This window comes from Phocoena phocoena, chromosome 1, assembly GCF_963924675.1.
Source record: "Phocoena phocoena chromosome 1, mPhoPho1.1, whole genome shotgun sequence".
In the NCBI taxonomy this organism is placed as follows: domain Eukaryota; kingdom Metazoa; phylum Chordata; class Mammalia; order Artiodactyla; family Phocoenidae; genus Phocoena; species Phocoena phocoena.
Window position 1 is genome coordinate 111,478,104 of NC_089219.1, and position 111,419 is coordinate 111,589,522.

At 49.0% G+C, this 111,419-nt stretch overlaps 9 protein-coding genes, 2 non-coding genes and 1 pseudogene across 14 annotated transcripts in view; 6 read left to right on the forward strand and 6 right to left on the reverse strand.

Annotated features, from left to right (window-relative positions):
* S100A2 (S100 calcium binding protein A2) overlaps window positions 1-314 on the reverse strand; it is a 1,095-nt gene extending 781 nt beyond the window's left edge. The window contains 1 exon segment of the mRNA XM_065893310.1: window positions 174-314. Coding sequence (XP_065749382.1) covers window positions 174-314 — 141 coding nt within the window.
* An 18,801-nt stretch (window positions 315-19,115) lies between these two features.
* TRNAD-AUC (transfer RNA aspartic acid (anticodon AUC)) lies at window positions 19,116-19,188 on the forward strand. Its single transcript has one exon. It is a non-coding gene; the product is annotated as a tRNA-Asp (tRNA).
* A 2,746-nt stretch (window positions 19,189-21,934) lies between these two features.
* Window positions 21,935-27,901, reverse strand: S100A16 (S100 calcium binding protein A16). The gene is made up of 3 exons (XM_065895850.1): window positions 27,774-27,901; window positions 22,974-23,151; window positions 21,935-22,659 (listed from the first exon to the last, which is right to left on the reverse strand). The coding sequence occupies exons 2-3, from the start codon at window positions 23,124-23,126 to the stop codon at window positions 22,501-22,503; spliced, it is 312 nt and encodes a 103-aa protein (XP_065751922.1). The 5' UTR covers window positions 23,127-23,151; window positions 27,774-27,901; the 3' UTR covers window positions 21,935-22,500.
* Window positions 27,902-29,627: 1,726 nt separating this feature from the next.
* On the reverse strand, window positions 29,628-30,605 carry S100A14 (S100 calcium binding protein A14). The gene is made up of 3 exons (XM_065896335.1): window positions 30,576-30,605; window positions 29,989-30,135; window positions 29,628-29,765 (listed from the first exon to the last, which is right to left on the reverse strand). The coding sequence occupies exons 1-3, from the start codon at window positions 30,603-30,605 to the stop codon at window positions 29,628-29,630; spliced, it is 315 nt and encodes a 104-aa protein (XP_065752407.1).
* Window positions 30,606-33,288: 2,683 nt separating this feature from the next.
* S100A13 (S100 calcium binding protein A13) lies at window positions 33,289-41,530 on the reverse strand. Its single transcript, XM_065892422.1, has 3 exons — window positions 41,513-41,530; window positions 40,264-40,457; window positions 33,289-33,516 (listed from the first exon to the last, which is right to left on the reverse strand). Exons 2-3 carry the CDS (start codon window positions 40,414-40,416, stop codon window positions 33,373-33,375), a joined length of 297 nt encoding a protein of 98 aa, XP_065748494.1. The 5' UTR covers window positions 40,417-40,457; window positions 41,513-41,530; the 3' UTR covers window positions 33,289-33,372.
* A 769-nt stretch (window positions 41,531-42,299) lies between these two features.
* Window positions 42,300-45,919, forward strand: S100A1 (S100 calcium binding protein A1). The gene is made up of 3 exons (XM_065879343.1): window positions 42,300-42,584; window positions 44,522-44,674; window positions 45,612-45,919. The coding sequence occupies exons 2-3, from the start codon at window positions 44,534-44,536 to the stop codon at window positions 45,753-45,755; spliced, it is 285 nt and encodes a 94-aa protein (XP_065735415.1). The 5' UTR covers window positions 42,300-42,584; window positions 44,522-44,533; the 3' UTR covers window positions 45,756-45,919.
* A 1,908-nt stretch (window positions 45,920-47,827) lies between these two features.
* Window positions 47,828-57,319, forward strand: CHTOP (chromatin target of PRMT1). Of its 3 annotated transcripts, none has more exons than XM_065876554.1 (6): window positions 47,828-48,136; window positions 49,127-49,208; window positions 50,556-50,709; window positions 53,264-53,450; window positions 54,278-54,415; window positions 56,104-57,319. In XM_065876554.1, exons 2-6 carry the CDS (start codon window positions 49,144-49,146, stop codon window positions 56,307-56,309), a joined length of 750 nt encoding a protein of 249 aa, XP_065732626.1. In that variant the 5' UTR covers window positions 47,828-48,136; window positions 49,127-49,143; the 3' UTR covers window positions 56,310-57,319. The 3 variants fall into 3 exon arrangements, with proteins under 3 accessions (XP_065732626.1, XP_065732634.1, XP_065732643.1); XM_065876562.1 differs by having other exon boundaries at window positions 47,860-48,136; window positions 53,267-53,450; XM_065876571.1 differs by lacking the exons at window positions 47,828-48,136; window positions 54,278-54,415 and having other exon boundaries at window positions 49,144-49,208; window positions 53,267-53,450; window positions 56,104-56,309.
* A 14,428-nt stretch (window positions 57,320-71,747) lies between these two features.
* LOC136135003 (large ribosomal subunit protein eL36 pseudogene) lies at window positions 71,748-72,081 on the reverse strand (annotated as a pseudogene). Its single transcript, XR_010656589.1, has one exon. The product of XR_010656589.1 is annotated as a large ribosomal subunit protein eL36 pseudogene (transcript).
* Window positions 72,082-72,948: 867 nt separating this feature from the next.
* On the forward strand, window positions 72,949-74,720 carry SNAPIN (SNAP associated protein). The gene is made up of 4 exons (XM_065890196.1): window positions 72,949-73,102; window positions 73,365-73,411; window positions 73,652-73,770; window positions 74,107-74,720. The coding sequence occupies exons 1-4, from the start codon at window positions 72,960-72,962 to the stop codon at window positions 74,206-74,208; spliced, it is 411 nt and encodes a 136-aa protein (XP_065746268.1). The 5' UTR covers window positions 72,949-72,959; the 3' UTR covers window positions 74,209-74,720.
* A 190-nt stretch (window positions 74,721-74,910) lies between these two features.
* On the reverse strand, window positions 74,911-81,607 carry ILF2 (interleukin enhancer binding factor 2). Its single transcript, XM_065881476.1, has 14 exons — window positions 81,513-81,607; window positions 80,732-80,791; window positions 80,473-80,515; window positions 79,924-80,028; window positions 79,476-79,553; window positions 79,039-79,141; window positions 78,398-78,463; window positions 77,816-77,932; window positions 77,249-77,327; window positions 76,592-76,679; window positions 76,092-76,153; window positions 75,900-76,014; window positions 75,589-75,679; window positions 74,911-75,439 (listed from the first exon to the last, which is right to left on the reverse strand). Exons 1-14 carry the CDS (start codon window positions 81,515-81,517, stop codon window positions 75,279-75,281), a joined length of 1,173 nt encoding a protein of 390 aa, XP_065737548.1. The 5' UTR covers window positions 81,518-81,607; the 3' UTR covers window positions 74,911-75,278.
* Window positions 81,608-81,846: 239 nt separating this feature from the next.
* Window positions 81,847-81,918, forward strand: TRNAM-CAU (transfer RNA methionine (anticodon CAU)). The gene has a single exon. It is a non-coding gene; the product is annotated as a tRNA-Met (tRNA).
* Window positions 81,919-87,136: 5,218 nt separating this feature from the next.
* On the forward strand, window positions 87,137-100,472 carry NPR1 (natriuretic peptide receptor 1). Its single transcript, XM_065873055.1, has 22 exons — window positions 87,137-87,848; window positions 88,549-88,748; window positions 89,184-89,297; window positions 89,721-89,856; window positions 90,128-90,219; window positions 90,926-91,061; window positions 91,776-91,860; window positions 92,702-92,822; window positions 93,677-93,751; window positions 93,894-93,971; window positions 94,380-94,484; window positions 94,744-94,815; window positions 94,934-95,090; window positions 95,365-95,520; window positions 95,761-95,929; window positions 96,644-96,790; window positions 96,876-96,999; window positions 97,161-97,229; window positions 97,510-97,684; window positions 97,935-98,033; window positions 100,068-100,159; window positions 100,312-100,472. The coding sequence occupies exons 1-22, from the start codon at window positions 87,137-87,139 to the stop codon at window positions 100,372-100,374; spliced, it is 3,177 nt and encodes a 1,058-aa protein (XP_065729127.1). The 3' UTR covers window positions 100,375-100,472.
* The last annotated feature ends 10,947 nt before the right edge of the window (window positions 100,473-111,419 follow it).

Below are 111,419 nucleotides of genomic sequence, written 5' to 3' on the forward strand. Positions count from 1 at the left end.
TGCATTCACACACGGGGCCTCAACTCTCACTCCAGTGAGGCCGTGGGAGGGCTCGATCCCACCCTGGGTGGTCGGTGTCAGCAGGCACCCTCGAGGAAGGGAGAAGAGATTCAACCTGTGCCCCTGCACGCACACACCAGGACCCTCCCCATCCCAGGCCGGCCCCCACTCACCCCCACAAAGCTGGGCAGCTCCTTGTGCAGAAGTTTCTTCATCTCCCCCTTACTCAGCTTGAAGTTGTCACCCTCTTGGCCAGAGTACTTGTGGAAGGTGGTGACCATCACAGCCAGCGCCTACTCCAGAGGACTGGACATCTTAGATCTGGGGCTGCAGGGCTGGCAAGTAATGGAGACGCCTCAGCCCAGCCTGCAGGACCCACTTCTGCCCCAAACTGCCTCTCCAAGCCCCTCTCTGAATGGGCAAACAGGGCTGCATCTCCCGCTCGGCCTATGGCTCCCTGGGCAGGGGCCATACCTCCAACTCACACTGCGGGCAGATGCTAGACCTTCCTCTGTATTTGGAAGGGCCTCATGTCTCCTCCCATCACACTTGGGGCCCACCCCTGAGTGCAGGGCTCCCCTCTTTGAGCATCTGTGGAAAGGAAATGGCAGGGTAGCCAGAGTCCCCTTTGGGATCCTCTCTGTGCAGCTCCTTCCACAGGCCAGTGGGCTCTGTGCCAGTGCTGCGGAGATGGGCGTCTCCATGGGCTAGTCAGTGGGGCTCACTGGGCTCTGGCAGTGGCCATGGCTATGGCGCAGGGGTACGAGGTTCCCTGAGGAGTCAATTCCTTCCTCTGCCAGAGGGTGTCGCTCTCCCATCTAACTGGAAGCTCCCTTGGGTGGGCTCATATCTTCCCTCAGACTAGGGGCTCTCACCAGGTAGGGAATGTGTGTCCCCTCATACTGGAGGCCCCTGAGCAGGGGTGCTGGCTCTATGCAGACAGGGCATGGGTAGGGGTGGAGGCAACCAAACACCCTCCCCCACCAGGAAGAGTCCTATTGGGACTGGAATTAAAGAAATTAAAAGCCCAGCACCCTGGGATCAGGGCGGAATCTAAGACCAAGGACAGACCTCGGAGGTCATCTTTTCCAAGGCTCTGCCTCTGAGAATGGTCACACCACCCCAGGAGGGTTAAGCGGGGTCGCAGGGTGAGGCCAGAGGAGCTGGCACCAGAAGCGAGAAGAGCCCCGGGGCCCATCCTGCCAGCCCTGCCTTCGGGAGGTAGGAGAAGACAGGAAGAAGCAGTGGGCAGGAACCCAGCCTGCATGCTCCAGATCCCTGGCTTTTGTTCCTCAGTCCTGCTGGAATCCAGGACTTTGCAAAACAACAAAAACAAAACCCAAACAAACCCAGGATCCTCCTTAAAGCACCCATCCCACCCTCACCCGCCCCATGCACGCTTCATACTCCTGGGCCTAAAGCCCCAAGAAGTGCCTCTAGACTGACAGCCGGACTGCGAGACCCAAGAGAGAGCCTCAGAGTAACCCCTAAACACCACAGAGGAACGTGGAAAAGGCCTCAGTCTGACACTTCACAGGAGGTCCCCCCAGATGCAGAGACCCACAGAAGCCCCAGGCCTCTTCCACCAAGGGAGCCAGCAGGAGACAGAGATCAAGACAAAGGGACAGACGGCACAAAGTAGCACAACATTGTAAATCAACTACGCTCCAATAAAAATTAATTAAAAAAAAAAGACAGGGCTTCCCTGGCGGCACAGTGGTTGACAGTCCGCCTGCCGATGCAGGGGACGCGGGTTTGTTCCCGGGTCCGGAAGATCCCACATGCCGCAGAGCGGCTGGGCCTGTGAGCCATGGCCGCTGAGCCTGCGCGTCTGGAGCCTGTGCTCCGCAACGGGAGAGGCCACAACAGTGAGAGGCCCACGTACCACAAATAAATAAATAAATAAAAATAAAAAGACAAAGGGACAAAGGTAGAGACCCATGGGGGTCGGCCCCACCCAGCCCTCAGCAGGACAGAGGTACTTACCAGACCTGATAGCAGAGAGACACCTGGGAAGGAAAGCAAAGGGCCAGGTGCCCAGAGTGGGGATTTATACGTCAACCCCAATGGCCCCCAACATTGTATTTTAAGAAAACCAAACCTGCCCTAACCTGATCCTGCCAAAGCCTGGCCTCCTGCCACTCCCAGCCTCGTCCATCCGAGAGACTGCCAGGGGCACCGCCAGCTGGCCAGCTCAGCTCGGGGAGAGCTCTAGGCCAGCCAAGGGCAGCCCCTTCCCCAGCCCCACCCACGCCACAGAGGGGAGTGGGAGGTGTCATGGGGAAGGGGTAGCCTGGGCCCAGAGCAGGGGAGACAGCCCCTGTTTGCAGGGCCTGGTGACTCAGGCCAGGCTTTGTTCTCAAAACACACGCCTGCGAGTCCCAGCTCACTGGTGTGTCAGTGGCTGCAGGTGCCCGCTGGGACTGCACAGGCCTGTGTATGTGCGCTGGAGAAGCCAGAAGGCAACTGGGGGGTCATCAGGAAGAAGAGGGCAGGGGTCACCTCAGGGAATGAGGGAGACAAAGTCACTGTTTTGGCTTAATATTCATTTATTTATTTATTTGGCTGCAGCGGGTCTTAGTTGCGGCACACGGGTTCTAGTTCCCTGACCAGAGATCGAACGTGGGCCCCCTGCATTAGGAGCGCGGAGTCTTAGCCACTGGACCACCAGGGAAGTCCCCAAAGTTACTTTTAATAGCCGGCACCAGAACATACCTGGAAAAGCCCCCTTTGGGTAGGAGGAGGGTCTGGCAGGAGGCAGGAAGGCAGTGAGAGGTGGAGATGGCTCTGTTATAGTCAGCTGGGGTGAGCAGCGGTCTGTGGGGTGTAAGGACGCCCCGGGAGGGTTGAAGGGAGAGGAGAAAACTCGGGCCTCCTGCAGATTGCGACGTGGACAGGTGACGAGGGGCCGGACAGCTCCCCAAGCCCGGTGGCCAGGCCTGGGTGAGGCCACAGCCTCCCTCACCCCACTCCTCCAGGCCCCTCCCCAGAGAAAGGCAAACACTGAGGCCTTTCAGGACCCAGCCCAGGGAAGGGGCTTTCAGAGAAGAGCGGGCTTCACGCTGCCCCTTCCCAGGCCCCCGTCGCCTACTGCCCCAATCCAGTCCCGGCACCGCACTTCCTGTGGGACCAGCTCCCCTCCCCCTTCCAGACGTCCACAAGCTTATTTCCCCTCCCCCAGCACCGCTAGTCCTAGGTGACTCACCCGTGGTTCCAGGCCCAGATGCCCAGGCAATGAGTCAGCGGCACCGCCCTCCTCTCCCAGGGCCAGGGCAGCCGCAGTCCCAGGGCAGTAGGCAGAAATCCCAACCCAGCTTGGGAGGAGAGAGCACTGGCACAGACACCCCGCATCAGGCCCACCCGAGGAGTTTCGGATCATGATACCACAGAGAAGCTCAGACTGAGCACCCACAGAGGGTCAGACATCAAGCCGGGCTGCTGTCTTCCTGCAGGCCACCGTGGGACTTGGAGGCAAACTGAGCGGCATACATGAAGTCAGGCCTTGCGGCCCCCAGCATCCTCTCCTACACCTTGCAAACCACCCAGTGTCCCTCCTCCCCAAGGCACTTGGACCCCTCATGCTACTGCTCTTCCCCATCAAAACCTACTTCAGGCCGAGCCTGGAATAAAAGTTGTTCACCCTGAGGTTAAAGACCACTGGGGTGCAATGCATTGCTTTTTACAGCAGCTCTTCCATTTTAACTGAGGACTTCAGCAGACGCCACTTCTGCTCAGAAACTACAGTGGTGTCCCCATGGCTCTTGCTGGCAGTGACGTGCTTCAGGCTTTGACCCCCCACCTGCACTCCAACCTCCCCTGTGTATCTCCTAACTGCCTGCTCACTGTACCTGAGCACATGGGGGTACGTGAACCTGGGGTGGCCAAGACTCCGTTCATGTTCATCCTTCTGCTTAGAATGTGCCCGCTCACCACACCCCTTCCTGCTGAAATCCCACCTATCCTTCAAAGCCCATTTTAATGCCCCCGACCTCCCAGAGCCTGCCCCCAATTCTGTCTCTACCTGCTCTGTCCCGCACCAAGCACTCCTTCTGTCCTGTGTGCTCAGAGCATTCTGCTGTCCATTGAATCACTCGTGTGCTTGTCTCCTCTCGCCCTCACTCCCACATGGTGAGCTCACAGGGCAGGGACTGCATGAGCAAAGGGTCTTGCCCACACCAGGTGCTAACCGGGAGTTTATGGTTACCGAATGCGGGGTGGCGTGCTGGGGGCAGTATTTAGGAGCCAGGGGGCCTTCCCACCTCCCCAAATCACATCACTGATTATGCTACCAAATCATAACTTCTCCTCTGGATCCCAGGAGTGGAACTGAGACACTGGGTTGGAAAATGGAGCTCCAGAGAGCTATGAATCCCTGAGAAGTGACTGCAGGAAACCTCACGCTCGTGGACCCTGTGAGGGAAGGAGCAGAGCAAACTCCCCAGCGGGCAGGGATGGAGATGGGAGGCAGACGGATGGAAACTGGGAGAAAAGGTCTGAGAAAAATAGAGTCACAGAAACAACGGGACTGTGAGGGAAAAGGGAAGAAGACCAGAAAGATGAGAGAGAGAGAGAGGACAAGAGTGCCACTGATTGCTAGGGGCACTACCTGGACACCTGTCCTTAAATAGGAACTGAGGCCAGGACAGTGCCCATCAAGAGGCCATATTCCTGAGACTGATGAAAATCACATAATTTGCCACTAACTTGCTGTGTGATCTAGAGCAATTCCCTCCCCCTCCTGGCAGAACAGGAGGATTGGATTGACCGACCCCTAGATTCCAATCCCGCTCTACATTCTTCACTTCTCCATGAAGGCAGAGAAGCCAGGACACAGGCAGGCAGTGGGCACATCCTGGCAGTGACTGTGCCCATGCCCAGACTGGGAAACTGGGTGTCTGCTTTCCGTCCATTCCCTTGCCCCAGCTCCAGGTGTCAGAGGTTTCCCACCAGCGGCTCCTGGGCTTTGCCTGTCTTGTTTATGCCTCCTGGTGGTTGCGACGTGGCATTGCAGGCTGGTCTCTGGGCTCTCCTTTCCCTCCCTCCCGTCGGGGTCTGCCTGTTCTTGCCCTGCCCTGCTCCTGACTCAGGCAGGAGTAGGCAGTGCTGATTCATCTCCAGCGAGCCTTCCCACACCCACACCTCTCACACCTGCCTGATGTATGAAGTTTTTCCAGCCCAGGTGGACTTCTAAGATGGAAACTGTACACCTGTAAACTGTTTAAAAGCCACAGGGAGGAGTCAGGAGGGAACTAGGTGGCAGAAGTGAGGGGCTGAACACTGCCAAGCTCTGCCAACCCACTCACTATCCCGGGGGCAACTTGGCGGGAAGAGAAATGGTCTTGCTGTTGGGGCCCCAGATTCAAGCCCTGGCTTTCTCCTGACTTACCGTGTGACTCTGGGGGAGTTGCACCAACCTCTGAGCTTAAACTTTTTCACTACAAGGACCCCTTTTATTCTTCTTCTCCCCACCCAGCCCCCCGCAAATATGCTTTTAAATATTTTCTCTTAGCAAACTTTATGAAATAATTTATCTACTATCCCCTGACAGCCTGCTCAGCATGAGAGAACCTGCATTATCACACTGGGTGTGGGTCATTCTGGATCTGCCGTGTGTAATGCATTTGTCATTCCCTTTGCTGGAGGGGTGCAGACTGACATTATGGGGCACCTGCTGTGTGCTGGGTAACTGTCTGTATATCATCCCATTTAATTTACAGAACAATCCCTGGAAATTAGTACAGTCTTATCCCACTTTACAAAGGAGAAAAATGAGGTTCAGGGAAGTTTCCCCAAGCTCACACAATGAATGAGGCATGACTTAAACACAGATGATCACAATGGTAAACCTCCCCTATAATGTCCAATCACCAAGAATCTCCAAGAGGGGCTTCCCTGGTGGCACAGTGGTTAAGAATCCACCTGTCAATGCAGGGGACACGGGTTCAAGCCCTGGTCCGGGAGGATCCCACATGCCGCGGAGCAACTGTGAGCCACAACTACCGAGCCTGCACTCTAGAGCCGGCGAGCCACAGCTACTGAGCCCGTGCGCCTAGAGCCCGTGCTCTGCAACAAGAGAAGCCACCGCAATGAGAAGCCCGCACAGCAAAGAAGACCCAACACAGCTAATCAATCAATCAATCAATCTTAAAAAAAAAAACTGAGAGTGAAATTTGAAAAATTACATAAAATAGGCAGCTTTGCAGGGGGAAAATATATATTTTTATATATATATATATATATAATTCACCAAAATTGACTAAGAGAGAGGAAATCTGAAGACCTATAACTATTAAAGAAATTGATCTGTAGTATAAATCCACACAATAATGATAAAAATAAAACAGATCCGGGCTTCCCTGGTGGCGCAGCGGTTTAGAGTCCGCCTGCCGATGCAGGGGACACGGGTTCGTGCCTCAGTCTGGGAAGATCCCACATGCCATGGAGTGGCTGGGCCCGTGAGCCATGGCCACTGAGCCTGCGCATCCGGAGCCTGTGCTCCGCAATGGGAGAGGTCACAACAGTGAGAGGTCCGCGTACCACAAAAAAAATAATAAATAAATAAAACCGATCCAAATGATTTTTGCAGGCAAGTTTATCAAATAGCCAAGAAAAAAAACTTATACAAACTTATATTTCTAGAAAAAAAGGAAAGAGTGCCCAGCTTATTTTATGTGGCAGATATGAAATAAGCTTTGCAGTAAAGACTGCTGGTTGCGCCATTACCTATTCTCTTGTCTCTCATAGCAAAAGAATCTGTACTTTTAAGTTCAAATAAAGGCCACACTCCCCAGCCTTCCTTGCATCTAGGAGTAGCCACATGACTGAGCTCTGGCCTAGAGAAGTAAACAGAAGTGATGTTACTGAGCAGGACATTATGGAGACTTCCCCGGACAGACCTCCCCCACACCACCATGTCCTCCTCCTGCCTCTTATTTGTAGAAAAGCTTTGGTCTCCAAGGCCTCCCATGAGTCACAAAATGCAGTCTCAAGAGTCAAGGATTGAAAGAATGGGAACATATAGTAACAAAAGATAGCAGTTTGGCCAGGAGAACTGGTAACAATTTAAACAGGTCAGCCACATGGCAGTCACAGAATCGCTCACTCCTCCCTGAAGGACACAGAGAACAGAGTCTGATGCACATTCCTGAGTTGTTTTGCAGATACTAAAACCACCACCAGAGGGAAAAAGCTAACTACATGGTAACCAGACTATAGCCATGATATAAACTGCTCCATCCTGAGCCGTACTAAATCTATGGCTTGCCTAATTCCAGAAACTGGCCTCAAGGAAATGGGAACAAAGCAACCCTGGAGCTATAGATTGACTGCTCTTAAAACAATCAAGATGATGCTGACCAGATCACTGCATGACCAGTTCTGAGATGATTGTCAGAGTTGACTGTTACTGTTCGGCACATAGCCCCAGCCTGCACACCCCTGAATCTTCCCAGTTTTTTCCTATAAAATCCTTTTCCCTCTAACTGGCAACTTGGAGATGGTTTGGGGGGCACTAGTCCACCATCTTCCCAGGTTGCCAGCTTCCTGTATAAAGCATCTTTTTCCACCAACCCTTGTCTCTCGAACATTGACTTTTGAGCCAAATCTGAGTTTGATTCCAACTCTGGCCAGTAACAGCGATAGATGCAACTTCTGATTCATGCCCTTAATGGCAGAGAACATGCTGTTCTTTCACTGCTGTTTAGAATACAGATGAGCCATTTGGACCATACAAACCAGGGATAGCTGAGCAGAACCCCCAAACTAGCCCTAGACCATAAACCTCCAGACAGTACGTGACAAAGCAGTCAACTTCTTCCTCCTTGCCTCTGCTATTTTTGGTATTTGTTACACACAGCCAAATCTGTGTACTAAGTAAATCACCCTACATGTGAACGCCAGAAATGTACCATATGAGAAAGGAAAATTAGAAACCAATCTCAATTATGCTTACAGGTACAAAATCCTCAGTAAACTATTAGCAAATGGAATCCATCATTATACTTAAGAAAAATGCATCATGCCTAAGTTGGGTCAACATCATGAATGCAGAGACGGTTTTAACATGAGCAAATGTATTAATATAAGTCACCCCATTAACAGATTAAAAATTAAAATTATATGATTATCTCAAGAGATGCCAGAATAAATTCAATACCCATTCATAATGAAACTCTTAGTAATCTAGGAATGGAAAAGAAATATCTTGACCAACAAAGGGCATCTATCAAAAACTTAGTTCAATTTCATTCTCAATAGTAAATGATTTAAATTATTCTTTTTTTAATATAAATTTATTTATTTTTGGCTGCATTGGGTCTTCGTTGCCGCACGCGGGCTTTCTCTGGTTGCGGCGAGCAGGGGCTACTCTTCGTTGTGGTGCGCAAGCTTCTCACTGTTGTGGCTCCTCTTTTTGCGGAGCATGGGATCTAGGTGTGCAGGCTTCAGTAGTTGTGGCACGTGGGCTCAGTCGTTGTGGCACACGGGCTCTAGAGAGCAGGCTTAGTAGTTGTGGCACACGGGATTAGTTGCTCCGCGGCATGTGGGATCTTCCCCGACCAGGGCTCGAACCTGTGTCCCCTACATTAGCAGGCAGATTCTTAACCACTGCACCACCAGGGAAGTCCCTAAGTCATTCTTATTAAAGTCAAGAACAAGGAAAGGATTCCCACTATTATCACTTCACTCTACGTTAAACTGAAGAGTATGGCCATTTTTCTTAAGGTCTAAGGATTAGGAAAAAATAACAAGATGATACAATTGTCTCCATGGAAAAACAAGAACCCTGACTGCTGACTACAAACAGTGCAACATAAAAGCCCTGTTGGGATAAGACACGGATGAACCTAGGTGTGGGCTGACCTGGGGCAGCAAAGCCCCCTCCTGCAAATCCCCAGAGCTGGAGGATTACGACCTAAAGAGACTGTCTCTTCCCAGAGCTGTGTTTTAAATTAAAGTTCGAAGGCATAGCCCTTCCCAGAATGTTGCCTAGTAGAGTGACAGCAAAGAGAATAGTGACCCTAGTTCTCTGGTGTCTTTGGCTGTCCACACTGAGGGCCCCAATACCCATCACCAGACACAATAACTGAGAACAAACCCCACCCCAGCCCAGGAAACATGTACTTACAAGCCAAAATAATCAGAACCTGAGGTGTATAGCCATTATAATGACATAATAAGAGCAAGCTAAACCATTTGAAGTAGAATTGTTGAAATTGATGAACCAAGAAATTAAAATAAGATAATAAATATCCTCAAAAAGATAAAGAACAACTGATAGAAATAAGAACAAGAGGTCATAAAAAAAGAACCAAGTAGACATATCAAATATAAAAAAATATATTTGTTGACATTAAGAACACAACAAATGGAAAAAATAAAGGATGGATACAGCTGGAGAACAAATGAGTGAACTGGGAGATCAGACTGAGAAAATCTCCCAGAGGGCAGAAGAAAAGATTAAAGAGAGAATACTTCAAAAGGAGCTAAATGACACAGAGAATAAAAGTGTGAGATCAGGATAATAGGATTCCCCAAAGAGAGGAAGAAAAAAAGGTAGGGGGGAATAGCTGAAGAAATATGGTAATACATTTCTGAGAGTTAGAGTAAGGTGAAAGTTCTCAGCTTGAAATGGCTCACAGAGTGCTAACTGGGGTAACTAAGGAGGGGAAAAAACACATTTAGACTCATACTGAAATTTAAGTGTATCAAATCAGATAAAATTCTAAACATCTCCAAAAGAAATACAAAGGAACAAAAATCAAACTGCATCAGACTTCTCAACAGAAACACTAGATGCAAGAAGACAAAGTAGCAATGTTTTTAAACGTTGAAAGAAATAGTCAAAATAGCCAAATAGTCATTCCAATGCGAGGGTATTAAACTCTGGTGGTCCAGGGGTTGGGACTGCTCTTCCGCTGCCTGGGGCCGGGTTCAATCCCTGGTGGGGGAAATAGGATCCCACAAGCAGCCTGGCACAGCCAAAAAAAAAAAATCCTCAGGCATAGTAGGCCTCAGGAAAAAGGCCAACATTAAAAACACTCTTCGGGGGCTTCCCTGGTGGCGCAGTGGTTGATAGTCTGCCTGCCGATGCAGGGAACACGGGTTCGTGCCCCGGCCCGGGAAGATCCCACATGCCATGTAGCAGCTGGGCCCGTGAGCCATGGCCACTGAGCCTGTGCGTCTGGAGCCTGTGCTCCGCAACGGGAGAGGTCACAACAGTGAGAGGCCTGCGTACCGCAAAAAAAAAAAAAAAAAAAAAACACTCTTCGGGACTTCCCTGGTGACACAGTGGTTAAGAATCCGCCTGTCAATGCAGGGGACACGGGTTCGAGCCCTGGTCCGGGAAGATCCCACGTGCCATGGAGCAACTAATCCCGTGCACCCCAACTACTGAGACCTCGTGCCACAACTACTGAAGCCTGCGTGCCTAGAGCCCATGCTCTGCAACAAGAGAAGCCACCACAATGAGAAGCCCTCGCACTGCAACAAAGAGTAGCGCCTGCTCACCACAACTAGAGAAAGCCCGCATGCAGCAACAAAGACCCAACACAGCCAAAAATAATAAATAAATTTATTTTTTTAAAGAAAACAACACTCTTAGAGAAAGTACTCAAATAAGAAGAGAGAAATGAGGATGATGCCTGAGACATGGGGAGTAAAACTGGTTAAATAATATAATAAAACTGATTATTTTTAAAAGCCAAAGGGCAAGGGAGAGAGAGAGAGAGAGAGAATGAAATGGTTGGTTGGAGAGCAGCGTCTCCAGTTGCCGCAGGTTATATTTGCAAAAAAAGGACTTGGCACACAATTTTATCATCGGCTTGAGGAAAAGTACCTGAGGGACAAGACAGCTAGCCTTTGGTTGGGGAATTACACAAAAGAAGAATCAACCTGAATTTTAAGAACTGTCAAGATGATGAGAGAAGAGAGAGGAAAGGGCAAGACTAAAAGGATATGAGGGTGTGAAAAAGTACTTTTGCTATTAAGGGAAATATAAAATGAATGATACATTTAGAAATTATTCTAAGGAGGAACATGGAGTTAAATTAAAGCAATCACAACATTGTAAAAATATAGAATATATAACTTTTACAATATAAGAAGAAAGTTGGCTCCATCCGTTGGAAAGCAAGAAAGAAAAAAACGACAAAAAAGGCACAGTATACAGAAAATTTTAATGTCAGAATAAGTCCTAATACTATAAAGGAATCTGTAATAAAGATGAACAAAATAAACATACTTGTTAAAAGACAAAGATTCCCAAGTTGGGTTTAAAATTTTTTTCAGCAATATGTTGCATACAAGAGAAACATTTAAAAGAAAAATGTATTAAATGTTTAAATTTTAAATATTTTAAATAAAAGAACAGGAGAAAATACACCAGGGAAATATAAAGCATAAGAAATATCATGGAAGTAATTTTGATATTTGATAAAAGAGAATTCAAGATGCAAAAATATGAGACAAGAGGAACATAATACAAGAAAATACAAACATCATGAACATTAAAACACCAATAATATAGCCTCAAAATATATAAAGCAACAGCTAACAAAACTTCTGGAAGAAATAAATAAATTATGGTTAGAAATTGTAATGCACTCTTCTCAGAAACTGATCAAGGAGACAAAAAAAAAGCAGAAATATAAAATAACTGAATAATGTTATTGGTAAATTCAAACTATTTGGTATATATAGAGAATCCTACACCCAACAAAGAGAACATAAACATTTTTTTCTAGCACATGTGGATCATGTAATATTGAATAAGCTCTAGGACACAAAAGAAGTCTCAATAAATTTCAAAGAATCATTATTACACAGATTATGTTTTCTTACTATAATACAATAATAATTTTAATTAATAGATAATAAAATAGTTTTAAAAGAAACAGAAAAAAAATGAAAACAGCCCTACTGTTCATCAACAGTATAGAGAAATAAATTAGAGCTTTTTTTTTTTTTTTCTGGTACGCGGGCCTCTCACTCTTGTGGAGCACAGGCTCCGGATGTGCAGGCTCAGCGGCCATGGCTCACGGGCCCAGCTGCTCTGCGGCATGTGGGACCTTCCCGGACCAGGGCACGAACCCGTGTCCCCTGCATCGGCAGGCGGACTCTCAACCACTGCACCACCAGGGAAGCCCTAGAGCATATTTAAACAATGAAATATGACACAGTAATGTAAATGGATGAACTTCATCAATATGGATAAAACAAGAGAGGAAGTTGCAGAAGAATCCATGCGTTATGGTACTATTTATGTAAAGTGCAAAAACATGCAATACTAAATAACATATTGCTTAGGAATATGTACACATGTGATCAAAATTATTTTTTTAATCAAGGGAATCATAAATGCATAATTCAGGATAGCGGTAAAAAACTATAAACTCATAATTCAGGAGCAAAATTTGCCACCCCAAAATGTGTCTCTTTGGCTTGAAGATTAATTTAATTTTAAGAAACATAAGACTCAGGAAGTCTTTCTATTAACGTCCCCTTTGCTGCCTAAAGAATTTGGATAAAAGCCAGAATAAAGCTATCACCAGAGCTATCTGCAAAGAATATAGGCTAGATGTGGTAGGGAGACATCAGAGTCCACTAGTGTCCGATTGTCTCTGCATGGCCCAGCAAATATTTATTTACAAAATATTTGCTTCGCTATCTCTTACTGAATTGTCTTCCTCTCTTTTGAAGTTCCAAACAACTACCCCCAAATTCCTTTTGTCTTTAGCTGAAGATTGTATTTAAGGTAAGGGTTTTGACCATTTTGGTGAGTTACTTAGTTTTCCTAGGTCTCGCCCATGTATACATCTTATTAACCTTCTGTTTGATTTTCTCCTGTTAATCTGTCTCATGTCAATTTAATTCTTAGACGAGCCAGAAGAACCTAGAAGGGCAGAGGAAAATTTCCTCCTCCCAATAGTGGCTACAGCTGTGGAGAGGGCCAGTGCAATATAGGATAGCATGTGGAGGCCTTCACCTAGATCTGTAAATTTTCTTTGTTTTAAGGGATCTAAAGCAAATATTTTTTAAATTCAACAAAGCTTATGACTGGATAATGTGCTATTTTCTATACTCTTCTGTATGCTTGAAATATTTCTACATTAAAATAGTAGGAAAAGAAAAAGAAAGAAAAGAAGAGAGAGCATCCATGGAAGGAAAGCCAGCCACAGACAAGGTAGGAAAATCCAGTTAGCCTGAGATTTTCCCATGGAACTCACAATGGCAGCAAACAGAGGAGCCATGTCTACAGGGCACAGAGAGAAAGAATGTATGACCTGACAATTTTATGCCCTGCCAAGCAGCAACAGTCTCAAGCTGAAAGAACTCAGGGAATACAGAAGCCAAGAGCCCTTTGAAATCCAACCAACCAAATAATGACTCAAATAAAGGATGCCAGAATGAAGAAGCCAGGCTAAAAGGTCTGTTTGTGAGAGCTGAATTCATAGAACTAGAACTAAGACCAAATTTGCATTGGAAATCATGTTTACAAAACAGAATGCGAATACTGTATACATCGACATTTTTAAATTAACTAATATAACTATCAGAAATTGGTAGATTGGGGCAGGGGAAATGGGAATAAGTGTAAATATACTGTTTTCCTCATCCTTCTGGTAGGTGGTGAGGAGTTGTTTTTTATCTCTGACTCTTTTACAAGCTAATATTTCTCATGATGAAAAATAATTTATTTTTCACCACGAGATTTATTTTATTTCATAAAATTTAGTAATTTGTTCATTTTCCATTTTTCCCTTTTGTTATCTACAAGTAAAACTTAAAGAGTACTTTTTATTATGAATAACATGTATTGTGGTCCCATTTTTGTAACTGTTTTTTCTGTAAGTCTGTCTATCAGTCTCTCTAGCTGTCTATACTGATAGAGAGCCAAATGGTATTCAACAAATGTTAATGCTTATTTCTGGGTGGTGGGATAGTGATTAATTTTTTTCTTTCTTCTCTGTATTTTGCTGCTTAATTTGTTGCTGTTGTTGCTGCTGCTAATAGATATGGGTCATGGGCATTCTTTCAGAAGAAACAGAAAAGATGACCTTGGCAGTAATTTCAGGAATGGATCAAGGGAGGACTTGTGGGAAGCAGAGGAGATTGGCCCTTGCAGTGGGGGGAGATGGTGATGGTTTTGAAATGATGGGAAGGGCATTAGAGAGGAAAAGAAGTGAAAATATTTGAGGTTTGTTTTTGAGGTAGAACCAATAGAACTTGCTGATCAGTTAGGTATGGGGAGTGAGAGGTAAGGAAGACCCCAAGAAAACTTCTGGATTTGACTTGTACGGCTGAGCAGATTGTAGTGTCGTTTATATGGGAAGGTGGGGTTGAGGATGTGGATTTGGAGGGAAAACCAGGAGTTTGTTTTTGGACTTGGTCAGTTTCATATACTGTGAGACATCCATGTGGAAGTTCATTTATTCAACAAATATTGAGTACTTACTGTTAGGTGAGCCAACACGGGTTGTGAAAGAATTCACAGAAGTATTAACAAGGGAAAAAGAGAAAGTTATTCACTTTCTGAGGGAGGAAAGAGGCCAGATGAATAGAGTGGCATTAGCCCCAAAGGCTGGGGGTTTGAGCCTTTCACTGGGCTTCAAAGGGCAAGGTGCAGGAAAGAGGGGGTGGGTTCATATCTATTTTGGTCCAGAGTTGTTTCAAAATTGGATGTGCTTCTACGGGGTGTGTTTTCTCTGAGAATCTGTAACTTTTTGTCTTCAGAAGTTTCCCAGTCCTTGGGTGTCTGAAAGAGACTTGATAGTGGCCCTTGACAGGCGTTACTCTATTTTGAACAATGTTATATGGATTTACACTTACTATGTGCTAGGCACTGTGGGATGCTACAGTGAACAAGAGAGACAATGAAATCTTCCCTCGTGGTGCTTGCAATAAACAATAAGTAGGGACTTACCGGGAAGAATCCGCCTGCCAATGCAGGGGACACGGGTTCGAGCCCTGGTCTGGGAAGATCCCACCTGCCGCAGAGTGACTAAGCCTGTGTGCCACAACTACTGAGCCTGTGCTCTAGAGCCCACGAGCCACAACTTCTGAGCCTGCATGCCACAACTACTGAAGCCCACACACCTAGAGCCCGTGCTCCGCAACAAAAGAAGCCACCACAGTGAGAAGCCCGCGCAACGTAACAAAGAGTAGCCCCCACTCGCCGCAACTAAAGAAAGCCCGCGCACAGCAACAAAGACCAAGCACAGCCAAAAATAAATAAAATAAAATAAATTTTTTTAAATAATAAAAATTTTTTTAAATAAAAATTAAAAAGAAACAATAAGTAAAACACATAGTATTTTAGAGGTCACAAGTGCCATGAGGAAAAATAAAGCAGGAAGCAGGAATAGGGTATAACAGCCTGTGGAGAGGTTCAATTTTTTTTGTAATATTTATTTTTTTAATTTATTTATTTGGCTGCACCAGGTCTTAGCTGCAGTACGCGGGATCTTTGTTGCAGCACGCAGGCTCTTAGTTGCAGCATGCAGCATCTAGTTCCCTGACCAGGGATCGAACCCAGGTCCCCTGCATTGGGAGCGTGTGGTCTTAACCACTGGACCACCAGGGAAGTCTCAAGAGGTTCAATTTTAAATAAAGTGGTCAAGGAATTTTCCACTGGGAGAGAGATATTTGATCAAAGACCTGAAGTAGATGAGGGAGAGGCCATGTGACTATCTGGGGAAGAGAGTTCTTCTCTAGCACCCAAAGAGGGGATAGTGGGAACCTCTGATTTATAGGCAGAAGTTCAATTGGTATCTGAAATGAGGGGGGGGGAATTCGGGGGGACATTTTGTAGGACTGAGCCCTTAACCTGTAGATCTGATGCTATCTCCAGGTAGATAGTTTCAGAATTGAGCTGAATTATAAGAGACCCAGCTAGTGTCAGAGAATTGCTTGGTGGCATGGGGGAAAATCTCACACATTGAATTGGAATTGGTGTCAGAATTGCAGATGCTTTTTAGACACAACCTCTTCTCTTCTCACTCCATGCTCTATCCCTTGGCGTGCTCATCCATGCCCAATGCTTAGGTTTCCATCTATGTTTCTGCCTCCCAAACTGCCAATCCAGCCCTCCTCTCTGAACTCTGAATGTGTATATCCAACTACTTCTTTGACGTTACCATGGGACTATTACAAGAAGATGTCTAAAACTAAAATTGCAATATCCACACACCTACTGCCCCAAATCTGGGCATCCTCCAGTTTTCCCTGTGGCGATAAATGGCACCACCATGTATTTGGTTTCACAAGCCAGAAATATGGGAGTCACATGCACACCTGCCTCTCCCTGATCCATCATGTCCAGCCCATCAAGGCCTGACTATTTTACCCCCTAAATCTCTCATGAACGCATCCACTTCTCACATTTCCCCACCACACCACTCCCCAGAACTCACTGTTCTTCATCTCTGCTTTATTTTTCTTTACAGATCATATGATTTCTTTGTTTGTTTGCTGCTCACGTATCTCCACCTGCCTAGACTCCAAGCTCCATAGAGATAGAATAGTGCCTGGCATGTAGTGAGCACTAAATAAGCACGTGTTGACTGGATGAATGAACCTACACTCTCTCCACCCGAGTTCAGGAGATAATCGTAGTTAAGAACAGCAGCTCCCAAATCAGACTGCCTGGGTTCCACCACTTGTCAGTTCTATGATCTCTGGCAAGTTATGTAACTTCTCTGTGCCTCAGTTTCCTCACCTGTAAAATGGAGATAACAAAAGTACTTACTTCATTGGGTTGTGGGGATTAGGGAGTTAATATCTGTGAAATAGAACAATGCCTGGTATAGAGTAAGTACTCAGTAACAATTAACAATTATTTGCTATTATTTGTTAAATTACCTCTTCACTGGGCTCCCTGTCCCAACTCTACCCCCTCTCTTAATCTTTTCCATTATTGCAAAATGGAATTTTAAGTGAAATTGTTCAAAGTGCAACTCTGATCATGTCGCACACCCAAGCGCACACACACACACACACACACACACACACACACACACACACTCACATTGCTGAAAAAACCATTCAGCGGCTACCAATCCTTAACATGTCCCTCAGGGTCTTGCCCACGCCTCCAGCCTCACCTCGTATCTCTCTCCACCTTGTTCTTGGGTTTTAGCCACACTTAACTTTCCCTCGGTAACTCATCATGCCCCCTTCCTGCCACAGAGCCTTTGCATATAATGGTCCTTCTATCTAGGTAGCACTTCCTCCCCTCAACTTCACTCTCACCCTCCCTCCCCCCTTTGCCTGGATAACTTCTGCTCATCTTTCAGATTTCAACTCAAGAGTCACTTCCATAATGACATTCCCCACTCCCAGACTAAAATTCAAGTTTCTTTGTTTAAAATTACCATAGGGAATTCCCTGGTGGTCCAGTGGTTAGGACTCAGCACTTACAGTGCCGTGGCCTGGGTTCAATCTGTGGTCAAGGAACTAAAAGTCCGCAAGCCATGTGGTGTGGCCAAAAAGAAAAAAAAATTACTGTAAATTTGATCCCTTAGCAGTTGACCTCAATTTGTAATTATCCACTTGTTTGTGTTATCACGTGGTTATTTATTGTCTTCTCTAAACTGAAAGCCCCATAAAATCAGGAAACATATTTTTCCTCCTCTTTTTATTGCAGTATCTACTGTGCCTGGCACATACAAAGTACTACCTTCTGAATGAGTGAATGAATAAATGAATGAATGGGTCCTCAGCAGAAGCAACCACAACCACCATACAGGGCCTATAAAGGGCTTAACCCTTCATAGTTATTGGGACCAAGACACAGATGACAGTCTCTGCCCTTTGGGCAGTTCACAGAGTTAGTAAGAGAGGGGGTCTGAGTGGCAGGTCTGCTGGTCACCAGCAGTGTGTCTTTGACTAAGTCACGTCACCTCTCTGAGCCCCCATATCTTCATCTGTAAAATGTGGACCATGATTCTTATCTCACAGGGTTAAGGAGGACCAAATGAGCCTTGGATGAGAAAGTGTTTTTTAAAACTTTTAACATTGAACAAACAGAAAGAATTGTTTTATTTTCCAAAAGGGAACTTTACTAGGAATTGAAATGGAAAGAAAAGCCAAATACACAGGAGGTACAAAAGCTGACCCAGGTGGCTTTAGTTTCCTTACCCTAATGTGGCAAGATAAGCCGGGTTCTCATCCCATAGAATGACAAGCCTGGCTACACGTCAGTCCCAATAGTTTAGACACTAGGCCAGGCCAGTGTGAGACACAAGGCAGAGGGACCCTTCTCAGCTCCACTGTGGGACCCCCACAGGGGCCTGTTCTGGCCCCCTATCCCCTGCTCTGCTCGGGCCCTGCTCAGGCCATCTGGTCCTTGGACTCCTGGGTGAAGGAGGAAGGCCCACCCTTCTCTGGCCCCAACACTCCCCAGAGAGTCCTCCAGCTGAGCTGCCTGACCTCAAAGTAGCTGCTTTTGCTCCTTTAGGGCCTCTCTGGCTCCAGGCCCTGGAGCCCAATCCTTGATTGTTGTGAAGTTTCTCTGACCTCCACTGAAGCTCAGCATCCTCCCCAGTGCTCTAGGATTACACTTAGACCCCTTTAGAAACAGGCCTGTAACTGGGGTCACACATCAGCTCATTTCCTGCCAGCTGCTCTTAAGTCTTGACCAATGAAGTGTTTGTTTCCAGACACAAACCAGGGGCAGTGAAGGGAGCTCTATTCTGAGTTGCCTCCGGGATCTCTCATGCCATCCCCACACCTTAGGCTTCATATCAAGTCCTTGGCAAAAGACTTGTACACTGAAAATGACAAACCATTGCTGAAAGAAATTGAAGAAGGCACAAATAGAGGGAAAGACATCCCATGTTCATGTATTGGAAGACTTAATATCATTAAATATCCATACTATCCAAAGTGACCTACAGATTAAATACAATCCCTATCAAAATCCCAGTGGCATTTTTTTAGAAATAAAACTATCCTAAAAGTCATATGGAATCTCAAAGGACCCCAAATGGCCAAAGCAATCTTGAGAGAGAAGAGTAAAGCTGGAAGCGTCACACTTCCTGATTTCAAAACGTATTATAAAGCTACAGTAATCAAAACAGTATGGAACTGGCAAAAAGACAGACAGACATACAGGGACTTCACTGGTGGTCCAGTGGGTAAGACACTGCGCTATCAATGCAGGGGTCCCAGGTTCGATCCCTGGTCAGGGAACTAGATCCCACATGCATGCCACAACTAAGAGTTCGCATGCCACAACTAAAAGATCCCACATGCCACAATGAAAATCCTGCGTGCCACAACTAAGACCCAGTGCAACCAAACTCAATTAATTAATTAATTAATTAAAAAGACAGACAGACCAATGGACCGGAATGGAGAGCCCAAAAATACACCCTCACATATTTGATTGAATGATTTTCAACAAGGATATCAAGAACACACAATGGGGAATGATAGTCTCTTCAACAAATGGTGTTAGGAAAACTGTATATTCATATACAAAAGAATGAATTTGGACCCTTACCTTATACCATATACAAAAATTAACTCAAAATGGAAACCTAAAAGTAAGACCTGAAACTATAAAACTCCTAGAAGAAAACATCAAGGAAAACCCTCATGACATTGTAACAAGCAAAGATTCCTTGAATATGACACCAAAAAAAGATAACAAAAGCAAAAAATAGACAAATAGGACTACATTAAACTTAAAAACTTCTGGGGAACAAAGGAAATAATCAACAAAGTAAAAAGATAACTTACAGAATGGGGGAAAATAGTTGCAAGCCATATGTCAGATAACAGGTTAATTAATATCCAGGATGTATAAAGAACTACAACTCAACAAAATAAAACAAAAAATAACCCACTTAAAAATGAGCAAAGGATTTGAATAGACATTTCTCCAAAGTAGATTACACAAATGGCCAAGAAGCATATGAAAAGATGCTCAACATCACTAATTATTAGTGAAATGCAAATTAAAAAGAAAAAGACACAAGATATCACCTCACTTTCATTAGGATGGTTACTATCAAAAAAAATTAAAACAGAAAATAACAAGTATTGGTGAGAATGTGGAGAAATTGGAACCCTTGTGCACTGTTGGTGGGAATGTAAAATGGTGCATCCACTATGGAATAGTATGGAGGTTCCTCAAAATTTTTTAAATAGAACTGCCATATAACCCAGCAATCCCACTTCTGGGTATACATCGAAAATAATTGAGGGGACTTCCCTGGCTGTCCAGTGGTTAAGACTCCGTGCTTCCACTGCAGGGGACATGAGTTCGATCCCTGGTCGGGGAATTAAGATCCCACATGCCATGCTGTGCGGCCAAAAAATTCTTTAAAAAAGAAGAGAAAAAAATTAAAAATAGGATCTTGAAGAGATAGTATCACTCCCATGTTCATTACAGCTTTATTCACGTTAGCCAAGATCTAGAAGCAACCTAAATGCCCATTGACAGATGAAAGGATAAAGAAAATGTTGTATATACATACAATGGAATATCATTCAGCCTTCCAAAAAAAGGAAATTCTGTCATATGCTACAACATGGATGAACCTTGAGGATATTATGTTAAGTGAAATTAGCCAGTCACAAAAGGGCAAGTACTGCATGATTCCACTTAATATGAGGTAACTAAAGTAATCAAACTCATAGAAACAGAAAGTAGAATGGTGGTTGCCAGGGCCTGAGAGGTGGGGAATGGGGAGTTGCTGTTCAGTGACTATAGAGGTTCAGTCCTGTAAGATGAAAAAGCTCTAGAGATCGGCTGTACAACAATGTGCACTTAAAATTTATGAAGAGAGTAAATTGATGTGTGTATTTTATCACAATTATATATAGATAATGTGAATGAGTTCTTCACCATTCAGTCAAGGTAGCATTGTGACTCCCCAGGACAGGCAAAGGGTGTTCTTTACTCTTTTTTTGGCTATATTGGGTCTTCTCTACAATGCGCGGGCTTCTCCTTGCAGTGGCTTCTCTTGCTGCAGAGCACAGGCTCTAGGCACGCGGGCTTCAGTAGTTGTGGCATGTGGGCTCAGTATTTGTAGCTCACAGGCTCTAGAGCGCAGGCTCAGTAGTTGTGGCGCACTGGCTTAGTTGCTCCACGGCATGTGGGATCTTCCCAGACCAGGTCTCGAACCCGTGTCCCCTGCATTGGCAGGCGGATTCTTAACCACTGTGCCACCAGGGAAGTCCCTGTTCTTTACATTTTTAACTAGAGAAGGGTTGCTGTGAAGGAGAGATGGTAAAGAAGACTAGTGTGCTACCTTGACTGCAAGCCCATTCTGAGGCAGGTCACTTTTAGAAGGTTGAGGATCTGTAATGGATTCCAATAAAACTGTCTATGCCTGTGCATCTTTAGAAAAACCTTAAACCCTAGGGGTAAGCTGCCCTGGGTTGAAAACCATTGATCCAGAGCGCACAGGCTGGATTTCCTGCCCCGTTTCTCTTGGGGGCATGTGCTGTCTTTCTATGGCAGGGGAGAAACATAGAAGCTGTCATTGTCCCCTACACCAGGCACAAGTCCCAACTCTGGCCTTCCACACCCCTCTTTCTTTGCAACCCACTTTCTCATCCCATAAACTTCTCTGTGTATTAGAACAATCTGTACATGAGAATTCAGTATCTCTGTGCTATTCATGACTCAAGACTGAGGGTTGCAGCGCCTCTCTCATGGAATTTCAGTGAGGACAAAATGGGATACACTGTGTGCCCAGAAGTTGAATGTGAGTTGAGCTTGGTCTGGGAGGGCCCAGAGGTGATGACACGTGTGGCCTTTGGCCCTTTATGGAGGAGGGAAGTAGGTGCTGACCCGGGGCTGACAGCACCAGCTGGGACCCAGAGTTCTACTTCTTTCTTGCTCTGCCCTCTAGGTGAGATTTCCCCTTGCCACCCCCCTTGCACCGGGGCCCATGGCAAAGATCACCAAGGCATGAGGAAGTTCCAAGGAGTGGAAAGGTTTTAATGAACATCACAAAGGGACTTGGTGAGGGGGACACAAACTCCAAATCCAGCCTTTGTTGCCCATTTCAGTGGCTCAGGAGGGAGGGGGCTCAACCCTGTTTCCAGACCCAGAGGCAGCTGGAGGGCAATCCCTGGAAGTCTCCTCTACCCAGCAGAGGGGCTGAGGGAAAGGGGAGAGAGGAGTCTCTGCTGGTGTTGCCAGGAACAGGGAGACCTGAAGCAGCAAGCTGACCTCTAAGGTCAGGAGAGACCCGGAATCAGGCAGGAACATCAGAGGTCAGAAGGGTAGATAACAGGTGGGGAAACTCTTGGGTCCCCATACAGCACTGTCACAGAGGGGCCCCAGGGTCTGCTGGCTCCAGGGACTGAGACCCTCAGGGGGACACCCCCAGACAGAGACACTCACAAAGAGGCCCTGACATCCCCACTTGCCCCGTTCAGCAATTGTCAGGAGAAGGTCTAGAGGGAGAAGAGAGGACAGGGGTCTGGGTGGGCAGAGGAGGGAGCCTAGGAAGAGCATGGGGGAGGGGACGGTGGGAGGGTCCTCTAGCTGCTGCTCTGCTGCTCCTGCTGGCGGATAAGGTTGGCGATGGGACTAGTGATGCCGCCTATCAAGATCCAGTACTCGTCGAAGCTGATGCGCCCATCGTGGTTGGCGTCCAGGTTCTGGATGAGCTTATCAGCAGCCCTTCGGTTCCCGGTGTCCTGGCGAGGAACTGAGGGTCAGCAATACTGAGGTGGCAGCTCTACAGAGGCCCCAGCAAGGACCCTAGGCAGAGTCCAGGGTCTGGCCTGGGCTGCTGCTGCCCTTGGAAGATGGGAACAGAGCCCTCACTGGCTCAGGCCTGGGCACCCTGAGGACAGAGGGCTGGGCGGGGTGGAGACCCCTGGTTTTGGGGGGATAACTCTGAAAGGACAGAAGCGGAGGTGGGGAAGGAAACCCAGAGAGGGCAAGAGCTTCAGGAGCTGGGTGGGGTAGGGGCACGGAGAGGCCAGGCCCTTGGGTGGGGGGACCTCACCGTCAGCATATGGTTGAGCTCCTTCTGAAGCATCTTCCGGAAGCTGCTTTTGCTGATCTTGTCCTTGGCCAGGCTGTGCTTGGACACGTATTTGTAGAAGTTTTCCACCAGGACGACCACCGCCTTCTCCAGCTCTGTGTAGGAGTCCGCCATCTCACAGCCTCACACCTCGCAGGGCCTGGGTGCCAGGATGAGGGGAGGTGAGGAGACGCCACAGGCCACACCTGCTCCTTCGCCTCTCTGCCCCTGTCCACCCGCTGGGCCCACCCCCTGGGCATCTGGCCCCCCAGGCTGGCTGGTCCTCAGGAGGAAGTAAGCAGGGAAAGGGGAACCCAGGGTGGGCCTGGAATGAGAACTATGTGTCTCCTCTCATCCAGGTGCTCTCCAGCTCAACAGCCTCAACGGGTTTTCCAGGCACTTCCCCAGCCCCAGGCACTGAGCTTGTCAGAGCCCCAGAGAGAACAAGAGGCTCCTGGGAAGAGGATGAGAGCCAGTGCCCATCCTTCCGCCTTCTCCATACCTGGCCCACCCAGAGGCCCTGGCCCGGGGACAAGCACAGCTAGAAACTGCTAGGACGGGCCACGTCCCCCACCCCCAGGGCTGGCCGAGACCCCTGCCCCAGGCAACAAAGCAGGAGGCGGGGACCTAGGCTCTCCTCAGTCCTTTCCGCCAGGCTCCAGGACAGTGCGTCCCGGGTCTCAGGCCATGGCTGCCCTTCTCTGATAAAGGATGATGTCCCGATCCATCAAGTGAGGCTTTGTGCAGGCCCCCAGCCAGCCCCGGCTAGCCTAACCTCCCTCATACCCACCCCAAAATATACAGCAGGATACAAGGGCCCCTCCCCACCCCATTACCTAAGGAGGAGCCCAGAGGTTCAGCCCCAGCTGGAGACAGCTGAAGATGGAGCCTCCACAGCCAGCCAGAGGCTACACACAACAGCCCCCTGCTCCAGGACAAAAGGCACTCACATTGCAAGCGGATACAGCCTACTGAATAACAGGATATGAGGGGAACAGGCGGATCTCCTCTGTGAGTCGCCGCCCATGCCCAGAGCCCCCCCAAGTGAACCCTGGCAAATGAGCCTCCCTTCCCGCCCCCAAGCCCAGGAATGAGTTGCAGCTGCCTTGCCCATCGGGTCTTGGCAAGGGAAGGTGGACACCGCCACCAGGGCATCTCATGGTTCGATAATGGAAGGGAAGTCTGCTTCCCCGAGCCCCACCGCAGCCCCTGCCCCTGCCACCTGCTTTCTAATCCTCCTCCTGACCATCCATCCCTCCTCCTGTGCCCATTGCCCTGCCCTCTCCACCTAGCTGAAGCCTGCCCAAACCGCACCTCCAGGGAAAACTGCCCTGACCCTTGCCCTCTGGTCCTCCTCCCCTGACTCCCACAGACTCTCAGCCAGCCTTGGCTGGGCCCACTAGCTGCTGTGACTGCAGTCTCTTCCTGGATCATCTCTCCCCAGACACCAGAACTTCCTTGAAGCAAGGATAGTGTTTCTTATATGCAGCCATTGTGTTAGGACTGGGAGACTTTGGGACCAAGTGAGTCCCAAAAATTCTGGATATACAACTTTAAAAAATTTTTAAATCCTGGATATACAACCTCCCTGCTTTTAATCTCTGCATCTCCTCTCGCCCACGTGGCCTGGCCCAATGCTTTGCTCAAGGTAGATGCTCTATAAATATTCCACCTCCTGCCAGCCCTGATACCAGGTATCCAAGGCCCCTGACCACTCTTCGAAGATTTTTCTTTTACTAAACTTCTTCTGGAGAAAGGGTGAGACCCAGAAGGACTAAGCCAGGATGGAGGAAGGAAGGAGAGTTGAGAGGGAGAGGGGTCAGTTTAGGGCAACTCTAACCAGGAATCCTACCCTTCTCTCCCCTGCCTTGTCCACCTGACCGCTCTGGTCTGTGGCCGAAAGAATGAAGTATGGAACCAGGACTGTAGGAAACCATTTTCTTTTTCCAGTACTCTTTATTTATTGTGTGTAATTGTGCGGTTCAATGTTTATACCTTTGTAAGACTTTCATACAAATGCTCTAACATTCACAAATGAGGACAAAAATGTTTCAATCCATGAACTGTCTGCCCTGCTGCCCTTGGGTGGGCAGTTGCCCAGGCCTACGACCAGTATTCCTGGGGATTCCGAAAGCTGCACCCGTGTCGGCAAGGACTGTGTCATGCCCTACTCCCAACCAGCCTTGGGAGTGGGGAGAACGTTCAGAGAATCCCCCACTTTCACCATCCCAAACCTTGTTCCCCAAGTGAGGAATCCTGTGGGAAATAGGGAGAGGAAAGGATAATAAATGGGTTTGGGGGGCAGTGTGTCTCTGTCCCTCTCGCCACTGGCCAAGCACTCCCCTCCCACCACCTGCCATCTTGGAGCCCAGTCCTGCCCTTCCTTGATACCATGCCTCAGCCTCTACCTGGCAAGACACAGGTGAGCTCCCAGGAGACATCTCAGCACCTGCTGTCAGGTACACAGTCACCCCAGAGAGCTGCGCTTCAGCTCCCAGGCCTCCCAGTAGTCCCCACCCCACCTTCTTCTGATCAATTGGACAATGCTGGAGTTAACAATTTGGACAAATGCTTTTCTGAAGCTTCTTCTGAAGGAAAAGAAGAGTCAGGTGTCATTACCCTTTCTCCCTCCCTTCCCTGGGGGTCAGGAGACAGGCTCTGCCACCACACCCATGCCAAGGTCACCTGCCCCTCCTGCCTGCTCAGTCCTCCCACCAAACCAGGCCAGAGGGTCCCCAGGCATGTGGTTGGGGGGAGGGGAGGTGGTGGGCCATCCCGTCAGCCCCTCCCTGGGAAGGGTGGGGCAGGAGGTAACTCCTGCATTGACTTTGCCACAGGTTGATCCTGGCCTGAGGGGGAGGGAGGAGGTGGACAGTACACTGGAGCCTTCCAAAACAATGAGAATGGAGGGACTCAGCCTCCAAAGGACCCTCTCACCTGGGCCCCCAACCCTCCTGCAATGTTCACTGTCTCCTCCTTGGCTGATTCATCACTGAGCAACCAAGAGGCCCCCACCCTGCCCACCTCAGCCCAGCTTGTTGACTTCTCCAAAAGCCCAAATTGCCCTGACACCATGCTCCTGGGTCTCAGCCACTCCAGCCTCACCCTCCCACCCCCAGGTGCTGGGCCCCACCCCTCCAAGTGCCTCCTCTTCACCCTCCATCTCTTCAACTCCCCAGTCCCTTTCCGTGTGGAGCCCTGAACATCCACCACACCCTCTAAAACTCACCTCCTCTTCCCACCTCCACACACATTTCTTGAGTCTTAAATTGTTCCCAAGTGTTGGGATATGTCCCTGGACTCCTATCCCTCCTAGTCACCTCTCCTCTAGAGCCTAGGCCACTCTCAAGCCTCAATTTGGCATTCTCTGCATTCCTTTCATCTACCTTGAATTTGTTCACTCATTTATCCACCATTCACTCGCTTACTCTCTCCTTCATTTCCTACTTAATTCACTCATTTGCCCCAGCTGCCTGCAATACACAGGGAAGGCTGCAATCTACACTGGGCTGGTAATGCTTTACTCAATTTGCAAGGTTGTTTCAAATTAACCTCTCCAGCCTCTCCAGCTCCATTCTCTGTTCCCTCTTCTCCTGCTCTTTTCCCAGTTCCAGAGGCTACTATCTCACACAAGTGTCCCTGCCTACCCCCCAGCCCCACCCTCACAGGACTCACTGCATCTAATCCACACAAATGTACACAATCACAATGAGCAAGGAATTCTGCCATTTCTGATACCCTCTGCTTGGGTGACCCATCTACCCTCCAAACTCTTCTGCTTTCAGAATACGTAGCTGGAGGAAGAAGACTATTCCTCAGAAATTTCTTTCCAAACAAGTGAAGTTGGAGGAGTTTGGTGTGGACACACACACACACACACACACACACACACACACACACACACACACACTGCTGCCCCAGGCCTCACCAACACCCAGAGAGCTCTTTTCTAGTCGATGGGGAAAGTCTGAGCTCCTGCTCACCGGCACTCCAGGGCTCCGTCGTGGGTCTCTAAGCACACCAGCCCTCATTCCCTCCGACCTGGGCCAGGCAGGGCAAATGCTCTACAGGGCAGGGGACTCCACCAAGCAAAGCAAGTCAAGCCAGAACCTGCCTGGGTCTTGAGGTAGAGGAGAAGCTGCCCAGTTTCTGGGCCCCTCTCCTGGAGTTCAGGCTCCAGGGGGGCCTTACCCAGGTTCCTCCTGGGCCCCATCGTCCCTCCCAAGAAACAGCTCCCAGAGCACTTGGGGCCAGTGTCCGGCACCTACCTGAGTCGAGAGAAGCAACCCAGGCCCCTGCCTCCCCTCCTCGGGCTGCTCTCAGGCTCCCTGGGCCCTCCCTGGCTTCTCCTGGACCCCATCACCTCTCCCAGACACAGCGCCCAGCGAGGCCTGTGTCCAGGGTCTGGCTACTCCCCAACCTCCACCAAACACATCTGCCCTTTTTCTGCTGGGGAAAATCAGAGCAGCTGAGAGCAAAGCTTCTGAACACTCTGCCCGGTGGCCCAGCCCTGGGAGAGGAACCCGGTCAGCTGCTGGGCTGGGGAGGGGGTCTTGCCACCCCATCCACTCATCTGAAGGCCTCTCCAACCCCCAAGTCCACCGGAACGCTCCATTCCCGTACTGGCCTTTTGGGAAAGTTAACAATTGACGAAATCTTCCTGCTCAGTCTCTGCAGGCCCCCCTCCTCAGGCCCCCTTCACTGCCCCTTGTCCGGGCCTCCCAAGCCTGCAGGGCCCCTCCGGCAGCCCCAGACCTCCCAGGACGGGCCTGGGGTGCTCACCTACCTTCTTGGTCCACCTCCTCTCCTGCGGGGCTCTGAGACCTGGGCTCTGGCACTGCCAAGTAGCTACGAGCTCAGCCAGCCAGGACTCCTCCCCGCTGCACTCCCAGAATCTGTCCCACTCCCTCCCAGCCCTGCCTGGCGCAGCTGGCTCAGTGGGGAGGTAAGGTCTGAGCTCCCTCTTGACTTGGCCCTGGGGTTGGGCCCATGTTAAAGGGATACACACCTTTTTAACACCCTCCTGCCCCCACCCCAGAGGGAGTGGTGCAAGCGGGCGCTCCCCCAACCCCACCCTCCTAACCCTGCAGGGCCTGAACAGAATTTACAACTTTGAGAAAGGAAGGGAAAGACTGTCACCTGCCCTTCTCACCTGGGTCACTGGGAGCCCCGTTTCAGGGACCCCTAACAGGCAAGTTCAGTTAGTATTCCAGGCCAGCCTGGCTGGCCGCTTAAATCTCCTTGCTGTTGGGATTTCCGTGGGCTACAGTCAAAAGGGCCCAGAGCGTGGTTCCTTGCCTTCCACCTCCAGTGCACCCGTCCCTAGGACCTCTTGTGTGCAGCAGCGGATCCCTCTGGAAACACCCCTCCACCCCTTCTCCAAGATACCCAAGGAGATTGGCCAGTTTGATGTCCCAGAGGCAACAGCTGACGCCAGAAGGGACCCATCCCCCCACTCCAGTGACTTCTGCTCACTGGCCTCTCACTCTGTGTCAGGCTCTCTGCTAAGTGCTTTACATCTTGTGTCCCATCCCCATTTTACAGATGAGGAAACTGATACTCTGAGAATACGCCCCAAGTTCCAAAGATAGTACGTGGCAGAGCTGGGATTCAAACCCAGGTTGGTCAGCCTGTTTCTCGGCCTCACATTTCCCCTGCTACCAGTCAGCCAGGCTCACCTGGGTTCATATTCTTCTCCCCACATGTGCACACACGCCCGCCTCTCCTGTCAGAGGGCCAGGTCACTGGCAAAGTACAGCCTGTCCCTCAGAGAGAACCAGGTCTTCCACCTTTTAGGCCTTTTGCCATCCTCAACCCAAATCCACGGGGGAAAGTGAGGCCCCTATTTGCCTCCACTGCCGACCACTGCAGTCCCACAGGTACCGTGCCACCCAATGACTCTGCCATTCACCCCAACACCTCCTCACCCACGGACACTTGGGGTGGGGATGGGGTTCAGTCAAGACAACGTCTTTCATTTTTTCCATCTTCTTTATTAATCAAATGATACAAAACAACTATCATTCTGTAAATGCCCAAGCACCCAGCTGGTCCTCTCACTTCCAAAACTCACCTCCTCAGCCTCTCCCCCACCCTGCTCTCTCTCTTCCCCTGCCCTAAGCCAGGGAGACAGGGTCCTGAGAGGAGGCTGGGGCAGAGCTGGGGGCAGGGAGGGACAGCACTGGACAGACGGTTGGGGTTGGGGAAGAGATTAGGAGGGGTAGGTTCGTAGAGACCCTTTATAGTACCGAATATCCATTCCTCCTTCCACCCCCTTCAAATCAGTTCCCATAGCTCAGCTCCTCTCTGCCCTTCCACCACTACTAAATGACTTGGCCCTTACAGCATCCTCAACCCTCCAGCAGCCCTCCAATACATCCCTGGCCCCAGCCACCCCCTGAGCCTCCCCCAGGTGGGGACCCCTGGACCCATTAGCCCCACGGAGCTCCCAGGGATGAAGTACACAGAGGCCCCAGGAAGGGCCATGATGAACCTGAACGTTGCAGAGGTGAGACAGGTGGGGCTGGGGAATAGTGCGGGGGTGGTGGAGAGAGGAGTTTTATTTCCAGGCCCCCCAGGCTCTGGAGGCCCCCTTTCCCCAATATCCCCCCGCCGCCGAATTCCAGGGGAAGGTTTTCAACTCCCCCGGACAGGGCTCTCCAGCTTCACACTCTTGGCTGCTTCTCCAATCAGCTCCCAGAAAGTCCCGAACTCCAGTTTAGAGTCTTTACAGCTGCCCAAGTTGGCAATTTTCTCTTCCAGCCCACAGTTGTTCTGAAAGGAGGGAAGACACCACAGCTCAGCCAAGCAGCACCTTCCAATCTTCCCACTCCGCCCTACCCAGGGGCAGAAAGCAGGTCCTGAGCCTACCTGGCACTGACAAGGGGAAGGGCTGGGGTTTGCCAGTGCCAGGGGCCTTGGCAGTGTGGGTGGGGTCTTGGAGTACTTGCTTGGGAAGTCAGGGTACTGTCTGGGGCGGGGTCCACTCCCTCAGTACCGGCATGAGGTGGGGCAGCTGCTGGGTGACCAGGTCCCGTAGCTCGGAGGGGGTCAGCGTCTCCTTCCCACCCTCCACCGAATACTGGTGGAAGTTCTTGATCAGGGTCTCGATGGCCCTCTCCACGTCACTGAATTCCTGGGCATCCTGAGGGCAAGGGACATGGCCCATGTTGCAGAGGTCCCACCCATCCTATGACACCCCGTTTCCCCAGAAGCCCGGCAGAGCCAACAGGGCAGAAGACAGCTGGCAGGAACGTGGGCCCTCGCCCACTCCAGAGCCCAGCATCCAGCCCCTTTGCCCCCACTGTCCTCTGCCCTGAGCCATGTGTCGGGCAAGGCTTCCTCCCCACCTCCCCCCAGCCTCCAGGCAGGGCAGGTCCCAGCATGAGACCCAGGCGTCCTCTTCCAGGGAGGGCCCATCTGCATCACCCTATGTAGGCACCAGAGAGGGTTCAGGTCTCACAGGCAGGGTCTGGAGTGCAGAGCAAGGCCAAGGTGAGGGGGCAGAAGTCAGTGAGGGACATAGACGCTCAGGGTGAAGGAGGGGAGAGTGGGAACAGAAAGGCCAGGAATGAATGGGCTCACCTGCACGTTGGCTGACCCACACTGTCCCATGGTGCTTGGTCCTTTGGTGAGAGTGTTGTCGTCCTACAGCCGGCCCCAGAGGAGCTGATGTCTCATGATCTGCTCAGAGGAGGGGGGAGGCTGAGCTAAGGAGAGAACTCAGCATTTCTTTCTCAACTATCCCCTTTGGCTGCACCCCAGATATTCTGTGCCTCACCCAGGGGGTCAGAGCCAACTCCACACAAGCCCCATCCCTGCCCAGGCTCCCGGAGCTAAGGTCACAGCCCCCACGCCAACCTATTTAGAGGGAATTCCTTGAGCCTCACCTTAGCCTCCTTCCTCCCATCCCTTCCAACCCCCCACCCCTGTTCCATACACACACACCAGCCTCCAGGGCCTGGTCCCCCAGACCCTCCCCTGGCAGACTAGGGTAGGATAGGTTAAGCATGCCTTCTGGACCGGGGACAGCCCATTTTGGGTGAAAAGCCCTGGGACTCCTTACCTGCTGGCAACCGCTGAGACAGGACTGGAAGAGCCAGTGCACCTGAGCTCAGCTCTTATACCTGGGGGAAGGGAGGGGAGGCAGGGGGCTGGGCCTCATCCCGAAGCCAGCCCTGCTCCTGCAGCCGCCTGGGCTGTGAGCCAGCCCAGCGGGGGCCCCACCTCCATTGGCCGCAGCTCCGAGATCCCGCCCCGCACCCGGGCCACGAGGAGGGAACCATGGAGAGCTGGGTCTGGGATGCCCCTGGCCCCAGACCAGCAGGCGGAGTCCAGGGAAGATAGGGAGGGGAAGCTGGGGGCGGGGGGGGGGGGGGGGGGGGGGGGGGGGGGAGGACTTGGAAACGCTGTGGTGTGGAGCCTGGGAGGAAAGGCCTGGAGGAAATGTAGGACAGGAAAGGGTTCTTAGGGGGCTCTGAGTCAGTCACCAGGAAAGAAGGAGAAGCAGAGGTTGGTCAAGGCGGGTTTTGTGGCCTTGAAGGAATGAGGGACACGTGGGTTGAAGTACTTTAATGTGTCACACACACACATTCCTCCCCTCAAGGCCGATTTAGATAGTGACACTCAAGCCTGCCCAGCCTTGCCGAGTCCTAATGGCAGAAATTTGGGTCTGGAGGAAGGAGCCAGAGAAGGGTAGCCTGGTGAAGGGGGCAGAATGAGTGTTGTCCTGATGTCCTTTCAGCTCCCCGCAGCCAGCATGCACGTATGGGAGGCCCAGATGGGTTATCTGTCAGCTAACAACCTCTCCAAACTGGTTGGGCTACCTGCTCCTCCCTCCCTCAGAATCCCATGCCTTCCCTAACCCAGAGACTCCACAGCAAACCGCCCTCCCCGCCCCGCCCAATCCAGCACCTGGGATAACATCCCAGGGATCCTGGGCTGTAGGTCTGGGGGGAATTCAGCCCAACCCCAGTGGCCTTCCCCACCTGATGAGGGAAGAGAAAGGGAGAAGGCAGGGGAGTCTGTGTGAATCAGGAAAGAAGGGGGCAGTGCTGAGAGCCAGAGTTCCTGGACTCCTTTCCTAAACTCTGAGATCAAAGCATACGTCCCAGTGCCCCTCCACGGGTCTCCTTCTAGGGCTCCTATGTACTTTTGGCCTCCACTGGGTGTCTGTAAGTGTCTCGATCTGGGGACCCCTCTGAGGCTATCTCAATTTCAGGGTTTCTCCAAGACGGAGGTCTCTAATGTCTCAGTCTGGGGGTCCCTCTGGAATGTCTCAGTCTCTCACTGTGAGGGAGCCCCTCTGGAATGTCTCAAATGGACCCTCAGAGTCCCAGCCTGGCAGTCCCTCTGAGGTCTCTCAGTCCAGGGGCACTTAGATGGAAGGTCTCAATCTAGGACCCTTTCATGGTGTGTGATGGGGAGCTTGTCTCAGCCTAAATGTTCCTCTGGACTCACAGCTGCCTCAAATGATGGACACCTGACAGTAAGGCAGTGACAGTCCTTGGAAGGCAGTGCCTGCTGGGCTGCCCCACCCCTGCTCCCTCTGGTGGCAGACAGTTCAAACCACATGCCTCGCTAGCCAAGAAGGATGGGGAGAGCAGCGCTTGGGTGCCCTAAAGTTCTGCTTCCTGCAGCACGACCGCCACCCTCACCCCAGTCCTCGAACCAGAACCCTGTGTTCATCCTTCTGCTTCACCCCTGCCATGGTAGGAGGGAGGAGAGGAGGGTCCAGGGTTCCCAAGCACCCATCCAGAGAGGATCCCGGTTCATTACAGAGGCTCTGGAATTTCAACCCAGTTCTACCTATTCTTGTCTTTGTGACTTAACCTCTCTAAAATCTGTTTCCTCATCTTTAATACAAGACTTAAAAACAGTACCTACCTCAACAGGCTGTGAGCATTAACTAAAATAATACAAGAAAATGTTCAGCCCTGTTCCTGGCACAGAGCAAGCCCTCAACACATGTTCACCGCTATCATTACCATCCAATGACACAAAACCCAGGAATAAGAAAGTGGGAACCAAGACCAAGCCCCTGAGACCTGGTGGGATATGAGTCACCTCACCTGTCCCAGAGATCTGTCTCTACCTTTCAGATATTCATTCATCAACCATGTATTTATTGAGCACCTATCCTGTACAAGATCTGATGCTGCAGAGTATCTGAAGATGAAAAACATTCCTGGTCCTCAAGGAGCTCATAATTTTTGGACCCAACCTCAGGTGGGGACAGAGCTTTCCCACCCCCTAGTCTCAAGAGAAGAAATCATCAAGGTGGGTGTAAGAAACATCTGTGTTTCAAGGAGAAAGCTTTATTTGTGGGGAGTGGGGTACTGCCCAGCCCTGCCATGCCCACCCCCATCCCGGCCAGCCAGCTTTACTTCTTTCGGATCTGCAGGGCCTTCTCCTTCCTGATCTCCTTGGCCAGCTCCCCAATCAGTCTCCAGTACTCATTGAACTTGAGCTCTGAGTCCTGATTCACATCCAAGCTCTTCATCTTCTCCTCTAAGGAGCCCACATCCTGAGGAGACACCACAGGGAAGAGTGGGGTTAGAAACGAGGGTTTTGACACAGGGAGGGAAGAATTGCCAATCGCCACTCCCTTCCCTCAGAGAGCACTAGGATCTGCCCCAAACCTTCAGGACGAAGCTGCAGCCCCAACACAGCACCGCCCTGGTGCCCAACTCCAGGGGGAAGCAGAGGAGGGAAGTGGGGAGCCTGGTTATAGTGTTTGCTGTGGTCTAAATATACCCACCGTGGCAGATCATGAACCATAAACATGATGTCACTGAACGCAGAGAGGGGAAGCGCTGCACACAACGGGCCTTCAACGGCAGGTATGGGTGGGCTCCAGCACGCCGCTGTGCAAGTCCTGGGATAAGCCCAAAGACACTCGGGGAGCCCTTGTAGGCCTTGACTCACTCTGACCACCCACAGAGCCTTCTCAGGCCACACTCCTCCTTTACAGAAAGCTGGAGAAGTTCACAGCACTTGGCTGCCCATTTGCATAATCCTAGTGTCTTCTCATTCTTCCAGTTGGGTCACTAGCCTGGTAGATCAGAGGAATGGCAAGGACACAAGGTATGTGGTTTCCCAGGGGGCCCTTGGCAAAGTCTCTCCCAGCAGACCTGTGAAATCTAAGGATATTCTAAGTTGGACCATCGTGATCAAAGGATTGGTTGCCAGGTAAGTAACCACAACCAGAAAGTTGACTGTTGAACAATGGATCCATGTCAAACCAGACAAGGGTGCCTCAGGAGGAGCTCATGCTAAACATTTGAATCAACATTTGGAGGAAGGCAGAGAAGGCTTGCCAAATCTATAGATGGCACAAAGCTAATTTATAGAAGAGCTAAACAAGACGTTTTTTAAAGCTACAATCATGCTTATTTATAAAATACTATAAGCATTGCCAGTGGAAGGCAACGATGCCCAGTGTAACACACAGATGGAAGGGGAAAACATACAATTAGTCAAGAGAAAGAAATAAAAGGTAAAATTGTTGGGAAAGAAGACGTAAATTCACCTCTTATATTAGCAATTATATAATTGTATACCTAGAAAAAAACGAAAGAGTGATAAAGGTTAACATTTCAACAAGTGTAAGCACGTAATAGTGCTGACCATTCTGAGCATATGCTGAACACCCTACATGCTTTACATCATTTAATCTTCATAATCTGCTAGGATGAAAGTCTCCTGAGCACAGGGACCTTGTCCGTCTTGTTCACCACCATAATGCCAGTGCCTGGGAGAATGTCTGGCACATAGCGGAGGCTTGTTCACCACTATAACCCAAAGCCTAGGACAGTGTCAGAACAGAACGTAGTAGGCACTCAATAAATACTGACTGAATAAATGCAAGACCAATCCAACAAGAACAGTATTACTATGAGTCCATTTCACAGATGAGAAATGAAGGCTCAGAAAGATTAAATAACTAACCCGGGATGACAAGCTAGACCCTGCATTTGAACCTAGATTGTCTGACTCAGAGCTTATGCTCTTACCCACTAATCTGTATTTCTTCCCCCAAAAAACTATTAGAAATGATAAAGTATCAGGTGACAATATTAATACACAAAAACAAATACCAGTTTGAAAATATAATATGAAAAATCCCACTTAAAATAGTAAAAAATAAAATAAAGCACTCAGGAAAAAATGTAGGACTCTATTAAGCTTTTGTGAAGAAAACTGAACTGAAGGATATGAAAGAAAACAAGAATAAAGAGAAAAACATACTTTTTTTAACAGAGAAAGATTCAATAGTGTAAAGATGTCAATTTTCCCTAAAATAACATTTTTATATAATCCCAATTAAAATATTTACAGGATTCTTTTTAATATGATTAAATGTTACTAAAATTCTTCTTGAAAAATCAACATGTGGGATCTACTGGTAAAATTCTGAAAAGAAAACAATAATGAGGGAGAACCAACCCTACAGGTTATCAAAGCATATTTTAAAACCACAGTAATTAAATGAGAATGTTTCTAAATAATAAACATCAATGAAACAGAATAAAGAGCCCCAAAATATACATGGGAATTGAATAAATAATAAGTGGGGTATTTAACATCAATAAGAAAATTTTAATAATAAAATAAAGTCTGGGAGTTTTTTTAATAAGTTAAACTGAGGAAGACCTTTCTAAACATGGCATAAAACACAGAAGCCACTCAGGAAAAGTTTGACAGATTTGACTACATAAAAATTTTTTATATTCTGTATGGCAAAAAAGACCCAAAACAAACTCAAAGGACGAAAAGGCAAATTAGGGGGAAATGTTTGCAATGCACATAATAGACAAAGGCTATTTTCTTTATTTATAAAGAGCTATAATAAATCAATATGAAAAGAAAAACACTTTGATAAAAGAAACAAGCAGTTCACAGAAAAGGTAATATATACGCCAATCAAAAATATTTTTTAAAGTTCTATTTCACTCAGAATTAAAGAAGTGTAAATCAGAACAAGACACCATTTCCACATATTAGATTGGCAAAATTTAAAAGCTCAGTAAGGGCTTTCCTGGTGGTGCAGTGGTTAAGAATCCGCCTGCCAATGCAGGGGGCGCGGGTTCGAGCCCCGGTCAGGGAAGATCCCACATGCCATGTGTGCCACAACTACTGAGCCTGCGCTCTAGAGCCCACGAGCCACAACTACCGAGCCCACGTGCCACAACTACTGATGCCCACGCGCCTACAGCCCGTGCTCCACAACAAGAGAAGCCACAGCAATGAGAAGCCCGCGCACCGCAACAAAGAGTAGCCCCTGCTCTCCGCAACTAGAGAAAGCCTGCGCCCAGCAAGAAGAACCAACGCAGCCAAAAATAAAATAAATAAATTTATAAAAACAAAAAAAATTAAATTAAAAAATAAACTCTCAGTTAGACCCATTTGGGGCAAGGATGTGGGAAACAGGCAGTCGCATGCATTGCTGTTGGCCATGAAAACAAGTACAAACTTGTTGGGAGGCAAATTAATAATATCCATAAAAATTAAGAACAAACCTTTTGACCTAATATTTATACTGCCAGACATTTACTCTATAAATATTTTCCCTTTAGTATGTAAAGATATATCTATATAAACAACGTTTGCAAAAGGGAAAAGTGAACACAAGAGAAATGTTCATCAATAGAGGATTGACTACATAAATTTGTGTTAAGCTACATATTAGAATACAGTACATCATTTTTTAAACTGGGAAAACAGCCTATATGCATTGTTACATTTTTAAAAAGCTATTTGTAGAACCATAGGTAAGATGCATTTATTCATTCACTCACTCAACAATTTTTACTTCTTTTAAACTTTTTTACTATCTCACTTATTCCCTCAGTATTTTTTTTTTTTTTTTTTGCGGTACACGGGCCTCTCACTGTTGTGGCCTCTCCTGTTGCGGAGCACAGGCTCTGGATGCGCAGGCTCAGCGGCCATGGCTCACAGGCCCAGCCACTCCGCGGCATGTGGGATCTTCCCAGACCGGGGCACGAACCCGTGTCCCCTGCATTGGCAGGCAGACTCTCAACCACTGCACGACCAGGGAAGCCCTCTCTCAGTATTTTATTGAGCACCTAACTAGGAGTCAGACACTAAGTGCTGGGGATAAAACAGTGAGCAGATTCCTTTCCTTTATAGAACAAGAATGTTTCCTACATGGAAAGGAAGAAAATTATATGTTACTTCTTGGTAACGTAAAATTGTATAATGGAAGCTAAGTTGTGAAGGAAGTGTTCTGAAAGAAAATAGCCCAAGGTAAAGGAACAGAACACAAGGAGGTGATCTCTGTACTCAGTGGTGAAGGAAGGTCATGCTGAGGATTTGCCATCTGAGCAGAAATCTGTCAAATGAGGAATAAGCCTAGCAGATACCTGGGGTGTGAGCATTCTGAACCAGGAGAGGAAAAGTAGAGACAGCATAAAGTGGAGAGTATAAATAACTCTCACTGCTTTTGAGGAGTTTTACTACAAAGGGGAACAGAGATGTAAGGCATAGCTGGAGGGAATTATAGGGTCAAGGGAGGTTTTCTTTTAAGACGGGAGATAGTAGAGCATATTTGTAAACTGATCAGAACAACCTAGTAGAGACAGAAATTTTGATGATGCAAGAGAGAAGAGGAAGAATTGAGGGCTTCCCTGGTGGCGCAGTGGTTAAGAATCCGCCTGACAATGCAGGGGACACGGGTTTGAGCCCTGGGCTGGGAAGACCCCACATGCCGCGGAACAACTAAGCCCGTGCACCACAACTACTGAGCCTGCGCTCTAGAGCCGCAAGCCACAACTGCTGAGCCTGCATGCCACAACCACTGAAGCCCATGCACCTAGAGCCCGTGCTCCACAACAAGAGAAGCCACCACAATGAGATGCCTGCACACTGCAACGAGGAGTAGCCCCTGCTCTGCGCAACTAGAGAAAGCCCGTGCACAGCCACGAGGACCCAATGCAGCCAAAATAAATTTAATTAATTAATTAATTTTAAGAAAAAAAGGAGGAAGAATTCAAAGAGTAATGTCTTTAAGTAGGTGAGAAGGGATGGGATTTAGTGCACCAGTGGAGGGGCTGGCCTTAGCAGCAGAGACAGATCATTCGTGTTAACAGGAAGGAAGGCAGGAAATGTGCTGATCGGTTGGTAGTTTTGGGGGAGGAAGCACATAGAAGTTTCCCGATGGCTTTTATTTTTCTCAGTAAGAAAATTTCTCAGTGAGAGGGAGACTATGAAAAGAGGTACTGGAGTTTAAGGAGAAAGGAAAAGTTGTGAAATAATCACCTGAAAGAGCTAGTAAATGAATTAATAGGGAAATGTAGAAGAATTTCCAGGTATTGCTAAGGGTCCTATTGGGGGCTGTGGTTATAGATTTAAAGTGAGACAAATCAACAACATGGCAGTGCATTTTTCTCTACCAGATTCAGCTGTACAAGCACAGACACAGAACGGTGGGTTTCACCAACAAGCTAATGAAGCTGAAATGTTGCATTTAACCTGAGTTGGGATTTTGCCAAATAACTAGGACAGAGAGAAAGAGAATCAAGGGAGTTGAGCAAGTGATTATAGTGGTGAGCCTTAGAACCCAGCTGAGTAAGAAGGGAAATAAGGTCTCGAGGGATGGTGATAGAAGATGAAAAAGTGATAGGGTCAAGAGACTGAAGTTCCCAGTGGAGTCAGGAAGTCATGGAGTGGAGGAACTAGATAGAGGAATAGAACTGTAATGACAGGAGGCGGTAGGCAGAGAAAGAGAGGCCTGAAATTGAGATTTTGGAGATGGCGCATTGGTAATGACAAGACCTAAAGAATGGACAGGGCAGCAGAGTGGAGGGGCAGGGATGCTGAGGTGCAGGAAGACAGAACCTTTGAAAGTAAGGAGTTGAAGAAATTGAAAGGCCCAGGGACTTCCATGGTGGTTCAGTGGTTATGATGCCGTGCTCCCAATGCAGTGGGCGTGGGTTCGATCACTTGTCTGGGAACTAAGATTCCACATGCCGTGCAGCGCGGCCAAAAAAAAAGAAACTGAAAGGCCCAGGTGTTGAATAAGTTGTCTGTGTGGATACTGAAGTTAATGACAGTGGCAGTGATGAGAAGAAAAACGGTAAAAGCCAGAAGCTGAAGCGCTATAAGGTGTGCGATTAGAAGGGTGGCACGTGGTACATACAAGCTTCCAAGGAGCTGGGTGTCTTAGGAAGGAGAACAGGGAATTCCCTGGCAGTCCAGTGGTTAGGACTGTGTGCTCTCACTGCTGAGGGCCCGGGTTTTAACCCCTGGTCGGGGAACTAAAATCTCACAAGCTGCATGGGTGCAGCCAATAAAAAAAGAAGAAGAAACTAAGATCTGGAAGTTGCAAGGAAAAGCAAAGGGGTCACTATCTGCATTTCCAGGCCCAGAGGGAGTCGGATTTGGAAGAAAAACCAGTCATTATTTGACAAGGCTACAGGGAATGCTGTACTTTCAGGGCAGAGCCTGAAGTTTCCTGTGAGAAGAGGAAGGGAAAAGTCTAAGGATGTAGGAGATATTGCAAATGATAGACTATGAATTTCAGAGACTAGTTTGTGTTGTTTTTTTTTTTAATCCATGTTCACACACTTTTATGTGCTTTTGAATTTTTAGAAAGGATGTAAAAGAAACTGTTAACAGCCTGGGATGATGTGCCAACCCAGAGCAGATGAAATGTAAATCCCTACTCCATCCTGTGAACAGGAGAGAAAGAATAATCCTGTCAGTTGCATTATTGAGGGGATTCCCAGAGCGGGTGGGGAATAATCACAGACCACTTACAGGAACCTCCTATACTGAGATTCTATGACTCCATTAATTTGGCTGTGTTTTGATTTTTGACAAACCCTTTCCCATAGCTGGGCCTCGGTTTCTGTATACGTGAAGCGAGGAATTTGGACCGTGTTTTCTCTTGGCCTCCTTCTAGCTCTGATGGCCTATGAATCTCCTGGAAGCCAGCTCTGGGTCCAGTCCTGTGCTGGGGAAATGAGACCAGAGAGGCACAGAGAGACACCACGAGAACCCAACAGCATCATCTGATGGGAGCACAAATCCCAATACAACACTCGCACTCACACAGACATAATATTACCTAACTATACACACAAACACACACCAAGCAAGAACACCCAGAACCATTTACATGTGCAGTCATCACACCCTCCTCCACAGTACACCTGTGGTCACCTTATCATGCTCAGTAATACCTCCTCATATACACAGGGTCCCACAGCCACTGGCTCCCAAAACCTCACACCCAGAGACTCCCACCTACCTTGAGCAGGTGAGGCAACTGCTGAGTGACCAGTTCCTTAAACTCATTGATGCTGAGGCTGCCCTTCCGGCCCTCCTGCCCTGCAAAGGTGAAGAAGGTGGTGACCACAGTCTCAATGGCCGCCTCCAGCTCAGTCAGTGGTTCGGCTGCCATTAGGACCCTGGGGCTGGAGCTGATGTCCTCACAGGGCTGATCTGCAGGAGGGGGAAGAAGAGAGAGTCAGGACAGGCCAGAGCGCCCCTGCCCTGGCGCTGCCACCTCAAGCCTCTGCCTGGAGGAGGCCTCAAGGGGAAGTAGGGAAGGGACAGGGATGCAGGGATGGAGCTTGGGGCAGGGGACCAGGCAATGGTACCTCAGTGTAGGTGGGGGGAAGAAATGTTCACTTCCAGAAACCCCTTCCTCTCTAGGTCTCACAGTCTGGGGGTCCTTTTGAAGTGTCCGTGTCTCAGGGACCCGTGTGTGGTGGTCCCTCAGTCTGGAGACCCCTCTGTCTGGGAGCAGGCTTTCAGTCTGGGGTCCTTCTTTGGAGTCCTCTCAGTCTGGTGGCCCCTCTGTGGGGTTCAGTCCCAAGGGTCCTTTCTTGGAGCTTAACCGGCCTCAAAGGGTCATGGGGTTGTTTGTCTCCAAAGCTTGTTTGTGCAAGGACCTGGGTCTACACACACACACACACACACACACACACACACACACACACACAGGCTGCTCTTCCCAGCAGAGAGGCCGGACCACACACACACACACACACACACACACACACACACACGCTGCTCTTCCCAGCAGAGAGGCCGGGGTCTGGCAAATGCCCAGCTGTGGTCAGGGCTGGCTTGGTCTGGGCAGACCCCGCCTCTCTGTCGTCCCGCTCGCCCCTCCCCTCGGGGGCAGCTGGGCAGAGTGCGGAGCCCAGGACCCCATAGCCCTCCCCGTCCCCGTCTCCCAGCAACAGGTCCTGGATGGGGCTCCGCTGACTGCCCGCGCCCAGGAGGGATTTGGTACTGGCACTCACCCACAGCGCCCGGAGTGGAGGGGCGCCGGGGGCGGAGGGAGGGTACGGGTACGGCTGGGGCAAGGGGTCATGCCCAATCATCCTCCCTTTTCCCACCCACCCCCTGCCCTCTGCAAGGACTGCTGCTGGATTTCCAAAAGCCATTTCCTGAATCCCAGTCTGAGCCGGCTCCAGGGTAGGAACCTGGGAGGCCAGGGCGGAAAAAGGCTCCCCAGGAACCCTCCAGGGGTAAGGGTTGCGACTCACCGGGGCAAGGAGATGGGATGCAGCGAGACAGGAGCCCTAGGGCTGAGGTTTATAAGCTTCCCTGGAGGGAGGAAAGAGCCCCTCCCAAGCCCGGAGGTGTCAAGTTTCCGTCGTGCATTCTGAAGAGAGGAGCGCGCCCAGTCACGCCTCCCGCCCGGCCCTCCCCACCCCAAGCAATCAGGCCTGGAACCCTGGCCCCACCCAACCAACGCAGCCCACCGCAGCCTCCACTTGGTGAGGGGGAGGGCCCGCCTGGAGCTGCCTGGCCAGATTCCATTCAGCAGGCATCCTGGGGTCCCATCCCTCCCAACACGGGGAGCCTGCTGCCCCACTACACCCGCCCCGTCTGATCTGGAGTATGTATGTTGGGGCGTGGGGAGGCCACTGTAAATTCAAAGAATCAACTGAGGGAGCTCGGCACTGAGAGGTCCCATCTAAGATACACCACAAGAGGGCCCCTCAGAATGGGATCCCACCAAGGACCCTGCAGCCCTAGACCCCTACAGAGGATCCAGACTGAGACCCCACAAACAGAGGGGGACCCAGGCCGAGCCCCCGATAGAGGAGACCCTGGATTGAAATCCCGCAGTGGGGTCTCAGGCTGAAACCCCTCGGGGAGACTACCAAGACTAAATTATTCACTGAGAAGTTCCCCCGCTGAGCCCCTCAGCCAGGTGCGTGTACCTCTTCCTAGCCTAGCAGCATACCCAGTACTGCGGGAGGCCGGGGGAGCCGAGAAGGCCTCTGAGTGTTCCTTCTTCCCAGGACCTTTCCCACCTCCCTTCCTCCTGGGTCCTGCCTTTTGGGACCCAGCGTAGGGGGAGGCAGGGGAGGCTGGAGAAGAGGACACAGGCCAGCCTGTTCCAGCCCAGGAGACAGAGGGCGCCTCTGTCCACTCCTGGCCCCTTGCCCCACTGGGTGTCTGTCTGTGAAGGGGTGGAGCCAGTGGGGGGTGTGGGGGGGGGCGGGGGGGGGAGGGGGAAGGACGACTGAAGACAGGTCTCCCCACACAGCTCCGGTAGCCACATTTGCAGCCTCGTCTGTCTGTCCAGAACCTGCTCCCAGGCTGACAGTGAGTATCCTGCCCCATCTGCCCTGGGTCCCTGCCCTGGCCAGCCTTGTGGAAAGGGGACTTCAGCAGGGCTCCAAAAGTCTGGGGAAGAGCTCGGGATTTGGGGGAGACAGTGTTTGGAAGGTGGTGAGGGGAGGCAAGTGAAGGTCAGAGGGAGATCTGGGAGCTCAGTGAATGAGGAAGCCAGTGGGGAACGCAGCCACTGAGTTTCCAGGAGACCAGGCCCTCCTCCCACAGAGCTCTCACGTGCCCCCGCAAGGCTCCCTCCATCTCCCAGGTGCTGGGGAGGAGACCCAGCTCTCGCCTTGCTTCCAGCGGTGTAAGAATAAGAAAGCAGATGGACCAGCTCCTTCTGCCCACCCACCCCCCGCCAGCCGTGGTCTCTCTGCCACCCCACCCAGCCTTGCCAAGAGCTCAGGTCCCAGGGAAGTTGGGGGGCGGGGGTGGCAGAGTATGAATCATGTGATACCAGGAAGGGGGCACTAGGGTACTATACCCACTCCCACTGTCCCTTCATGTGACCTCCCCTTTCTCCTCCTCCTCTTTCTTGGCCCAGTTTCTCCACTCCTCTTTCCTCTCATTCTTTCCCTTTGTTCTTCTGTCTGCCCCCTCCCTGCCAAGAATGGCCCCTACGCAAAATCCCAGGCTGCTTGAGGTCTCCAGGAAACCTCTATGTGCCTCTCCTGGATGGGGCTGATAACTGAGCCACCAGCACCCCTCCCTCCGCCCCCCACCCACCCCCCAGCTTATCCCCTCCATCAGCCCCGGCTTGGGTTCCATCTCCCCCGTGTCTCTGTGACAACCGCTTCTCACGTCCGGAGTTCAGGTGACATTCACAAGGGCCCCATTGAAGAGCTAGGATGTCATCCGATCAGGGCCCATTGTCCAGCCCCTCAGGTCTGGGGAAGGATGGGGACACCTGATCTGAGACACCTGAGCTGCCCCCTGAGGCTGTGGAGGGGCCAACCGTCCCAAGGCCAAGGGAAAGAGACCCCCTGGCTTGGCAGTCCCCTCTCCTCAACAGACCCCTCCATTTTTCCCCTCCTCTCTCCCAGCCCCTTGGATTCAGAGGACCTTATGCACTCAGCCTTTATCTCCCCTAACACATACCAGCCCCATTCTCCCTGCTGCCATGTCCCCACATCACCCAAGTTGGGCCTGGGGGTGGGAGTGGCAGGGACAAGATCCCACAAGTGTCCTCTCTCCCTCCCTGGAAGCCCTGGCTCCAAGAAAAAGGCTCAGACATCCCTCTTTCCCTTCCCACCACCACACAGTAGAAGGGCTGAATCTGCAGAGAAGCAAGGCAAACCAAACTAGAGGTAACAGAGGGAAGCCAAAGTGACATGTTCAGGAGAGAGCAGTGTAGAAGGACCAAGAGAGGCCCCCGGTCTGCTGACAAGAAACTCAGAGGCAGTGAGACGCCCCCGTCCCCATGAACCTTGGGCCACCCACTCAGACTGCCACCCTATCCACCAGGCCAACTAAGGGCACCAGATTGACTCCTTGCTCGGGGTGGGCAGCAGAGTCAAGGCTATAGAGGGGAGCCCAGCCCACCATCCCCAACAGCAGATCTTGGCTGTGCTGGGCAGGCAAGTCCAGGGTAAAAATAGAGCCAGAGGAAGCCAGGCCGGGTCCTGTGACCACCCCTACCTGCCTGCTCCACCCTCCTCAGTGTGCAGGCAGCCAGGAGCAACTGCAAAGTGCACTGCAGGCCTCTAGAGCCAGCCCAGCTCCAGCTGTTCTACCTCCATGCCCAAAGCCCTGATTCCCTCTGGCTGGGGTGTGGACTGAAGGGCACAGAGAATGAGGCTAGACTTAGGTCTGATCAGTTGTGGTGGGGCTTCGATCTCATGGCTCTTTGAGCTGTGGGCCCCTACCCCAACCCCAGCTACCCCAGGCACGGTCCCCAGCTCACTTCCATGGTGGGACGTGGGTAGGTGAGCTACAAGATGGGCTCTGAGCTGGAGACGGCAATGGAGACTCTCATCAATGTGTTCCACGCCCACTCGGGCAAGGAGGGGGACAAGTACAAGCTGAGCAAGAAGGAGCTGAAAGAGCTGCTGCAGACGGAGCTCTCCGGCTTCCTGGACGTGAGCACAGGGTGGGGGTACAGGGTGGAGTGGGTGAGGGGTGGGGGAACAGAGTGGGCACCTCCCTGCCACATCCCCATCCCACCCCAGCTCAGCCCAACCATCTCCTTCCTCTCCCAGGCTCCCCTACTCTTCTGGGTTCAAGTCAAAATGCCCTGATTTACTGATCACCTGCTAAGGGCTAGGCCTTGTGTAGATGCATCAATAACAAAACACACAGTCTAGCAGGGAAGGACTGACACTTGAAAGTAAACCTTGAACACCAGGAAGCACCCGGGGCCTTAACAGAGGTGCCAGAAAGAATTATGGGAGAATATTAACCTGACTGAAATGGACGGCTTCTCCAAAGAGGTGGCACTCAGGCCCCTGGAAGATCATTAGGGTAAATGTAGACATTTTAGGAGGAGGTATAGTATCTGAACAAGAGCATGTGAGAAAGCAGATGGAGCGTGCTTGGTAGTTTTGACTGGACTGAAGGATGCAAAAGAGAAGCCAGTAGAAAGTGTACCAGCTTTGAGGTTTTATGAGACCTGGGTTCAAATTCTGGCACTGCCACTTAATAGCTGTGTGACTTTGGGCATGTTCCTTAACCGTCGACTGTCAATTTGTTTCTTCTCTAGAATGGGACTAATGAAAGCTACTTCTTACTATTTGTGCTAGAATTAAATGAGACAGTGCTTGTAAAGCTCCTAGTGTAGTGCTTCTCACATTGTAGGCACTCAACATATGGTAATTGTTTTTATTATTCTGCCTTGTTAAGGAGCTGATTCTGTAGGCAACAGGAAGTATTTTGTTAGTTTTGAGGACAGCAGCGAGAGTCCCATAATTAGAAGTAGTTCTCTCTCTTGCTCATCTCTGCCTCCTTCTGCCCCCATGCCCCTGACTCAGTGCTGTTCATTTCCCTATACACCTACCTCTCCATCTCCTCCCTCCACAGGCCCAGAAGGATGCGGATGCTGTGGACAAGGTGATGAAGGAGTTAGATGAGAATGGAGATGGAGAGGTGGACTTCCAGGAGTATGTGGTGCTGGTGGCTGCCCTCACAGTGGCCTGTAACAACTTCTTCTGGGAGAACAGTTGAGCAGACAGCCCCAGTGGGCAGCGCCCTTCGCCTCCACCCTGCCATACCTGCCCCTTCACCCTGCTTCCCCCTCACCCCACTTTTCCCTCCCCACCAATAAGGGCGCAAGAGTAGTGGGCCAGGCCTGCAACTCATCTTTCATTAAAGGCTCCTCTCTCACAAGCCGCCAGCTGCTGTCTGTCTCCTTTGGGGTATGGAAGTGGGTGGGGAAGTGAAGGCTGCTCACTCCCAACTTGCCTTATTTGGGGAGGGATCTTATTTTGAGAGAGGTCAAGGGGCCATTACATCTTCCTACTTAAGGAATGCTCAAGGCCCAGGAACATTGGGGTTCAATGTCCCAGCTGGAAGTGGAGGAGACATCAGCTTCTCAGATATAAAGCCAGAAGAATTTCCCTTCAACCTTCAAAGAATATTTACTAAAGACCTACCATGTGCTAGACATCCTATGGGAACTGGGGACACAGTAGTGAGCAAAACAAACACGACTCTCAACATCACATAGGTAAAGTCCAGTAGGGATGCCAAAACATACACACATACATGCTAGGAAGGAAAATGAAAGGATCTGATGCACGTGATTGGGGTGGGGGGGTGTTGATGACGTGTTCATACACTCATTCTTCAAACATGCGAGCCTTTTATTGTGCGTCCAGCCATAATGAAAATCCCGCATAGGTCTACATCAAAATCCACATGGATGGCAGATGGCGAGAGAGGACACAGAAGGGGGAGCGGGGACACAAAGGTCCCCCCCAAATAACTATTTAACGATGTTCAGGCCAAGTTGGGGATGGAAGTGAAGAGGAAAATATGGACGGGTGGTGATGAGCGGTGCAGGATCTAGCAGAGGTGTGCTCCCAGCACTGGCCCCCAGGCCTTGGCTGGGGCGTTTGCAGCAATCTGCAACTCTCTGACCGGGGCCAAGGCAAATGATGAGGGGAGAGCCAGTGCAAATTACCTGGGCCCAGTGGTCCACAAGAGAGACCGAGGAGGGACTTCCCTGGTGGCGCAGTGGTTAAGAATCCACCTGCCGGGCTTCCCTGGTGGCGCAGTGGTTGGGAGTCTGCCTGCCGGTGCAGGGGACACGGGTTCGTGCCCCGGTCTGGGAGGATCCCACATGCCGCGGAGCGGCTGAGCCTGCGCGTCCGGAGCCTGTGCTCCGCAACAGTGAGAGGCCCGCGTACCGCAAAAAAAAAAAAAAAAAAAAAAAGAATCCACCTAAATGCAGGGGACACGGGTTCCATCCCTGGTCTGGGAAGATCCCACATGCTGCGGAGCAACTAAGCCTGTGTGCCACAACTATTGAGCCTGCGTGCCACAACTACTGAAGCCCGCGTGCCTAGAGCCCGTGCTCTGAAACGAGAAGCCACTGCAGTGAGAAGCCCATGCACCGCAAGGAAGAGTGGCCTCCATTCGACACAGCTAGAGAAAGCCCACACACAGCAACAAAGACCCAACGCAGCCAAAAATAAATAATAAAATTAATTAATTTTTTGAAAACAAAGGGGGAGAGAGAGACCGAGGAACATCCGCATAAAGAATTGTAGTCCGTCTGCCTTAGCTTGAGGGGCAGAGGGATGTGCCAGGAAATATGAACATCTTTTTCAGGGGGACCGAATCAGCCCCAGTGACCCAAATTACTAACCTGCAGTCCCCTTAAAACCTGGGAGCAGGGACTTCCCTGGTGGTCCAGTGGCTAAGACTCTGCACTCTCAAGGCAAGGGGACCAGGTTCAATCCTTGGTCAGGGAACTAGATCCCACATCCTGCAACTAAGAGTTCACATGCCACAACTAAAGATCCCGCATGCTGCAACTAAGACCCAATGCTGCCAAATAAATACATATTTTTTAAAAGCTTTAAAAAATAATCCATTTTCCAAAAATAAACAGAGCTATGCCACTTGGCCACGCCCCTTCCTAGGCGGGGGGGCTGTTTAATACAGACCAGGACTTTGCTAAAGCCCCGTCTTCTTCCTAGGGCTCCGCCCTAATCCCGCGCAGGCGTGGCACAAATTTTCCCGCCCCTTCGTGGTGCGGCGGATCTGACGCCTAACGTAACTGCGTCGACGCCATTTTAGCCGGTCCCTCTCCGCACTGGGTGTGGCGGCCATTTTGTTTTCGACACCGAGCGGGAGTTGACGGCAGCCGCTGTGGTGAAAGGCAGGAAAGGGCAGGCCGGTTAGCAGGCGGACGGGCCAACCGGACAGCCAGCCAACAGCAAAGAACTAACCTAGAAATCTACCGCTTAACACATCTAACTAACCGCCCACCAAGTTAACCCGAGCCCCTCCACCGTCAACTCAGGTTCGGCCGGCCCCCGGCCCGCCTGCCGCAGCCGTGGTGGCAGCCCCGGGAGGAGCACTGGCGTCCGTTTCCTTCGGTACGTGTCTGTGGTGAGGAGGGCAAGAGTCCTGGGGAACGGAGGGGTCCGGCGGACGCGGAACGGGAGCTGGCGGGATGTGGAGGCAGACAGGGTGTCCGAGGTGGAGGCCCCGGAGGGGGCGGAGCCCCTGAGAGGGAGGCGGGGGAGACCCCGAACTGGAAACCCGCCACGGGATTGATGGAAAAGGTGGGGATTTGATAGAGTTAAAAAAGAATGTTGTTTGGTGGGTTGAGCAATGTCGGCGGTCCTGACAGGGCTTTGAGAGGGAAGGGCAATCAAAGGAGGACTACACGACCTTAGGGAACGTTGGAAAGTAATGGCGGCTTCAGGGTTAAATTTTGTGGAGCGCTCCCGGGAGCGAACTCCCAGGTGAATGCCCATTTAGGGAAACCTTGCCTACTCCCTCCCTCCCCCAGCTCCGCAGGCCCTTGCTAAGTCTCCTACTTGATTTTGAAACTGGAATGCTTGTGTCATGTCTCTAGATCAGTGGTTCTCAGTTGTGGCTGCACAAGAGAAGCACCGAGGTAGACTTCCCCCCACCCCTTCGAGGTAGACTTTTTTTTTTTTTTTTTTTTCCCATTCTAATTGCTCATCCCCAGACCTCACCATCAGAGATTGTGCTTTAAATAGTTTGGGCCCAGGCTTCTGTGTTTCGTTGTTTTTTTTTTAAAAAAAAAAAAGCTTCTTGCAGCCAAGGTTGAGAAGGATCGCTCTAGATGAAAAGCCAAACTCTTAACACTTCTTTGGCTGGGTCTAAGTCTGCCATTTTGGAGGCTTGAGCAGATATTTTCTGTCCTGTGGCCTTGGAGTTTATTAGTTTGAGGTAACTAGCTTCTTAAGTTTAAGCACCTGAAATGAGTTTTGGTGTGATCGTCAATAGTCATCGATACAGGCCTTTTCATTCATTTTTGGTTTGGGCCTTTGGCACTTGTTGAAATGAGGTGGTCATCATTCTCATTTGCTCATTCTGTCCATTGTCCTTTGTAGATTCTCGGGATTTGAAGATGGCTGCACAGTCAGCGCCGAAAGTTGTGCTAAAAAGCACCACCAAGATGTCTCTAAATGAGCGGTGAGGCAGCCAACAGCAACTTCAGCTCGTTCATAAGAAAACATTACTTAAATTGGCCCTGGGGTCCAATGCACAAAAACCGGTTTTAAACTAAATACCAACAGAAGGCTACAGACCTCTGTTCTTAGTTGCATCGTATGTGGTACACAAAACAAATTGGGCGGTTGTTTCAAAACCCCTTATCAGTAGATTTTTATGTTATGCTGTCTGAAATATTTATCTGGTGGGATGTATTTTAAAAAGACTCCTCACACCCTCCCTTTTCTTCACTTTTTTTTTTTTTTTTTTTTTTTTACATTGATACAGGGGTGGTGCAGCTTGGTAGCATGGTACCCTAGCTGCAGTAGGCTTGCTGCCCAGTCCAAGGCCAGCAGTGTTGTGTCTGGCCTGTAAGAGGCGGGTAGCAAGCTATGAATATGTCCAAAGGCCCTTGAATGTCATTCTTGGGCCTTGTAAGAGGCACTCGCTTTGCTCCATTTCACTTTCTTTCCATTCTGCTTTTAGTTTGTTTTTGTTTTCAATTCTTTTACAATTGAATGTTCTTCTCTTTCATTCCATTAAACTTACCTTGACAGGAATAATAGAAGAGTGTCTTCACAAGCTCTTAAATGATTAAACTAATCTTAACTTTTTCAGAAGTAATCACTTAGAGTCAGAAAAAGTAATCATTTGACACTAAGAAAAGTTAAGGCATTTAAAGGCACTTTCTGTCTCTGAGAGCTTTGTTCATTGAGTGCCTTCGACCAGTGACTTTATTAAGTTAATGTTAGACCACTAAAAAATTTACTTATGTTTGTTTGCCTTTTCTGAAGCATATGTACTTCTCTTTATCCCTTAGTGATACACTAATTCTCCATATTCACATTACTGCGTGAACAAATACATGAGAGAATGTGATATGCTCCTATAATTTATTTGGGTGTATCATTTCCATGGGCTTTGAAGGTGCTCTAGTCCTTCCTTATATTTGCCCTTAAAATGCACCCTCAGGTCCCCAAAGGTTTTGGCTTGCTTTGTCTGTCTTTGAAACTACATCTTCTGTCTCTTGTCATCACATCTGCTTATTGCATGCTTTTCATACTTTCTACCTCTCTAAAAGCCGTTACCTGAGCCCTTGTTATCACTTTTGATTGAATGTGCTACACTTAGCTGCATTTCTAAGTTTCTGATTCTTGCAAGTTTGTGGAAGCAGAGGAGTCTTTAACCCACATCAGCCTTGATCTAAGTGTACCACTTTACTTAAAGTTCGTGGGATCTGGAGCTCCTGGTCTAGCAAGCCATGAAAATGCCAATAAATGTTTTGTAATAAAGCGTTTATTTAAACATCCATTTTGTTCGACCTTGAAGCTTTACTAATATGCTGAAGAACAAACAGCCGATGCCAGTGAATATTCGGGCTTCGATGCAGCAACAACAGCAGCTAGCCAGTGCCAGAAACAGAAGACTGGCCCAGCAGATGGAGAATAGACCCTCTGTCCAGGCAGCATTAAAACTTAAGCAGGTGAGAGGATGGGTCTTAATGCGCCAGAAGCAGCTGGTGATCCCTGTCAGGTAGTCCACTGAGGCTGTCAGGACGCCATGGATAATTACGAGGTGGCTCAGGGCAAAAGCTGAACTTTTCTGGAGGAAAGAGAAGTTCAGAGAATTCCCATTTTGGCAGGTACCAATAAGTAACTTTTTGTTGTCTTTCTCTTTTAGGGAGTTTGCCATCAAGGTGGCCTGTTTCTGTGTTATCAATGAGTATTAATCTCTTTTGTTCTCTGATCCTTTGCCCTTAAAATAGATTCACTGGCTTTTTCCACAAAGAAATTTTGGTTTCTGTTTTAGATGATCTTCAAAAAATCCTTTATTTCTCACTAAATGGTTTACAAATTAGGGAAATGATTTTATTCTTTCTTCCCTAATACAGGGAGTCTGAAAGGCCTTTTAGTCAAAGGTTTTCAATGCTAAACAGTAGAAAGAGTGGGGTGACCCTCATCTCCACAGCACCTAAAGTTTTGTCAGTAAAGTAGAGCGAGAACACTGAGTAATTTAAGAGTTAGCGGTTCTCTTTCAAATTTCCAGTAAGAGATAATCCTATTCAGATCTGAAATAAAACCTGCTCTTTATTATTCATAGACTTTATATGCAAGTCCGGACAGTGGCTGTGGAAGGATATGTCCAAGCTGTGGCTGGGCGTCTGGAGGGCGGTGCCATGCAACTGTAAGGACTTTAACTGGTAGCACTGCATGGCTGTGCATAAAATCAGCAGTTAAATATAACACCCTTCCACCCCCACCCTGAACCATTGGGCTCACTGACCAAAAATAAACAAGGCCTTCTGCTTTAGCTACCTTAAGCCCTGGAGTGGCTGCATTCATCCCAGACTCAGGAAAGCAGTAAAAGGTGCCACTGTTTTCTAAGAGGAAATACTAAAAATTGTTGAAGACAGGTCTCTGACATATTATTGCAAAGGACCTTTTAACAAGAAGCTTGGAACAGAGGCTGTGCCGAAGAAAGTAGCCTCTAGAGCACTGCTGTCCAATAGAACTTTCCACGGTGTTGGAAATGTTCTGTATCTGTGCTCTCCAATACAGTAGCCATTAGCCACATTGACTGTTGAGTGCTCAAAATGTGGCTAGTGCCATTGAGGAGCTTAAATTTTTATTTTTATTTATTTAATTTTTTTACTTGTAATTTAAATTAGCCACATGTGGCTAGTGGTTACCTTAGCATATAGCACAGCTCTAGAGTGGAAACTGAATGATACAGTTGACATCCTTCAGCTTCTTTTCAATATTAGAGACTAGTATTGGTGGCAAGTAAGGGATGGGAAGGGAGAAGAACTTCTAAGTACTATGCATTCTCCCCTTAAAGCACAGATCTTGGGAGAATGTACTAGGGATGACTAAACACAAGAGACTTGTAGAAAGAAGTCCTGACCTCATGTTGTTCAGAGCCTGCCCCTCTGATTAGAAGCAGTTTATGATCTCATGCTAGAAAGCTAATAATAATAACTCGCAGCATATGGTTGCAGAGAAAGTCGTTGTAGTCGTTTGTGGGTGAAGGCTGAGGACGCATAATTTACTTTCGTTCATACTGACTTACGGCGTTATAGGAGAACAGGTTTGCTAGGGCTTTGGTGGTGGTCAAGGCTACACAGTCACCCTTTCCTCTGAAGGAATTTAATTGTCTGAGATGTGGTCTTTGTAGTTTCTCTTTGAGGGACAGATTATTGAAAAATTTCTATCTGTGTTATGTCCTTGTTCTCAAATGTGGCCCTGAGTTTTATGATTATAGCTAAACTGTCTTAATTCTAATGCAGGTTTGGCTAGCTTTCTGTGGAGATACATTTGAGTTATGTGTTTATTGTGAATTAAAAGTCATTACACTGACTTAATTAATGGAGCTGTTGACAAAGGTAGACATGGAATTACAGCTATTTAAGATATGTAAGGAAAGGAGATTTGACTTTTTTGTGTTTATTTACATCTTAAGGTAAAAAGTGGACCGTCTGGAGATAGATACTCAGAGGAAAAATGGAACACACTGGCCTCTTTGACTGAGAAATCAAACTTGTTCTTAAGTCACAAGAATTCAAATGAAATTGTAATTTAAACTTTGCCCAGAGTGTGATGACCTTCCTATGGTGTTTGAGTAAGCCTTTGAAGACAGTGGTAGTCCTTGGGCAGGTATGAATCCAGTCCTGTCATTGTCAACTGGTGGTTCAAAAACAGCAGAATCCAGGATTTGAAATACAGTGTTCTTATTAAAACTTACGTTCCAAGTAGTGGTATATGACTTCTGTAGCCAAACTAGTGAGGTAATTTGTGGTGATGCCAGTTTCATGGGACCATACTCAAGCTTCTTAGAAGCTCTGGATCAGAATTCTGCTTGTTTTCTACCATGTTCTGAGGCAAAGGCTTGCTTCTGGTTTGGGATCCTTATGACACTCCGTGCAGGTTTATCTCCCGCCACACAGACATCTCACTTGCTTCTTTTTCTCTGCACTTTGAGTTGCTAAATCCCATTGGATTGCTTTTTTGATCTCAATTCCCTAACACCTTTTCTTCCAGAAGAGCTTAAAGCAGCGCCTGGGTAAGAGTAACATCCAGGCACGGTTAGGCCGACCAATAGGGGCCCTGGCCAGGGGAGCAATCGGAGGACGAGGCCTGCCCATTATCCAGAGAGGCTTGTCCAGAGGAGGACTTCGTGGGGGACGTGCCACAAGAACCCTACTTAGGGGCGGGATGTCGCTCCGAGGTCAGTGCTCTGTACCTGATAATTGTCGGGCCCCACCCCCTTCCCTTTTCTCTTGGGCTGCTTATGGACGGACACATTTGTTTAACATCTTTAAGCCTGAATTTGTATTAATATAATTAATAACTTTTGAAATGACGTGTTTTTAATAGTGCTGCATGTCTTTTATCGATACCATTCCTTTTCTGATAATGTGCAATGGTGAGAGGCTAGGACCTGCGTTACAACAGGTAATTCATGTCATCTCCATTCCATTTTAAAACACCCTGCTGCTGCTTGAATCAAAGCACATTCAAGTTCTAGAAATAAGTCAAATCTAAGAAACTTCTTGGCCTGTTGGCCTATATCTTAATTAATCATCTCTGTTCCTGGTTCTAGTGAAATACTCTATTACATCTGGAAAAAAAGAGGACAAGTTGACCAATAGCACTTAGCTATATGTTACATTTTAGGCACTGTTATACTGTTCTCTGTATAGTTCTTGTCCCCTACAAAAATGTATTGAGAGCAGGAACCATATCATTTATTTTTAAAGCTGCCATAATGCTAGGCACCTACCTGTAATTATTCAATAGATATTCATTAAATGTATGTACTTAACTAATTGACTTAACTCCCAGCTTCTTCCAAAAGTGGATTTGTGGTCAGACTTGTTGAATTGATTGAATAAAGAGCAGCTTAATCTTTTCACACTCAGTGTGCAGCTTGCCCCACCCAACCTAAAAATTAACTGAATTAACTCATTTAACCCTCACCGCCTTCCTTTGGTTAGAATCTACTTTGTCTCTCTTGGATTTACCTGCATATACATTGTATGCCTCCTCTCCAAGGTCAAAACCTGCTCCGAGGTGGACGAGCCGTAGCTCCCCGAATGGGCTTAAGAAGAGGTGGTGTTCGAGGTCGTGGAGGTCCTGGGAGAGGGGGCCTAGGGCGTGGAGCTATGGGTCGTGGCGGAATCGGTGGTAGAGGTTAGTCAGCTACCAACTTCAGAGACTAGCTTCCCCTTATTTCTCTCCCTTCAAAACTCAGAGCCACCTTTCTGCACAGCTTCAAGTCATAGGCAGGCTTATTTGTTTGTCTTGTTTGTTTTATGAAACTGGCTTATTTTATAAATTCACATGCTGGTAATGTGGAGGTCTGTCATGGGTTTTCCAAGAACAGTCAGGTATGTGTTACAGAGCCAGATTATATTCAGACTTCTTTCAGGCTCTTGCAAATTTAAATTGTATTGTTAAAAATGACAGAATGGTCAGTTTGGCGTTTTATCTTTTTCTGTCCCTGACCCACCACCACACACCCCACCCCATAGCTCAAAACCCACTTTGAGTCTAAGAAGAGAGAAGAGGGAGATGTACAAAAATGAAGCAGAGTTAAAGAGGATGGTGAGACTTGGAGCTAGGTATTGACTCTGAAACCAAGTAAATTCAAGATAAAGTTTGTGTCTATGCGAAACCAGAGATGACTCTTTTTGATCAAAGTAGAAAAAGCAAGATGGTATTGTGTCAGTTAACTAACTGACTCTTGTTGATAATCTTACCTTGAGACTTGGTGATATTTGTCCTGTGACCTCATGGCCCAGACTGGAAGAGAGTTTTTAATGGTGTTGCTGTTAATGCCAAATCTCATGGGAGTTTTCTGGCTTAGAGTTTAGTGGAAAACTCCCAGCAACACCTGTCCAGGAAAAATAATATATATTCTTTTAGCCCCTGGGTATATTTGCTTTGGTCTTTTTAAAGTGTGTGGTGGGTCTTCCATAATTTATGACCTTGAAGTTGCCAAGGGATAATAACTATTGGGAAAAGAAATTTGATAACAGAGGGCTTGTTTTCTTCTCTCGCATTATATGTTGCTTGGCTTATTGAGTGAAGTACAAGCTAGTTTGGGTTTCAGGATGAAATAGCGTGTTTCCAAATTATCTTGACTTGGTTTCTGAGAGAGACATCACAGGGATTGGGCGGGGAGGAGTCTGAAGTAGCTTTTCAGAAAGCTGGGTATGTTTTGTTAAGTGAATTGAAACCACCTCTCAGATAACCATAATTGTTAAAATGTGAATAGAATCGGGAGATAGAAATGGCTGGGACTACTCAAAATGTTTTTCCCCAATTCCCTTCATTGTTCCTATGTCAGAATAACTCCTCAGTCTCCTGACATAGGATCAGTTCATTAGGTTTGATAAATTTGAGGAGACGAGCTAATTTTTCAGAAGGATCTCCAGTAAAGTTTAATTTGAAAACTGTCTAGCTTCACACCCCTGTTTCTCTGTGCCCTTGTTACTTCCTCCCTATCTTGCTAAATGGGGTTATCTTTAATGTACTTGTATTTTAATTGTAAACTTATAGCGAGTCTCAAATTTTAGTTTCTCTGTCTTAGGAGAGATTAAGAAATTTTTAATTATCAGTTAACTATATTCCCTTACTTTGTTGGTAGAATTAAAAAAATTTAAATAGCATTTAGAGATGAGCATGTAATGAGGGGTTCATTATGTGTGCTTTCCATGTGTTGCTTTCTACCCAGTGTGTTTCCTGTTTTTCCAGATTTCTCCTCTTGCCCTGCCCTTCAGCCTTTCTCAGCTAGGCCCCACTGCTCTAAGGGGCATTTACCATAGCACCAATTAAACTTACTTGTAACTGTTTTTCTTGTTTTTCCCTTGGGCCAGGTCGGGGTATGATAGGTCGGGGAAGAGGGGGCTTTGGAGGCAGAGGACGAGGCCGTGGACGAGGGAGAGGTGCCCTTGCTCGCCCTGTACTGACCAAGGAGCAGCTGGACAACCAACTGGATGCATACATGTCAAAAACGAAAGGACACCTGGATGCTGAGTTGGATGCCTACATGGCTCAGACAGATCCCGAAACCAATGATTGAAGCCTGCCCACTCTCCTGTGAGACTCTTGTTAAAGTCACACATCTGTAAATAACCTTGAGATAACAGATGAGAAGAAACTTGATTGATGCTGGAAGGACCTACCATAATAGGCTATGGACTGACTCGCCACCAGTTTGTGCATTTAGTGTGTTCCTTTTACTTTTTGATACTGTGTTGTATGAAACCCTTTTTTCCTCTGACTTGGGTTTTGTTTTATTGTCGTTGGGTTTTTTTTCCCTTCGCCCAGACTTCTCTTTGAACATGAATGTGTTGGCCTTGTGGCTAGTACACCTTCTTCCCCGCTCTGCCTTCCCTCACTTGTCATATGCTTTGGCATTCTGACATTTCCTCTGTTCATCTCCTGTGAAAAAGTCCCAGAAAGAGCCCATCAATGTCCCTCCTTAATATCTAGGTTTCTGAGATAACAGTTCTGTTCTGCATCATCTTTAAAGAGCCTCTTAAAAGTGTTTAGAAAATGTGGAGCTCAAAAATGCATTCTGCCACGCTGATGTTTTAGTAAAGTAAATTAGGGACTCTGACATAGCTACAGGGCCACCTAACAAGTTACACACGGTAGCAGCTCTGATTTAATTAAAGTTATTACCATGTACATTTACACCACATAACCAGTGTACTGGGTCAGGTATGTGCACTTTCTACCCTGGAATGAGATTTATAAACTTCCTCTTGGCTTTGCATCATGCCCAAAGAGGGTATTTTTGGATTGGCTTACACCTGCAAAAGAGTGGGGAAAGCCATTTGGTTTGGCAGATGCTTCAGAAGGGAAAGGACTGGAAATTGATGGCAGATATCTGGTGGGAGGGGTCAGAAGATATCCATGCTGAAATGCTGCTACGTTTATACCAGGCCGATCTTGGGCTTCATTCATTGACTTTGACCCTTATTCCCCTTGAAGGTTTAATTAAGTTCAACCGTATTCTGTCAACTGTTCCAGTTTCAGTAGAATCTTTTGTTTCTGGTTCATTATAACAAATTGTTCTCTGAAATCTAGTCAGGACTTTCTCTTTATTTGTTGGGCTCTTTGAAATATTATGGCCACTATAACAATATTTTGATATACCCCTTGTAGAGTTGAGAGTCCTTCATAGTTGTATTAAAATTTGGGGTGGGAGGGGGATGTGACTTTGGGGCAGAAAGTGAACAATTTGCCCTCTTTTGAATAATCCCCGAGGTGAGATTAACCACACAAAGTAATGTACCAACACATTTGGTCCATAGGAAGCTCAAACATAATGGTCTCAGGAGGCAGTTGAGGACCCCGGCCCTGGTTTCCCTTTTCCTCTGTGCTGTTTAAGGGAAAAGAAGAAGCTAACCACCTCTAATCAAACCAGTTGCCATTGAGCTACCTGGTACCCTAAACTGTTGGGAGGTTGTGTGTTATTGTAGACTGGGAAGGAAATTTTGGCCAGGACAACCTGAACTTGAATCCCATTTGTATGACCTGGGCTACTTAACCTCTGGATTGTGAAGCAAGTTTAGTTGTAGAAGGGAGAGCTTGAAAAGACCATGCGGAGTTAGGACAGAGCCATGCTGACATAACCAATCAGACCTAGTTTTGAAGTGTCTGTACTGTAACTACTTAGTCTTAATAGAAGTGGACTGTGAGACTGGAGGTCTTTAGCCCAAACAAGTATTTATAAACCTTTAATTGGAAAGAGTGAAAAAGGTATTTTTGTGTGGGCAAGGCCGATTTTAAGGATAATTCCTTAGATGCCAAACTCCAGTCAGCCCCCAAGGCTCTTCTGTGGGAGAGGTGCTGATTGGCAGTGGGCAGGCTACCCCTTGCGAACTTCACATCCACTGGTAGCCTTTTGTCACATTCCAGGGCCTCCAGAACACCTTTGGGAGAAAGGGAGGGAGCTGCAGGGTGAGTTTTTCTATCCCCCAACCACACAACTTGGGATGACCCGTCTGTGGGATTTTATCCCCAGCCCCGTCTTTCCCAAATACTTTGACCCTCCTTCAAGGCAGCTAACAGGTATGTGCCCTCAGGATATTTTTAATCTGGTGGCTTTTGGTACCACTCTCCATAATCCACTGAGATCCTCTGTGTAAGAATAAGGAGTGAAAAAAAAAAAAATGAGTGAAAGAGGCACCACTTTTGAAGCTTATGCAAGAGGTGGGGTAACTAGCTGAGGTAGAGATGGGGGAGGGCCAGCAGTATGAGTCTGGATCTCACAGTGCCCAATTCCAGTTCCATGGAGCCCACAAAGGAGGTCACCCTGTATACTTTTGGCAAGGTTCCAGGCTAAAAGCAAAGTGTTGGAGTCAGGAAATGAGAGGTGAGCGGTGTACTGGGTAGCAGCAAGTGTCTGAACCCTCCCACCACCGCCAGTCCATCTGCTGACGTAATTCCCTTGTGAGGGAGAGGTCCATTTCAGAACAGAGCTCCTGGATGCCTCAGCCGCTAGACTAAGGAAGAGAAGCTGGGGCCAGGATACTGGGTCCTTCAAGAAAGGGGAACTTGCCGAGGTGCCAGCTGTGCCTTAGCTGCTCACTCTCCTAGGTCAACCTCTTCCAGCTCAGGATTGCCCTGCTCAGGGTGCTTCCAGTCCCATCTTGTCCTGCCGACTCAGTACTCCTAGTGCCCACAGGTGTCTGTCCAAAAAGACCTGCCCTGTGTCCTCTACGCCCATCTCTTGCACTGGCCCAACTTGCAGGGTAGTGAACTAAGACCAGGTTGGGGCTGCTGTTTCTAGCACCTGTGTGATCTTTACTAACTACAAAAATGTCAGGCAGATCTAGTGGTCAGGGGACCCTGAAGCATCCTTGGGGGGGGGGGGGGGGTGGCGTTACTTTGTGGGTCCCAGTAAAGATGGGCAGTGAGGCAACCACTAGAGCTTAAGACCCCTTCCCTTTCTGCCTCCTCTATATCCCTCCTACCAGTTGAAGAATTCCTCCCCAACAGTGGGCAAAGGAACTTCCCTACCAGCCATGGACCCTCCAGCTCCACTCACTGCTCACTGGAGTTCCCAGAGTCTCCTTGAGGCCTGTGTTCACTTCTGCCATCCTCGATCCTTCGTGAGTGTCCCGGGTAGAGCAGAGTGGGACAAAGAGAGTCAGCCTGGCTCCGGGTCAGCCTTTCACTCATTCAGCCACCATATGCCAAGGGCTTGCCATACAGACACGAACAAGGCATTGTTAGGCATTGGGAGTACAGAGAAGAGGTTGATGAGCTAGAATATGAAAGTCAAGGGAAAGTTTAACAGAGAAGGGGGGAAGAATATTCGAAGGAGAGGGAACGAATAAAAAGGTGCAGGGAAAGTGTGTTCAGTGGTCCTTCAAAGTAGGGTGGGAGACACAACTGATAAGATTGGGTAGCCTGGAGCCTGTCTGCTAAAGACCTTGGGCATTATGCTCTGGGTAGTGGGGAGTGATTGAGGACTTTAAGTAGGAGAGTACCATGGGATGATTTATTCAGAAGGGTGGTAGGAAGTGAAAACGGGCTAGAGGGAGGACCATGGAGACTGGGAAACTATTAAGTTAGTCTAAAACAAAACAGAGTTGGCCTGAACCTGGGCAGGCCACACCCTCAGCAGTTTCCTAGCTATCTGAAGTCTGGGATGCCTGTCAGCACAAGAGACAGGAGTCAGGGGTGGCCTGAGCAACCCCAGTGGAGAAAGCACATGGCATATGCCTCTCCCTGGCCTGCTCTTGTTTGTCTCCCTAGTGTCCCCGTGTGGTGGCCCCATGATGCCTGATCTGCCACCCAACCCAGCCTCCACCACAGCTACCCACTCCCTATGACCTCATACCCTGGAGAGAGCTAAGCTTCCAGGCAAGGGGCTGGCAGAGGACAGGCCTCCAGCCCCCATAAGTCCAAATGACAGCACTTTCCTCCCCTCCTCCAGGCCCCCTGCGGCCTTGTCAGGTAGTTTCAGCTAATACCCACCCACCAGCAGTGAACAGCACCCAGACCAGCACTGTAAATGGGGCAGGCCTAAGGGTTGGCTCCTAGAAGGGAGGCAAAGGGCCCAGAGGGGCTGGGACCTGGGAGGAGACCTGGCCTGTCCTCTGTGTCCCCTCTCCTCTTCCCGTGGGCTGTCCTGTCCGTCCCACTGCAACCCCAGCCCTCCCACTACCTCTCGCGCTGATTCTGCAGGCAATGTTGTTAACGAAAGCTCGGCCTCTCTGTACACCGGTGCCAAATCCAATCTCGGAGACAGAGTTTTGGGTGAAATAAAAAAGACAGCTTTACTACTTTGCTAGGCAAAGGGGACACACTGGAATTCTGCCTCAAAAAACTATGTGTCCCAACCCGGGAGGATTTTATTAGGGTCTTATATGGTTCAGAGGGGGGAGTCTCTGCCAAGATTAGGGTGTGAGCAGGACTGGCACTCCCTTAATCTCCTCTCAGGTAGTCGGTCTCCTAATATTGATGAGCTTCTCTGGTCCCTTTAATCTTGCCTCAGGTGATTTCTTGGCAGCCCCCCCCCCCCCCCCTTGATTAGCAACTGTTCAAATCTGGAACTCAGGAAAGGACATGGAGGCTGAAGTCTTTTTTTTTTTTGCGGTACGCGGGCCTCTCACTGTTGTGGCCTCTCCCGTTGCGTGGCACAGGCTCCGGATGCGCAGGCTCAGCGGCCATGGCTCACGGGTCTAGCCGCTCCGCGGCATGTGGGATCTTCCCAGACCGGGGCACGAACCCGTGTCCCCTGCATCGGCAGGCGGACTCTCAACCACTGCGCCACCAGGGAAGCCCGAGGCTGAAGTCTTGCCTACAAGAAATGGGGGACGAAAGGGCCTCCGTGGCTGGGAACCCCACAGGGCCCCACTTGGTTTCAATGTGAGAAGGGCAAGGGTGCCCAAGCCTCCAGTTCCCTGGGTTCCGGGCACCTTTAAAGACTCACCTCCAGCTCTCTCCCTCCCCACAAATACACATATAGACACAGTTGTCACAGTGGAGGCATGAGAAATGGAATATTTCCTGCCATATCAGTAAACAAATGATGTCACAGTCGTCAGCTTGCAGCCCTCCAACGTGAGCTGGTGAGCCCTGAGGAAACTCAGAGCTGAAAAGAATACCTGCCATCTAGCAGCCATCAGACTGCAGCCACTCCCTACGGTGAGCACGGAGGAAACTCAGGATGCGAAAATACAGGATACTGGCCCCAGATAGCTGAGGTGCATATCAAAGGAATGATTTCAGTGAGCCCAGAACTCTTGCATCTTCCCATACATAGAAAAGCACTAAACTCCTTAACTTGGGTTATCTGGTTTTCTTTAACCATAATCTTTTGATGTTCCTAGCTACCTGCCCTTTGTTGCAAAATATCTGTATAACCTGGCTCCCCCCTTCGCCTCCACTGAGCAGTTCTCTCAGGGTTACTTGAGATGCTGCCTCTCAGGCTTGAAGTCCTAAAAATTCCCGCTGAATAAAACATAACTCTCAACTTTTAGGTTGTGAATAATTTTTTAAATCCACAGGCATATCATCTCGTTTCTGACCCTGGACCTTCCCCAGGCACCACCTCCAGCCTCTTATCAGGAAATCACATCTCCAGACTCCTTATGTTCTGTCTCCAAGTTTTAGCTGGTAGTGTTAGGGTTAGAGTAGGATAATCAAACAGTTAGCTCAGAAACCCCATTAGGGGATTGTAGATAGAGAGAAAACTTCAGGGGGCTTTGGCAGACCACAGAAAGATTAATGATCACTCAAGAAATGAATGGGAAAATCCTGCAACAATGTGGGCTTACTTGACTCATAAACCAGAGCAAATCATTTAGCATCAAAGCCAGATTGGCTCGCTTAACAAAACCAAGCTAACTTGATTAGCAACAAAAGCATACAACAGGAGAATGTCAAAACAATTAAACAATGGTGACATGAGACCCACATCCTTCCCAGTGAGCTCGGTAAGTTAATGACCCACAAGACATGCTCTTTGGCCCCTAGGACATGCTCTTTGCACACAAAAAAGCAATCATGGAAAGGGAAAGACCCTCATTGTACTGAGACCTGAAATAATTTTTTCAAAGTGCCATGGCAGTCCTGGCCTGACCATGTAGGGACAAAACTCCCCTGCCCAAACTGGAGGAGGAGCTGATGATGGAAGCATGACACCTACTCAAGAAAGACAAAGAAGGTCTTCTCCCCCTCCCCTCTCTTCCTTTGATTAATTAGAAAAATGTAACCCACTAAGTACTTGGGCAGCACAACGCTCGCCTGCCTGCTTGTTAGCCTCACAAGCATCCTATTCTAATAAATCACTTCTTATCACTTTGCCTCTCACTGAATTCTTTCTGCATTGAGACATAAAAGACCGGACCTCTTCAGAGCCCCCTGAAACACCACCTATCTGTTTCGGTAGTGCCAGTGGGAGAGGTGTTGCAGGTGACCTCTGGCTGCCCTATTCTCCTGCCTGGGTGGGCTCTCTGACCTTACCACACCCATTCTAGTGACTTGGCCAGGCAGGATGACGGCCAAGGGTGGAGGCTGAGGCCCAGGATGGCTCTGGAACCTGTGATGGTGGCAGCAGTCTACCACCACTAATCCCCAGACAAGGGCCTCTTACTGTGTAGGGTAGGCAGGCCAGTAGACCTGGGGCAGCTATGGCTCCATGAGCCCTCTTTAAAGGATTCTCTTAATTCTCCATTTAGGCTTGATTTATTTAATTTCTTTACCCTTTAGTGTAAGGTGATTATCAATTTAAGATTTAAACACATCTTTGGTGTGATATTATGAGGTATAAGAAATATATATTAGGGGCTTCCCTGGTGGTGCAGTGGATAAGAATCCGCCTGCCATTGCAGGGGACACAGGTTCGATCCCTGGTCCGGGAAGACACCACATGCCGCGGAGCAACTAAGCCTGTGCGCCACAACTACTGAGCCTTCGCTCTAGAGCCCGCGAGCCACAACTACTGAAGCCCACGTGCCTAGAGCCCGTGCTCCGCAACAAGAGAAGCCACCACCCGCACACCACAACAAAGAGTAGCCCCCGCTCGCTGCAACTAGAGAAAGCCCATGCGCAGCAACAAAGACCCAACACAACCAAAAATAAATAAATTTTAAAAATTTTTTAAAAAGGAAATATATATATTTGCTCGTCAGCCCCAGTTCCTGGCACAGAACTCCTAAAACCCTTAGAATTTCCTGTGATAAGAGCAATAAAGGTGTCTTTTGTTACGTTAATAAGGTGACTTTTGGAAAGCTCCAGGTAACCTAAGGGGGGAGGGGGGGTAGTTGTCAGGGGAATCAAGTGGTAGAGGGGCTGGAGATAGAGTTATGTTAATGCGGTGGTTTGGACCTCACCAAAGGATGGGAGCTGCCGGGAGAGCCAACCTTGTGATTAGACGGATGGAATTTTCAATCCCACCCCCAATCTCCATGGAGGGGAGAGGGGCTGGAGGTTGAGTTCAATCGATGGCCAATGATTCATGCCTATGTAATGAAGACCTCACAAAACCCCAAAAGTGTTGCAGGAAGGGGGACCCCTTTCAGGGCAAGACAAGGGTGGGCTCTTGTCTTACACTGAGAAATGAATTGTCCAAGGAGACACAGGTGCTGACAAAGCAAGAGACTTTATAGGGAAAGGGTGCCCGGGCAGAGAGCAGCAGGGTAAGGGAACCCAGGAGAACTGCTCTGCCACGTGGTTCGCAGTCTCAGGTTTTATGGTGATGCGGTTAGTTTCCGGGTTGTCTCCGGCCAATCATTCTGACTCAGGGTCCTTCCTGGTGAGGCACGTATCTCTCAGCCAAGATGGATTCCAGCGAGAAGGATTTTGAGAGGTTGGTAGGACATCTGAACTGGAGTCTCCTCTCTCCTTTTGACCTTTCCTGAATTCTTCCCGTTGGTGGGTAGCTTGTTAGTTCCGCATTCCTTACCAGGACCTCCTGTTTAAGATAATTCATGCAAGTGGTTACTACAGTGCCTGGCCAGGGCGGGCGGTTTCAGTCAGTCGTTCCCCTAACAAAAGGACTGAGAGCTTACAGAGCCTCCTTGACCTTCCCTGAGTTCCAAAGTGTAGATTCAAACAGTTGCTTATCAAGGAAGGGAGGGAATGCAGAAATGAAGAAGAAGCAGTCAAAAAACAATAGTGCAGCCATAGGGCAGGATTCTGGTTCCTCCTCAAGGGATATACACAACAAAATACCTTTGAGTTCTTCTGCTGGAACAAGGCCCCCACCCAGGTGGAGGATGGCGACTTCAGGCTGAACACAAGACTCCTGGAGCACCACCCTATCACCTCACCACCAACCAATCAGAAGAGAGTCTGCACACAGCAGAAGATAACAAAGACTCTGGACCCCTCCCCAGATGATTCTCCCTTTAAAAACTTCATGGTCAAAGCAGAATCCTCGGAGTTAATCTTTGGACGTGAGTCGACCATTTCCTCAGGTTGCCGGCCTCCTGAATAAAGCAAGCTTTCCATTCCTACCAGCACTTGTCTCTCCAGTATTGGCTTTGGAGTGGCGAGCAGCCGAACCTGCGTTCAGTAACGCTAGGAGGCTGTCGTGGGAACCTCTGACTTATATCCAGTCTGTCAAAAGTACAGGTAACAACCTGGGCTAGTGATAGAGACTGGTGTCTGAAGTGGAAAGAGTGGGGGGGTGGAGGGGCACTGGTGGGCAGTCATAGGACGATCTTTAACCTGCTGTGGACAAAGAATGTCCTGCCTTTTCAGTAAACAAAGGATGTTGAGGCCATCAAGCCCTTAGCCACTGCAGCTGTGCGAGGGTGCACCCTGAGGGGATTCAGGATGGAGAAAAACAGGATACTGGCCCTATCCTTTGATAGTTAAGGGGTAATTTCAGTAAGCCCAGACTCTTTCATCTTCCCATACATAGAAGAGCTCTAAATTCATTAACCTGAGATGTCTGTTTCTTTAATTAGCCATAATCTTTTGATGTTCCACTAAGTAGGGGTTTTTTGTTTGTTTTTGCAGAAACTCCTATATAGCCTGGTTCCTCCCTTACCTCTTCAGAACAGTCCCTCAGAGTTATCTGAGGAAGCTGTACCTACCTCGGGCTTTGGGCTTAAGTCCTCAGTAATGCCCCAAATAAAACGTAATTCTCAACTTTTAGGTTGTGCTTTTTGTTTCTCAGTCAACACTGGAATCTGACGCAATCTCTAGTAGTGTCAGAATTGAGTTAAATTCTCGGACACCCTGCTGGTGTCTGAGAATCGCTTGTTGAAAGTGTGGGGAAACCCACACAGACATTGGCATTGGGTCAAAGAAACCGAAAGACGTGGGGATAAGAGACACACACAGTGAAAAAACTTATCTGGAAGTCTTGGGTGAAATGAGTTCCCCCAAAATGTTCTGAAGATTTCTTTGGATTTTGTGTGTGAAAGCACATCCGCTAAGGGAATTTCATTTCAGGGGGGACACCAGGTCAGCAAATGGAGAAGAGAGAGGAGATGACGGAAAGCTAGACAAGAAAGATTCAAGAGGGGGACAGTGCTCCTCAGCCTCCACCTTCTAACCCCTTTGGGATAAGCAGGTGTCCTGGGGTCTGACCTGATCCTGGTCTGAGGATGAAAGATGTGGAGGTGGTGGATCCCAAGCACCAGTTAATAAAACAGCAGGGGGCTTCCCTGGTGGCGCAGTGGTTAAGACTCCACGCTCCCAATGCAGGGGACACAGGTACAATCCCTGGTTAGGGAACTAGATCCCACATGCATGCCGCAACTAAAAGTTTGCATGCCACAACTAAGGAGCCCGCGAGCCACAACGAAGGAGCACACCTGCCGAAACTAAGACCCAGTGCAACCAAATAAATTTAATTAATTAATTAAATAAATATTAACCAAAAAATACAGCAGGAATCTCAGGCCTCCTGGCTGCCTGCCCCTTCCCCACTCCCACCCCTACTGCTGCCCTTTCAGCTCTGCCATTGAAGCATTGTAGGGCTCCCCAGACAAAGTTCTCACCTCCCAGAAATCAGGGTAGACCAGGCAATCCCCATCCCTTAACCTGGACCTGACAGGCCCGAAGAAGTCTGACTCTCAGGTCCCCCTCCATAGTTAAAGCCGTCACCAGACACCATTCTGTGCCCCACTCCAAACGGGAAGGACCCTCTGACAACCCTGAGCACCCTCCTGCCACACTCGGGCTCCACGTGGGATGTCGGGGTGCTGCTAGCCTGCCAGGCAGAGGGCACAGTGTGGCTGTGCAATGGATGTGTGCCTTCCCGCAACAGACCCCTCCCCCATGTCCTCTGCCTGCCTCCTCTTTTTTTTTTTAAGTTTTTTTTTTTTTAATTTATTTTATTTTTGGCTGGGTTGGGTCTTCATGCTGCATGCCGGCTTCCTCTAGTTGCGGCGAGCGGGGGCTACTCTTCGTTGCGGTGTGCGGGCTTCTCATTGCGGTGGCTTCTCTTGTTGCGGAACACGGGCACTAGCCACGTGGACTTCAGTGGTTGTGGAACGCAGGCTCAGTAGTTGTGGTTTGCGAGCTCTAGAGCACAGGCTCAGTAGTTGTGGTGCACGGGCTCATGTGGGATCTTCCCGGACCAGGGCTCGAACCCGTGTCCCCTGCCTTCGCAGGCAGATTCTTAACCACTGCACCACCAGGGAAGCCCCTGCCTCTTCTTTATGAAAGTTGTAGTCTCCCAGGCCTCCCCTGGGTCACAAAATCCTAGCTCAAGAATTTATGAGTGAGGGAATTCCCTGGCGGTCCAGTGGTTAGAGCTCTGCTTTCACTGCCGAAGGCACGGGTTCAATCCCTGTTGGGGGAACTGAGATCCCACAAGCCGCGTGGCAAGGCCAAAATAAATAAACAGTACAACTTTAAACATTAAAAAAAAAAGAAGAAGAATTAGTGAGTGAAAGGATGTGAACATGTAGGGACAAAAATAGCAGTTGGGGGCTTCCCTGGTGGCGCAGCGGTTGAGAGTCCGCCTGCCGATGCAGGGACACGGGTTCGTGTCCCGGTCCGGGAAGATCCCACATGCTGCGGAGCAGCTGGGCCCGTGAGCCATGGCCTCTGAGCCTGCGCGTCCGGAGCCTGTGCTCCGCAATGGGAGAGGCCACAACAGTGAGAGGCCCGCGTACCGCAAAAAAAAAAAAAAAAAAAAAAAAATAGCAGTTGGGCCAGGAGAACTGGTAAGAATTTATACAGTAAATCAGCCATATGCTGGTCACAGAATCTTTAGTTCCTCCCTGAAGTACCTAGATAAAAGTATCTGATGCACATTTCCTGAGCTGTTTTACAGATGCTAAAACCCCCACCAAATAGAAGAAGTTAACTACTTGCTGACCATGAGCTTGCAGTCCCCAGACCAGCTGGCGCACGAGGATTGATAATGTTAACCCCTGTGACACCACCCTATTACCTCACCATCAACCAATCAGAGAGTTGTGCGCATTCTGATCACATACCCTGTGACTCCCCTCCCTCACCTTTCCCTTAAAAACTCTTCCCTGAGACCCTTCGGGGAGTTAGGGTCTTTTGAGCATGAGCCACCCTGTTCTCCTTGCATGGCCCTTGCACTAAACCTCTCGCCGCTCCAAACAATGATGTTTCAGTTTGTTTGGCCTCACTGTGCATCAGGCACACAAACCTGGGTTTGACAACAGCTGTACTGCCTGAGCCAGTGCGGCACTCAGCACAGCACAATGCAGAGGTTTCTCGTGGACATACTCCCAGACCCACCTTCAGGTAGCCAGCAAGGCGGGGGCAAGTCAACCTAAGCACTTAGAGTCGGTTGAATCGGCAGATGCGGAACCCGTGGATACGGAGGGCCTACTGTAAAAGCGATTCCTTAATAGTTTGGACAGTAATTGCAGTGGAGCAAGAAAATCTTCTTGTTTGGTTTTTCTCCCAAGATAAAAACCTGTGCAGATTTGGAGGCACTTTTGCCAGTGTTACACAGATGGTTCAAAGTTTTTAAGACTCTCAGAGTCAAGGTTTCTTTTCATTGCAAGTATGTGAATATATCTCTGTAGCTACAGTCTGTATTCAAACTACTGGAATAAAATATCTGCCAGTCAAAAAAAAAAAAAGGGGGGGACCAAACTTCCCTGGTGGTCCAGTGGTTAAGAATCTGCCTTCCGGTGCAGGGAACACGGGTTCGATTCCTGGTCAGGGAACTAAGATCCCACATGCAGCAGGGCAACTAAGGCCGCGCACTGCAACTAGAGAGAAGCCTGCATGCCACAACTACTGAGCCCGTGTGCCACAACTAGAAAAACCCTTGCACTGAAACTAGAGAGAAGCCCGTGCGTCGCAATGAAGACCCAGGGCAGCCAAAAAAAAAAAACGGGTTGGGGAGCTCAGAGACAGAAGAGAGGGGGAGTTTTTATGACTTACATCTCCTTCAGCCTCTGTGGAAAAGCTGAGGACCAGAGGACTACTGCTATGTGATACTGGCACAAGCAGGGAGGAGGGGGGGGTTGCACTGAGTACCTTGTGCCATGATGCCTGGAATTTGATAAGTGTTTAGAGAATGAATAATTGAACCAGCACTGGCCTTCAACCTGTTATCCAACTTCAGGGTTTCTGGAAGAGCCTTGCCCAGTCTCCCTCACCGAGGTGTCCAAGGAATCAAGAAAAGATGGATTCTAGAGTCCCTTTCAGCACTTATTTTCTCTGAGCAGGGTTATTATGTAATCTGACTGATACGTTAGTGTGCAGGCTGACCTGGAGGGTACAGAGACTAGAGGCAAGAAGATCAGTCAGGAGGCTGATACAATGCCCTCTTGAGATATAAGAGCTAACTCAAAAAAAAAGCTAAGTCAATGTGATAAGGAGTGAAAAGGAAAGCATAAAAACAAAACACAGAGTGATTTTCTTCAGAGAATCAGCCTTTGAAGTAGGATTACTAGATAATATACTAAAAAATTATTTGCTGTTTATCTGAAATTCAAATTTACCTAGTGTCCCAGAGTTTTTCGTTTGCTCTGTTTTCTAAATTTGGCAACCCTACTTCAAACAGTTACCTGAAAGGGCTGTGGCCTAACTTGGGGGCTTCCTGTCTAGACACAGATCATAAACCTCTTTTCCAGCCAAGGCCAGCCCCTGTTCTCTGTCCCTGGCACAGGCCTCAAGGACTTGGCCCTTTTTCCTTTCCTCTTCAACATTCACACCGCTTTGTCCCGGGCTTCCTCTTCTGAAAGCCTGATTATGAAGCAGGCTGCCGTTGCCCTAGCTACCCCCATTCCTTGCCACTTACTCCCCAAATAAGCCCCCAGCCTCTCCTGAGAGTTTTACCTCTAATCACTAGAGGGAAAGATAGAGGGAAACAAACACAGTAAACAACAAAAACTGTACAAGGCTTTAAAAGTTGCCACAGTTGGGGTCTCAGGTTTGCAGCTGCTGACCACCACTCTCCCACAGTGATTTAAACACCTTTATTCCTGAGGACGAAACTGTCAGTGAAAAAATTAATCAATAGTCAATCTAAGAATGGAAAAAGAAATAAAATGGAAAATTTTATTCAAACCAACCTGAGGAGATATATATATATATATATATATACATTTTTTAAACATTTATATATTTATTTGGCTGCACCGGGTCTTCACTGCAGCACACAGGCTCTTAGTTGCGGTATGTGGGATCTGTTTCCCTGACCAGGGATTGAACCCAGGTCCCCTGCATTGGGACCGTGGAGTCTTAACCACTGGACCACCAGGGAAGTCTCCAACCTGAGCATTATAAGCTGGAGACAGTCTTTCAGAAACTCTGAGGACTGTTCCAAAGAGCTAAGGTGGGAGGCTAGGACTTAACCTGATTTTGACGAAGGGGTATGTGCAATCAAGCTCACGTCTTGGTAGACGGTGACTGCTGTTCTCCAGAAATAGAGACCTTAGTTAATGGTTTAGTGCTTTTCTGAGAATGGAAGATGCAACAAACTGAGATCATAACATTTTCTCCTGAAAACACATAACTGAGGGCCAGTTCTGCCAGTTTTCCCAGAGCACAAAGTGCCTCATCCTGATTCTAAACTCCTTTCAGGGTGTACATTGACCACAGTGACTAATGACTTGATTCTTATAGAACTGGCTAGGGGGCAACATTATTTTACAATCCTCTACCTTTCAGTCTTTATTTCAACCAAGGTTTGGGAGGCATTTCATGGCCAGCTTGTTTCATGGTGCTAGGAATGCTCATTCCCATGTCAGGAAAGGATTTCATTGATAGGCCAATGTGCTATTACTGGACTAGGCCCTGTCAACAGTAACCAAAAGCCTCTGGACTGTCTGTCTTACTTGTCTGTTACGGTCTGGATAATGATTCGCTCTTGTTGTTTCTTCCTGTATCTAGAGTTACACTATTACAATCATTGATCTTATAGAACTACATTTGGTCAATTGTTTCAAGTTGCCTAGTCATCATTATTTTTATTGGAGGCTCAGTCACACATTTGGTAATGCAAGAAACAATAATCTTGTAAAATACGCAGAATACAAGTAACATAGTTAGTAAACCATTAATGAGGTAATAAGTAAATATTTAAGCTAAGAAATTCCATTAGGTATCTTCCCCAGGTCATTTGACTTAGTCTGTCCTGCAAGCAATCTCTGTCATTAAGGGAAATGATATATTGGTATTGTACATAAAGTTTACCAAAGATATCTGCATGTACGAGGTGAGTGGTGGGTCATCCTGATGCCTTACAGGATTGAGAAAGGAATGTTATCTTCTAAGGAGTTACATGGTTGGCGTCAGAAGAAGAAAAATTTATCTTTATGGTTGAGCTGGTATTTCTGACATTGGAGAGATCTGGTTAACGCATAATGCAGATGCACACTGCACACTAGAGGGAAGAAAAGAGGCCCAAACAGGGAGAACTTTTTTTTTTTTTTTTTTACTAGACCAGCAGGGAATTCCCAAGCAGAGAACATTTTCATGTTTAAATTTTTCTTGTTTGCCTTAATATAGGAGCTTTATTTCATCAAAGCTCAAGGCTGAACATTCTGGTGCCCATTTATTGTGAATCACTGGAACACATTAGGGCTTAAAGGACAGAGGGCTGTGCCTCTTGTTGAGAATTCAACAAGAGATGTAAACTCTCTGGAAAGCCATGAAAAACAAAAGAAAAGTAGGGAAACTTATGTTGGTTTTTTTTTGCGATACACGGTCCTCACACTGTTGTGGCCTCTGTCGTCACGGAGCACAAGCTCTGGACGCGCAGACTCAGTGGCCATGGCTCACGGGTCCAGCCGTTTCGCGGCATGTGGGATCTTGCTGGTCCGGGCCACGAACCCGTGTGCTCTACGTCAGCAAGCGGACTCTCAACCACTGCACCACCAGGGAAGCCCCAACTTTAACCATTTTTAAGTGTACAGTTCAGTGGCATTAAGTAAACTCACATTATATAACTATCACCACTACTAGTCTCTAGAACTTTTAAATCATCCCATACTGAAACTCTGTATCCATTAGGCAACAAGTCCCCGTTCCCCTCCCCCCCAGCCGCTGGCAACACTGTTTTTTGTTTTTTTTTTTCTGGAAAAGTTTTATTGTGCACAGAGGGGAAGGGCTCAGTCCTTCTTGGCTGCCATCTTCCTCATGGCGGCCAGGACATTGCTCAGCTCCTCTCTCTTCCTCTTGGCACGGATGTGTGTCCCCACCCTTTTCTTGATGAACTTGAGGGCCCGCTTGTCCTTGGAAACCTTGAGCAGCTCCATGGCCCGCCGCTCATAAAGGGCAAAGCTGCACACCTCCCGGATCACGTCCCGCACGAACTTGGTGTGCTTGGTGAGGCGCCCGCGGCGGCGGCTGTGCCTCGGCTTGCTCACGCTCTTGGTCACCTTGTGGCCCTTGCTGAGGCCCACGGCCATGGGGTATCGCAGAGGCATGGCTGCCGCTCCTCAATGGCTGCCGCGGCGGAAGGGCCAACACTGTTCTGATCAGGAGGTAGAACTACATTTTATCTCCATGAATTTGACTGTTCTACAGACCTCATACAAGCAGAATCATTAAATATTTGTCCTTCTGTGTCTGGCTTATTTCATTTAGCATAATGTTGTCACGTTTAACTCATAGCATGTACCAGAATTTCATTCCTTCTTAAGGCTGAATAGTATTCAGATGCAGTTTTGCACATACTTTAGTGCCATTATGAAATACACTTGGGCTTCCCTGGTGGCGCAGTGGTTGAGAGTCTGCCTGCCGATGCAGGGGACACGGGTTCGTGCCCCGGTCTGGGAAGATCCCACGTGCCGCGGAGCGGCTGGGCCCGTGACGCATGGCTGCTGAGCCTGCGCGTCTGGAGCCTGTGCTCCGCAACGGGAGAGGCCACAACAGTGAGAGGCCCGTGTACCGGAAAAAAAAAAAAAATACACTTAAATTTAGAAATGTACTATACTATGAGTATCATCTGGCTTTCCCACAAAATTAACATGGGAAAGCTATGGACAACTGGGGACATAAGCATTTATTTTTCACCCTCGGAGAAAACAAAACGTACGCATCCCCAAAATGGTTCCTTCTAGTCCTTGAAGTCTGGAGACTTTCAAAACCCGCCACTTCATGGCCTACAAAGAACTACAACTCCCGGTAGCTCTAGGGCCCGGCCCTTCGCCCCGCCCTGCTGGCTCCAGAAACTGCGTTTCCCAGAAATCCCAGGCAGGGGTCGGAGCTGGCACTCCCCGGGCGCCCCCTAGCGGCGCACTTCGGCGGGGTTTCAGTTCCCGGCGGCCCTCGCGGCAGGTTCCGGCCGTAAGGGCAGTTCGTGATGTCGGGAGCTGGTTCCGCCGCTGTGTCCGGGGCAGGAACCCCCGTGGCGGGGCCCGCAGGCCGTGACCTCTTCGCCGAGGGGCTCCTCGAGTTCCTGCGACCGGCTGTGCAGCAGCTTGACTCTCACGTCCACGCCGTCAGGTGCCCTAGAGGGAAGGTTGGGGCGGGGCCTCTTCTCGATTTGGTTTTTGTAGGGGCGGGGCCAAGAAAGGGCGGAGATAAGACGAGTTCGGCGTTCGGATGGGACCAAGAATTTGGGGAAACAGATTGGAGGCGGGGCAGACCGGCGGAGGGCCTGCCGGTGGGGTCAGAGGCTGGCTTTTCTGAGCACTTAAGAAACACATAGGGGACTAGGTTTTTGAGTTCCATTAACTGACCGTGTAGGCCTTGTACCTCTTTGCAGAGAGAGCCAAGTAGAGCTCCGGGAACAAATTGACAACCTAGCTACCGGTGAGTAAGCATCCCTGTATACCCGGGATCCTACAACTCACTACAGGACCTTATGTTTTGCCAACCTCTGGGGCTGGGTTTCTGTCACTTGCTTCCAGGGCTGCCGATGGACTCCTCTTAAGTTTCTAGTGACTGTGCCCATGTGGCACAAGAGTGCTTTCCATAGCATTTACTAGCTTACTTGTTACAAGAACGATAAGGCCATTAGGTGTTTAGTTGCATCTTCCTTCCATTTCCCAGAACTGTGCCGAATCAATGAGGATCAGAAAGTGGCCCTGGATCTCGACCCCTATGTGAAGAAGCTCCTTAATGCCCGGCGACGAGTCGTCTTGGTTAATAACATCCTACAGAATGCCCAGGTAAAGGAATTTCCTACCAACAGTAATTCTTTGTTCTTCTGAGTCCTTAAGGTATTCTCCGATTTTCAAGGGGTATCATGAAGTCCCCAACACAGCGAAAGTCACCGTAATTTTTAGTCTTTTTGGGGAAAGGGAGTTGTCAACTAATGCCAGCCAAAATAGAACTTACTGTTCTTATTCTTAACCCCCAGTTGCTCTCATTTATGTTCTTCTTACATACCTTAGAAGACGTAACGTTGAGATGAAGCAAGCCTAAGATATTTTCCAGCCTAGTTGACAGCAAGCTCTAAATCCTTTCACAGAGCAGTTAATTTGATTCCAAATCTTGTTTTGTAGGAACGGCTGAGGCGGCTAAACCACAGTGTTGCCAAGGAAACAGCCCGAAGGAGGGCAATGCTGGATTCAGGAGTTTACCCCCCTGGTTCCCCAAGCAAGTAACAGGCCAGAAGATGGGCCCATGGCCACAGAATAGCACAAATACCATTCCCCGGCTGCCTGTTTCCTCCAGGACTCCCTGTAGGTGTTGGGACATCAAAAGGGCAGCCCTGTGGTTTGTTTGAAGCACTTCAGTCTTACCCATTTATGTGGGGCCCAAAGAAACCTGTGTAGAGCAGGACTCAGGATCCCAAAGGATTTATTATGGCTCTTGCTTCCAAGAATGAGCTGAGGCCTCTACATTTTTTTTTTTTTAAGCTCCATACTCAAGGCCCACCTCCTCTACCATCTCCTGGCCTCATTAACAAGGGAGGGGCTTCCTCTGTTACGTGCGAGGTTGTTGGACCTGGGCAGAATGTCCTCTACCTGTGACTTCCAATATTCCTTTGTTTACAGTACAAAGGGCAGGCAAAGTCAAGGTGAATGACCACCTACCCTCTTTTGTTGACTGCACTGGCTTGACCACTGTAGCAGTGTTACTAAAACCATTTAATTCAATAAATGCTTAAATGGTATTCCAGTTTATTCTGGTATATGGAAAGGTTCCAAAGAGTCTTCTGCATTAATTCAAATATAGATTCAAATTGAGATCTAGTGTTCACAATGAAAAGACTCAAGTATCATTTTCAATGAAGAGTTCATAAAGCAAAAAAAAGGAAGCAAAACAGCTTGCCAGATACCAAGGAAAAACAAGACCAAGAGCCCTACCAGGAAGTACTTTAATCTTTTTTCTTAGTAAAAAAAAAATTGCAAACACTAACAGTTCACAACATTTCAACAACAAAGTACTGGCTGAGAGAGGTTTCCAGAAGCTCTGGATTCTAGAGTATTAGGAATAAAAGTTGGTACCCTGCTTCACTATAGATGGATGGCATAGGTCATAAATGGGAGACTTCTGGCTACTAAGCCAGTTTCAGAATGCAGTGGAATGACAATTCCTTCTATAGTGTCCTCTTAATCTTCCTTCCTGTCTCCCCTATCCCTCAGAAATGCCACCACATAAAGCCCAGCAGCAGTTAGCTTAGGCTCCAGTCTTCTCCTTGGGTAAGAAAGGGGGTGAAGAGACAGGGAGGTCATTCCTGAGTCTCCATGCTTTCCTCTTCCTCTCCTTGAGGTGGCTCTTCTGTATTCTCCTCCTCTTCCTCTCCTTCCTTCTTCTCTGGTGGCTTCTCATAAGCCTTTTCTGAAGGTGTCACTATCACTCCATCCCAGGTAGATATTTCAGAAGCAAGATCTAGAAGAGAAAAGAGGTGACTTCAGACAAGTAGCTCAACATACAAGTCATGACCCACACAGTGGAAACAGTAAGACATGAGTAGTGTAGAGTTTCTTTGTAGATCACAGAGTACCGTAAAGAACCCCTGTCCCACAGTGGTCACTCACAGCTGGCATCACCCTCCTGGCCAAGGATCTTCCTAAAGCCACCATGTGAGAGGATTCGGACCAGAGTCTGAGCTGTGTAGCAGACCATATCCTGAGGGAGAGCACAGTAAGGGTAAATTAGCAATGAAAATCAAAATACCTTATTTGACTAACATTCTCATGAAAAGTGAGATAAAAACAACTTCTAATTTCAAGACCAAAGTCTGTGAGAACCCCCAAATCCCTGACCACTAAAAACCACATTCCCTTTGCCTTCTGACCAGATATTCAAGAGTGGGGCACAACAGACCATTTCAGAGCTGTCCCAATACCTGCTGTTCCAGAGTCATGACTGTGTGTACTCTGAAGTTGCCACTCTCACAGGGGTCAGTGATACCCACCGACCCTGGCAGGAAGAGTCCTGCAGCCAGAATCTGCAAGCATCGTCTGAAACATGGAGAGGTATTAGAAGAACACACAAGACAGCTTACATCCAGCCCCAAACCCAAAGCAGCATGCTATACCTGTAGGCCACATTTAGGGCCAAAGGCTGTCTGGTGGGGTTGTTCATCACAGCATAGTGCCCCTAGAAGAAAGTGAATCTGGTAGGTATGCCATAAAGTGGCAATTCTATCTTCAAACAAAACTTTAAAACCATCAAGAAGAAAACTGGTTAATGTCTAGCTGAAATTTTAACGTTGAGAAGCAGTTCTGAAATGACTGCTCATTCAGTAATTTCTCTGCATTACCACATTAATGAAATGACAGCAGTAATGAGAAAAACAAAGGTGCAGTAATAACTACTCATTTAACTGAATACTCCAAAAGCCCAAAGAAATAATAAACATTGAATCTTTATTGGATTACTTGTCCACTAATGAGATTTCTTTGTTTTTCTTTCCCTTTTCCGTCCCTCCCCCCCATTTCTTTTTAATCTGTACCAAATTTCATATTCTGGTAGGTTTCAGAGGAACTACTGTAACATAGGAAGGATCAGGAATTCCAATTGCCCTTCATTACTTACAAGTAGGTCAAGTATCCAGGGAGTGAGGGGCTCAAAGCCAGGGAAACGAATCCTCAGGTCCTTCAGCAGCCTGATGAGAACTTTAACTCTGAAGGTAAGAGGAACCAGGATTAAAAGTAATAACGGATCATGAAACAAACTAGTGAATATAACAAAAAGGAAACAAACTCACAGATACAGAGAACAAACTAGTGGTTACCAGTGGGGAGAGGGAAGAGGGGAGGGGCAAAATAAGAATAGGGGATTAAGAGGTACAAACTATTATGTATAAAATAAGCTACAAGGATATACTGTACAACATGGGGGATACAGCCAACATTTTATAATAACTATAGATGGAGTATAACCTTTAAAAATTGTGAATTACTATGTCGTATACCTGTAACATAATACTGTACGTCAACTATAGCTAAAAAAGAAATAAAGTAATAAGATTATTTACTTCCACACCTAAGGTACAGAGATGAAGCTATTTCCAGAACTATACATTCCCTTCCCTCAACCTAAGTTTGCTTACTTAAGGTAAAAATCAAAATCCAGACAGAAGATCACAGCCAAAAATGTTCTGTGAGAGGAAGTATTGGGGTGGGGTATCCTGCTGTTCAATGTAGTTAGAAGGATTAGGATATATCTTCACTCAAACAGGGAGGGACTCACGTGGACTGAGAAGCATTTTCCTCAAACCAGCGGGCATGTCGGATGGCTGCTAAGGCACTCTGCAACACCTTGATATCCACTAGAAGACAAGCATGACATCCACCAAGATGAAACATTCCCATTACTGAGCAAGCAATTCAATCCCACTGCCACAGTCCCAAGAATGTGGAAGGAGGACAGGATAACATAGTAATTCCTTAAACCACCCCCGTGTTCCCCAGATCAGCAAGTCACCTGTCCAAAAATCACTATTCCTCCCCCAAACCAAATCTGGAAGCATGAAAGAGCCCCAATTTTCTCTGAAAGCCTACCCCCTCCATAAATATTTCCTCAGTCCTTTTTCTTAAATCGTCAAACTGCTTTCTTGGCCATGCTGGCTTTGACAATTTCACTAGCAAGCTGGTAAAACTGTTTCCAAATTACAGAGGAAGACAGCAAAGTTTGGGGGTAAACCTAGTTTGTTGCTATTCCATATGTGACCTTTTGGGACCTAAGTAAACTCAACAGCACTTTATACCATGTTTTGAATTTCCCCAAATTTAACAGCAACAGAATAAAAGGACTAACAGTGGAGTTCTGGGTCCAGTTTTCGGAGATTGGGTGGCACTGTTGTAATGAGAATCTTCACTGTAGCATCAGAAGAACTGATTTCAAAGCCAGTTTCATTGGTCAGCATGGTCAAAACTGCAAAAAGAAAAATCAAAAGCTGAAACTCATATTTCCATTAGATGACCAAAGGTAAATCCAGGATGAGGGTGGGGGAACAGATAGGGTTTTTAAAAGTTATTTACTTATTTATCTTTTTGGCCACACTGCGGTATGTGGGATCTTAATTCCCCGACCAAGGATAGAACCCATGCCCCCTGCATTGGGAGCTGGGTGTCTTAACCACTAGACCACCAGGGAAGTCCCCTAGATCGATTTTTAAAAACACCAACAGTCCAGAATCAGAAGTGAGAATACAGAGTTTAAAAGTAAAGGACGTCAACTGGATTTTGAACGCTGGTGAACTCTGCCCAAAACTTCCCCAACCTAAAACTCTGCATTCGCTCTTCCTTCTAGCCTGACCTGACTTTGTTAAAATGACATTATAATCATAGAACTGGCTCCTGTGACCACTAAATTACATGCTTAGCAACAAACTCAAACCTTCAGAAGGATCCTGTGCCCTTAGGCTCTCCACGACCTTGTTCCCTAGTGCAGCAACGGCTTCCACTAGATTGAAACAACAAGAGATAATGAAGATTACAATTACTTATGTAGATTTTTCTATACATCTCTGCACTCTGATTTCTGCTGGAGCAAGGACAAGCAGCTGAATGAACACTTTTACAGGGGAAGCTAACACCTGGACAGAGAAATTGGAAGGCTCAGGGAACAGGACACCTCCTCCTATATACACACACCTTTTTCCACAGCAGGGTTTCTTGTCAGTGGGACTAATGCCATATTGGCCTGGATAATTCTCTGTTTGGGGTTGGGAGGTAGGGTCTGTCTTGTGTACTGCAGAATGCTTAGCAGCAACCCTGGCCTCTACCCAAAAACATTAGCCCCCAAACATCTCCAGACAATGCCAAATATCCCCTGGGGAGCAAAATCACCCCCAGTTGAGAAACACTGCCTTATAGTAACTGGCCATATTCTTTCAGATACAACACATATTAAAAAACTAAATTTCCCATTTGTCTTCCAAACAGCCTTTCTCACACGAAATTTGGGCTTTAAAGATCCCTATGCCTCAAATCCAACTGCTATGTTCTGCTCCTAAGGCCAGAGAGAGGTACACTCACATGTTGGCAAAATCTTCAGGATCACCACCAGGTCAGCCACATTGTGTCCTGTAGTCATCGTTCCCTTTTTATACGATCCGACTTGTCGGACTTCTTCAATTTGCTGTTGGAGAAGGGATTTCAAGAAGAAAACTCAGAAGTGAGAAGACTGCCGAGTTCCCCTCAGAACTCAGTTACAACACAGCCTATTACCCGGATTTGGAAGTAGCAGAGTTCAAATCATATCCCCAAATAAGCCATGAAAAGCCTGGTTCATCATGCTTAGCTGACAGTAACGATATAAGTCTGGTCCCCAAGATCAGCACTACAAAGGAATTCCACTGTACTTTCCTATTTTAAGAGTGGCTTTGAATAGGCATCTGCAGAATTAAGAGACAGGAGCCAAGGAAACTTCCACAAGGCTCCCCTTTCCTAGGACTAAATCATCAAAAACTCACCACTTCAAATGTCCCTGGAGCCACAATCAAATTGTCAATCACATTGTTAATTTTTGTCACCAGAGAAAGGATAGAGGCCTGAAAGACAGCAGGAAACAAAAATACCCTCAGGTGAGACACTGTAAGCAACTTCTCACCAAGCTTGAATATCTTCCCCTAATCCCTTCAACAGGGGATGAAGCAATACCTTCACGGGCTCTGAGAACATCCTGACCCTTCCAGCCTTGAATACTTTTTGATCCCAAAGATAGATTCCCCAGTAAAAATATGAATGCACATGTAATTTGTTTATATATTCACCTGGCGCTCTCCCTCTACCCACAAAGAGAAATAAGGAGAACGATTAAACTTTCTGTGGAGTTTAGGCTCTGATAACAGTAACCTCACCACTAGTTATTTACTTCTTTAGCTTTCTTTGAGGAATCTCAGGAAGGAAGCCAAAATATACCTGTTCAGCAGAGTTAGGAGCAAGGTCCTGATTCCTCTTCAGCAAGGCCTCACTGAAGGAAGTTTCATCAGGCGCTGGCTTGACCCGGGGAAAGGCCATTTCACACTAAACCAGAAATAAACAACTACATACTACTTACCAAAAATAATATACAATAGAGATTTTCTTTCTGTTGCCACAACACAAAAACACTGAAAACAGAAAATTCTACAGCACTTATTTTTACTCCTTAAGATGTTCAAACAAGGACAGAAGCTGGAGGGAATATCCATAATTTAAGCTCCTACTACTGTTACACTAACAGATAAGCCAGAGATACCATTAACTGTTCAGAACCAAGATTATAACCATGTTACTGCCCACTGTGGCCAAGGGACTGTCTTCCCCTTCCAGCTTACACTGTTTATGTATGTAAAGCGACACACGGCTGACTCAAACCCACCCCCAACTCCACTCACTAATCCCTTTCTCTGCTCCAACTACCACCTGACTTCATTAATAGGGAGACGCTGGGCTCAACCACAGTTGAACAGTGGCCAAGGTACTCACCAAATAGAAATCAAATGGGATATGTGGCACAAAGGGCCTGAACCTAAAATATGAAAAACAATCCAAATTACTCACCACAGAAATCAAACTGATCGCGCATAATGGGGCCAACCTCATTTACCAGGAGAGCATGCAAAGAATGCTTCTAACCCACAGCTGGATCTCACAAAGGCAGGTAAGATTAGTCCACTCCAAACTCCTATTTAGATGACTGAAATGGAAACTAACGGCTGCAGAGATGCTAAAAACTGGCACTCACCCTCCTCCGGGGCCTCCTCTGGAACCAAAGCGCCCGCCGCGACCGCGGCCTCTGTCACCCCTAGAAATGCATGAATAGATTTTAACTTTGTTTTGACCTCGTTGAAGCAATCTCCACCATACCGGCCACAAGATTTCGAGTTAGCCTACCTCCATCGCTCTGCACTTCCCTTTGGAAGCCAAGCCATCCCATTCCCACTTACACTTCTCCCCCCCAATTCCAAGTGCCCAGCCTCATCCCCCATGACCTCCGCCTTCTGGATAAATTAATCACATCAAACCTCACATTGAATACTGACGGGGCTCAGTGAGCCCTACAAGAAATGCCCCATAATTGCTGGGACATTCCAACCCTAAGACTTCAGAGACTAACGTGACTGCTCATTTATTCGTTCACGTGGTAAAAGCATCAGGCATATCCTATATGTCAAGCACTTGGCACTGAGGATGCATGAGGCGCGTTCCAGCCTTCTCAGTCTAGATCGGGGGGGGGTGGGGAGTGCTCCTCCTGGGACCTGAGGACACCCCCTCATCTGAACACCCCAGAGACCGAAGTGTCGAACCCGCCTACCCACTCCTGGGCCCCACCCCCATCCCCGGCCCGAGTTTCCCCGCCTCCTCGGGCCCCGACCTCCCCTACTCTCCCAGCCCAGGAGCTCTCAGGTTTCCGTGCAGCCCCTAGATACACGGCCCTTTCAAGTCCTCCGACTCCTTTCAGCCCAACTTCCCACAGTTTTCGGTCGAATACCCGAAACCTCTCTAGAGAACCCCACAGCCCTTACCTCATGGCGTCCTAGAGCCCGAACAATGGAGGCCACACCAACCGCCCCTTTCCTCCGAGGAGCAGACAACTGGAGAGGCGGCCTGCCGGCGTGTCCCAACAAACTCCCGCGCGATTGGCTCCCGCCGTACTCCGCCGCTTGTGCCTATTGGTTTACTTTGGTAAACCGGTTTATGAACCAATGAAAAGCGCCTACTGTGTCAGGAACTAGCCAATAAGAACGGACTTGACAGTAACGACTTTTGCAGACACTAGGGGGTGCTGTGTAAATAAATCAGGATGGGTAGCATTCAGAGAACTTTCTGTATAGTTCATGGAAAAGCGTGTTTCTAGCTAGCAGAGTGGCGCAGCGGAAGCGTGCTGGGCCCATAACCCAGAGGTCGATGGATCGAAACCATCCTCTGCTATCGGTGTGCTTCCTTGTTTTCCCTCCCTAGCAGTTTTAATTTTAAATTTCTTCAATAAATGTAACCGCCATACTCCTACTTTTTCCTCTCTCAAAAATGCAGGCTTTAGAAGCTGTTTTTTGCCATCAGCAAGCGAAATGGAACAGGAAGGGACTTTAGGTGACTGTGAACACTACACGTTTGGATGTGGTTCACAGAGGCTAGAAACTTTAGGCAGGAGAAGCGGATTTGAGTATGTATATTGATTAAATCAGAGGGGGAAAATACTGATGGTGAGGGACTAGCAGGGAAACTGAGACAGCCTTTGCAAAGAGAGCTCAGAAAAAGAGCGCAAGGGAAGTGACAAGAGAGAAGGACCAGACCCCCTGCCATTTGCCCAGTTTCCCCTTATTTCTCTTTTCCTCACTCTACAACCTCTGGCGGATTTCACCCTTATACGGTTTCACAGCCACAGATATGGATATACTATGGTTGCATTTACATCAAGCATATTACTATGTGCTTTTCGTGCTTCTATAATCCTGTTTGTCCCCTTTCTTGTCTTGTTTTGCATTGATTACTATTTATTCTTCCTTCCCTGCCTCTGTCAATTGGAAGTTACACACTCTTTTTCTACTCTTTTAGTGGTTACCCTAAAAATTACAACGTGCCTCCTTGAACTGGCAAGGTCTAATTTTATGTAATACTTTTACCCTCCTCGTGAAAAATGAAGGAATACTTTAATTCCATTTACCACCGTCACTCCCTCCAGAACTATATATATTGTTGTGTAACTTCTTTAAGTACTATATTGATACTGATATACTAATTGTAGTATTATTTACTACAGCAAAATGCACAGATCTTAAGTCCACAGATCGATTAATTTTGAGTAATGTATTCTGCCCATCACACAGCTTAACATAAAGAACATTTTTATCACCTCAAAAAATTCACTCATACCCCTTTGCCCTTCCCTTAGAGACAATCACTATTCCAATTTCTATTATCATAGATTAGTTTCGTCTGTTCTTCCCATAAATGGACTCACATCCTATGTACTCTTTTTTGTCTAGCTTCTTTTGCTTGACACATTTCAAGATTCTTCCATGTTTTTGCATTTATCAGCAATTTGTTCCTTTTTATTTATGAGTAGCATACCATTGCATAAATATTCCACAGTTTGTTTACTCACTCTCCTGTTGATGAATTCAGGACCTCCAACTGGCTGAGACACAGGCGAGCACATCTGGGCTCTTTCCAGTTTGGAGCCATTATGTATAAAGCAGCTATGACCATTTTTGTACAAGGTTCTTGCAGTGAGATGCAATTGTTCCTCTTGGGTAAGTGTAGGTGTATACGTTTACAGAATTTAAATTCCGTATATATGTTCAATCCCACAAGACATTAATGCTTATTAATTAAAGCAGTGGTCATTGAGATTTGCCATTTTTAATGCTCTTTATTCCTTCCTGTATACCCAACACTCATCTGGAGTAATATTCCTTCCGCTTGAGAATTAGTGCCCTTCTGCTTGCGGCTAACTTTCTTGGTTTTGGTTTTTCTGAATACATCTTTATTTCACCTTTGTTTTTGAAGGACATTTTCTCTAGATATGTAATTCTAAATTGGAAGTCATTTTCTTTCAGCACATTTATAATATTATTTTACTATTTTATGGCTTCCATTTTTGCTGTGAAAAAAATGTTGTTAATCAAATGGTTGCTCCTCTGAAGGTAACCAATCCTCTTTTTTCTGCCTATTTTTAAGATCTTATATTTGGTTTAATTTCCTGCAGCTTCACTCTGATGGCTCCAGGTATGGATTTTTTTTTTCTTTAATCTTGAGATCTGTTGAACTTCTTGAATCTGTGGCTTGATGTATTTCATTTATTTTTTTAAGTTTCTCAGGCATTATCTCTTTAAATATTGCTTCTACCCTATTATTTCCCCCCCTCCTGGGCTCCAAATAAAGGTGTGTCAGACTTTCTCAGGGTATCCTTTATATCTCCAACCCCCCCTTTTATATTTTTCATTCCTTTGTATCTATGCTTCATTCTGAGTGGTTTCTTCTGTCCTTTCTTCCAATTCATTACTTACTCCTCAGTTGAGTCCAACTTGCTCTTAAACTCATGAATTTGTTCTTAATTTTGGCTTTTGACTATTTCAGGTCTGGATTTTCTGTTTACTTCTGGTTTATCCTACTCCTAGGTTTCCCCTAGGAGTGCAGCCTTTCAGGATCCTAACCCTAAATAGGAAGGTGGTTTATCTAAGTAATTACCTCTGGGGACATTTGGACTCCAAATTTTATCTCACTTGCCCCACACAGCCTATTTTCTGCCACCAATTTTGGATCAGCAAATGACTCTAGGGTAAAAGCTCTCCTATTGCTGGTCTGCTTTTCTGTCCTTTCATGCTCTCACTGTCTTTTAGTTCGTTTATTTTATAAAGCATTTCATCTAACATTTTTAGTTGTCTGCAGCTCAGCTTGAGGATTGGACAAATTATTTATGCCACCATTGTTGAAAGAGAAGCTCAATTACTAAGTTGGATTTCTAGTCTAGTTCTCCTGAGCTCCAGTTCCACTAATCCAATGGTCTATTGGACACCTCCACTTGGATATCTACAGGCACTTCAAAAGCAATAAACTAAAATTGTTATCTTCCCCCCGAAACATTTCAGCTTCTTTTAGCTTCTCAACTAATGAGTCAATGTCACCTAGATTTCAGTTATTTGTATGTTCTTCCTGAATTCCAGTTGATTCTACTTAAAAAGCATCTCCCTATAGTGAACAAGACCGTATTATACATTTAAAAATGTGTTAAGAGGGTAGATCTCATGCTAGGTGTTCTTAACACACATACACACACACACACACACGCACACGCACACACACACACAAAAGGACACAAGGAAATGTTTGGAGGTGATGGAAATGTTAATTACCTTGTTGTTGTGGTGATGTGTTTCATGGGCATATGCATATGTCCAAACTCATCAAATTGTATACATTAAATATGTACAGCTTATGGTATAACAATCATACCTCAATAAAACTTTAAAATTTTTTTTCCAATCTCCTAGCTACCTCTATAGCCTCTGGAGCCCTCGTTATAGAACAAAGACATTATGCCTGTCCCACAAAAGCTTGCATGATCTGCCCTCTGCTGCCTTTTCTTGCCTCTCCTCCTCAGTCATTCTTACACCCATAAACCTTACATCCTAGATCAGGGTTGGAAACATGCACTGCTAATGAAGCCAGTAACGCAAATGAGTGAACAGGGTGAATAGGAACCGTGATGAGCTAGACTCACCTCAAAGAAGTAATGGATACTTGGTTCCAGATTATTGTTCATGGAGAGATGCAGGACCTAGATTACCAGCTCTCCAATATTTCAAGACAAGTCAGAATTCCAAATATTCATGTGCCATCTGCTGATTTTAAAATGTGGGCAATTAAATTATATATATATATATAATATACATATATAATATATAACATATATATATTTGAGAGAGAGAATACATGCCAGACAAAACATGCCTCATCCTCCTACCCTTGTTGAATTATTTCTCGTTGGAGATTTTCCTGGCCCTAATGCAAGCAAAATAGCCCTTATCTGGGCCTTTTAGCAATTTACCTATCTCTCTGCTGTAGTATTTAACTATATTACATTATGGCTATTTGTCCCAAATAGAGCTCCTCAAATGTATGGACCATATATACATGATATATATGAGATACATATATATATATACACACACACACACATATATATATAGTCTTAATCTTTATACCTTCAGCCGGTGCTTAACACGTACTAGGTCCTCTGGAAATCTGCAGTACGGAAGAAATTTCCTGATCTTTGGTCTTGCCTAGGTACAGGCTTGCAGAGGTTGGCAGCGCAATACGGTCAACGACTTCTGCTGGCCATTAGAGGGCAGACTGATTCCGCAGCTCTCCGGCCCCCAGCCCAGCCGTCAAGGGCCCCAAAATACTCTCCCCAATTTACCCCTCCGCTTGTCATTTCCAACACTGTCTCCCACCGCCCCGACAAATCCCATTTTAATAATCCTCCTCAAGACAAACACACACTCACACGCCGGCAGTGACCCTGAGATCACACCTGTTCGCTCTTCCAGCCACCCGCAAGCTCTCCCTCCCCGTTCCTACAGCCATTGGGGAACTAAAGAGTTAACTCCGCCCTTCTACCTGGTCCTTTTTCTCCGCTAATCCGCTCAATCTGTAAACCGGAGGTGTGGGGGGGGGGGGTAGCTCCTAGATGGACTGGTTACGGGGACCCTGGATTCACCTACTTTAACGCCTTTTCCAGAAACCGTCACCCTCCCGCACCACCCCGACACACATCCAAACACACACTTTTTCCTACCAAGATCCCAAACCAGCACCTCTTTCTCTCTTCCCCAGACGGAACCAGGTAGGAGGGGAGGGAAAGGTGGGGCGCAAGAGGCCCTCTGTTGTTCCCACAGACTTCTCTATTCCGTTCTTCCCGACCCGGCAACAGAGCCCCTTCTACCCGTGCCACTCCTCGGAGGAGGAAGAAGTTTGTCCGCCGAGAAGCGCGAAGAGGCTCTAAAGGAAAGTGCGCGGGCTGAGAGACTCGGAAGAGCCCGCGACTTCGGGGCGGGGACGAAGGAGTTAAAGATCCAGGATTGGTTCTAAGGTCACGGAGTCTGGGAGGGGAAGCGGCCGGGAGGGAGGGTTCGGAGCTTGGCTTGGGTCCTCCCCAGCACCCCCCCGGACTGCCGGAGACTTGGGCCGGCCGGACGCCCCTTCTGGCACACTCTCTGGGCCAGGCGCTCACGCACACATACAAACACTCACACTCCCCTTTCCCTCCCTGGCGCCCTCTCCCATCCTTCTCCACGGAGCGCTCGCTCGCGCTCTCGTTTTCTCTCTCCTAACACACACATACACACACACACACACACACACACACACGCTCTCGCTCACACTCGCGTCCTCTCGGCCCCCGCGCTCTCCTCGCACCCACCTGCTCTGCAGCGCCCTGGGCGCACCCCTCGGTCGCGCGCCCCTGGCGCTCCTGGCGCAGACTGTCACAGCTAGAAGGGGCAGCGTGCCTCGGGGTGAGCGCCCCCGCCCCGCTCGTCCTCCCTCCCACAGGGGCGCTCCTGGTGCCCAGCATGGGCCGCTGAGCCGGAGGGGACGCCAGAGGCCATGGTGGGAGCGCTTGTCCGCCTCGGTGCCCGCTGAGGCCATGCCGCGCCCCGGCTGCCCCTCCGGCGCCCGCCTGCGCCTGCTTCTGCTCCTGCCGCTGCTGCTGCTGCTCCCAGGCAGCTACGCGGGCAACCTGACGGTGGCCGTGGTGCTACCTCTGGCCAACACCTCGTACCCGTGGTCGTGGGCGCGCGTGGGACCGGCGGTGGAGCTGGCCCTGGCCCGGGTGAAGGCGCGGCCGGACCTGCTGCCGGGCTGGACAGTCCGCACGGTGCTGGGCAGCAGCGAGAGCGCGCTGGGCGTCTGCTCCGACACCGCCGCGCCCCTGGCCGCCGTGGACCTCAAGTGGGAGCACAACCCCGCGGTGTTCCTGGGCCCCGGCTGCGTGTACGCCGCCGCCCCTGTGGGCCGCTTCACTGCGCACTGGCGGGTGCCGCTGCTGACCGCCGGCGCCCCGGCTGTGGGGTTCGGGGCCAAGGACGAGTACGCGCTGACCACCCGCGCCGGGCCCAGCCATGCCAAGCTGGGCGACTTCGTGGCGGCTCTGCACCGACGGCTGGGCTGGGAGCGCCAGGCTCTAGTGCTCTACGCCTACCAGCCCCGCGACGACCAGCCCTGCTTCTTCGTGGTGGAGGGGCTGTACATGCAGGTCCGCGACCGCCTCAACATCACGGTGGACCACCTGGAGTTCGCCGAGGGCGACCGCGACCACTACACCATGCTGCTGCGCACCGTGCGACGCAAAGGCCGAGGTGAGACACGGGCACACCCATCCGGCCGCTTTGCCTCCGGGCCTTCCCCGGGACATCCTCTCTCTTCTCCGGGCCAGACTTCTCCTCCCCGCGGCTCCTCATTCCTGTCTCAGCCTCCTCAGCCCTTTCCACCTCTGAGTTTCTATTTCCCTCTCTTTCTCCATGCCCCCCCCCCTTCCAGTTCCTAGGCTCTCCTCTCTTCTCACCTCCACACTCCCCCACCTCCTTCCAGCCGGTTCCTCCGGAGTTAACGGGAGGGAGAAAATGCCTCCGGCCACCATGACACTTAGTAGGGCCCCAGCTTAGTTCCTATCCCTCATCTCTCCCCCATTTTCCTTCTCTTCCCAGCAGGCTTCTTCCCTCCTCCAGCTTCTCCTCTCCGTGCTCCCACACGCCCTCTCCTCTTCCAGTCCCCTCTCCAGCTGGCCCTTCTCTGCTCTCCCCCGCTCCTGACCTCACCTTGCCCACCTTTGGCTCCATTATTCCCTCTCTCCCTATCTGGGCTCCTTCCTCCTCCCCCTCCCACCGCCTCCTCCCTCCCTTCACCTTCCTCAGGCCACAGCCCAGACTGAGCCAGGAGTTCCACTTAACTACCTCAGGGTCTCTGAATTTCCTCCCCTGGGTGCCCCGGCTTCAGTTCCCCCTCCACTCCCTGACACTTAGGCTCTTCTCTCTCTCTCTGACCCCCCTTCCTCCACAGTTGTCTACATCTGCAGCTCCCCAGACACCTTCAGAACCCTGATGCTTCTGGCCCTGGAAGCTGGCCTGAGTGGGGAGGACTATGTTTTCTTCCACCTGGACCTCTTTGGGCAAAGCCTGCAAGGAGCACACGGCCTTGCTCCCCACAGGCCCTGGGAGAGAGGAGATGGGCAGGATGTCAGTGCCCACCAGGCCTTTCAGGTGAGTGTTCAGATTGGAAGCCCAGGCTGTGGGGCTCTGGGCTGGTGGCACATTGTGTCTGGGTCCTGGGTCCCTCAGTGTCTGAAAGGATTCCAGAAAAGAGGTTCTGGATGCTCATAGAGAGTTAGGTGACAAAGGGCAGGGGGCTGGGGCAAGGGGTATATAGAGGGCCAGGGGACTTCAGAACCAGGAGGCTAAAAAGATGAGAGAATGCCCTTGAGGTGGGATAATGTTCACATCTCACAGACCATCTGGACTTGGAAAAGCCATCCCAGTTCATCCCCTGCTTTGAAGCAGGCAGCACCTCGCGCAGGACATAGGATCCAATTTGACCTTGAGCAAGTAGAGATGCAGCTCTGGGAGGTGGGCACCCAGGGTACTGGCAGGACTGGAGTCAGCACCCAGCTCTCCCCTCTCCACTGACCCCTTCCTCAGGCTGCCAAAATCATTACATATAAAGAGCCGGATAATCCTGAGTACTTGGAATTCCTACAGAAGCTAAAACACTTGGCCCATGAGCAGTTCAACTTCACCATGGAGGATGGCCTGGTAGGAGGGGTTCCTGGGACCCTGCAGCGTGGACCTCCAGCCCCCAGTTCACAGCCCTCTGCCAGTCGCCGCCCTGCTCTCTCAGCCATCCCCGTATTCCCAAGTGTCCCCTTCTTTCCCTTCCCACTGTTCCCGTATCTCTCCTGATGATGGAGGGGGGCATTAACAAGTCGTTCAACCTCTGAAACTCAAATCCTTATCAGTAAAATGAGGATGCTACGTCCTGCCCTATCTGCCTAGCAGGATTCAGAAGCAGTGATATACGCGGAGGCGTCTTACAAGTAGTAAAATCTCTCTGTGCTGTGAGCGTGTTTTCTCCCATCCTCTTCCAAGTTCCCAGTGCCTCCCATTCCCCACCCCACAGCGCCCCACTCTGTGCCCTTCATACATCCCACCCCAGCCCAGCTCTGCCTGCCCCTGCAGGTGAACACCATCCCAGCGTCCTTCCACGACGGGCTCCTGCTCTATGTCCAGGCAGTGTCGGAGACTCTAGCACATGGGGGAACTGTCACCGATGGGGAGGGCATCACTCAGCGGATGTGGAACCGAAGCTTCCAAGGTCAGGCACTGGAGGTGGCAGGAATGGGCTACCTTGGGGTGCCCCAGGCAGGAAGCAGTGAGAAGCCCCTAGCCCTGTAGTGCAGGTAGTCACTTGCCCACACCAGTCTCTTCTACCTCTCTTCTTCTTTAGGCTCTTTTCCCCATGTCCCTAGTGCCATCAAGAAGTCTTCCTAAGTGCCCAGATCAAAAGATCAACAGACGGAGATGAGGTGTGGGACCCATGAAATTCCACCCTGTCAAAACACAGCCATCTTCCTCCATACCCCCAGGTGTGACAGGATACCTGAAAATGGACAGCAATGGAGATCGGGAGACTGACTTCTCCCTCTGGGATATGGATCCTGACACTGGCGCCTTCAGGGTAAGGCTGTGCCCCCAGAAGACAGTGCCAACTGGGAATGACATTTCACCCTCCCACCGCCCCGGATAAGACAGAGCCCTGGATAAAAGAGATCCAGCCAATCTGGAGGAGCAACCAGAACGATAGGAACTCACAGGTGTTGTCCTTGGGGAACCCCACGTCTGAGGAGGGAGCACAGTGCTGCCCTCAGGAAACTCCTTGTCTCCAAAGGCAGGCAGGATCCCCTCCCAGCGGAGACAGACTGACTCAGGGCCAAGATGAATGCACATCCTATTGCCCTATAAGTGCAACAGGAACAGGAAGGGGTTGAGACCACAGGCACCAAGGAGCAGATCATCCAGGGAAGGCTTCCTGGACGAGGGGTGCCTGGATTAGGCCTGGGAATGTGGACCGAGAACACTGCATTTTCCTATCTCCTGTGTGCTTCAATCCAAGATTATAAACTCCCTGAGTGTAGGGCTGTGATTCTATATAGAGTTTTCTTTATAAAGCCTTTAAGTCATTTTCAAGTTTGTCTACTCTGATAACATGGGGCATGGGTATGAGGCTCTCTGTATCCAGTCACGGCAGGGACTCGTTGAATAGTTGACAGTGCAGACACAGTCCCTGGCAGCAGAGATGGGGTAGGTGGGGGGCAGGATTTCTCCCTTGGACGGGAGGCCTCACCAAGGGCCCTTGCCCACCGACAGCTCCTGCCCTCCCATAGGTTGTTCTGAACTTCAATGGAACCTCCCAAGAGCTGGTGACCGTGTCAGGGTGCAAACTGAACTGGCCTCTGGGGTATCCACCTCCTGATGTGCCCAAATGTGGTTTTGACAATGAGGACCCAGCCTGCAACCAAGGTGACTGCCCCTTGCCTTCCAAGCCTCCATTATGGAGATGCTGCATCCTTCCTGCTCAGGGAATCAAATACGTGCTCCTCTCCCACACTGAGGGGTTCCTGGAGAGACTCCTCCTGCCTTTTTCTTCCCTTCATCCATCATCCCAGTTCACTGATTGAATATTTTTTAAAACTTTTTATTTTATTTCATTATTATATTACTTTTATTTATTTATTTATTGGCTGTGTTGGGTCTTCGTTGCTGTGCATGGGCTTCGTCTAGTTGTGGCAAGCGGGGGCTACTCTTTGTTGCAGTGTGGGGGCTTCTCATTGCGGTGGCTTGTCTTGTTGCGGAGCACGGGCTCTAGAGCGCAGGCTCAGTAGTTGTGGCCCACGGGCTCAACTGCTCCACGGCACGTGGGATCTTCCTGGATCAGGGATCAAACCCGTGTCGCCCGCATTGGCAGGCGGATTCTTAACCACTGTGCCACCAGGGAAGTCCCTAATTGAATATTAAAAGGTTCTTCGGGGAATTCCCTGGTGGTCCAGTGGTTCGGACTCCACGCTTCCACTTCAGGGGGCCTGGGTTCGATCCCTGGTCAGGAAACTAAAGATCCCACATGCCTGTGTGGTGCAGCCAAAAAAATTTAAAAATAAAAAAAATAAAGGTTCTTCCTCCTGCTGTCCAATGTCTAACCCAAATCTCTCTTGCTGCAACTTGGACTCTCCCCTACAGACCACTTTTCCACCCTGGAGGTGCTGGCTTTGGTGGGCAGCCTCTCCCTGCTCAGCATTCTGATCATCTCCTTCTTCATATACAGGTAAGCCTTGGAATGAGGGTGGTGACTGAGGCTGGGAGACCTAAAGAACCAATAGCAGAGGAGGTGGCAGGGACCCAGAGGGAAGAGGGAGGGGTAAAGGGACAGCACAGCAAGGCCCAGGGAGATGGGGGAGAAAAGAGACTAAAAAGCCTCAGGACACCTGGAAGAGAGAAGGAGGAGGGGACAGAGGTGGAGTGGCCAGGGAGGATCTGGGAGATCCAAGAAGGAGCAGATCTGTTGGGGGCATCATAGGGTGTAGATTCCGTTTATCCTCCCTTCCTGCTTGTACAGACCAGATGGGAAGCAGTGGACCAACACCTGTGGGGTTGGGCCTATATTCGTTGAGCAGGGATGAAGGCTCTGCTGTGTACCAAGTGCTGAACCCAGAGTGGAGGAGAGAGAGAAGGAAGCCCCACTCCTGCCTTCCAGTGGGAGGCTGACAGGAAAATGCAGGAAAAGTTAAAGACAGAGGGAAGCAAGGAGGGAGAGAAGGAAATCGATGCTGGTCAAGCATATACTGTGTGCCAGGCGCTTCCACACACAGTTTTTCTTTTCATTTTTGTAACAATGCTTTGAAATAAATGTCGAGGTCCCCAATTTCCAAATGAGGACATTTAGACATGAACCTGAGACTCAGAGAAGTGGAATGACTACCCCAAGGTCCCCAGTGAGGCAGAATTTCACCCAAGCCTCCTGACTCTCAGCCAAGAGGATGTTAATTGCCCCACCCATCTCTTAGCAACTGCAGTGGTCCCAGGGCTCTGAGGAGAGGCTGCAGAGCACCCCCCAACCCTGGGTCAGGGGCTCAGACATGGACTTAGGTGCACATTTCATGCCTCAGAAAGATGCAGCTGGAGAAGGAACTGGCCTCAGAGCTGTGGCGGGTGCGTTGGGAGGACCTGCAGCCCAGCAGCCTAGAGAGGCACCTCCGGAGTGCAGGCAGCCGGCTGACCCTGAGCGGGGTAAGAACTCCGGTACTGGGGGGAGGGGGCAGAGTTGGGAATGGGCGTGTGGGTAGTGCCTGATGGGTAGGGTAGAGAGCAGGCTTCTAGTCCCAGCCCTGCCTTCACTCGCTGTATGACCTTGGGCAAGTCACATTCCCTCTCTGAGACTACCGCAGGTAATGATTACATCTACAGAGCTCCCTCACAGGGCTCTTTCAAAAGTTAGAGATAGCATATGTGAAAATACGTTTTATTTTATTTGTTTGTTTTTTTGTATAATCATCTGAAAGTTTCCGCATACTTTTTTTTTTTAATTGGGGTATAGTTGTTTTACAACGTTGTGTTAGTTTCCACTGTACAGCGAAGTAGTAGAGTTCCCTGTGCTATACAGCATGTTCTTATTAGTTATCTATTTTATACATATCAGTGTATATATGTCAATCCCAGTCTCCCAGTTCATCTCACCCCCACGCCCCACCCCCCTGAAAATACTTCTTTTTTTTTTTTTTCCGGTACTTGGGCCTCTCACTGTTGTGGCCTCTCCCGCTGCGGAGCACAGGCTCCGGACGCGCAGGCTCAGAGGCCATGGCTTACGGGCCCAGCCGCTCCGCGGCATGTGGGATCTTCCCGGTCTGGGGCACGAACCCATGTCCCCTGCGTCGGCAGGCGGACTCTCAACGACTGCGCCACCAGGGAAGCCCCTGAAGATACATTTTTACAAAGTAAATAAATGAGGAAAGGATTTTATGATGTGAAATGAGAGGCAGGGCAACACAAAGATAAGGCAGGGTAGTGAAGACCAGAACTCAAGGAACCGGGATGGAGAGCCGGGCCCGTGGGCTGACCACCCCTCCTGCACTCCGTCCCTTCAGAGAGGCTCCAATTACGGCTCCCTGCTGACCACAGAGGGCCAGTTCCAAATCTTTGCCAAGACAGCATATTATAAGGTGGGTCTGGGGAAAGACCACTGGTCCTCAGGACTGGGGCAGGGCTTTCCTATAATGGAGGACTGGAGACGGTCTTAGCACAGGGGTGGGCTGTCAGGGCTGGGCCATCCCCTTACAGTGACAATCTCCATTCCTCACTCAGGGTAACCTCGTGGCTGTGAAACGTGTGAACCGTAAACGCATTGAGCTGACGCGGGAAGTCCTGTTTGAGCTGAAGCATGTAATGTGGGGAGGGAGGCAATGGCCTAGGGAAGAATCTAGGGACACAGGGGAGGTGGGCCAACAGAATGGGTATGGAGGGACTGCAGGGTATCCTAGGAAGGGATGAGCACTGTAGCCCTGGGATGGGCCCCTGTGTGTTGTGGGTACGAGTGGGGGAATCATAGATGGGAGAAGGGCTGGAGATTTTGTAGGGGCTCCATTGGATAGGCTTAGGAAGCAGAGGGAGTAGGGAGCAGGTTCTGGGGAAGGGTTCTTTAGAACAGGAGTGGGAATCACCGGGGGAGGTCCTAGAATGTCTGCAGAGAATGCATAGGGACTTAAGGAGAGTGAGGGGTCCCCAGGGGTGGGGGCAACTTGGCAAGGAGTGAGGTCTCTGTCAGGCTCTGATGCTGGCTCTCACCTGCAGATGCGGGATGTGCAGAACGAACACCTGACCAGGTTTGTGGGGGCCTGCACTGACCCCCCCAATATCTGTATCCTCACAGAGTACTGTCCCCGTGGGAGCTTGCAGGTGAGGCAACAAGGGAGTGTCAGGACAACTAGGCCTAGCCCCGGCTCTGCCCCTGACTCAACATAAGGCCCTGGGCAAGCCTCTCCTTCTTTCTGACCTTTATTTTCCCCATCTGTAAAATGGGAGCGGGGGGAGGGTGGTGGCACTGGAGTAGATCCAAAGCTTTGTCCCGTTCTGCCAGTTTATGTCAGTGGAACCCCTGCACTCCTCCTCCTGGGGGCACGTGCAGGGTACAGGGCTGACTCTCACTGCCCAGCAGGACATCCTGGAGAATGAGAGCATCACCCTGGACTGGATGTTCCGGTACTCGCTCACCCATGACATCGTCAAGGTAGGCCCAGAAGGGCCCACTGGGTGTTGGGGGAGGGGCCAGGCAGTCTTCTCCCCTGGCTGTGGTTGGTTGGAGGTTTCACTCATGCCCAAGACCCCTGCCTCCCCAAATTTCCCAGGGTATGCTGTTCCTGCACAACGGGGCCATTTGCTCCCATGGGAACCTCAAGTCATCCAACTGCGTGGTAGACGGGCGCTTCGTGCTCAAGATCACTGACTACGGGCTGGAGAGCTTCAGGGACCCGGAGCCCGAGCAAGGACACACCCTCTATGCCAGTGAGCCCCGACCTGACTCTGACCCCTACCACCACCCCCAGCACAGCCCAGTGGGGATGCTGATGCCTGGCCTACGGTGGGCTCGGGCCCACCTTTCCTGACTCCCATCAGTAGAAAGCGGAGTCAGACGAAATGGTCTCAAGGCCCCTTCTAGCCCTAGCACCCCCTGTGATGTCTCCAGATCAGTCCCAGCCACATCCCCTGGGACCTTGTTTCCCCTCATCCCTTAGCTTTGGGGCCCTTCACCCTGTGACTCCTGACCTCTGACCTGCAGAAAAGTTGTGGACAGCCCCTGAGCTCCTGCGAATGGCCTCACCCCCTGCCCGGGGCTCCCAGGCTGGTGACGTGTACAGCTTTGGGATCATCCTTCAGGAGATTGCCCTGAGGAGTGGTGTCTTCCATGTGGAAGGTTTGGATCTCAGTCCCAAAGGTGAGAGGACCATGCTTTCCCCTAATGCTGCCACAGTCAACTAACCCCAGCTCCAGAGAGAGGGAACCCTGGAAATGCCACCACCCTTTGCTCCACTGCTGCCAATGACCCTGAGCATGACTAGCCCAGTTCCCTGCAGGGCTCCCCTGCCCCATGCCCTGGTCCTGGACCTCCCCACCCCATTTCTCAACAGGCCCCGGGCTGAACCTACCCCTCGGCCTCTCTTCCCCCACCACACAGAGATCATCGAGCGTGTGACTCGGGGCGAGCAGCCCCCCTTCCGGCCCTCCCTGGCCCTGCAGAGTCACCTGGAGGAACTGGGGCAGCTGATGCAGCGCTGCTGGGCCGAGGACCCGCAGGAGCGGCCACCCTTCCAACAGATCCGCCTGATGCTGCGCAAATCTAACAGGTCGCTGGCATTAGTCCTGGATCCTCCCAGCCTCCTCTACCCCCCACAGCGACCGCGTGCCTCACACTTAAGTCTTATCCCTGTGGTGGCAGAGCCCACGCACAGCCCCCCGCATACACAGCCTGCTCCAGCCCGCCACAGCCTCGCAGCCCCCTCTGTGAATACCGTAGGACCCAGCTGGTCCCACAGTCCCCTACCTCTCATACCCCGCTCCTCCAGCGGCCCCTACTCCATCAGCCTTCAGTGGCCGCAGAGTAAATGGCCTCCCACCTTCTCCCTACACCTCTCTGCCCTCCGTGGGAGCTCCCACCCGGCCCTTTGATCCCCTTTCCCAGTGTGCCCCTGGGGGTCCTCCAGGCACACCCCTCTGCCAGCCTGTGTGCCCTCACTCCGTTCTCGAGTGGTCCCTGTCCCCTTCTGCCTCTTCTACCTCCTTCTAAGCCACTTGTGTTCAACAAAGATGTTCAAAATAGCCAATACGTCTGAAGCTTGAAACTTGACCCTGGGGTCTCAGGGATGAATTGGACTTTCCTCCGACCCTTTTGCCCTGCCACCCCCATCCTTCTGTGCCCCCCAACCCTGACTCTCGCCAGGGACTCCACTGCAGTGGGCTGACATTAAGCCTGGGGAGGGTGAGAGCCTGGGGGAGGCGCTTCAGGGTAGGGCGTGCCCTTCCTCTCTCACCACCACCCCTTCCGCCGCCCCTGCCCCCAGAGAGAACAGCAGCAACATCCTGGATAACCTGCTGTCACGCATGGAACAGTACGCCAACAACCTGGAAGAGCTGGTGGAGGAGCGGACCCAGGCCTACCTGGAGGAGAAGCGCAAGGCGGAGGCCCTGCTCTACCAGATTCTGCCTCAGTGAGTGCCCGTGCTTGGTGCTCCCACCACCCCTGTCCCAGCCCCACCTCACCTTCTGATCCTGCACCTGTCCCTGACCCCTCAGCTCAGTGGCTGAGCAGCTGAAGCGTGGGGAGACGGTCCAGGCCGAAGCTTTTGACAGCGTCACCATCTACTTCAGCGACATTGTGGGTTTCACAGCCCTGTCGGCGGAGAGCACGCCCATGCAGGTAAGTCAGGCACAGCCCCAGGTGTCAGAGCAGCCAGGTGTGCTTGGCTTGGCACCTGCATCCCATAGGCCTGCCTTCTGGTTCCGCTTTTCCCACCTGAGCCCAGGTGGGGCCCCGGGGCCCCTTACTCCCCACCCCTCTTGGCTTCTCTTTTCTTCCAGGTGGTGACCCTGCTCAACGACCTGTACACTTGCTTTGATGCTGTCATAGACAACTTTGATGTCTACAAGGTGAGTAAAGATGGGAGGGGACAGACAGACGGATGTGGAGGGCAGAATGACATAGTCTTAAGCGGGAAGACCAAGAGACGTGGACAAAGACAGTGTCACAGGGAGGTGTCACAGGGAGACCCAGGAACAGGCAGAAAAACCGCGCGGGCGCTGGGGGATGAGCGAACACAGTGGCTGGTAGATGGGGGGTGGGGACAGGAAGGCGGTGCCCACAGTGTGGGGGCCGCACCGGGAGAAAGTTCCAGTCCTCAGGTCCGGCACCCTCTCGCGGCCCTCACAGGTGGAGACCATTGGTGACGCCTACATGGTGGTGTCCGGGCTCCCAGTGCGGAACGGGAGGCTGCACGCCCGCGAGGTGGCCCGCATGGCCCTGGCGCTGCTGGACGCGGTGCGCTCCTTCCGCATCCGCCACCGGCCCCAGGAGCAGCTGCGCTTGCGCATCGGCATCCACACAGGTGAGGCCGCCGGAGGGGCGGGGAGGGGGCTCCCACAGGCTGGAGCTGCAGATGAGAGACGAGCCGGCCGCGTCGCCACCGCTCCCCGTGCGCGCGTACACCTACACCTCTGGGCTCCCACCGACAGCAGGTCCCACCTGCTGCCTCTCCTGGAGCGCTCTAGCCCCGTCCTATGGCCACCCTCCGTTCCTCCCACCTACTTCCCTAAACTGATGGGTTTCCCTCACTGATGGGCTTCCGCTCCCTCCAGGACCCGTGTGTGCAGGTGTGGTAGGGCTGAAGATGCCCCGTTACTGTCTTTTTGGGGACACAGTAAACACGGCCTCAAGAATGGAGTCTAACGGGGAAGGTATGCTGGGTCCCCGAGGCGGGACAGGGAGGGAAGGGTGGCTGTGGCTGAGGAAGGCTCTCCTGGCAGTGGGTGCCTATCCAATCCATGTTCTGTCTCCTCCCAGGCTCCCTTCTCATAAGGGTTCAACCTGGCCACATCACCTTGAATCTAATCAGAGACTCAGGTCCCAGCTGCGCCCTCTTGGCAAATGATTGAAAAGTCTTTCCAGGCCAATGTCCAGCAGTTCCCAGCTGGGAACTACCTTTAGGACCCTCTTGGGTGTGGTAAAAAGGGCTCCAGAGCAGCCCACTCGGGTGTGAATCTCAGCTCTACAACCGACTCAGCTGTGTCAGTTTGCTACACCTCCCTGAGCCTCTGTTTTCCTCACCTGGAAAATGAGAATTAAATATCTACCTCAGAAGAGTTACGTGAGAAAGTCATATAACACGACTAGCAGATAGTTGTCATTCAACTTTTCTGAGCCTTAGCTGTTTATCTTTTTTTTTAAAAATTAATTTATGGCTGCCTTGGGTCTTCGTTGCTGTGCGCAGGCTTTGTCTAGTTGTGGCGAGTGGAGGCTAGTCTTAGTTGCGGTGCGCGGGCTTCTCATTCTGGTGGCTTCTCTTGTTGCAGAGCAGGGACTCTAGGTGTGCGGGCTTCAGCAGTTGTGGCACGCGGGCTTCAGTAGTTGTGGTTCGCAGCCTCTAGAGTGCAGGCTCAGTAGTTGTGGCGCACAGGCTTCGTTGCTCCGCGGCATGTGGGATCTCCCCAGACCAGGGCTCAAACCCATGTCCCTTGCATTGGCGGGCAGATTCTTAACCACTGCGCCACCAGGGAAGTCCCTGTTTATCTTTAAAATGATGCCTGTCTCAGTGTTCTAAAAAACATAGCCCAACCCCTGGAACACAGTAGGTACCAAATAAATGCTTGCTCCCACCTCTTCCCTTGGGCTTGCTTCCTGTTGATCTTCTGCCTCTTGCTGTAGTCAACACAATTCAATTCAGTAAATATTTATTGAGCAACTACTGAGTACCAGGCCTTGGAATACTAAGACAACCCAGACCAAAGCTTGCTAGGGAGTCCACGCGGACCCCAGCTAAGCCTCGCGGTGGGCAAAGGGCTACTTGGGAGCCCAGAGGGGGTCTGGTTCAGCAGATACTCCCTGAGCACCGTGTTGAGGGCATTGAGGTGGAGAAAGCTTCTCACTGAGGTTCAGTCCTCAAGGAACACATTCTCAGAAATCGTTTAACAGCAGAAAAGGGCCTCTGCGATGCAGACCCCAGGAGTAGTAGGGGCGAGTTCAGAGGGAGGTCAAAGAAGGGCTGTGGGGAACAGCAGTCAGGAGTCAGGAGTCTGGTCAGACCTCAGCAGATTTGGGCAGGTCTCCTCCCCGAGGCCTGGGCTCCCTCAGCCCTGAAATGAGGGTGTTGGGTTAAGGAACGATGATAGCTAGCACTATCAAACACTCGTATAGTGCCTCCTAAGTGCCAGACTCTTTTAAAATGCGTAATGAATAATGTTAAATTTAATCCTCACTAGAAGGCTTTGAGATGGGTCCTGTTGCTATCAGCATTTTGTAGAGTAGGAAACTGAGGCACAGATAGTTTATACTACTTCCCCGAGCAAGTGTCCAAGCTGGGATTCATACTCGGCAGAGCAGGTTCCAATGTCTGAGCTCCTGACCACTACACTCTATTGTCTGTCTAGAGCCTGGTGATGCTCTGGAGTGCTGTCCGATAGAACTTTCTGCAGTAATGGAAATGTTCTATGCTGTGCTGTCCAATATGGTAGCCTCTGAGGCATTGCATTTTTCACTATATTTCAATTACAGTTTAAATAGCCACATGTGACTAACGGCTTTCATGGTGGGCAACACAGTTCTAGAGTTCTTAGGGAGAGGCCCGTGTAGTCAGACACTACATGGAGGGGGTGGGACTTTGAATTAGGAGGCTTTCTGGGCCAAAGGAAGGAGGGAGAGCATCTTTCTAGCCCCACAGTCCCTGATCTCCTGCTCCCATCTCTTGCTTCTCTCATCTCCCTTCTCCTACCCAGCCCTGAAGATCCACTTGTCTTCTGAGACCAAGGCTGTCCTGGAGGAGTTTGGTGGTTTTGAGCTGGAGCTTCGAGGGGATGTAGAAATGAAGGTAGGAAAGGAAGTCCCTACCCTTACCACCCCTTAGGGTCTCCGAAGGGCTTACCCTCCCCCAGGGCCCTTCTCAAGCAGCCAACCCCACTCCCAACATTTGGGAAAGTGGATGAGTCACTCCCCACCCCAAACTCCTCTTTTTCCCTCCAGGGCAAAGGCAAAGTTCGGACCTACTGGCTACTGGGGGAGCGGGCGAGTAGCACCCGAGGCTGACCTGGCTCCCCTCCTGGCCTTCCACACCTCCTTTCCCTGTGCCAGAGGTGACAGAGAGGTGCCAGGCCTCAGCCTCGCCTGCAGTATCCCCACCATTGCCAAAGAAGTAGTTCGAACAGCTCAGATGTGCAGACCCCAGTGGAGACACCAGACATTACCTCTGAAAGTGGACTGGTATTGGGGGAGAACTTGGAGCTCACAGGACTGGACCAAAACTCACAGCCATGCCCAGGGACACACACACACACACACACACACACACACACACACACACACACACACACACGTAGGCACACGCACCCACTCTCCACCCTGACTCAGGCCAGGCCAGGCTGGGACATGGATTCCTGGATCCTCCTGCCCCTCCCTGTGCCCTCTTCCCTCAACCGTGCTACACTGTGACTTTTATGGGGAGGAGGAAAAGGCAAAGGGATTATAGGTGAATCAAGGGGCTGGGGGGAGTCCACATCTGGGCCTAGCCCAGATGGGCCACAAACACCACCACCCCCGTCCCCCACCACCCAACCTAGAATGCAATGCACAGGGGAGAAAGGGAAGGACAGAGGGCTGTGGTCTTGTGTGCCTTGCTTCTTCTCTGAGTGGAGACCATTAAAATCTTTATTACAGTGACAGTGTCTTTTCTTGAGGGAGAGCGGGTTGCCAGAAAACACAGTCATATTCTCCATCCTGTGCTTCAAATAAGGTGTTTCTCAAGTTGGAATGCAGTATCTGAAAAAGGCTGCAGTGCCCCTTCCGTTTTGAGGAGCCAGTGTAACAGCCTGCGAATGACCCCAGCAGTGCTGGTGCTGTTGGTCTCAGGACCCATTTACTCCCTTAAAAGCTACTGAGGGCCCCAAAGAGCTTTTGTTTATGTGGGTCCTATCTATCAGTATATTCTGTATTAGAAATTAAAACAAGTCTTTATTAACTCATTTAAAATAGCTATAATAAACCCATCACATGTTCAGTTTTTACGGCTTTATCAAAGACAGTCTTAAGAGAAACTGGCTTTTTTCGAAGACCACAGTGACTAGTTTGGTGCTACTGCCTTGATTTATGCGAAGACACCAGCAAGTTTTAACCCCACTGTTTTTGCACCATCAGTGCAAATATCAACACAGTCAATAAGGCAAATAACATAATTAGTAGGAGTGTGAAAAGCTCGTGTGTGTGTGTGTGTGTGTGTGTGTGTGTGTGTGTGTGTGTGGGTTGAGGGATCTTAGTTCCCCGACCAGGGATTGAACCCGGGGCCCCTGGCAGTGAAAGCACCGAGTCCTAACCACTGGACTACCAGGGAATTCCCATGAACATCATTTTGACCTCATCCATCCCCTGAAAGGATCTTGGGGACCCACAGAATCTGTGGACTGCACTTTGAGAACTGCTGTATTACCCAATGCCCAGCATACAGTAGGACTATAAGGAGTGTGGACTGAGTGGGGGAGTCCTGGCATCTGTCCCAGGAGGCCTGGGAGCCAAGAAGGAGGGGTGAGGTGGAAACATATGGATCCCTTTTGACCTCAGTTGAAATGTGGGAATTGTCCACCTGCCCATCCACCCCCACACCAGTGTAGACAAATGTGAGTGATAGTTTACAACATGACTCTCAGCTGGGCTAAGGGCCCTCCTTTCCTTGCTCTAGCCACGCACCCCACCCCCTTCCTGAGCAGGCAGGCAGGAATGCGAATGCGGGGGAGAGGTGGCTGCAGCTTCACCTCCCCCATGGGGAAAGAAAGTGCCAGACATTTCTTCAGTACCATCCATCAAGTGCAGACAGGCCCCTCCTCCGACCTCCCCAAACCTCTTACTGGAGTCCACGCCCAGCGCCCAGCGGGACTGGAGGTCGGTGTGGGCTATGGAGAGCTTGGACGTCTGCCTTCAGGACAGGGCGCCCTGACACACAAATGGTGGTCTGGAGGTGAAGAAAGGATAAGTCGTTCTCCCTTTGTCTAATGACCCTTCCTGATGTCCCGTGCTCTCTTCCCACCCTTTTTGGCCTCAGTCAGATTTGATTTATTGGGAGAAGGAGCTAACACAGTCAAGTCCTCAGCTGGGGATGAATAGCTCTGGGAGGGCCTAACAGAAGGGTGGTTGCCTTGGTAACCACAGCACACCCACCTTCCCGGTGGGCCCTGGTGGCCATGTTGACTCCCAAGCCCCCATTCCTCCTCGCAGGTAGTGGCAGTCCCAGAAGGGAGTAGAAATACTAGAGAACTGTGGGACCTAAGAAGTCAGATCAGGGACTTCCCTGGTGGCGCAGTGGTTAAGAATCTGCCTGCCAATGCAGGGGACAGGGGTTCCAGCCCTCGTCCAGGAAGATCCCACATGCCGCGGAGCAACTAAGCCTGTGCGCCACAACTACTGAGCCTGCGCTCTAGAGCCCACAAGCCATAACTACTGAGCCCGCGTACCATAACTACTGAAGCCTGCACACCTAAAGTCCATGCTCCACAACAAGAGAAGCCCGCGCACCGCAACAAAGAGTAGCCCCCCTCGCCGCAAGTAGAGAAAGCCCGCTCCTGGCAACGAAGACCCAATGCAGCCAAATATACATTTAAAAATAATAATAATAAAAAAAAGATCAGGCTGGAAGCTGGGATATCTAGAGAGACTGGGGTTTGGGGAGGGGAGACTGTAAGAGATGAGGTGGGGAAGGTGGGGAAGGTGGGGAAGGAGGGGCGGGTAGCTGATTGACTGAGGAGCCCCAGTAAGACAATTGTAGGAAATTGCCGGTCAGATCCTTCCGGGGCAGCCTGGCTCCACTGCGGGCACTTGGAGGGGAGGGGGCTGAGGGAGTGGGCGTGAGGAGAGGCCCAAGGAGTCGATGACTTCAGCAGCTCAAGAACTTTCACTGGAACTGAAGAGATTTCCTTCCGGAGGAAGGCCCCCGAAGCCAGGAAGGACTGGGAAAGCCATTACTGAGGGGAGGTGCGGGGGGCTGGGGTGGGGGGCGGCGTTCTGAGGGTAGCAGTAGCGCCCCTCCTGCTAGCCAGGGAGACGGATTTGCGCCAGAACCTCCGCCCACGTGGGAGGGGCTGTCTAGCCTCGCTGAGTGTCCCAGGCTGTCCTGCGTAGGTCTGGGAGGGTGGGGGGCAACAGGGTTTCCCTGGAGTATGATAAGAATAATAACAACAGTAATCATTGGCATTCGATTGTGCCTTGCAGTTGACAAAGGCTTTCACATACATTATCTCATCAGCCCACATGACACCATTGGAAGGGAAGGGCAGGGAGTGCAGCTGTGGGTAGGAGGGCCCACTGTAGAGAGTGTGCAGAGGGAACCAGCCCTGTGCAAGGCTGGAACCCAGAAGAAAAAAAAAAAAGCTGATAGAAGGACACAAATAACCTCCCCCTACCCCCTCTTTTCTCTATATCAAAGAGCTTGGGTAATTTATTTATCATAACAGTACATTTAGTGATAATTTTTTTTTAATGATTTATACCTTTCAGGACAGATCCATGGAATCTAATTAGCAGTGGAGGCCAGTTTGGCATCCTGAAAGTCATTTTTTCATTAAATTGCAAGAGCTGTAAAAATACAAAAATAAGTAAATTAACCATAAAGAAAAACCCTAATGCTGTCCAGGGAGATTTAATCTCATTGAGCTGGAACACAAGAAAAATTCCAGGTGAGGTGTTTACCATCAAGATGCTGATGGATTTGGGTACTGGTGAGGATGATGAGGCCATAGGAAGAGAGGAGGTGCGGGGGCAGGAACCCTGATAGTGCTAACTCCAGGTTTAGTGAGTGGGACCAGATAGGGAAAAAACCCACCCACCCAGTTCCCTATCACACATGTTGTACCAGTGAGTGGGTAGGTGGGCTGACTGCCCTTTAAGAACCTTTCCATAGCAAAGATTCCATAACCAAATACATCTGTTAATCACTGTGGTACCCCTTCTGGACTTGATGCAGCCATCCCACTGTTACTCTCTGCCTTTGGCTTTCAAATGTGGACTGCATATGGCATACCTTCACTGCTGATAATGTCCTATGATCAGGTTGGCTTATGTTTTCTTAGCCCACCAAACTCCCAGCAGGCCAGAACCAGGCCAAAATTCCACATCTCAGTATTCAGAACTGGAGTAATTTCAAACGTCTATCAAGTGAGAGGCAGTGTGATGCTGGGTAAGAGACTAACTCTGGATTCAAACCCAGCTCTGCCACCTATAATCCATGTGGCTTTGGGCAAATTTCTCAACTTTTCTAAGCCTCAGTTTTCTGCTCTAACACGGAAATGGTCATAATAAGACCTACCCCACAGGGTTGCCTGGAGGATTATAAGAGGTTTTTCCCACTACATCCTTAGAACACTGAAGGGCAGGTAGTAAGAACTAGTTGTTTACTAGTGTTATTAAGAGTCTACATTATGCAAACTATTATGCTAGATGTAAGGAGTTCCTGATGTCCAGGGAACAGTTGGAAGCAAAAGGCAGCACATGATTAGACCCCTCAATGAGAGGTAAGATCTAAAAATCTTAGAAGAAAAACTAGGGGTTATGCACTCCAACCGCTTATCCAGGGCTGAAATCCTTTTAAAAACATCTGTGTAACTTCCATGTTCTATTGGAAAACTTTCAGGGACTTGGAACTAAGACCATTCTATTTTTGAACAGCTGTGATTAGAATGTTCTTCCTGATATAAGCAGATGGAGATATTTCTATCATCAGAATTGCTTTTGAGGAAATCATCTTTGTTTATGGATAAGGAAGCGTGTCATGCTCCTTCAGCTGCCACCTAAGGAAGGCACATCTTGTTGGATGAAGGGTCCTTTGTTTTGTTTTTTAAAATTTATTTTTATTTATTTATCCTTGGCTGCATTGGGTCTTCGTTGCTGTGTGCGGGCTTTCTCTAGTTATGGTGAGCGGGGGCTGCTCAGCAGTTGTGGCACAGGGGCTCAGCTGCTCCGCAGCATGTGGGATCTTCTGGGGCCAGGGCTCGAACCCGTGTTCCCCGCATTGGCGGGCAGATTCTTAACCACTGCGCCACCAGGGAAGTCCCGGGTCCTTTGTTTTGCCGAGCCTGGAGCTGAGTTTTTATATAAATTGTGAAGCTCAGGACGAGCTTGTCTGATAAATCCACTTGTGTGACAGTTGAAAGAAGAAGCAAGGGTAGAGGTATTCCAGTAGCTGAATTGAGACTTTGCAGACCACCTATAGCTAATAGAGACTTAAAAAAAAAAAAAAAAGACTAGTGTGATGGGAATTCCCTGGCCGTCCAGTGGTTAGGACTTGGCTTCCCTGGTCCGTCGGAGAACTAGGATCCCACAAGCGCCGCCAAAAAAACCCAAAAAACAAAAACTTGTGACTTTATTGTTTTCTAGAAATGACACACACTTCTATAAAGAGGTACAGAGAAGATTGTGCCTTGTCATATGAAAAAGCCATCACGGTTAAGTGGTTTAAGAATCCGCCTGACAATTAGAATTCTGCCATTGAATAGTTATTGTTAACATTTGATGAACATCATTCCAATGTGAATTAAAAATTGTTTGGGGGGCGTCCCTGGTGGCTCAGTGGTTGAGAGTCCGCCTGCCGGTGCAGGGGACACGGGTTCGTGCCCCGGTCCGGGAAGATCCCGCATGCCGTGGAGCGGCTGGGCCCGTGAGCCATGGCCGCTGAGCCTGCACATCCGGAGCCTGTGCTCTGCAACGGGAGAGGCCACAGCAGTGAGAGGCCGTGTACCGCAAAAAAAAAAAAAAATTGTTTGATATTGGGTATTTAATACAAATTCCCTTTATGTTTATGGAAAGGCCAATCTGCCTCTTACTACCTCTTCCACTGGCCTTACCACTGCCATTCCTAGCTCTGTAAAGTCTCCTCTCTCTTCCAACAACAGCTCACCCCTCCACCGCCTCCCCCCATTTCCCCGACTCCCACCCCCGCCCCATATTGGAGCCTTAGCCATATAACATCACTAGTTTCTTTAGAGATTTCTCTAAGATCTGACTGCAAACTCTGTACCATTCTGGGTGAGCTCCTGTGGGTTCACCTGGTTCGTCAACCTCCCTTCGACAGCCTGCCTCCCTGTCAGGAGCAGAATCATCCAGGTGCAGTCTGAGGAGTACAGAGATCAGGCAACTCTCACCTCCTTGCCTCTGTCACACAATGGGCTATTATGGAACTTGTGGTCACACATACCTCTCCCTTCCCCCACCTCCACAGTATTTCTCACATTGCTGCTGTTAATCCAAGTCTCTCCCACCTTGTACTCTGTTAAATTTTAAAGTGAAAAATACCCATTTTACTAAAGATTTCATATAAGAGATGAAGAAGAGGAGGGTTATGTCACTAAGAGCACAGTGTTTCTACCTAAATACTCATTACACAGGCTTACTGTCTCCTCAGAGTCCCTCTCCAGCTGGCCCCCAGCCAGGATGGATCCAGGTTTTGTGGGGCTTGAAGTTTACACAATCTGGTAGGTCCTCTTTGAGAAAGAGAATACAGGGCTTCCCTGGTGGTGCAGTGGTTAAGAATCCGCCTGCCATGCAGGGGACACAGGTTTGAGCCCTGGCCCGGGAAGATCCCACATGTCGTGGAGCAGCTAAGCCCACGCACCACAGCTACTGAGCCTGTGCTCTAGAGCCCTCGTGTATTTCCCTTATTATATACACATTATATACACATTTCCCTTATTATATACACATGTTGACCATCTTTGCATGTGCTTATTGGCCATTTGTATATCTTCTTTGGGCAAACATCTATTCAAGTCCTCTGCCCATTTTCTAATTGGGTGGTTTGTTTTTTTGTTTTTGAGTTTTAGGAGTTCTTTATATATTCTGGATATTAAACCCTCATATGACATGAAAATATTTTCTCCCTTTCTATGGGTTGTCTTTTAACTTTCTCGATAATATCCTTTGATGTACAAAAGTTTTAAATTTTAATGAAGCCCAGTTTATTTCTTTTTACTTTTTTTGTTCATGTTTTTGGTATTATATCTAAGAATCCATTGCCAAATCCAATGTCATAATCCTTTTTTTTTCTATTTTTGCGGGGGGGCGGTACGCGGGCCTCTCACTGTTGTGGCCTCTCCCGTTGCGGAGCACAGGCTCCGGATGAGCAGGCTCAGTGGCCATGGCTCATGGGCCCAGCCGCTCCGCGGCATGTGGGATCTTCCCGGACCGGGGCACGAACCCGTGTCCCCTGCATCGGCAGGAGGACTCTCAACCACTGCGCCACCAGGGAAGCCCTTCACTAATTTTTAAATATTAATTTCAGGAACTCACATTTATCCTTGTTTGTTTTAAATCCTTTCTATTGGGTTGGCCAAAAGGCTCATTCCATTTTTTCCGTAAGATGGCTCTAGTAGCACTTAGTTGTCTTTAACTTCATTCGAAACAATTTTGTTAGATGGTATGTGACAGCTGTCATATCAGTCTGCATTTAAAATAAGACTTACCAAAATTGGTGAATTTTTATGTAGCTATTTTAATATTGAAGATGGAAGAACAAAAGCAACATTTTCGGCATATTATGCTTTATTATTTCAAGAAAGGTAGAAACGCAACTGAAATGCAAAAAGATGTGTGCAGTATATGGAGAAGGTGCTGTGACTGATCGAACGTGTCAAAAGTGGTTTGCAAAGTTTCGTGCTGGAGATTTCTCGCTGGACGATGCTCCACAATCGGGTAGACCAGTTGAAGTTGATAGCGCTCAGATCGAGACATTAATTGACAACAGTCAACGTTATACCACGCGGGAGATAGCCAACATACTCAAAATATCCAAGTCAAGCCTTGAAAATCATTTGCACCGTCTTGGTTATATTCATCACTTTGATGTTTGGGTCAACATAAGTTAAGCAAAAAAAACCTTCTTGACCATATTTCCGCATGCGATTTTCTACTTAAACGTAATGAAAACGTTCCGTTTTTAAAACAAATTGTGACAGGTGATGAAAAGTGGATACTGTACAAGAATGTGAAACAGAAAAGATCGTGGGGCAAGTGAAAGGAACCACCACCAACCACACCAAAGGCTGGTCTTCATCCAAAGAAGGTGATGGTGTGTATATGGTGGGATTGGAAGGGAGTCCTCCGTTATGAGCTCCTTCTGGAAGATCAAACGATTAATTCCAACAAGTACTGCTCCCAATTAGACCAACTGAAAGCAGGACTCGACAAAAAGTGTCCGGAATTAGCCAACAGAAAACGCATACTCTTCCATCAGGATAACACAAGACCGCATGTTTCTTTGATGACCAGGCAAAAACTGTTACAGCTTGGCTGGGAAGTTCTGATTCATCCACCGTATTCACCAGTCATTGCACCTTCAGATTTTCGTTTATTTCAGTCTTTACAAAATTCTCTTAGTGGAAAAAATTTCAATTCCCTGGAAGACTGTAAAAGGCACTTGCAACAGTTCTTTGCTCAAAAAGATAAAAAGTTTTGGGAAGATGGAATTATGAAGCTGCCTGAAAAATGGCACAAGGTAGTGGAACAAAACAGTGAATACGTTGTTCAATAAAGTTCTTGATGAAAAATGAAAAATGTGTCTTTTATTTTTACTTAAAAACCAAAAGCACTTTTTGGCTTTTAACCCAATAGAATAAGGCCTAGGCATGTAAATAAGCACATTTTTCATTATTAAATATCTTCTTGTTATGTTCAGTTCATTCCCTGATCTCATTAACAACCTTTTCAGTGCAATCTGGAAATCCAGTCTATTAGCTAGTAGTCTCAGCTTTATGTTTTTCTGTACATTTTATAAGCATGCCTTTTTAGTCTTTACCCAGATCCTTTCTTTAATTCATCATTCTGTCTGAGGTAGGGAGAAATCCTCCATTATCACAACCCAAAAGCCTCTCAGGATTATTAGGCATTGGGTTGTTTTTCTCCCTGATGGAGGAACTTCCTGTAGCACTGTGAGTCTTTTTATTTTTTCTTGATTCTAGGGCCTTATTATTTGATTCTTATTAATGATAACTATAGTTTCCCCTGCCTCCAAAAAAAAACTTTCTATTTGTAATCTCAGTTACCTTCAACACAGAGTAGATTTTGACAAATGGAAGGTCTTTTGTTCTAGAAATCAACTAGGTGGGGGCAGGATCAGGGAAGAGCTCAATTTCTTCAGAGGAGAGGAGGAGAATATTTTGAGGTTGTTAAATAGAATAAAGTAGATTTCCATGTTTTGATTTTGGGGGAAAAATTGCCAGGATATAAATGTTAATTGAGCAAGAAGCAAGAAATTGTAAAACATGATTTTATTTTTGCTAAAAACCAAATGAAAACAACCAAAGAAATAAACTGTGGATATGTGTTTATGCATGTTTGAAAAAGTAGGGAAAGATATACAACAAATTAGTCACACTGATGACTCAAGAGAAGTAAGACTGGAGGGGTGAAAAGGAAAAAAGAAGGTTCACTTCAACTTTAATATTTGAATTGTTATGAGTTTTTATTATTGACATTGTTTTTTTTTAAATGATAGGAATTTAAGGTCTTGGGAGACTATATTGATTAGGTAGGGATGAGTCAGATAGGTTTACTAAGGATTTGGGAAATTTAGAAAGTGCCTGAGAGGGTAGTTTAGTAAGATTAGAGAAGTGGCAGGATGTTGAATGGATTAGAATCCATTGTAACCCCTAAAGATATACCATATATATATATATACATATATAGGCTAGAGAGGAAGAAATTCCAGAGATTTTTTTTTTTTTTTTGGCTGTGTTAGGTCTTTGTTGCTGCGTGTGGGCTTTATCTAGTTGCGTGGAGCGGGGGCTACTCTTCATTGAGGTGCGCGGGCTTATTGCGGTGGCTGCTCTTGTTGCAGAGCACGGGCTGTACGCATGCGGGCTCCAGTAGTTGTGGCACGCAGGATCAGTAGTTGTGGCTTGTGGGCTCTAGAGCGCAGGCTGGGTAGTTTTGGTGCACTGAGCTGCTCCGCGGGATGTGGGGTCTTCCCAGACCAGGGCTCCAACCCGTGTTCCCTGCATTGGCAGACAGATTCTCAACCACTGCACCACCAGGGAAGCCACCAGTGACATTTCTAAGAAAAAAAATCAAACAGCCTTTAGTGACTGAATACGGGAGGAAAATAATGAATCTCAAAAACAAGCTTCCACACTGGGCTTCTGGGGGCAAATGCTGACACGATCACAGATAAGGCAAGAGGACAATATAGGGCTTCCAGAAGCCTTTCTAATAATGAATCCATGCACGATTCTAATGAATCAGTGCACGATTCTAGTACACAGGTGGGTCCATGAACTTTTTTTTTTTTTTTTTTTTTTTTTGGCAACGTCCGGCTGATAACTGCATTTGCATGAACGCATACACTGGCTTGTGTGACGTACTCTTAGCTCCGGGAGCTGGCTGCACACCATCCGATGACACTTGCTCTGGGACTGCTTAAGGGTTAGGGCTCCACTTCCTACGAATTGATAGTGAATGCATTATCAATTCGTAGCTAGCCTTCGGACTTCCCAAAGCTACCTAGGAACTGCGCCGGGTTCCCGTACCCAACCGAGCTTCCGAATAAGGGAGGAAAAGAGGGCGGAGGCCAGCGCCGCGCACGCGCTTTGATACACGCAGGCGCAGCCTCTCTCCTTCCTGATAATCTCTCACAGCTGCCCCACCTCCGGGAAGTAGTTCCGTCCCGCCCCCCAAGTGCAAAGGAGGGATACTATTGGGCACACCGGTTGTCCATCAGGCCGATCTCTCTTCTGCTCAATACCATTGGCAGCCCGGGAAAAGGCCAGCGGGCCGACGTCGGCCTACCCCTTCGAGACTCAGCGCCACCGCGGAAGCCGCTATTGGCGGAGGCCAGGGACCGCGACTGCTCACTTCCGGCGCGGGCCTCCACGATTCCTCCCCCTCCCCCGCCGTCGCCCTCGGTCTTCCCACCCCCCGCCCTTCCACCATGGCCGCGTCTGTGTGGTGTAGGGAGAAGCTGGTCCTCCTATAGCGCTTACTGCCTCACGCTCACTCCTGGGGGCCGGAACCAAAGGAACCTCGCTCCCCAACCCTTGGGGCACCAGCCAGGAAGGTTTCCTACCCCATGCTTCAGGGGCAGGACTCCTCTTTCCCCCACTTCCTGA

Bases quoted from the DNA above. Each gene is read 5' to 3' on its own strand.
- S100A16 (XM_065895850.1), bottom strand. From the start codon at position 23,126: ATGGCGGACTCCTACACAGAGCTGGAGAAGGCGGTGGTCGTCCTGGTG. The intron at 22,660-22,973 runs GTGAGGTCCCCC...GTTCCTCGCCAG, and splicing joins AGCTCAACCATATGCTGACG to GACACCGGGAACCGAAGGGC.
- S100A14 (XM_065896335.1), bottom strand. From the start codon at position 30,605: ATGGGACAGTGTGGGTCAGCCAACGTGCAG. The intron at 30,136-30,575 runs GTGAGCCCATTC...CCTTGCCCTCAG, and splicing joins GTGGGTCAGCCAACGTGCAG to GATGCCCAGGAATTCAGTGA. The intron at 29,766-29,988 runs GTACTGAGGGAG...CCCTCCTTTCAG, and splicing joins AGCTGCCCCACCTCATGCCG to AACAACTGTGGGCTGGAAGA.
- S100A13 (XM_065892422.1), bottom strand. From the start codon at position 40,416: ATGGCAGCCGAACCACTGACTGAGCTGGAGGCGGCCATTGAGACTGTG. The intron at 33,517-40,263 runs GTAGGTGGGAGT...GTGTCTCCTCAG, and splicing joins AGTTGCCTCACCTGCTCAAG to GATGTGGGCTCCTTAGAGGA.
- S100A1 (XM_065879343.1), top strand. From the start codon at position 44,534: ATGGGCTCTGAGCTGGAGACGGCAATGGAGACTCTCATCAATGTGTTC. The intron at 44,675-45,611 runs GTGAGCACAGGG...CTCCCTCCACAG, and splicing joins AGCTCTCCGGCTTCCTGGAC to GCCCAGAAGGATGCGGATGC.
- CHTOP (XM_065876554.1), top strand. From the start codon at position 49,144: ATGGCTGCACAGTCAGCGCCGAAAGTTGTGCTAAAAAGCACCACCAAG. The intron at 49,209-50,555 runs GTGAGGCAGCCA...TCGACCTTGAAG, and splicing joins AAGATGTCTCTAAATGAGCG to CTTTACTAATATGCTGAAGA. The intron at 54,416-56,103 runs GTTAGTCAGCTA...CCCTTGGGCCAG, and splicing joins TGGCGGAATCGGTGGTAGAG to GTCGGGGTATGATAGGTCGG.
- SNAPIN (XM_065890196.1), top strand. From the start codon at position 72,960: ATGTCGGGAGCTGGTTCCGCCGCTGTGTCCGGGGCAGGAACCCCCGTG. The intron at 73,412-73,651 runs GTGAGTAAGCAT...TCCATTTCCCAG, and splicing joins AATTGACAACCTAGCTACCG to AACTGTGCCGAATCAATGAG. The intron at 73,771-74,106 runs GTAAAGGAATTT...CTTGTTTTGTAG, and splicing joins ACATCCTACAGAATGCCCAG to GAACGGCTGAGGCGGCTAAA.
- ILF2 (XM_065881476.1), bottom strand. The intron at 79,554-79,923 runs GTATATTTTGGC...GCTGTCTTTCAG, and splicing joins CTCCTAACTCTGCTGAACAG to GCCTCTATCCTTTCTCTGGT. The intron at 75,680-75,899 runs GTATTGGGACAG...GCTCTCCCTCAG, and splicing joins TCATGACTCTGGAACAGCAG to GATATGGTCTGCTACACAGC.
- NPR1 (XM_065873055.1), top strand. From the start codon at position 87,137: ATGCCGCGCCCCGGCTGCCCCTCCGGCGCCCGCCTGCGCCTGCTTCTG. The intron at 89,857-90,127 runs GTCAGGCACTGG...CCATACCCCCAG, and splicing joins GTGGAACCGAAGCTTCCAAG to GTGTGACAGGATACCTGAAA. The intron at 96,791-96,875 runs GTGAGTGCCCGT...CTGACCCCTCAG, and splicing joins CTCTACCAGATTCTGCCTCA to CTCAGTGGCTGAGCAGCTGA.